The 144,179-nt window shown below is 33.7% G+C and overlaps 7 protein-coding genes, 2 long non-coding RNA genes and 3 pseudogenes across 12 annotated transcripts in view; 7 read left to right on the plus strand and 5 right to left on the minus strand.

Moving 5' to 3' along the window:
* Positions 1–5,796: 5,796 nt before the first annotated feature.
* CARB (carbamoyl phosphate synthetase B) lies at positions 5,797–11,006 on the plus strand. The gene is made up of 4 exons (XM_085746694.1): positions 5,797–7,241; positions 7,614–8,306; positions 8,683–10,244; positions 10,625–11,006. Exons 1-3 carry the CDS (start codon positions 5,952–5,954, stop codon positions 10,192–10,194), a joined length of 3,495 nt encoding a protein of 1,164 aa, XP_085602820.1. The 5' UTR covers positions 5,797–5,951; the 3' UTR covers positions 10,195–10,244; positions 10,625–11,006.
* A 13,524-nt stretch (positions 11,007–24,530) lies between these two features.
* Positions 24,531–28,029, plus strand: LBD1 (LOB domain-containing protein 1). The gene is made up of 2 exons (XM_085746697.1): positions 24,531–24,882; positions 27,287–28,029. The coding sequence occupies exons 1-2, from the start codon at positions 24,646–24,648 to the stop codon at positions 27,644–27,646; spliced, it is 597 nt and encodes a 198-aa protein (XP_085602823.1). The 5' UTR covers positions 24,531–24,645; the 3' UTR covers positions 27,647–28,029.
* Positions 28,030–40,492: 12,463 nt separating this feature from the next.
* On the plus strand, positions 40,493–43,071 carry LOC146950732 (vicilin-like seed storage protein At2g28490). Its single transcript, XM_085746700.1, has 5 exons — positions 40,493–40,846; positions 41,042–41,223; positions 41,318–41,395; positions 41,514–41,939; positions 42,392–43,071. The coding sequence occupies exons 1-5, from the start codon at positions 40,540–40,542 to the stop codon at positions 42,773–42,775; spliced, it is 1,377 nt and encodes a 458-aa protein (XP_085602826.1). The 5' UTR covers positions 40,493–40,539; the 3' UTR covers positions 42,776–43,071.
* An 8,156-nt stretch (positions 43,072–51,227) lies between these two features.
* LOC146950733 (vicilin-like seed storage protein At2g28490) lies at positions 51,228–54,059 on the plus strand. Its single transcript, XM_085746701.1, has 5 exons — positions 51,228–51,822; positions 52,018–52,199; positions 52,294–52,371; positions 52,490–52,900; positions 53,339–54,059. Exons 1-5 carry the CDS (start codon positions 51,519–51,521, stop codon positions 53,720–53,722), a joined length of 1,359 nt encoding a protein of 452 aa, XP_085602827.1. The 5' UTR covers positions 51,228–51,518; the 3' UTR covers positions 53,723–54,059.
* Positions 54,060–56,709: 2,650 nt separating this feature from the next.
* Positions 56,710–59,624, plus strand: LOC146950734 (vicilin-like seed storage protein At2g28490; annotated as a pseudogene). Its single transcript, XR_015027682.1, has 5 exons — positions 56,710–57,053; positions 57,585–57,766; positions 57,862–57,939; positions 58,058–58,476; positions 58,927–59,624. The product of XR_015027682.1 is annotated as a vicilin-like seed storage protein At2g28490 (transcript).
* Positions 59,625–78,089: 18,465 nt separating this feature from the next.
* On the plus strand, positions 78,090–81,335 carry LOC146950735 (vicilin-like seed storage protein At2g28490). The gene is made up of 5 exons (XM_085746699.1): positions 78,090–78,441; positions 79,157–79,338; positions 79,434–79,511; positions 79,630–80,046; positions 80,693–81,335. Exons 1-5 carry the CDS (start codon positions 78,138–78,140, stop codon positions 81,125–81,127), a joined length of 1,416 nt encoding a protein of 471 aa, XP_085602825.1. The 5' UTR covers positions 78,090–78,137; the 3' UTR covers positions 81,128–81,335.
* Positions 81,336–81,492: 157 nt separating this feature from the next.
* LOC146950736 (protein NRT1/ PTR FAMILY 2.6-like) lies at positions 81,493–84,180 on the minus strand. Its single transcript, XM_085746698.1, has 4 exons — positions 83,951–84,180; positions 83,597–83,814; positions 82,707–83,260; positions 81,493–82,354 (listed from the first exon to the last, which is right to left on the minus strand). The coding sequence occupies exons 1-4, from the start codon at positions 84,045–84,047 to the stop codon at positions 81,571–81,573; spliced, it is 1,653 nt and encodes a 550-aa protein (XP_085602824.1). The 5' UTR covers positions 84,048–84,180; the 3' UTR covers positions 81,493–81,570.
* Positions 84,181–86,874: 2,694 nt separating this feature from the next.
* Positions 86,875–90,000, minus strand: LOC146950737 (protein NRT1/ PTR FAMILY 2.7-like; annotated as a pseudogene). Its single transcript, XR_015027683.1, has 5 exons — positions 89,868–90,000; positions 89,216–89,428; positions 88,622–89,083; positions 87,970–88,064; positions 86,875–87,738 (listed from the first exon to the last, which is right to left on the minus strand). The product of XR_015027683.1 is annotated as a protein NRT1/ PTR FAMILY 2.7-like (transcript).
* A 4,169-nt stretch (positions 90,001–94,169) lies between these two features.
* On the minus strand, positions 94,170–100,162 carry PDIL5-1 (PDI-like 5-1). Of its 2 annotated transcripts, none has more exons than XM_085746702.1 (5): positions 99,878–100,162; positions 99,732–99,790; positions 99,384–99,559; positions 95,055–95,160; positions 94,170–94,655 (listed from the first exon to the last, which is right to left on the minus strand). In XM_085746702.1, exons 1-4 carry the CDS (start codon positions 100,031–100,033, stop codon positions 95,066–95,068), a joined length of 486 nt encoding a protein of 161 aa, XP_085602828.1. In that variant the 5' UTR covers positions 100,034–100,162; the 3' UTR covers positions 94,170–94,655; positions 95,055–95,065. The 2 variants fall into 2 exon arrangements, with proteins under 2 accessions (XP_085602828.1, XP_085602829.1); XM_085746703.1 differs by having other exon boundaries at positions 95,025–95,160.
* On the plus strand, positions 96,684–98,127 carry LOC146950739 (putative protein phosphatase 2C 5 pseudogene; annotated as a pseudogene).
* A 39,486-nt stretch (positions 100,163–139,648) lies between the features above and the next one.
* On the minus strand, positions 139,649–140,327 carry LOC146950740 (uncharacterized). Its single transcript, XR_015025487.1, has 2 exons — positions 140,057–140,327; positions 139,649–139,974 (listed from the first exon to the last, which is right to left on the minus strand). It is a non-coding gene; the product is annotated as an uncharacterized LOC146950740 (long non-coding RNA).
* Positions 140,328–143,477: 3,150 nt separating this feature from the next.
* The window catches only part of LOC146950741 (uncharacterized), a 707-nt gene continuing 5 nt past the window's right edge, over positions 143,478–144,179 (minus strand). The window contains exons 1-2 of the long non-coding RNA XR_015025488.1: positions 143,934–144,179; positions 143,478–143,859 (exon numbers count right to left, since the gene is read on the minus strand). The exon at positions 143,934–144,179 is cut by the window's right edge and continues 5 nt beyond it. This is a non-coding gene — a long non-coding RNA (uncharacterized LOC146950741). The remainder of the gene's footprint in view (positions 143,860–143,933) is intronic.

Below are 144,179 nucleotides of genomic sequence, written 5' to 3' on the forward strand. Positions count from 1 at the left end.
AGCCAAAAATAATTGAACGTTGTATGGGCAAAAATAAATAAATAAATCAATAAAATTTCTGAGACTAAAATTTAATCTTACTATGGTAGTAGGGATTAGAGATATATTTCAACATAAAAAGATTGAAGAAAAGAAAAAGGTTGGCAATAATTAAGCTTACCATTCTTTTGTGATGCAAGCACAAATCAACCTAAACTTGTTTAGGGGATAAGATAGCTAATACTTTAAAGGAAAATGTTAACTTGTGCCTTCAAGGCACAAGTTAATAAATTAAAGATAGAAACTTTTTGTTGGAAATTGTGCATTTAATGTTCTAGAAATTTAAAATCTCCTCTTTTCAAGACATAATTTATTATTTAATTCCTTTTTTAGAATCTTAACTTGTGCCCTAAGGGCACAAGTTAATACTACCCTACTTTAAAACAAATGTAAACACTTTAGAAATGCACCACAAAATTAGTTCAACTTATATATAGTTGGGTAGCACTTTGGTGCCATTAATGCACCGTGCCATTAAATCTGGGCCATTAATGGCACCAAAATAGATGTGTTGTGTGGCCCAGATGCAATGACAATGTGTTTGTGTGGCCCAGATTTAATGGCACGGTGTCATTAATGGCACCAAAGTGCTACCCATTTTCCATAGAACTACTTATATATTCGACCAAATGGTAAGTAAAATCTAGATAAATATTATTTCAACGGAATTCGAACTCCAATTCTTCCCGTGAGATAAGAGTGCAATAGGCCAAGCATTTCAAGATTACCTTGTCTTTGGGGTCTGCATGATTATAGGACCTCACAACTTCTTGAAATTGAATGGTCCCTCCCTGACCCACAAGTCCTCTTACCGTTCAGAAAAATATCATCAACCGGTGAAACAAACAAGGAATCCAATGAAAAGGTGAGGGAAGTTAGGGATACAATTAATGTGTTCATGCAAAATTGATGTCCCTCATTTATTCTTTCCTTTTTAGCATACTCAAATAGAAATCTAAAATTTAAGAAACCATACTAAAAATATTTAAACTGGACAATGATCTATGGACACTATATAAATGCTCAAATACAAATTGTGATATAGCACCATTGTGCACTGTAAAAAGAAGGGCCCCATGCCTCATCCATTGAGTTTTGTCTCCCCAAAAGGGAAAACCAAATGATGACTTGGCTCTTACCCATTTACATTTTCCCATAATTGATTTTTAACGACTATGTGTGTGTTTGGTTCAGCTTTGAATATAATTGATTCTGACAGAATTGATTCTGATAGAATTGATTCTGACAGAATTGATTATGAGAGAATTGATTTATGTTTGGATACAATTATGTAGAATTGATTAAACAAACTGATTTATGTTTGGATACAATTATGTAGAATTGCTTTTGAATGTATAATTACTAAAATAGACATAGCTAAAGGAGAATTGATAAAGAAGGATAATTGATAAAGGGCAATAAAGGAAAATAATAGGTTGTAATAATAAAATATAATATTTACTGTTTATAATTGATTCTAGAAAAGCTAGAAGCTAGGATTTGTAGCTTCATGGAGAATTGCTTTTGGAGGATAAAAGCAATTCTGAAAAGCCAAACCAAACACGTTGTTTTTGGCTAGAATTGCTTTTGGCACTGTAGAGAATTGCTTTTGGCTGGGCAGAAGCTGAACCAAACAGACAAACATGATTGTTTACATGAGTAATTTTTAGAAGAAATTAAAAAATAAGAGTAAAGGAACCACAATGCATTTAGCGATTAGTTCATTTTTTAAAGAGTTAGGACACTTGTTAAAGATTAAAAAAAAATAGCATTTTTTTTTATACATTCTGAAAATTTACTATACAACACCTTTCAAAAAAAAAAAAAATTACTATACAAATTTAAAGACACATTTATTATGTTTTGGTTTGTTAACATCGTCGGCACTTATTAGCATTTTTCTTTTCTAAATCATCAAAATTGAAAACACCTTGCATCTCCTTAACCTATTTACAACAGACAAAGTATGTACAATTGGAGTAAGCGATAAGTTACAACTTACAATCCAGTTAAAAGTACAGAAAAAAAATAAGCAACTAATCCAGAAAAGAAACGTAAAAAGAGATTTTTTTCCATGTGAGTTACTAAGCTAATTAATGTGTATGTGATTATGATCACCTCAAGTTAAATGTGGTTGAACTTCAAGATCAAGTAAGTGAGCTCGCATTAATCAAGTAAGTGAACTTCAAGATCAAGATCAATTATGTGATTATGATTTTAACTCTAATTTATACTCACATTAGAAATCCTAATTATTGAGTTCGACTGCAAGCTTCTCTTCGTAATAGAGTTGTTGAAGCTCCTTCAGCAGCTGCTTTGCAACATGTGATGCATGATGTAGGCAGTGGCGGATCTTGACTTATTTTCTTGGGGTACCAATGGTTTCAAATTTGGAAATATTCAAACCAGAAGTTTTATCCGGTTTGAATATTCAAAACAAGTCTTTCAAAATTTAAAATTTTCGGTAAAATATATGAATAAGATGTTTGGGTATTTTGAAACTTCCGGTTTAAATATTCAAACCAATTATTTTGTTTTCAAAAGGTTCGATTTTAGTCGTTGAAACTTTCGATTTTAATTTACAACTAAAATCTTTCAAAATGTCAAACATCCAGTATTCTTTTTACCCTTACTTTCCCCCGTGATCTTTCCATCAGCGAAGCTAGCTATTTTTTTCACGAGGGGGCCAAAGCTAAATAAATGAAATAAAATATATTTTAACTGCTTTATTACAATTCTTATTGCTAATTAAGTTTTCTTTGTAGTTGTTTAAGAGTTCAAAGGTGTCAAAATAATACGAAATACATCTATTAAAGATGTGGATATATTTTGGATTTTCTATTACTACTTTTTATTTTTACAAGTATACTCTTTCGTTATAGCTAAATATATATTATTGGGATAACTAATTATAAAATATATTAACTTAGTAAAAAAAAAAAATTTGCGGTAGTCAAAGCTACCCCTTGAATACAAATAGCTCTCCCCTCGATCTTTCAAACCAAGAGGGAGGTATGTCATTTTTGAAAGAAACGATTTGTGTATTATTTGCTAAAATTAATAATATTTTGAGAATATCAAGTGCCTGGGAGCATAAGAATAAGCAGGGGGTATGAAATCAAATTCTCTCATAGTCGTTATGCCATGTATAGCAAGTTGTAGGATTATTGAATTTGAATCCAAAACTAATTATGTTTGACAGTTTCTCTATGCACCCCTTAGATTGCTCAACCTCTGAAATTATATAAGTCGATCAGAAGATAGAATTTGATAAAAAAAATTGATCGGAACGTATTTCTTGATAACTTTTGTATGATTCGGGGTTAGGTTCCAATAAATCTAGAGGTTTCAGAGCAAAACCTTAGGAATCATAGAGCAATCTTCCTTGTGTTTAGATGCAACTATCCTAATCACTCCGGTCCTTATTACGGTCATTAACACTTGTAAAATTGTTTGAAAGAACTTATAGAGTAGAGTAAGGTAGTTGTTACTTTTTACTATGGCTATAGTTACCATGGCTCAATACATCACACAACTAATAAGGTATTTGTTAATGCATGCCTCTCCTCAGCCTGATCACTCGATCTTTACCAAACCAGAGCTCCACAACTTTTAATTAATTAAATTTTTAAGATGCATGGTCTGATTTGATCCAATTCCTTATTTTATATTTTAGCATAATGATTTTGCTTCAATTTGTAGATTAAGAAAGTAGCATGCATATTCACCAAAAAAAAAATTAGAATTCACCAATTCCTTGTCCGCACATATATGTTATAAATCGTAATCCATGCTCGAAAGAATTAGGCTAATACAATTATTAAAGCTTATAACATAAAAACAAAAGAATGTTGTCCTAACCTTTAATTGCAGGTCATTGCGCATTTCTTACAACTATCTGCATCTATACATAAGAGAAACAATCAAGAACAATTATAGAGCTTAACTGTGATTGTGACAAGACCCAATTGGAAAAGGAAAAATGCAAAAGATGGATAAATTTCATTTTATACGTTGTTGCCTACTTGCCTTTGCCTTAAAGAAAACAAGTACACAAACGTCACGTTCATATTCAGAGTTTTTTTTTAATTTTTTTTTAAGAAACGTCTATATTCAGAGTTAATATTATTGAATAAAAATAGACTCATTTCGATTTTATGATTTAAATTTGACTTAGTTGGATCAACAATAAATTGGTTCAAATGAGAAGAGATTTGAATTGTTTAAACAAATGGTCAGAAAAAACCTCGTACTTATAACATGTTAAATAAAAATACGATTTAGTGATTATACTTAGTTAGTGATCATACAAGTGATTCAATTTTAAGGATCCAAGCACCTCTGTTACTTGCTTTGAACCCTTGTTGTGCCAAAAAAAATGGTAAATATATGAAATATAATTTTGACACAAGAGGGATTCGAACGATGTAATCTAGGACATTCAAATCCTAAAATTCAAATGTGTAAAACACATGTTTTCTGTTCGGATTTTAGGATCCGAATGGATGAAAATCATAAAAAAAATACTTTGCCACGGGGCATTTTTGTGGCTAAATTTTTCTCTTCAAAAATAGCAGAAATACTCAATTCAGATTAAAGAATCTTAAAATTCAAAGGCATTTTCGTATTTGTGAAAGACTTGTGAGAAGCATGAAGAGCGATACAAGAATTCTCTTCTTATTAAACATATCAATCAGAATGATGAATTGAAGACTAAGCAGAGATGGTAAAATATTAAGCACAACCTAGTAGAATTTGTCTTTAGCTAGCTACAATCATTCAAGTGTTTCATTGGCTTATTCATGATGTCATGATTCTCTATACATGAGATTGCTAATTTGGACCAACTTAAAATCATTAAGGTTTAAGTTAATAAGTATGGACCTTTTTATTTGAAAAAAAATCATCTGCCCTAATTCAAACTAATTTAAAATAAAGAACAATTTAGTAAATTATACTCAATTTTTAGTTTTCAATAAAATATTCCAAACACTATTTCCTAAATTTACTAAAATTAACATTCTGTCAAAAATTTGTTTGAATAGGAACAAGTAGAATGAATTTTTTTGTCTAAATAAAAAAATACACTTGCTAACATAAATCTTAATATTTTTAGGCTGGTGTCTAAGTTAAACAAACAACCCCACACACATACGAATTAAACAAAATCTTCATTGTAAGGTCCACTACAAAAACACTTTATTGCAAGAGTAATGTTTGATAAACTACTCATCCTCTCATTCTTCACACACGATGTTCCACATTCACACTCTTTGCCGGTCACCCAATACATCCATTTTACATTTTGAAGGGACCCACATTCATTTTCTTGCAAGATATAAAATGGATAAAGAGGTGTCCAAGAAATATTACCTTTGTAATAAAAAAGATAAATGTTATGTTCACGATTTTTTCGATGTCTAACAACGTATATTTATACTGTTTATATATCATCTTATTTTTTAATTAGTTATTTCTCTTCTTTGCTATCACATCAATAATTATAAATGATGTACTTTTATTCTGTTGTTCAATAAACTATCTCATTTTTCTTTAGAAAAAAAATAAGCTATCTCATTTTCAATTGGGCAATTAATCATTTTCGTCAATAAATGTGTAACAAACATCAACAATACTCTTTCATTATTATACACTGTATTAGGGAAAACCATCTCTCAATAGAGAATAACAAAAAAAGTGACAACGGGTCCAAAACACCAATAATTTATAGTGATTCTCTCACACATATCAGTGAGCATAGTGTCACTGAAAGGTGACAAAAGGAAAGAAAGGACCACCACACTAACTTTCCTCTTCCTTCATTCACCCCCCAAAACAAACAACAAACAAACCCTATTACTATACTAAACCCACGCCTCCTTCCTTCACCATAACCCTAAAACCCCTTCACAATGTCAATGGCTTATTCCATCACCCATTTCCACAAACTTCCACTCCATTCCTCTCCAATTTTCTCTCCCATTCCTCGCTTTCCTTCTAATCTTTCCCTCCCATTCCACTCCCTTCTCAAATCCTCTCCAAAACCACTCTCCATTTCCACCACCGCCACCGTCGCAACAACCGCCGCACCACCACCACCACCAACACAACAACCACAAACTCAACCAAAACACGGCAAAAGAACCGACATAAAGAAGATCCTTATCCTCGGTGCAGGACCAATTGTAATAGGTCAAGCATGCGAATTCGATTACTCAGGAACACAAGCATGCAAAGCATTACGCGAAGAAGGTTACCAAGTTATTCTCATAAACTCAAATCCAGCAACAATCATGACAGATCCAGAAACCGCTGATAGAACTTATATCACACCCATGACTCCTGAATTAGTCGAACAAGTTCTCGAATCCGAACGCCCCGACGCCCTTCTCCCGACCATGGGCGGCCAAACCGCGCTTAATTTGGCCGTCGCTTTGGCTGAGAGCGGTGCGTTGGAGAAATATGGAGTTGAGTTAATTGGTGCTAAATTGGAAGCTATTAAAAAAGCTGAAGATAGAGAGCTTTTTAAACAAGCTATGAAGAATATTGGGATAAAAACACCACCTTCTGGTACTTGTAGTACATTAGAAGAGTGTATGCAAATTGCCAATGAAATTGAGTTTCCTTTGATTGTTAGACCGGCTTTTACGCTGGGAGGAACCGGTGGTGGGATTGCGTATAATCGCGAAGATTTGATGGAGATTTGTAAAGCTGGGATAGCTGCTAGTTTAACTAATCAGGTTTTGATTGAGAAATCATTGTTGGGTTGGAAGGAATATGAGCTTGAGGTTATGAGAGATTTAGCTGATAATGTTGTGATTATTTGTTCTATTGAGAATATTGATCCTATGGGTGTTCATACTGGTGATTCGATTACGGTTGCTCCAGCACAGACTTTGACTGATAAGGAGTATCAACGATTGAGAGATTATTCGATTGCGATTATTAGGGAAATTGGTGTTGAGTGTGGTGGTTCTAATGTTCAATTTGCTGTTAATCCGGTGGATGGTGAGGTTATGGTGATTGAGATGAATCCTAGAGTTTCTAGGTCTTCTGCTCTTGCTAGTAAGGCTACTGGATTTCCTATAGCGAAGATGGCTGCGAAGTTGTCTGTTGGATATTCTTTGGATCAAATTCCGAATGATATAACTAAAAAGACACCTGCTAGTTTTGAGCCTTCTATTGATTATGTGGTTACAAAGGTATAATTCATGTCATGTTATCTTTTTTTGTTTAAAAAGTTTAATCCTGCTACATTGCACTTTGAGTAAATAGGCATTTTAGTTCTTGAAATCGCAAGGGTCGGTAAATTTAGTCCCTTATATTGAAAAACATCAAGTCAATTTAGTCCTTGAAATTGATATTTTTCTTTTTAAGTTGTGTGTAATTATACTAGTATGTGACTGCATATGTCATTTTGGTTATCTAGTTTGTAATCTGATTAATAAACTAATTTTTATGCTATGGAGCAAGACATGTGAATACTGTCACAGTTAATCGATATTTGTTATTGTTTGATGCTTTTAATTCAATTCTGTGTTTTCTAACTTGTGTTTACTCTTTTTGATTTGCAGATTCCTCGGTTTGCTTTTGAAAAATTTCCCGGTTCTCAGCCAATATTGACAACACAGATGAAATCAGTTGGAGAGTCAATGGCAGTGGGGCGAACCTTCCAGGAGTCTTTTCAAAAAGCTGTTCGCTCTCTAGAACACGGCCACGCTGGATGGGGTTGTGGAGCGGTGAAGGAGTTGGACTATGACCGGGAACAATTGAAGTATAACCTCCGGGTTCCTAATCCGGAGCGCATCCATGCTGTATATGCTGCAATGAAGAAAGGGATGCAAATTGATGAAATCTTTGAGCTGAGTTTTATTGATAGATGGTTTCTGAGGCAGTTGAAGGAGCTAGTTGATGTCGAAAATTTCTTGATGTCGAATAACCTGTCTGATTTGACAGATCTCGATTTCTATGAGGTAAAAAGAAGAGGATTTAGTGATAAACAAATAGCATTTGCAACCAAGTCCAATGAGAAAGAAGTCCGAAGTAGGCGGCTATCTCTTGGTGTTGTTCCAGCATATAAGCGAGTTGATACCTGTGCTGCAGAATTTGAAGCCAATACTCCTTATATGTACTCCTCTTATGATTTTGAGTGTGAATCAGCTCCCACTACAAGAAAGAAGGTTTTGATTTTGGGTGGAGGACCAAATAGAATCGGTCAAGGGATTGAGTTTGACTATTGTTGCTGTCATGCATCCTTTTCTCTCCAGGTTCGTTATCTTTCCCTTTCTATTAACTAGATTCCAGATATTCAAGTATTCATGCTCCACTAGTTGTGTGTTTATTTGTGGATACCAATAAACAAATGAACATAATATGTTATTGATCTTTTTCATCTATCTATGATAGTGTGCCTACCATGACTTTAGCTTTCAGTGATTAAGTATTATATTTGAATTTCATGCACTGTCCATCAGTTTAGTGCTATGTACTTAAACGTGATGAATTTGTCAGTGTTCTGTTTTGTGCTTCAAGTTGAATAGGATCTGGATCTCGCTCATCTCGATATTTGGCCTGATAAATCGTATATTTTATTGCTGTGCTACTACTTTTATTAAATGTCATCATTGTCCATTGCTTTTGCAGGCAGCAGGATATGAGACAATCATGGTGAATTCAAATCCCGAGACCGTATCCACAGATTACGACACTAGTGATCGTCTCTACTTTGAACCCTTGACTGTTGAAGATGTTTTGAACATTATTGATTTGGAAAGGCCTGATGGTATCATCGTACAGTTTGGAGGTCAAACACCACTGAAACTAGCTCTCCCTCTACAACGATACCTAGATGAATTCAAGCCAGCATGTGCCAGTGGGGATGGTCATGTTCGCATTTGGGGAACATCTCCTGATTCTATTGATGTTGCTGAAGACAGAGAGAGGTTCAATGTGATGCTTCATGAACTACAGATTGAACACCCAAAAGGAGGAATTGCTAGGAGTGAAGCTGATGCACTTGCCATTGCAGCAGAAATTGGATACCCGGTTGTTGTTCGCCCTTCTTATGTTTTGGGTGGTCGAGCAATGGAGATTGTATATAGCGATGAAAGACTTGTGACATACCTTGAAACTGCTGTTGAGGTGGATCCAGAACGCCCTGTTCTTATTGACAAGTATTTGTCTGATGCCTGTGAGATTGATATTGATGCGCTGGTTGACTCACAAGGCAATGTAGTTATCGGTGGGATAATGGAGCACATTGAACAGGCTGGGATACATTCCGGTGACTCTGCCTGTTCTATTCCCACCAGAACTGTTTCATCTTCTTCCTTGGAAACAATCAGGTCATGGACTGAAAAATTGGCCAAAAAACTGAATGTGGTTGGGCTCATGAATTGTCAGTATGCAATAACTCCATCGGGGAATGTATTTTTGCTTGAGGCTAACCCTCGAGCCTCTCGTACCGTGCCATTTGTATCAAAAGCAATTGGCCACCCCTTGGCTAAATATGCTTCACTTGTCATGTCTGGAAAGTCTCTTCATGATATAAAGTTTACAAAAGAGGTTATTCCTAAACACGTGTCAGTCAAGGAAGCAGTTCTTCCTTTTTCAAAGTTTCCAGGCTGTGACATCTTTCTAAGTCCTGAGATGCGTAGTACTGGTGAGGTCATGGGTATTGACCCTTCATATAACATTGCATTTGCTAAGGCTCAAATTGCTGCTGGCCAGAAGTTACCACTATCTGGTAGTGTGTTCCTTAGCTTGAATGACTTAACGAAGCCTCACCTTGAGAAGATTGCGAAGGCTTTTATTGACATTGGATTTCAGATTGTTGCTACTGCTGGAACAGCTCTTGCTCTTAAATTCTGCAATATCCCCGCTGTGCTAGTGCTGAAGCTACATGAAGGAAGGCCTCATGCTGGTGACATGATAGCTAATGGAGACATTCAGCTGATGGTTGTAACTAGTTCAGATGATGCACTTGATCGTATAGATGGTCTGGCTCTGAGGAGGATGGCTTTGGATTACAAGGTTCCTATTGTGACAACAGTTAATGGTGCTCTGGCAACTGCCGAAGCAATAAAGAGCTTGAAGTCCAATTCTATCAAAATGATTGCTCTTCAGGACTTCATTGTTGATGAACTTCAGGAGTGACAAATTTTGCAGACAACCATTTTTCCGAATCAATTAGATGATAGATACTAGTAAGCATCTCTGTTTTTCTTCTTGAATCAGAACAATACATGCTCCAAGTCCTTTTTTTAATGCTTTGAAGCATAAATTCTTTCATTTATTGAAGTTTAAGTATTTGACATTTGTTGGGTCATGCGGCAGTTTTTTGAGCTTAACATGCATTCATGGGTAATTTTGGCTTTATGTGGTCTCTTGCTTAAATAGCTTTAAAACATTTCAAATACATTATGTATATAAGATTAACTGCATTGAGTTAATGATAACTACATTTTTATATTCCTTTAGAATAAAATCATAATAAACTGTTTAGAATTGCACTCCATTAATCTATATTATATCTTTAACATCCTTCATTTTATTACTCACCGTGCTCAAACTTGGCCTGTTGCAGATTATTGTGAGCTTGCACAACTTGTTAGATTTGGGAGTGGCAGATGATTTTCTATGGGATGTTTTTCATTTGTAAGTGAAAATGACCAAAAGAGGTATGAATGGTCATATAATCTCTGTCCAGACTCCTCATAAAGCACTCCTGATAAAGCGCTCGTGCTCGTGTAGAAGTTTTTGGAGTGTGGTGGATTTCTACCGCGTAATAATTATTTTCATTTTTGAAATCATGCAACTTCCATTTGATTCTTGCTGCTTAGCCATTTCATTCATGTGGAAATCCCAAACCAATGATGCCAAGCATTATAATTATATGTTTAATTGTCTGCTTATCCTAAACATTGTGTTTGAACTTTGAAGTTGGTAATGTTATGGTTTTAACTAAAGATCAGCGTTCAAAATTGATTTTTAGAAGCAAGGCACAGCTGGAGATATGGTATACATTCAGGACTATATCCTTATATGGATGCGTTTGTTTTGGCTTAAAAAATTCATTATCTTGGACTAGGATAACATAAATATATTGTTACCTGTTCATACATGATACATCACTGCTGTGGTATGCGAAGATCATTTGCAGGATTGTTGTTGGAATAAATTTTAGGTGCTTGGTATTTTATTCTTCAGTTTCAATTTGTTCATTTTTATTAATAGTAATTGAAAATTAAATAAACTGAAATATAGTAAACAAAAAATAATTTTAAGAGAACTGGCTTTAGAAAATTAGCTAGATTTGATTTTAGATTGAAAAATTGAACATTTGTGTGGATGTGGGAGGAATTATTCTCAACCATTCGACCAAAAAAAAAAAGCACACCAAATGAATAACTTGCATTCCTTTTCCTTTTGACTATTCAAATCTTCTCCAAAAGAATCCACCACTTTAGAATAGCAAGCCTTACGTATAGTATAGTGTAATCGTTGAAGTTCAAGGTGCAACAATTTATATCAAAATTTGGCGTTAAATTTCTTTGATACTATATCTCTGGATTCATTGAAATTTTGTTTTTAAAGAAAAAATTTTAGAGTAAAAAAAATGATTTCTGCTCTTCCTCCAGCACATTTTGCTTGCGCCCAGCATGATTTCCAAATATACCCCTGCGTGAGTTAAGTCATGCTGCTTGGCTTAACTCACGCACCACTGAGCCTTTGCGCGAGTTAACTCACGCAAGTTGGCCGATGGTCAAATGTTTTTTTTCGCTTTGGTCAGGTTTTCAGTATTCAATTTACACGTTTTTAACCACTTTTACACGTTTTTTTGACCACATTTATGGTAGATACAAACTAGGTTATCATTCCTACCTATAAATATCCTCACAAACTTCCTCATTTCCTCACACCATCTCACATTATCTCCTCCCACTCTCTCTCCCCTCTTTCTCTTCTTTTTTTCTTCTATAGTCTCTAGGCTCTTTTTACCCCTTTAGGTATATAGTGGTCGGTTCTTGGGGGAAATAGTGGTCAGTCGGGTTGGGGAAAAAGACATCATCCCTTGAGGTAAAATTAGGTTTGCTTCCTTTTACTTCCAAAATCTTTTTACCGTGGGTAAAAAGAATCATCCTGGGGGTATAAAAGGAACCAAATTTAAATTTACCTCAAGGGATCTTGATGTCATTTTCCCCAACAGGACTGATCACTATTTCCCCCAAGAGCTATCACTATATACCCAAGAGGGTAAAAAGCTAATAAGTAGATTAGTGAATTCAAATAAAATATATGTATTAATTATTGTAATGTTTGAATGATATTAATAAACGAGAGTTATATTTATTAATTTTGTTTTTTATTTCTATTTATATTTGCATTTATTTTATGTTTATAATTATGTATTGAATAAATAAAATCAAATTTATTTTCTAATTTTGTATTTAATGAATAAATAAATTAGAATAAATATTGAATTAGAATAAAATTGAATTTATTTTCTAATTTCGAATTTATTTTAAGTGCATAAATAAATTAGAATATAGAAAATAAATAATTTAGAATAAATTGAACAAATAATTTAGAATAAAGTGAACAAATAATTTAGAATAAAATAAATAAAATAATTTGAATATAGTAAATAAATTAAAAAAAAGTAGCCACTATGCGCCACTTAACTCACGTCAGTTAACTTAACTTAACTTGCGCATTATTTTACACTTGCGCTAGTTAACTAGCGCAAGGGCATTATAGTATTTTCAGCTGGGTGCGAGCGAAAAGTACGGGGAGAGAGCAGAAATAAAAAAAAAAAAAAATCCATGGAAGCGCGTGTTAATGAATTTGATTTAGCTACACCATCAAAGTCGTCAATGATCTAATGCTTTTTCTTTTGATGAAATTTTGAAAGGATTTCTGTGGTTAAGAATCCAACATCAACTCTGATGAGTTAATAATTTTTTTTTATTTTTAAAAGAGTACATCATATACAATTGCAAATTCAACATTGATAGAAATGAAAAGGATGACTTTTTAAACAAAATCACAACATTTAAGTTAAGCATAAAAGGTAAAATGCCAGCAAATAATGTGACAAATTCAAAGAGACTGGAATCCTCATGTCTTTGGATATGTAACGTTGACAACCTTGTCATTGGTTGAACCAGTAATTGATCGAAGTTGGTATGTCAATCTGAACCAAACAAACACCACATTAACATGAAAAATCAAATGAACAACGTACCAAAACGGGAAATCAAACAAGATTACACTAAGAAGAAATTATTACGAAAGAAAAACTTTACCTATATGGAAGCCACTTATCTAGATTAAACGAGAGGAAATAGCACAATGGACGCTTTCGGTTAAAAATATGATCAAAAACCACCCATTTTCAGTGATGGTAGCAGAGAAACTTAGAGAAAAGATGAAACTTTCTCTAAAAAAATTAGGGCTAGCGTAATTTCGATAGCTACTTTACTTAAAAACTCATTATAAATAAACAAGTTACAATAATTCAATCGTCAAATAAAAAGTTCTTATTAGGTATATCAACAACTTCACATGTTTTTATAAAATTTTAAGACTATTTTTTCTAAGGGATAAACTTTTAAAACTATTTGATACTTCATTAATAGTTTCAAATGAAAGCAAAATATTGATGACTAGATCATGTATCTACATATTTTGGATTGAGTGGTGCTATTTCTTACGAAAATCGTGTGCAAGAAACACAAGAACTACACATATAAAAATAACAAAACCAAAAGAGTGGGATGTGGCGGAATAAAATGGGACAATTAGAGATACAATGAACGACTGATACTTATTCTTCGCTTTTGTCTCGTAATAACAAGCATTTCCCTTTTGGATTTATGCAAAACAGCGTGTCTGAATTATTAAACAGAATAACCAGAATCACACACTAAGAGCGATAAAACGGTTATTGTCCACGTAGTCTTTTATCCTACGAGTTAAACTTGTGAGACAACAAAAATATATTTACTGGCCTAAATGTAGATTTGGTCTCTCTATTTTAGTTGAAACGAGAATTTAGTCTCAGATTTCTAAATCTATGTTTTTAGCACCCTATTTCAAAAGTTTCAATATTTTTTTTTCGCAATCCAGTTTGAGATTTTTTTAACGTGTCATGTTTTTTAAGTATGTTGAATTATATTCTGTCAAAAAAAAAGTATGTTGAATTATAATTAATGGTGTGACATTGTTGATTTTGACAGAAAACATTGGATTTCTAAAGAATATGATTACATTTGATCAATGAAACTGAACAAAATGTTGTAATAGAGTTTTTGTCCCATGCACCAAAGTCACATCTTCAGACGTAATTCTACATTACTAATGAAAAAAATGACATGTCACAAAAAAAAAGCTCCAAACTAGGTTGTGGGGAAAAATCCCAAAACTTATGAATTTGAAGGACTAAATTCTAGATTTTAAAATGGAAAGACTAAAATTGTAGTTTGGTTAAATTAAGAGGACAAAGTAGGTTTAAGCATTTTATATTTTGATGAAGGAGGAAACTTTGATAAAAGATCGCCGTGCTAACCCATTTATCCGTTAATTTGGCTAGAACGAGTTGAGGTTTTGGACATTACGACTCAAGATAGTCCATTCCGTTTAACCCTTTGAAAATGTGGGAAGGTGGCAAGGGTTTACATGTCGGTTCAATTTAACAAATATCTTTGTTTTTTTTATTTATTCTTTTGGCAATCTATTAGCTCATTTTCTTCCTACAATTCTAGACTTTGAAGTTTTATCTATTTGAATGGATCAATTCGTTTGAAAATCAATAAAAAAATTTTGTTTATAATTTCTTTTACAAACAAGTTAACCCACCGATGGCCTTCCGATGTGGCCATTTTTAAACGGATTGATGGTAGGGCGGAATAATGCAGGGTGGATGGCCTTCTTTGTCATCACTAATTTAAAGTCGAGAAGAAAATATAACTTTGCCTCAATTGAGAGGAGTGAAAGTACTTTTTCGAAAGACAGAAAATGAAAACTAACAAGGGATAGATGTTAATGCAATGATTTCTTTCAAGAGGGCACCAAAAGATAAATATGAAGCTGCACGATTTCATAAAGATGCATGCATATGGGCATAAGTGATTTATCAGCTTTTGGTCACTACTACTAGAACTCAGTGGTCCAAGAATTTGGAGTAGCTCTTTTCTATCCTAAATCTTAATCATGTGGACCTAATTTTGTTCTTTTTTTTTAACAAACAAAAATGGATTTTATAACCGCAAACAAGCAATTTCATTAGCTCAAGGTGGACCAAAAAGAATATTAAAGATACATAATGTCAAACAAGCAGACAAAAAACAATTAGCCGATGTCTAGACAAGTAAAAGGGCTCGACCACCATCTATGAGTACCAAACACAAATGTGGCCTTTTTAGCTTTCAGCCACCCTAAAAACAAATATTTAACTGTATCTAACAACTAGGAATGAGAGTTACAGAATTATTAAACAGCCGGTTATTACACCCATTCCACACAACCCAGGCACAAGAAGCCATATAAGCTGAAGAAATGAACGTCTAGCCTTTCCACCACTGGTCGAATGAATATACTACAAAAAATGATCGGAAATAATGTGAGAGTCCACCCCCGAAAATCCAATCCAATCCCGCACTAACGGCCATAAAGAAGCAAAAATAGTACACGTTAAGAATAAGTGATGGACCGTTTCAACAAAACCACAACCGGAGACACACAGGCAGGCTTCGGTAGAAATGACACCTCGATTCGCCAAGTTTGATTCTTCTCGTGAGCACTAAGAACTCTTCCATATGTGACATGACATCCTGTAATTCGTTGTAATTTCTATGCTTAAATCTTAATCACGTGGTCCTAATTTTAATCAATGGCTTAACTCTTCCAAACGTGACAACCTTTAATTCCTTTGTAAATTGAGCACGTTGTCAACTTTTTAATATGATAGGGGGTACTGTACTGTTGAATTTGATGGAATAGCAAAATAGTAAAAATTGAGGATGAATGGTAATAAATGATCTTTTAAATTCACAAGGACGCATGCTATAAGTAGTGGTACAACCAATACTCATATATTCCTTGCGTCCTACGGTGTAGGGAAAGTGACGATGACCAATCCTTAGAACTAGAGTGTAAGCGATTATGATCATAAAATCGATGAAAAAAAAAAAAAAAAATCAAACCAAACCAAATTGAAAATTGTTCAATCTTTTCTGATTCAGTTCAAAAATCAAACCGAAAAAAAATATCAAATTAGATTGATTATGTTCATTTTCAATTTAAAAATCCAATGAACCGATAAATGTTTACTATTCCAACCTTGACTTATCTCAAACCTAACATTACTAATATCATCGCACCAAAACAACAATCAAATATTTATACAAGTTTATTTTTTTTGACACATATTTATACAAGTTTATTAGATTTACAAAAATTATGTTTCACATTTCTCAATTTTTATTGGTTCCATGGAAATATACTATACATATTTTAAACTTTTCATGTATCCTTCGACCATCTATCATAATTAACTCGTTTTTTCTTTAATGATTTTTATGCTTTTGTTCAATATTAGTAATTTGTATTGTCATTTTCCTAAATTGAATTTTCAGGCGAACCGACTAGCTGAACATAATCTAATCAAATAACATTGGTTTAATTTCGTTCAGCTTCACTTTGGAAAAATGTTGAAAATTTAACCAAATATCATCAATTTAGTTTGGTTCAGCTAGACTTTGCTTACATCAATGTTTTCTCACAATTTACAATAGTTTTCTCACAAATTATCACTTTATTCATTATTTTTTCTTTTGCTATAGTACTATAATTTTCATGGTTCAATTTAGCTTTATTAACAATACGATGGTAAATTCATTGACGAAGAAAAAAATTCATTGACGAAGAAAAAGGAGTATGAAAAAGTGGGCTTGGTCGGAAGGTTGTTTTCCATCCATGACACATTCAAGCCACTTTTCATTATTATCACATCCCTAAAATGAATTTCTATACAAGAGAGAACATTTGAATCGGTTAAAATGGTGCATTTATTTTTAAGTATTGCAGTGATTAATTTTTTTTAGGCTATAGATGGGATGCAGAGGCATCGTCGGCTATAATGTCCTAAGCATATATTAAACGAAAGAAAAAGTATAAAAAAAATGCGGGACAAAACCAAAACCCTAAAAGAAACGAAGGAAGAAAAAGAAAACCAAAACAGATAGAAATCAAACAAAAAACATAAGGGACAACTCCCGCCAAAGAATCTAGCGAGGCGAACGACCGGAAGCGCCCACATCGAAACTTTTGCTTGCCTCATGCTTCTTCTTCTTGTTCTTCTTCTTTCTTGGGACTAACTGTAACACCCTATTTCTAATAAGCGGTAAAACGCGCGAATATACTAACATATTCTAGAAATAGATGCTATGTCTCCGAATAAACCACAATACAAAACATGCATAAAGATCATGTTACACAACATAGCAGCGGACATACTTAAAAATCATAAAACATCTTCAGATCTCAACAAAATACAATTGTATTCTCCAAATCCCAAATAACAGAATATATCAACAACTCCAAGATACATGGTCCAAAAATAAAAACCAACATGCAAGAACTATCCTAGATCAGAGCCCTAATCTAGACACTTGCATGAAAAAGAGGAACTCCACTCCTCGGCATCAACAAGCAAACAACTAAGCATCCTGCACGCCGTCTACCCGTCCATACAGAAAGGTAGGCGGTCCACCACAGACCACTGAGGGTTAGCATTACATCATCATAATCCATAAAAGATTTAAACAAGAACATTGGAAATGAAAGATATATTCAAGAATACAAAATAACAAATCATACACGTATTCACAGGTATTCATGATTCTCATACCATTCAAACCATTCCATATCATCATTCCAAGTTCATATCAACAAGTGTACCATACACGTATCACATATACATAACCCTTCCTCCTAGAACACTAGCATCACATGATTATTATTATCCCCCATCACTTACATTTCAAGCCATCACATTATTATCATAGCATAGCATGCATATTCAACCTCTAAATCAAGTCATCAACAAAAGCTCATCATTTATCAACATCAATCAATGATCACATCACTTACCTCATTACTCAATTCAGCATGCTTAATTCAACAAGTACAATTCATCATTTCAAGTTACAAGCAATCAATCATCATCATCAAAGAAATCACCACATCTTATGTATATACATATACAATTCTCACCTCATCATTATCATCCAATCAATTATCATCAAATAGATTCACCAAGTGTATAAGTACAAATAAATAAGACATGCAATTAGAGCATAAATCAATTATTCACAACCATCCACAAAATCCACCAATGTACTTATACATCAATCCACACAATCACAAGATTCACCAAATTTCACCAACACACAATTCACCAAGTCATATATTCAATTATGACACAACTCATCAACTATTCAAATGCATGCAATGTTCTAGACTCTTCTCTAGATGCATGTGGTACCAAAACACCTCAAGGTCGTCACCTTCGATGCAACAAAAACATCGTACTCACCTCAATTGGATATAAAATCCGCCACCATCAGTCTTGGATATAAAATCCACCACCATCAGTCATGAATGCATGAACATATGACTCAACTACAAATGCATATGTTCACACAAACAATAATCACCTCACCATCACCAATACATGTATATATGTAATCATCAATAATTCACCACCAATATATCATATATACAATCACCAACAACATTCAAAAATCACACAACATAAAGTTGTCACCTAATTACACCACCAATCATTTTCACATAACATATAACAATTCTCCATAAAGGATTCACAATCAATTGGTTCTCAAAAATCATCTTTAGTCAAGTTCGTCTCTCAAAATCATAACATTAAATTAATTGAACATTTGAGTCAAAACCAAGTAAACAAGCTCAATTGCCTATGCCATGTATTCTCACAAGTCACATATGCGTGTAATAGAGATTACATAAGCAATTCATCGGCCAAACACAACGAAATTATACGATTCACTAAGTTCGTCTCTTAATTAATTCATTTCAATGCCAAGCAACATAAGAACTCAATAGACCCCTTTAAAAAAAGTTATTTCCTTCATAAAACACCCCTAGATAGTTAGGATAAGGCCCCTACACTTTGGAACAAGTTTGGAAGCAATTGGATTGAAGAAAAATGCATTTTTAAAGTTTCTGGTCAGGCAAAATCGTAGTACGATTTTTCTCCATCGTAGTACGATTTTTCCAGTGCAAAAACACTCCAAAAACTGGTCAAAAATCGTAGTACGATGGCCAAAATCGTAGTACGATGGCCACCTGACAGACAGCATCAGATTTTCCAATTTTCACGTTTTCGCGCGTAAAATCCAAACCGTTAACCCGTTTTCGATGTCGTTTTCGCCTACATTCTCCTAACACATAGCTCTATCATAATGTACAGAAAAATTCAAGTTTCAACCACCCCAAAATCATTTTCCAAAACCTCACATCACACTCATTTTCAAAACGGTTAACACTCGAATTTTCACACGAAATTCCCGTTTTCTCCCAAACGACTCGACTAACAAAATCACGACATGAAAACAGAAATTCTACCAAGTTCAATTCATCCAACAACATCAAAAACTCAGCCAACAATTTCATATATCAAAATTTCATTTCGGTCCTTCACATGAACAACTTAGCACAACTTCACAAATTTGAACAACAACAACAAATCTCATCATAATTCACCAATTCATGATACCCAATGTATCCATTCACCAACAACATGTTCCAAATCAATAACAACAACTAATGAACACAAATTCATGCACAATTCAAAATCACAACATCAATTCTCATCAATCTTGCTCAAGAACACAAAACACCAACAACTATGCATTTGAACATGTTAATTCACATACTAACATGCAATTATTACATAAATCACGTTCTCAAACATAACAACAACAATTATGCATGAATTTTACAACAATTAGGTTCAATTCATCAATTTAACAAAAATGGGTAAAGAAAAAAAAGATGAATTATGGTTGAAACCTAACCCTCTTACCTCTAGCACCAAGAATCTCTAACACAAGCTTCAATTTAGCTCCTAGATGATGAATCCCTCTTGCCTCTAACCCTTGTTCTTGTTCTTCCCTCTAGCCTCTATCTCTTCTCTTCTTAAATGAAAATTGAAATGAAAATGTTTGTAACCCTATCTCTTCACTAACATTAGTTTATATAGGCTCACTTAATGGGCTTATCTCACAAACCTTAATGGGCCTAACCCATTTCTAATTCAACCTCAAAAATGTTACTACTCACTTACCGGTAAAATATAACACTAACGGTCACTTAACGGTAGATAAAATAATTACTACACCCTCTAGTAACTTGGTAAAATAATAACTCTCACTAAATACTAAAAATAACTTTATGCAAAATTACAAAATTACCCCTACTCTCAAAATGACCAAAATGCCCCTAAGTCCAAAATGACTAAAATACCCTTCTAACACCGAATTCTACAATTCCTAACCAAAAATATACACAGAGGCGAATAATCACATAAGAACACATATAACACACATAATAAAATAAATCTAACGAAAAAAATCGGGCTGTTACACTAACCATTGAAACGACTAACTTATGTTTCTATCCAAATCAGCAATCTCATCATTTTGAGCCATGTTAGCCCAAGATTCACTCAAAAAATTCATAACTTCTTGTGCCTCTCTAGAAACAAGCCATAATACTTACATGTCATGAATAACATGTAAAGTGAAGTTTGGCAAGTTAGAGTTTATTTAATTAATTGTTTGTAAGAGTTAATTGTTAGGTGCGTTCTCATATAAGAATTTCTCTGAATAAAGAGTGACTAGACATACTCGTTGTAAATTTAGTATATGACCTACGATTTTCAATAAAAATAGTGTGAAAAAATTGTTAATTTTTTGACAAAAGGAATAAGGAAAAATTTGTTGATTAGTAGTATTACTTTTTTGACGGAATTAATTAGTACTGCTATCTAGCTAATCATGATATACTTGATAAATTAAGCAAGTTTGATATAGTTGAAATTTGAAAGAAGCAATTTACGTACTAGTATAAAGGCTATCATTACTAGAAGACTCTCTTTTCTTAATTGTGTGATCAACGTGTTGAACGACTAATCTATGCACCAACCTTGCCCCACCTCGTTGCCAATGAGCTCCGTCGCACATATGCAGACACAAAATCCATATAATTTTCCTGCTAAAAGACACAATTCACTATTGAAATTCTTCCATTATTTTTTCTATGATTTCATCTGACTTCTATATAGTCATTAGTCCTTCGAAAAAAAACTATATAGTCATTAGGTGGTTGTTAGTGAGTAGAAACATAGCACTGTCGACTAAAGCGGTGGTAGTAGTAACCCCAATAACTCTCATAATATTATTATTAATATTATTATTATTATTATTATTATTATTATTATTATTATTATTATTATTATTATCATCATCATCATCATCATCATCATCATCATCATCATCATCATCATCATAATCATCATGGTTTAATTTGTATGCACGACAATGTGATATATTTTTTTACAAGAGCAAGTGTATGATACATCAAACCAAATCCCTTTATAATACAACAACCTTTATAAGTCAAATCATAAAATATCTATTTGACATTCTTTAATTGAGTGTATATGTAAAAAAAATTATACCCTCAATACATATAAATTATAATCTTTACTACTATTTTGCTAGTTTTAACACTTCGGTTGTTAGATGAAAGAGAGTCTAGTAATTCGGAGTTCGATCAGGATGTGAGTAAAATTTGACAAAAAATTGTTTCACTTAAGAATCAAACCCGTGTTCTCTTGATCAATTTGTCACTGATGGAGCTCATTGCCACTTGAGCTTATTAATATTTATTATAGGATTACCATATTATTGGTAAGAAGTTTTCACCGCCGCTTAACAATGACTAATCTCCATCGGCAAATTTATATGGCAGATAAGTTGAATTCTCTCATTCCAATCAGATCTTTTTCATATACAAGAGTCAAGAATCAAACTCCTGGCTACAAGGATAAGAAGTTCAACCCTTATCAATCGATCCAATGTGTTGATAGTTCATTTATTATATTTATTTTATAATATCGCTCATTTATCTTTTACTACTACTACTATTATATTATTATTATGAGTTTAATGCGTATACCCACGACTAATATGAATTGGCTATGCACCGACATATAATGAGATTCCTATAGCGTCACACAGTTTTAAAGTGTAGTTACAAAAGTAAAATGACATCACAAAATATTAATGTATTATGTATATATTTTTAAGTCCATATTATGTTATATTTTAAATCCATATATCCATATTATGTTATATATTTTAAATTCTGTAAGAAAAATATAGTTATGCCTTATTAAGCAAGGGAAACCATTTCCATCTTATATTTTCAAACCTTTGCCACTTGTCAGTTGTCACTCACAAGCACATGATTTTGAAACAGCATATAGTTTGGTGTAGACCATATTTACGAGTGAGCAATGCTATATTTCTAGAAAAATAACATCAAGAATTCTTCAAGAATAAAGAATAGCCAATCACAATGCACTATTTGCCACAATTCAAGGAAGTGTGGCTGAAAAATAGGAAGTAGACAAATAAATCATCCAATTAAAATTTGCCAACTATTTCTTGAAAAATTCTTGAAGCTATTTTTCTTGAGAAGTAACATTTTCCTTTACCGAGTAACGCGGCATTGGCTATGAACTTCATGCACGTACGTCATTCCTCATCTCTACATCTTTTCATTATTGTAATCTTTTTGAACTTAATTCAATACTTGATTAAATCGATAACTAAGGTTGGGACCATGTTATTGCTGTCTTCATTGAATTAACACAACTCAAAAACTAGATAAAAAAATGCACGTGTGATACTGTGTATACAAGACATGATAAACCATATGGATTACGTACCATGATTAATTAGTTCCATAAGTTACATTGAATTAACACATATAGAAGAATTATACTAAATAATTTCACATAAGTTGCATGTCTAAGGTTGTGAGTATGTTGTTCAAGAGTCATGACATTTTAGATGTGCACATACTTATGTACTAGTCAAGACATGTAACATAAAATAATTGTTATAATTAGTATTAGTAATTTTCTAGAAGAGATAATAGTTTCATTTGTGCTTTATCTTCGTGTAGGCTGCTATACACAGTGTAATTTTAGTTTACTATGATAAGATTTGACGATAAGAGTAGAAAAATTCGAGCACAAACAAAAGTGGATATGGGTATTGCCTTTAATGTCTAATCCACCCATTTGTTTAGCACAAATTAGAAGTTAGTGTCTTTAAAGCATGTTAATAAGATTGTGACTTTGTGGTTTTCTAAGTTGGAATTACTATGATCTAAGTCCAATAAAGCTGGAAGACGAATTCAAGACATGGAACACAATAGACTATAAATAGTGATGAATTTCATTTTCTAATAAAAAATAGTCAAATTTACTAGGCCTAGCCTAGCTACTAGCTTGGTAAGTTAGGCATATAATGCAAGTATTTCCCCTGGAAGATAATGCTATTGTTTCGATTAATTAATAAATTTGTGTATTAAAGTTATAAATAAACTAAATAAAGGAACAAGTAGAATATACTATATGTGAAGAAAACTAGGTTTTTCAAAGTTAGGAAGAGTTTTCATACAAGCTGCCAAGTGATGCATCACAATCCAAAACACCTAACGTAGAAGTGAGAACCGAAGAGAGGAAATATGCAGCCACGTAATTTAACCCATTACAATATGACGTTATGTCTCTTAATTAATGTCACACCCATTAAAAATGAGCTAAATAAAAGATATATAAAATATTTTGTCAAAAGAAAGATATATAAAAGATGTAACTTAAATGTGCATTGCCTTAAAAGTTTGAGTAAAATTGCAATGTTAAAGACCCTTGTTGCATTTATCAATGTGATTTAGTGCAAATGGTTGGTGCATATTCTGTGTAACCATTGTATTGTAAATCACGTGATCCACAATTTCTACTATAAAAAAGTCGTTTGTTACAACCATTTTGAGGTCTAACACAAGAGGTTGATGCGCAACACAAGTATCACGTGATATTTAATTTAATTTTTATTGATCAATAGTGTCATGCTGCATTTACCATCAATGTTTAGTGATGTGTCATGCTGCATTTACCATCAATGTTTAGTGATTGTTGTGTAATGCGCATGAGCGTGGTAAATTAGGGAATACCAAGTTTAATTTTTATCTAAAAAAGAAGTTTTCTAATTGGTTCCGATATTTAGCCATAGCAGATGACGGTGCTACCAAACTCCCCAACATATCATCCTCTTTTTCCTATAAATTAAAGCCCTTTCTCCTTTTAGCTTCTAAACCCAACCACACACACACTACACTCACTCAAATTCTCAAACCCCTCCTTTGTACCCATAAAAACACACAAAGAACAAGTAGCTATACACCAAACACAAAACAACAAAAGAAAACATGGAGAATGACACAAACACTCGAATTTCTTCTCTTCCATTTTCTCAATCTCCAACATCTTCACAACCACCTATGGCTCCTCAAGTTGTCATGAGTCCTTGTGCTGCTTGCAAGATTTTAAGAAGAAGATGTGCTGAGAAATGTGTTTTGGCACCTTATTTCCCTCCCACTGAACCTTCCAAATTTACCACTGCTCATCGTGTATTTGGTGCCAGCAACGTCATCAAGTTCTTACAGGTAGTTTTACTTTACAATACAGGACCACACTAGCCTAAGTACCTATATAGGCCTATAAAATCTTGTGAATTTTTTCTTAAAAAAAAAATCCTGTGAATTTATAATGACGACGAATTTGACAAAATCACAACGACATGTTAGATTTTAATTTGTTTAAGTTCAGAAATATTATTTTTGTCAAAGTTAATGTGGCACATCTGATTCCGTCAAATTCACCTAACTATTCACCTATTTTGATCTATAAAAAATGCACTGCACATTTGTTATATATTTCACCATTTGACCACGTATGTAACATCAACATGATCTAAACTAACTCTCTGAATCATGCTTGTGTCAATATGATGAAGAGACGTAATGAAGAATGAATAATAGATAACAAACATATCACTGTGCATAGACTAGTAGACCATTTGTTGACTATTGTATGATTTTCTATATATGGTATGTTGATGGGGATGAATAGATATGATAAGACTAGTCTCCTAATTAATTTTGAATGATACCCTTAAACTAGTCTCACAAAAGATACAGTACACCAGTGGCGGATCTTCACTTATTTTCTTGGGGGTGCCAAATGCTTTTGTATACTCCACTTTTAATGAACGTTTATATATTACAATATTTCAAGTAATATCATACAATAATAAGTGATCTGGTGGTTTGAATTGCTTTAAATTTATTTTCTTGGGGGTGCCAAATGCTTTTGTATACTCCACTTTTAATGAACGTTTATATATTACAATATTTCAAGTAATATCATACAATAATAAGTGATCTGGTGGTTTGAATTGCTTTAAATAAGCGTTGTGTTGCGGGTTTGATTCTCCTTGGGAACGTTTTTTGGGAACTTTTTTTGATAAAATATTAAAAATGCACAAGAAAATATCAAAAATATACTGGCTAAAGGGTCGAACACGTGTTGCGGGTTCGATTCTCCTTGGGAACGTTTTTTTTGATAAAATATTAAAAATATCAAAAATATACTGGCTACAGGGTCGAACACACGATCTTTAGCCTTGTAAAAGCACCCCTTATCCGCTAGAACAACTGGAAATTCCTTGTTGTATTATGGATAATACTATATATATAGTAAACTTGGGGGGTGCCACGACACCTGGGGGTCTCAATAGAGATCCGCCCCTGCAGTACACACAATATAATTATAATTGCATATATTTTATTTTATTCCCTCTATTAAAGTAACACTTTAACTATACTACTCCCTCCGTCTCGCAATAGACGACCCATTTGAAAATGTGTAATTTTGACCTAACTTACTTTAACCATATTTCTCTACTAATATACAAAGATAAATAATATCATATAAGATGTCGTTAGATTTGTCTCGATGAGTATTTTCAAAATATCAAATTTTCATAATTTTTTCTAATATATTATTCAAGATATTTAAGCTCAAAATTATGCATTGCATGTGTAATAAGGTCAACTGTGTCAAGTATTAAGGGACGGAGAGAGTATAATTTATTTTAATTTAGCTTATAATGCTACTATTACTATCTTTTAAGACTTTCTCCATCGGAAAAGGTTGTTTTATTTTTATAGATAGTCAACCTCTAATATCTAGTAGAAAGAATGCAATTTCACTTAAGATAATGATTTTTCAACAACCTAAATTTAACATATACCGTGTGGTGGGCCTCTTGCATTAATTCTAACAAGAAAACCATTTAATACTCAAGACAATATAGTTGACATTTAAACATATTAAATTTGTCCTTTGAAAATTCAATTTCATAGATAATATTTCCGGTCACCGTTGTAAATAAAACTTCACATTTTAAATACATTAACAAAAAAATATTAACAAATGTCTTTAGAGCATTTGATAAGAAATTTAAAGTAGCAACTTTATCTTAGAAATTATGCATTTAATTTATTGAAAGATTAGAAACAACTTTTTTTTTACATGAAATTTTACAATTATTTCGTTTTTTGAATCCTTAACGAGTGCCTTAAGGCCACTTGTTAGCATAACTCATTAAATAATTAATGTATCTAGTTTTTATTATAGATTAGATATATGAATTATTCATTGTATCTAAAAAATGAAGTGTTACTTATAATAGTGACTGAATGAAGTAGTAATCAAAATGATTTTGACTATAGTATTTTGACATTAAATATATATATTGTGACCAATTTTTTTGTTTTAAATAACTTATTCATGGTGAAAGACCATGGTAATTCAAAGTTCGGACAATAGTTAAGTAAAATTTAGGCATGATTATTTTTATCAAGAATCGAACTCGAATTTTCACAAACAACTGTTATTAACCACTTGAGTCAAAGTTATATAGTGTGACCGATTGAGAGTTCAAGACAAGCATTGATTCAAGCACTCATAATTAATGATAAAATTATTCTCCTCCATTTTTTTTAGGAACTTCCAGAGTCTCAAAGAGCTGATGCAGTTAGTAGCATGGTTTATGAGGCTAGTGCAAGAATAAGAGACCCTGTATATGGATGTGCAGGTGCAATTTGTCACCTCCAAAAGCAAGTCAATGAGCTTCAAGCACAACTAGCTAAGTCACAAGCTGAGCTTATTAACATGCAGTTACAACAATCCAATCTCCTAGCTTTGATTTGCATGGAAATGAAAGAAACTCCAAACGACTCTCCACAACAATCAGTGGACAACTTCATTTCAAGTCCTGCCTACAGCAGTGATTATCAAAATAATCTCAACTTCTTTGACGACAACACTAGCCAAAATTCATTGTGGGAGCCTCTTTGGACATGAAGTTGAGCAAATCAATTATAATTTAGAGTTGTTCATGCGATACAGTAAGAGATTGATCTTATAACCTTAAAGAATGGAGTTCAAATCCTCTCGGAGATAGTTGTATAATAGTCATTAATACCATTTTAATCATTAATAATTATCCCCTTCCCCAATTTTTATAAAGAATAAAATTACAATTTTGATCGAATATCAAAGTAACTAGGTTAGCTAAAACATATGTTGCAGTAGGTTAATTCCCTCTATAAGGAATATTATGGAGACAATAATGTCATGGAGAGCTTATGTAGCATTAGGTTAGTTCCCTCTATCATTTTAATGCTGAAATTTTTCCACACCATGTAATCTTTGTAATATTCAAGATTAAAATTAAAGGGGAAATATTTTATTTTGGTGTGTTTTTGGTCACCTAATATTAAAAAAATTGTTCTCCTCATGAGTGTGCCCAATTTCCTCTTCAAAGGTTGCTTTTGACTTTGTGCCTTTGGATCGTTATAGTTCAACCAGAACACAAATTTTCATTCCAATATAGAGTATGTCGATGTAAAAGACAAATCTAGGCAACATCAAGATGGGATATTGAACGACAACCAAGTATAGCTTTGCACACGTTAGAAAAGTTGCATTAGAAAAAATAAAATTCCAAAAAGTCAATTATTATAATGGTAGTATAGAGTACATATTTTTTGGTCAAGCTCGGGTGCTCTTTAAGATTAGGTGTGACTTTTTTGCTGACCCCATCGGAGTAGAAGTCAATGTTAAAGCTTGATGCCCAAGACTGAACCCTATTTTAAGGGTTTTTTTTTTTTCTTTTCTTCTTTTCTTTTGTCATTCTAAAAAAAATCAAAAATTAAAACCCAAAAAGAAGAAGCTCCGTTAATTGAATACCTTTTTTCTTTTTCTTTTTTTCTTCCAAAAAAGTTGAATACTTTTTCGATGCACCAAAAGTTCCAAATTATCAAGATCCTATTATAATTTTATGTTATAATTATGTTTAAGTGAGATCAAACTTTTGAAACATTTTACTAAAGTTATGTTAACCGGTGCTTCCGGAGCACTAGTTAGAGAAACAAAAAACAAAATAATTTTCAGATTTTTAATGAATTGACTGCACAAGTTTTAATATAATGTTACTGTATTTGCTTCCTTAATTAGTGTCCCGGAGGCACCGGTTAACATTATCCGGAGTACTTATTTTGAAGAGAGAATGGATTATGATCAGCACACGTGCTTCTGTGGAACTGCAATCAAAGATTTTAGAAGGAGGCAGTAAATAAAATCACGTGCTGCCCACGTGAGCTGATTTCGAAGCAACCAACCAATAATTACAATGTCACCTGTGTACCAAAAAAAAAAAAAAAATTACAATGTCACCTGTCGGCAATTCATTGATGTTTTCCATTTTTTTTCTTCTCGTCTATAAAGAGAAAACCTTTTTTCACCAAACATGCAATAATCTTTGCGTGTGAAGGGAATTACTAACTTGTGCATTTTTTTTTGTCAAGACTAACTTGTGCATTTTAAAGCATAAGATGAATTAAATATATAAATATTTTGATGAAATCTGTGTATTGAATTTAATTTTAAATTTTATATTAATTGAAGGTGAATATTTAACGTAATATTTTTACTTTTAAGATATTTAATATGTGCTTATAAGTCATAAGTTACCATAACTCTATTTATATTTGACTTGAGTGTAGATTTGCATAGGATATTTGAAATGTAATTTTTTTTTTTTGTACAAAAAAATGTAATTTTTTATAATTGACTTGAAATGTACATTTGCATATTTGAGTAGTTAATTTTGATTAGTGGTCATACAAATGGTTGTTTTGTTAATCATTTTTCCATAAAAAATAGGGTTCACATATTTTTTTTTTATCGATATAGCAAAAATCGTTTTTCCATCCTCATAAAAAAAAAAATGGCATCTTTGGTTCTCATAAAATTTTTACACCACATAATTTTAGTTTGTGTTAAATCAAAATAGTTTAAGTGAGTATTTAGTTACATGTTTGAATGCTCAAACTCACATCCAACATTGCTTCCACTACAACTTTTTAGAAGCTCCAAATCTTAGTTTTTCAGACACTCACTAATTATCTTTAAATTCTTAAATGATTTTTTTTTTTGTGTACATGTTTATAACATCATTAATTTTTTTTTACAAAAACATTAAAGTTTTTTTAACCTTAAACGAACGAAATATGAATTTTTTTAATTGCCAAAAGTTTAAGCTAAAAATAATGAAAATTTGGACATTGTAATCGAATTTTGATATATTTTTTTTTGCGGAGAAATTTTATAATACGCTAAACATCTCCGCAAAAAAAATCAAATTTAAGATTAATTAAATACATTTAAATTTAACATGGACTAAAATTACGTGTTAGAAATATTGGCAGGGGCACAAACATTCTACTTATTTTATGAGTACATAAAACAAGATTCGCGCTATATATTATACGGACAAATTCATTTGTCCCTAAAAAATAACAAAGAAAAAAGATTCATTGTATTGACATTGAAATTCCAAAAAGGATGATATATTAATAACATGCATGTGCAATATTGTACATGTCAAAAGCAATTAAAAGTAATGATTTTTTTATTGGAAAACAACAATTATTTATTTTTTGAAACAATTATTTATTAAAAAACTATATATTTAATATAAAATACACAAGTTCTGGTAATACGCTCCTTCTTCTCTGAAACCTAAAACGCTCCTTCTCCTTCTTCGCTGTAACAACCAAACCGCCTCCACCATCCGCAATCCAAAGGTGTCGTTTCGATGTAGCTTTGATGGAGGTGGTGCACTAGCCCTTTACGGCTGCACCGCCGTTTAACACCCTTTTGGGGCTGTTAACTCGTTTGGGTCCTCCAACCACCGTCGGGTCCGCCGCGGTGGTTTGTTTCCGTTGTTTTTCTGACCACCAATACCCCTCCGGGGGCTATCGAAGATGTCGTCGGCCTTTCTCCGTCACGACAAGCTTTGGGTACATTTTGGATCTCGAAAAGGGTTGGCGTTGTTCTGGTTCGTAAACTCCTCCGTTCGTAAGAGGTTGATGTCGACGACACTTGTTTCTTGCCTTTGATATCTGATTCTTCCAGATCTGTTGAGATCTGCAGATTTCAAGGCGTTTGGTTTGCCTCCATCACACTGGTTCTGTTTGTACGTATTCAAAAAGACGGTGTTGTTGCCTTTCCGGTGGGTAGCCATGCCGTGTCTGTTGGGCCAAAAATGGGTGTTAATTTGCTCTAAATGATTGCAGTAGACTGTTGGTGCGTGTGGATTCGCTAATTACCGTGTTGGCGGTCGAATTCACTCCCCACTCTCAAAATTTACTGTTGTAGCAACAGTGAATTGTAGGTGTACGAACTTGTTACTGTGTTGGCAGTTGAATCGAGTTCTAGCACCATTGGAAATCGCCATTCGCCATTTGACATTTGTCACGTTAGAATACTAATACAATTTATTACTCCCTCCGTTTCAAAATACATGTCCAAGTCAACCACTTCACACATGCCAATGTACAATTTTGACTATTAATATCTTTAATTATCTAAAGTAAAAAATTATAAAAATTTAATATTTTGAAAATATTTGTCGAGACAAATCAAACAACATCTTACATGCTAATATTTGTATTTATACATTAGTTAAAAAGTACGGTCAAAGTAAGTCAAGTGAATAGTGCACATTGCAAAAATTGGACATGTATTTTGAAACGGAAGGAGTATTATATTTTTTTTACGACTACACCCTTGAATTTCACTTAAGTAAGCCACTAACTACAATGAAAAATATGTTAGTGGATCACCTTGCTTAATCCCTTTACTAATTGTCATCTCTTTAGTAGGACTCTCATTCGCCAAAACCGACAAACTCGTCAAACATACACCAGCCCGCATCCAACCTCTTCATTTTTCCATCAATTCCAAACCTCGTAAGCATATAATCGAAGAAACTCCAACTCACCGAATCATAGTCTCTTTTCAAATCCACCTTAGATCATATACTCCTTATCCGTCTTTGCAAGGTCTACCACTTCATTAATCACCACCACCCCATATGTTCCATCAGTAGTTAGATCATATATGATATTTGATATTTTTTTTTTAATAGAATTAATACAATACAATGTAACTGTTCTCTTCAAGTTTTAAATAGGATAAGGGTCAAGTTTACGATTATGATTTATTGTTTGACTACATCATTGTTTACTCATAACTAACTGTTAAGAACATCTTAATATAGTTTTTTAAACGATTTAATCAAACATGACTAACATGTTGCATTTGATTATGCAGTAGTTTCTCGTTCAAAGTTATCGTCTTATCTTTTCCTTAACTTAGTACAAACACGATGACGTGCATCGTTTCATGATGTATACATTTTGGATCCGAACCCAGGGAAAAACTAATGCATGCATGTGCTTGCCATCAATTTTGTGAGCAAATTGAATACATCATCCGAAAGAAGCATCCGATTATTGTGCATATTAGTCCAATAATTCACTTCAAAAGTATATAAAATAAGTAGTTTGAAATGTACATACATATATTATTTTGATTATAAAGATATGTTTTTTTTTTTTTGAAGAGACAATTATAAAGATATGTTGCTGTTAATATATTTAATTATTTACGATAAACAATTATATATATCTAATATTTCAAAAATATTTATCGAGACAAATCGAACAACATCTTACATGTTAACATTTGTATTTATATATTAGCTAAAAAATATCGTCAAAGTAAGTTGTGTGAATAGTAAATATTGTAAAAATGCGACTTGTATTTCGGAACCGAGGGAGTGCATTTGTTCTTTATTATAAGAAATTTTTGTGATTCTTTACCCTCATTTAAAATATATATTTTCTAATATTAGGAATGTATTTAATATCACACAATTTTTCACAAAGATATATTTAAAAAATATAAAAAAATTACAATAATAAATAATTTTATTGGTTTTTATATTTTTTGTTTTTCTTCTTATATATAATTTGAAATTGGGAAGAGTAATAATTAATTATGAATGTATAAAGGTTGAAATGATTTATATATATATATATATATATATATATATATATATATATATATATATATATATATATATATTCTAAGTTGTTCACTTTAGAAGAAATTAATAAATCTATTTAGTCCCTTATACCCTAACCCATGTGGCCTGATCATGTGTCATGATCAATCGCTCTTACTCAAATTCTGATATTCTTTCTGTCTTTGAGACTTTAGTTTGATCGCTAATCTGGATTATTCCTTAATATTGTATTGTTATACACTTAATATACACATGATTCACATTTGCCATAATCCAAAATGAGGACCAGCTAGCGACCAGCATTAATCTGGCTTCTTCTTGAAGTTTTGTCATAGAGATAAGATGATTCATTAGCCATCTTCCAAAAATGAGGACCAGTACTGTTAATGCTGCACACGAACCACGATATATAGATGAAAATTCAATAATGATATCTTCTGCATTACAAGCTGGTGTTTGATTTGAAAACTAATAATTTTGCATTTGCCATTTAGATAAGGTATAAAAAAAAAAATGGAAAGCTCATTTTTAATGAGTTAAAAGAATTTATTTAAAAAAAAATCTAAACATAGCGAGAGAATAACTCGCAAATGCATTGCGACGTCATATGTTTGGCTGTTCAATACCACTGTCAAGCATGTTTTCCACTATTTTTAGAACGGAAAATGCTATTTCTCTAGAAAAATAGCATCAAGAATTTTTTAAGATACAGTTGACAAGTTTTAATTGCATGATTTATTTGTTCATTTCCTATTTTTCAGTCACACCCCTTGAATTGTGGTAAATAGTGCATTTTGATTGATGCTCTTTAACCTTGAAGAATTCTTAATGTTATTTTTCTATAGATATAACATTGCTCTTTTAGAACATAGTGGACCCTTAACTCATAAAATCTGCCTTCGTGAAAATTCATGAGTTTAAAATTCGGGATGTATAGCATCCCTCAGAACGGAAAATGCTATTTCTCTAGAAAACATAAAATGAATGAATCGGACTTTACGTATTTATCTAAATGAGATTGACCAAATTTTATTTGATTATTTGAAGAAAGTAATAATATTTTTTAAAACCCAATATAGAGAGCAAAAACATCATATGAAAAGAAAAGAAAAACATCTCAACTATATGTTTGCAGTTTGCACTCCATCAATTCTACCTATCATCTGCAACACTATAAATATTATTAAAAAGATTAAAAAAAAAGTAGAAAATTTGAGCGGACTAAGCTTAAACCCTGGTAAGCATGAAGTACACAAACTACTGCCTCATTGAAAACCTTTTTGGGAAAACTCTGGAATAAAATCAAAATGAAAAAGAGTAATGATATATACATTGACCACCCTATGTGACAACCCTCCATTGTACACATTTATGTGACATTTGTTTAGTGGATGAGAGAGAAATGAATTGATAAAAGGGAAGAGAAATATAAATAAAAAATGTCATTTGGAGTGGTAAATGAGTGGTATGGAAAAAAAAGGATGTCAACCCATAATTTCCCAATGAAAAAAAGAGTGTATTGATTAACCACCAACAACATAACAAAACTTATATTTAGGCAAACACAATCTATTTCTATTAAAGCATATTCAAAACAGTATGAAGAATGTTATCCTACAAATGATAACTGGGCAATTGGAGGCCAAGATTGGCAAGCCAATCAACACATTGATTGCCTTCCAGAATAACGTGAGATAATAATATACAGTAGAAACTCTTTAATTTAATACTCGGTAAATTAATAAACTCTCTAAAATAATAAATTTGTCCGGTCCCGACTTGGGCCAATGTAAAAAATTGAAAAACTCGATAAAATAATAAGATAATAATTTTTCGGAAGATCCCTTTATAATTTTCGGTCCCAAGAAAATCATAAATCAATAATTCATAGAAACTGAAAAAAAATATATTAAGAATACATTGAACACATTTGTTCCTCTTGTTTACATTTACTGTACTTTAAAAGTCATTATTGATTTCCAATGCATATGAACACAGTAGTTACTAATTTACGTTGAGTCCCAAGGTTCGCTGCAACGTAATTCTAAGAGGCATAGATTAATTTGCCTTTTTGTTTGGTATGTACAGTATAATTACTTAAAAACTCTTTAAATTAATAATTATTAATTTATCGATAAATTAATAACTCTCTAAATTAATAAATTTCTCCGGTCCTGACATTATTAATTTATAGAGTTTTAACTGTATATACTTTCTAATAAGAGTCATAAAACTGGGCAAATGATTTATTAAATTCCAAAGAACTATTCTCTCCGGTCTTTATTATAAGAAACTATTGACTTTTTAGATTCATTGAATAATTAATGTATCTTGTTGTAAATATAGACTAGATACAACACTTACACAATCAACCTAAAAAGTCAATTGTTTCTTATAATAAGGACCGGATGGAGTATATAGTGAGACTTGAAAACATATAAATTGTGAATCAAATTCAATTCAGGGATAAATTAAAGTTGTAATAAGCATTAAATACGAAGTTGAAATGACGGAGTTTGACTAAAAAGTTAGGGTGAATACTTAAATAATTACATATTTAACAACTATTATAAATTATGAAACTTTTTTTTTGTACATTACAACTGTTAACTGAGCTGACAGGACAATATACGGGAGATTTGAAACCCATGCAAATTTGAAGGTCTATGCCTCCGCTAATATGCCAAGTATAAGCATCACAAAAATCACGTATGCCACTTTTGAAAGCGCGGAAAACTATAACCATTGAAAAATTGTTTAAAGTCTTGCAAAATAGACCTATAATTGAATTATTTAAATTTTTCGGGTGGGGCACTACACCACTTTGCGGGAATTTAGACCAGCCGAAACCTAAAACCGACACAAAATTGTATAAAATCTCGCAAAATAGACCTATAGTGGTTAATTTTTTAATTTTTCCGGGTGGGTCGTGGCCCACCCCAGCCCATGAAGGGATCCGCCACTAAATGTCACCTTTTTTGTAAGCAATTTCAATTGCGAGTATTAGAATATAAAATATTTATTGTATAAATTATTAATATATTGTATATTAGTTAGAGATAATTGAGACACAAGTTACATATACTTGATGGCCAAGATACTTGATGCCCAAGATACTTGATGCCCAAATTAGAGATACTTGAGGCCCAGGACAATATCATTGTATAAATACATATCATAGCATAATGAAACATTCGCGAGAATAAATTCTATTATATTAATAATTTATACAATAAATATTATATTCTAATAGCGAGCATAGCAACCATATCAACTCCACATAGAAAGCATTATTGATACCTAGATTGTAAGCAAAACATCTAAAAAAAGCTGCAGAAGTATCTTTTTTAGCCAAACAAACAAAATAATAAATATAGAAAAAGAGATATAGAGACTAGGGACATAAGACTTGATCTAGGTAAAACCCAAGCAGGAGTACATTGTGAAAAAACATACCAAATGGACCAGCCTTAAACTATCCTAACCAATATTCACTTATTACAAGCGCAACTCAGCAAACCATGCGTATGGACGCGAAAATAAATTAAAAAAATAATAAGTGAACATTTGCAGAAGTATTTCTAAATAATCCTCCACAAACAGTTGGACCATGGTTGCGATTAACAACATTAGTGTTGCATTTGATTGAGTATACCTTTGAGGATACCCAAAAACCTTTTCAGTTATTTGATTAGACAAAGAAATGTCTATTATATAATTGCATAATTCTATATTATAAAGTAAAGTTATTGTATCTATGAAAATTTTCAAGTGTTCCCCTCATATTCATGTAAAATTTTGCCTAATTCATTATTTTTTATTTTCAATTTTGATTTAAGTAAATAAATAACAATAATTAAAACCAAAATTATTTTACGGTTTGTTTGGGAGAATTTTGAAAGGGATGACTTTAGAGTACTAAGTATGTACTTTAAAATATTTTTGATATTTAAAAAAATAAAATAAAGAACAATATGATAAATGATTACATAATACTTCAATAACACCCTTGGCTAAATTTAAATATTTTACTGTATCCATAACTTAAAAGAGAAAAGTAAGTCATCTTTCCCAAAACCCTTGATCCAAACATACCATTAGCAAATTTATTTTTTTATACAATAAATGTTTATCTTAAAATCTTCATATGGATATGGTCAAATCACCTACAGTATTATATTTATTCCTTAGAGTTTTTTTTATTTTATTTTATTTTATCGAGGGGCAGCTTACCGAGTGTATACATATTTTTTAGGGTTATCATATTACTTGTAAGAGGTATATAATGATTCTCTTCTTCAAACTAAATCTTCTTCGTACAAAATTAAATTTATGACTATTTGCTTAAGGGTCGAAGTCTTTTATCAGTTAAACCAATCCAATATTAATAGTCGAGTAACTGTTTGTATTACCTCCCCCTAAATATAAAAAAAAATTTGGATTTTTTTTTCCCTTTCTATCAGACACTTTGGCATTTCCAACTACATCAATTATTCCTTTTTCAACATACCCATATTTGTTTTACATCTTTTTCTTATCAACAATAAATAATCTTTCCAGTCACATTTATAAGCAAAATTTGCTCTTTCATATTTATCAAATAACTGATGTATCTAAACTATATTATAGAGTGAATTTTTTCGTTAGCGTATTTTTTTATTGAGGGGAAGCTTATACTGAGTATTTTTTTTTTTGGGTTATCATATTACTTGTATGAGGCGCACACTGATTCTCTTCTTCAAATTGAATCTTTTCCATAGTCCATACAAGAGTCAGAAATCGAATTAATGACTACTTGATTAACAGTCAAAGTCTCTTATCATTTGAACCAATTAATCCAATATTGTTAGAAATCGAATTAATGACTACTTGCTTAACAGTCAAAGTCTCTTATCATTTGAACCAATTAATCCAATTTTAACGGTCAAAGTCTCTTATCATTTGAACCAATTAATCTAATATTAATAGTCGAGTAATTGCTTGCACTACCTGTATCCCTAAATATAAGATCTTTTTCAGAATTTTTTGTCCTTTTTTATAAGACATTTTTGGTATTTTCAACTACATTAGTTATTCTTTTTACTAGCATACCACTATTTATTTTACATATTTTTTTGTAATCAACAATAAATGCTATATCAAAAATATAAATTAACTCTCTCTCTCTCTCTCTCTCTCTCAAAAGATAAAATTGTAAAAATAATAGTAATTATAAAAAATGATACGAAGATAGTATAATTTAATAAGCTGCTCCTTAGCAAATAATATTTGTGCATACAATTATTATGATGCATGTGTATGATCGATGTTGATGAGTTTCGGTGAAAATGGGCATCAATGAGAAAAAAAGTAATAGTAACTTCTTATTAAAATGACAATAATCATTGAAAACTTCATATATAAGTGAAGGAGCCGTAGTCTCCAATCACAACGTTCTACCTAACAACTTTTACATTTTTATCAATTGAATAGAACTTATGGACGTAGTGAATGTTTAACTATGCACTGAATGAAATACCACAGACTAAATCAAATTTCACTTTATTGCCTCATTCTCCATGGATGATCTGAAATCAATTGATTGATAGACAAATTATGGTTCACATTCTAGTTTTATCAAAAGTTTTACGGATGTTGAAGTGCATGTGTATGATTTTGAGGAGTTTCGGTGAAAATGGGTATCTATTGAATTTGACAGAGAAAATGAAGTAGCGACGAGCTTTGAGAGAAATGTGAGAATCAACTACTATTTTAACCGTGACTACAATTCCGGAAAACATTATTTAACTTTTCTGGTACATCAATAAATTTCGGAAAACTAATCCACCAAGTTCTATTCCGAAAAGTATGATGAGGTGAGTGAGTGTGATTTTGGAAATAGTTAAAATTGATATCTTTGATGGTTAATATGATGAGGTGAGTGAATGTGATTTTGGAAATAGTTAAAATTGATATTTTTGATGGTTTATTGGGTAGGAGTATAATTTTTGGTGTATAGGGCGATTTTTCCTGTTATTTTTGTTAAAAAAGAAATATTAAAATTATATATGCTTAGCTAAAAATATGCAGGCTCCAATAACGAAGATATGTAAGATGTTATTTAATGACAAGTATTTTGCTAGTCGAATTAAGAATATTAAAATAAAGGGTCTTGTACAATATATTTACAAATCGAAATGTATTGATATATTTGTTTTCTAAATCAATAGAGTAACAATTGATTTTTTATGAATCAAATAATGATTTGTCAACTTTCGCATTTTAGGAATAATTAATTCATAAGAAAAAAATTGCATTGTTGATAAACATTTACAGTAATATCATGAGTAATTAATTTTTTTTTTATCTCACCGCACTTTCGGTAAACAATATTTACTAGTTATTATAATTTTTTTAAAAATAGAAAATATAATTTTTTTTTCAACATAAAAACTCATTTAGCTATTAATTTGAAGATCAAATGGAGTTAGTAAGGTTAGGGAGTTTAACCTTTCTTTATTAGGTAAATGATGTTGGATATGCATGTAGATTAGGGTTTTTCTTTTCTTTTCGAGGAACGTAGATTAGGGGGTTGCTGTTTAAGGTGTTGCCGGCCAGTGGCGAATCCCTTTGAAAGGATGGGGTAGCATTGGCTACCCCAAATTTTTAATTTCTATTGAATCATTATGTATATTAATATGGTTAGCTACCCCAATATTAATTTTGTATATTATGTATATTAGTATTGTATGATAGATTTTTGCAGGAAAACAAACAAGGTTTTTGTGATTGGCAACTATAGATCCTGTTGGAGGTGCCCCTCTACTCTTACAGAAATCACGGGAAACAAGAGAGCTCTGTTGAAAATGTCGGTGTTTGCATGACGATTTTTTTACAATAGAATTCCAACTAAGGATAACTTGTTATGTCATGGAATCTTACATGATGATTCTCGTCTATGCAGTGGAGGTTATGGGGTAGATGAATATGTTGATCGTTTGTTTTCTTATTGTTATTGGTTTGGTGAAATTTGGGATCTAGTTTTAAATTGGTTTAGTATTTATAGCCTTCTCTCGAATTATGCTACTGATCATGCTACCCAGTTTGGTGGCTCGGTGTTGTGCTCTAAAGAGATACATGCAAGTCTTCATCTTAATTGATTTGCTCGTGTTTGAATTATTTGGACGGAGAGAAATGCTCGTGTTTTTTTTGTAATAAAGGGCTTCTGATTCATATACTTGATAAGGTGAAAATGTTAGTCTTTTGGTGGCTTAAACCTAAGTTTTATAATTTATCTTGAGATGCCTACTTAGCACTTCAATTATATTTGTTTAACGGGTTTAGCTTTGTTGTACTTTTGTATGACTTTTGTTAGTTACTATTATATGCAGATCTTGTGATAAGATGATAATTGTGTAATTTAATTTCATTTTAGCTTCTTAAAAAAAATTGGTACACATTAAATTGACGAATGTATCGTAATTTTTTGTCATTTAGTACTAAGGTTACCTCATTTTTCAATTCATTTTTAAATTAGAAAAACCCCATAAGAAGGAAAATGCTGCAATGGAATAGAAGTCATACAAAGCACAAGACATCCAATGCTGAAATAGTAAAAGTTTCCAATCATAAGAATTTGTCTGTCCTTGATCGAATGTTTCTCATCAACAAAGCACAAAATATATGGTCAGCAAGATCCCTAAAATTCTACATGTCTGACATGTGTCTCCTAAAAAAAACCATGTTCTCACTATCTTTTTATTATAAATAGACTCTCCTTGTTCTTCCTTATCACTCAAGCTAGCTTCAAATTGTAAGCAATACAAAATAGTCAAAAATCATGGGATACAAATCGCCTCTTTTGATCATGCTTCTTATTCTTTGTCATGGTGTGTCCATGACAATGGCAATGTGGGTGGAAGAAGAAGATAGATCAAATGGACCTTCAACGCAAGACAAAAAATTGTTCTTGTTGCAAAACTCAAAGCGCGTGGTGAAGACTGATGCAGGAGAGATGAGAGTGTTGGAGAGTCGTGGTGGTAGAATATTGGAAAGACGCTTGCACATTGGTTTTATTACAATGGAACCAAGCTCACTTTTTGTTCCTCAATATCTTGATTCCACTCTCATCATATTTGTCCTTACAGGTATCATATCATTAATCCATTTAGATTTTCCGATGTACGATCTGCATGACTAAATAACTTAGGAGTAACATGGCTAGATATTTAAAATTTACGATAAAGTGAAATATAGGAACTTAACATCACTAGTGAAAGATGTAATTCCCAGCTATAAATGTATTTTGAAAATTTAGGAGTTAACTTGATAATGGATTTCAGGAGAAGCAAAGGTGGGATTTGTAAATGAGGATGAATTGGCAGAGAGGGATTTAAAGAAGGGAGATGTGTATCAAATTCCAGCTGGTTCTGCATTCTATTTGTTGAATACTAAGGAGGCTCAAAAGCTTAACATTATTTGTAGCATCGACCCATCCGAGAGTTTGAGAATTGGTATTTTCCAGGTATATATATGCATTTGTATAATCTAGCAATACCTTTATATATAATATGATTAATCTTTCTAATAAATTAATATGGCTTGTTTATATGTTGTAGTCTTTCTATATTGGAGGAGGAGCTCCGGTGTCAGTACTTTCTGGATTCGAGCCTCGAATCCTTGAATCTGCATTTAATGTAAGGAAACTAACAAACAACTTCACTATGTGTCGGCATTGTGTTCGATGTCCTTGTCTCTGTCAGTGTTTCATTGCTAGCAAACTTACTAATGTGTTAAATAATTAACTCTTCATAGGTATCAAGATCAGAGTTGATGAAATTCTTCACAGGGAAAAATGAGGGTCCAATTGTACACGTGGGCCGTTCACATCCAAGTGCTTCAAACATATGGACAAAATTCCTTCAACTAAAAGAGGATGACAAACTACACCACATGAAGAAAATGATGCAAGATCAAGACCAAGAACAAGAACAAGAAGAAGATGAAGTAATGCAAAAAACAAGGTGGTCTTGGAGGAAGTTATTGAAATCTGTATTTGGCAATGAGATAAAAAATAAGAACTGTGACATAGTTACCCACAAATCCCCTCACTCTTGCAACCTCTATGATAGAAAACCAGATTTCAAAAATAGTTATGGTTGGAGTGTTGCTCTAGACGGTTCTGATTATTCTCCACTCAAAAGTTCTGGCATTGGCATTTATCACGTCAATCTCAAACCGGTACGCAATCCTACTATTGTTAAATTTTTACTTGCAAGGATATAGGTTGTGTGCATTCATTCATAATATCGTTATTGTAACCAGTCAGCCACATCTTAACCGTTCAATCTCGATCAGACGGTCTAGATGTGGCTGACAGATGACTGCGTCAGGTTAGATTGCACACAACTCAAATCCTATTCGCAATAGTCTATTGAAAAATGTCCATGACAACAAGTTGGATAACAACATAATTGTTTTTTATGTTCTCTTAACCACAACACTACTGCAATTGAGGCTGCATCGACAACATTTGATCACGACAACATTGGATTGGATTCTTCACAATAAAACCTTGCTTCTCACAATTAATCAATAAAATATACTTAATATAAACTATATAACATGTCAACTATATTTATTTATTGCATAACACATATAATTAATTCTTTTGCATTCAATTTATATGGCAGGGATCCATGATGACACCCCATGTAAATCCAAGGGCAACAGAGTATGGAATAGTGATAAGAGGTTCTGGTAGAATTCAAATAGTGTTTCCAAATGGAACCAATGCAATGGACACACATATTAAACAAGGAGATGTTTTCTTTGTACCAAGATACTTTGCATTTTGCCAAATAGCATCAAGCAATGAACCACTTGATTTCTTTGGGTTCACAACTTCAGCTCAGAAGAATAAGCCACAGTTTTTGGTCGGTGCCACGTCACTTATGAAGAGCTTGATGGGACCTGAACTTGCTGCTGCTTTTGGAGTGAGTGAGGATGCAATGCAAAACATCCTTAATACACAACATGAGGCTGTTATAGTACCTGCATTACAAGCTGGACAATAAAATTCCAAATTTCTTTGAACCACAAAGAAATCTTAATGAATAATGATTCATATGCACGAGGGTTGATGGGTGCTTGATGTGAAAACTAATAATTTTGCATTTGCTAAAAAAGGAGCAAGAGAATAGAGATAGAGAATTTCTATTACAATGTGAGTCTTATTTATAGGAAAATATATATGAACTGAATGATAGATGCTTCAACTTTTAAGAGTTGTTGAATCTAGAGGCTCATATTATGTGTTCATTTTGATTATGCAATTAATGAAACGAAGCACAAGGCTCAATTTTATCAGCTACATCCATGTTGTCTATGATTCATGATCATGATCATTAGCATATTGTTTATGATATTCTCCATCACAATAAAAAGCCATAAAATTAACCATCAATTGACATTCTCAGCTCAAAAATCAACATTATAACTCTTACTATTTTGTTATAAATTTCAACCAAAACACGATTGCAATCATTCATCAATAACAAACAAAGTTGAGGGAGTAAACACATTCTAACCGTTTCAAAGAGAACAAAATGATTTGGATGAGGTTGTCGTTCCTACATTTGGTGAGGACAAGGAAATGAGATGTGATCGAGCTTCTAGTGAGGGCTGAACAAGACGCGAGGCGGAGGTGAATGATTGTCGCATAATTCCTGTTTTTCAATTCAGAAGCATGATAATTTCCATTATTCCCTACACATTGGAATTTATGCATGAATTCTTTTGAGTTATAAACAGTTGGACCATGGTTGTGATTAACAACACCACCATTGGTGGTGCATTTGATCGAGTATACCTTTGAGGATACCAAAAAACCTCTTCAGTTATTTGATGAGACAAAGAAATGACTATTATATAATTGCATAATTCAATATTATAAAGTAAAATTATCGTATCTATGAAAATTTTCAAGTGTTCCCCTCATTTTTTTAGCAAAGGCAATTGTACTGCATTTCATTCAAAATAAGTGAGTACAAAGTAGTCGGTACATCAAGAAAAACATGGGGGTTAGGGTAAGATAAAGCAGCTCTAGCAATGTTGCGAGCTACTTTATTAGCTTGCCTCATAATAACAAACAACACTGCATAGTCGGAATTACGAAGCAACAAAGTTTTACATTTAGAAACTAAATCACCATTGAAGATGGCCACGTCGACATTGCATTTGATACAACCTTGTTGAGGCTTTGCCCAAACATGAATTTTTTCTTCATATTCATATAAATTTCTGCCTAATTCATATTTATTTATTTTTCAATTTTGATTTAAGTAAATAAATAAAAATCATTTAAACCAAAATTATTTTAGGGTTTGTTTGGGAGAGTTTTGAAAGGGATGACTTTATAGTGCTAAGTCTGTACTTTAAAATATTTTTTATATTTAAAATATAAATAATGAAAAATATGATAAATTATTATATAATACTTCTATATCACACTTAGCTAAATTTAATATTTTAGTGTGTCCATAACTTAAAAGAGAAAAGTAAGTCGTCTTTCCCAAAATCCTTGATCCAAATATACCATTAGCAAAATTATTTTTTATAAAATGAATGTTTATAAAAAAAATCTTCATATGGATATGTACATATGGTCAAATCACCTATATTATATTTATTCATTAGTTTTTTTTTCTTTCCGAGGAGCAGCTTACTGAGTATTTTTTTTTTTTTTTGGGTTATCATATTACTTGTATGAATGATTCTCTTCTTCAAACTAAATCTTCTTCATACACAAGAGTCGGAAATTAAATTTAGGGTTTAACCCCCTGTAATATAGGTCATTTTTGGTTTTCCATCATGTAATTTTTTTTTCGTCCTTGTAATTTTTCTTTTGGTTTTGGACCTCATGGTAAATTTCGCCCCCTGTAATTTGAGAAAACTTTACCCCCTGTAATATGAGCAAATTTTGGTTTACTCCCTGCCATATCATCGATTTTGTACAGTCAGATGACCTAAGAGGTATTTTGAAACAATTTTTTTTTACAAGGACCGACCTATATTACAGGGGGATAAATCACTATTAACCCTTAAATTTATGACTATTTGCTTAACGGTCAAAGTCTTTTACCACTTGAACCAATCCAATATTAATAATTGAGTAACTGCTTATACTACCCCATCCCTAAATATAAGACTTTTTTTAGAACTTTTTTTGTCCTTGTTTATAAGTAGAGGAGCCGGATTAGGATGACGATTGGACCCGAGCCCAATGAGTACCCGCAAAAAATACCAACGATGGACGGATAAATACCTGCATTATTGGGTTTGAGTCTGGGATCGTGTAATTACCCGCAAATTTGACCGGTTATAGACGCGGGTACGGACAATCTATTGCCTAGTCCCCCATTCCTGCACATTATATATATACTATAATTATAATTTTACTAGCGAAAACACGGGAACTCAAGTGCCAATCTTTCAGCTCTTTTTATTTGTCTAAAGTTTGAAAATTTTGAATGGTGTTTTTCTATGCAATTTTGATTTTGATTAAAAGTATAAATATATATAATTGTTGCTTTCAAATTATAACAAACCAAACAAACCTTGTTTATCTATTTCAATGACACCAACAATATAATAAAAAAAAATTCATCTTAATTCTTATATTTTTAATGACATCAAGAACAATGATTATTATAGAAAAAAATATTTTAGAGTATAATTGGGATAATGAATATATATATATATATATATATATATATATATATTCAATCTAGTTTGTTTCATTTTTTAAAGCAAAATGGAAAAAAAACTAGATATATATTCATATTGTGTTTTTTTATATTTTTTTAAATTTTGAATTTACTTCCATCAATTATTCATATTGTGTTTGTTATATATATATTTTTTAATTTTGCATTCACTTCCATCAATTATTTTTTAAAAGAATAAAGGATAAGGAAAAAAATTGATATATCGTGGTCAATAAAGATTGAATTTGTTACATTTTTTATTGAATATTTGTATTTACTATTATCTTTTTGTTATATGTGCTATTTATATTTAATGTTGAGGGTAGTTTGGGAAAGAGAAAAGGCCAACCCAAAAGAGTTAAGAGGGGCTAATTTTTTTTTTAAGCAGAAGAAAAATTATGTTAAATAAAAAGAAAGAGATACAAGACTGGGGGACATTATACATGACCCAGGTACAACCCTTTCGGGGATACAACATTATAAATCAGACAAGGTGGACCAACCCTAATCTGTCAAAACAAAACTTCACTCATCACAGGCGCAACCCAGCGAACCCGCGTACGGGCACGAAACCAAGTTGCAAAAAAGATGAAGAGTAATATCTTCGCTAAGAACAATTAGGGTTTTGAAATGGCGAATGAATTGACCGCCAACGCTGTGACAAAATCCAAGTGCCAACAAGTCCCTGAACAAAGCAGCAAGCATAAAAGCTCTTTCGAGCATCATACAGACACGTAAGAACTCAGATCGAGGGATGAATCCAACACATTAGTAATCAAACAGACGTGTTTGAACCCAGATCGAGGGATGAATCCATCACACGTTAGTAATAACAGCCCTTTCGGGTTAATAGAACATACCCTTTCAGGTTTAAGAAATCGAACCATCGCAAAAAGGCCACGTCCGATACCACCCAATCTTTGAACTAACAACAAAAACACAAAGTAACAACATACAACACGATAAAAACAACGGTGCATACACAAATACCAAAACGACCCCAAGTCCACCGGTGTGACGGCGGCGAATCAGAAGCCAAGAAATCTGCAGATCTCAGCAGATTTGAAAGACAGAAAATCAAGGCCTTGAACGGTGAGGACCACTGTTATCCAAAAAAGAAGCGCACACTGATAGACGATTGGCAAGTGTACCAAATACTATCGAAGTAGTAAAAATATCGATCCCACGAGGACTATTTTTAACTTCTTTAATTCAATCGCGTTATAAAAATAGGATGTATAAAAGTTTATTTTGTTTTGCCACTAGGCAGTAGATTTGGTTTGATTTTATGAAATCAAATAAAAGAAAATAGATTTGATTAAGAAAATATGGAGAGAGATGAGATCAGATCCTTTGAATCCTCTAAGTTCCCCTAATTGGTATACCGCACCTATTTGTTATGAATCTTCTTCTAATTTACGATGATTAACAAAATAGTTCTAATCAATCCCTTGAATTAGAACCCTCTTCTCAAACTAAAGCCCCTAATCCCTTGGGTGGTCTAATAATTCTTGAAGGTTTTACCGAACGTTAACCTATTATCACTAACAAACGATTATCTATTCCTAGACTAACCCTGTTTATTAGAACAATTCAATTAGGTCTAAGTCAAAAGCCATGGTCAGTGGTCATTCGTTCTCACAAAATCAAGTTATATGTGATCAAGATATAAAAAGCATTAAGAACAATTGAATTGAATAAACTAGAATTGAATTCATAAACAAAATAGAGTTTCACAGCAACATGTGTCAATTAGGGTTACAAAGATTCATCTCGGATCTAATCTCTAAGAGATTTAGCTACTCATAATCGAGTTTACAAATAGCATAATCAATGATTAAAATAAAACATACATGAATTGGTAAAAGGTTGAAGAAATCGCCCTTCTAGCCGTCTCCGATGTCTCAAGATCGCACTTTTGCTTTCCAAAATCGTAACCCCTGTTCTTCAGTTTGAGTGCAGTATTTATAGAAGTTTTGGGCCTGACCCATCAAAATCGCGCCGCGCCTATATATTGGCGCGCCGCGATTTCACTCAAACAGAGATGTTGTAATTTTCTGCGTCCAAAATAGCGCCACGCCTTATAAAATCGCGCCACGATTCTGCAAAATCGCGCCACGCCACTCAAAATCGCGCCACGATTGTCAATTTCCAGCACTTCCAGAATTTCTGCTTTTCACACCCCCAGATTGTCTAAAATTGCTACAGACTCAATAAAAACATCAACACAACTGTTTCTTCGAAATCTTCTATTTTTCTTGCTTTTCTTGCTGCATAATCTTGCTTGTGAACTCCAAAATGTGATGAAAATGACACTAAAAATAGCGAATAATTGACTGTCATCACACACGATACCCCAAAGTTTCAGCAACCCCACAATCCATGGATCAACCAGCCACCACCTGGAAGCACCGGCCAACACTAGAAAGCATGCACCTGAATCAACCCATCCAAACACAACCCAAAACCAGCGACTCATAACACCACGACGATGGCAGAGTAAATTGAATGGAGTGAGAGACCGCAAGTGGAGAGAGGAGAGGAAGTGGCGCGGAGGAGGGGCCTCTTCGCACCACCAACCGTCGGAACTACATCGGAACCACGCATGTTGGATTTGGTGGCGGAGAGATACGACAGAGATGAACTATAGAGAGAAGTTAGAAGATTTTCCTAGAGAGAGAAATGGGCTATTTTCTTTATATATAGTATAAATGTAACACTAAAATTAGTTAATTAATCTCTAGTCGTTGATATTTATTGTAATATGCACTTGTTTTTTTTTAGTTCCTTTTTATTTTGCTAAATACTATGATTTGCAATATTTTATAAGTTGATTTAAAAGATTTTAGATCATATTTTAATTAAGTTGTGATACTTTTTTGTTATTTATTGTCTTTTTATTGTTAAAGTGCAGGTAATGAGCGCGATTACGAGTGCTTAGATGCCCATAGAGTACAGAGATCACGGACACCAAACTTGTTGCCCACGAGGGTATGGGGCTTGAGTACGGGGATTTTTTATAAACGCGAGTATGAGGATGAACACTATTGTACCCTGCTCAAAGGAGACCCATTGCCATCCCTACGGATTTTGAACCTCAATCACAACATTCTACCTTATAATTTCGACATTTTTATCGGTTGAATAGAACTTGTGGACGTAGTGAATGTTTAATTATGCACTGAATGAAATACAACGGACCAAATCAAATTTCAATTTGTTGCCTCATTCTCCACCGATGATATGAAATCAAGTGATTGATAAACAAATTATGGTTCACATTCTAGTTATCAAAAGTTTTAAGGATCTTGTAGTGTATGTGTATGATTTTGAGGAGTTTCAGTGAAAATGGGTATCTATTGAATTTGACAGAGAAAATGAAGTAGCGACGAGCTTTGAAAGAAATGTGAGAATAAAAACTATTTTAACTGTGACTACAATTCCGGAAAACATATTCTTTAACCTTTCTGGTACATCAATAAATTTCGGAAAACTTATTCACTATTTTCTATTCCGAAAAGTATGATGAGGTGAATGAGTATAATTTTTGGTGTATAGGGTGAATTTTCCTGCTTATTTTTGTTAAAAAAAGAAATATTAAAATTATGTATGCTTTGCTAAAAAAACGCAGGCTCCAATAATGAAGGTATGTAAGATGTTATTTTTTTTTTGGTAGTGCTGTAAGATGTTATTTAATGACATACGATTTGTTAGTCAAATTAAGAATATTAAAATAAAACGTCTTGTACGATATATTTGCTAATTGAAATGTTTTGATATATATATGTTTTCTAAATTGAAATGTTTTGATATATATATGTTTTCTAAATCAATAGATTAACGATTAATTTTTATGAATCAGATAATGATTTGTCAACTTTCGCATTTTAGGAATGATTAATTCATAAGAAAAAAAGTGATTTCATTGTTGATAAACATTTTATAGTAATATTATGAGTAATTAAAATTAAAAAGATAAAATAAATTTTATCTCACCGCACTTTCGGTAAACAATATTTACTAGTTATTATAATTTTAAAAAAAATAGAAAATAGATTTTTTTTTTCAACACAAAAACTCATTTAACTATTAATTTGAAGATCAAATGGAGTTCCTAAGGTTAGGGAGTTTAACCTTTCTTTATTAGGTAAATGATGTTGGATATGCATGTAGATTAGGGTTTTTCTTTTCTTTTCGAGGAACGTAGATTAGGGGGTTGGTGTTTAAGGTGTTGCCGGCCAGTGGCGAATCCCTCTGAAAGGATGGGGTAGCATTGGCTACCCCAAATTTTTAATTTCTATTGAATCATTATGTATATTAATATGGTTAGCTACCCCAATATTAATTTTTTAGCTACCTCAAACAAATTCATTTGTAAAAATTAGAACAAATCAAAAGGTTAAAAAATTATTACTTGATTATTAAACGTATTTGTCTTATTTTGACATTTCGGTCTCTACAACAACTATAGAGAAAACATTTTTAGCAATTAAAATGATTAATATCAAACATAATAGACGATAGTTTAATAAAAATAGTTTATTTGTCTACGTTGAAAAAGAATTTTTTTTAAAGATACGTTGAAAAAGAAATTGTTAGTCTATTTAGCAAATATTAAATTATGAATATATTTGACTTCTCAAAACCTAACTTTATAGAGATTAAACATATTTAACCTTTAAATTTAATATATAAGTTTTTTTTTTTGCATAAACAAATTATTGTATTAATTGGCCCCCTTGTAAAAATTTCTCTATCTTCGCCGATGTTGCCGGCTCAATATAGTTTGAAGGGTGGCCGTGTGTGTCAGTGTGGTAGAAAGATATTATGGGTGTCAGATGTGTCGAGGTAGAAGTTGTTACCTTGTTTAATGATAACTTAGTAAGAGCGGTGGGCGAAGAACCTAATAATTTATTTTGATTAGACCATTGACTGAAATGAGGACCTTTATGTTTAAAATTTAGGAGGTTGTTTGAATTAGCTAATAGTCATTTTGTGTTAGTTGAGAAGATGTGTGATTTATGGTAGGCGTCAAAGGGTGAAGGTGGCGTATGAGACTCCATGCGTGGAAGGAGGAGAAGTTGGATGAGTGTTGTTTGTTGCTGTATAATATATTTTTGCAAGAAAACTAAAGAGATGTTTGAGATTGACAACTAGATCCTGATGGAGGTGCCCTACTCTTAAGGAAATCACGTGAAACAAGAGAGCTCTGTTGAAAATGTCGGTGAAATTTGGGATCTAGTTTTAAATTGGTTTAGTATTTAGAACATTCTCTCTAATTATGCTTCTGATCATGCTACCCAGTTTGGTGGCTCGGTGTTATGCTCTAAAGAGATACATGCAAGTCTTAATTGACTTGCTCATGTTTGAAGTATTTGGATGGAGAAAAATGCTTGTGTTTTTCGTGATAAAGGGCTTTTGATTCATATACTTGATAAGGTGAAAATGTTAGTCTTTTGTTGGCTTAAACCTAATTTTTATAATTTAACTTTTGATTTGCATGTCTGATGGATAATTATCTTGAGATGCCCACTTAGCACTTCAATTATTTTTGTTTAACCGGTTTAGATTTCTGGTACTTTTGTATGACTTTTGTTTGTTACTATTATATGCACATCTTGTGATAAGATGATAGTTGTTTAATTTCATTTCATTTCATTTTGGCTTCTAAAAGAAAAAAAATATCGGTACACGTCAAATTTCCAAATGTACCGTAAAAATTCTCTCATTTAGTACTAAGGTTACCAATTCATTTTTAAAGCAAGAAGGAAAATGCTGCAATGGAATGGAAGTCATATAAAGCACAAAACATCCAATGCTGAAATAGTAAAAGTTTTCAATCATAAGACTTTGTCTGTCCTTGATCGAATGTTTCTCACCAACAGTGCACAACATATATGGTCAACAAGATCCTAAAATTCTACATGTCTGACATGTGTCTCCTAAAAAAAACATGTTCTCACTATCTTTTTATTATAAATAAACTATCCTTGTTCTTCCTTATCACTCAAGCTACCTTCAAATTGTTACCAATACAAAATAGTCAAAAATCATGGGAAACAAAGCGCCCCTTTTGATCATGTTTCTTATTCTTTGTCATGGTGTGTCCATGACAATGGGAATGTGGGAGGCAGAAGATAGAGAAATTGGACCTTCAACGCCAAACAAAAAATTGTTCTTGTTGCAAAACTCTAAGCGTGTGGTGAAGACTGATGCAGGAGAGATGAAAGTGTTGGAGAGTCATGGTGGTAGAATATCAGAAAGACGCTTACACGTTGGTTTTATTACTATGGAACCAAGCTCACTTTTTGTTCCTCAATATCTTGATTCCACTCTCGTCGTATTTGTCCTTACAGGTATCATATCATTAACCCATTTAGATTTTCCAATGTATGATTTGCATGACTAAATAACTTAGGAGTAACATGGCTAGATATTTAAAATTTACGATAAAGTGAAAAATAGAAACTTAAGATCGCTTGTGAAAGATGTAATTCTCAGCTATGAATGTATTTTGAGAATTTATGAGTTAACTTGAAAATGGATTTCAGGAGACGCAAAGGTGGGATTCTTATATAAGGATGAATTGGCAGAGAGGGATTTGAAGAAGGGAGATGTGTATCAAATTCCAGCTGGTTCTGCATTTTATTTGTTGAATACTGGGGAGGCTCAAAAACTTCACATTATAGGTAGCATCGACCCATCCGAGAGTTTGAGAATTGGTATTTTCCAGGTATATATATGCATTTGTATAATCAATCAATACCTTTATATATAACACGATTAATTTTTCTAATAAATTAATATGGCTTGTTTATATGTTGTAGTCTTTCTATATTGGAGGAGGAGCTCCAGTGTCAGTACTTTCCGGATTCGAGCCTCGAATCCTTGAATCTGCATTTAATGTAAGGCAACTAACAAACAATTTCACTATGTGTCAGTGCCGTGTTCGATGTTTATGTCTCTCTTAGTGTTTCATAACTAGCAAACTTCCTAATGTGTTAAATAATTTACTCATCACAGGTATCAGGATCAGAGTTGAAGAAATTCTTCACAAGGAAACATGAGGGTCCAATTGTACACGTGGGCCATTCACATGCAAGCGCTTCAAGCATATGGACTAAATTCCTTCAACTAAAAGAGGATGACAAACTAAACCACATGAAGAAAATGATGCAAGATCAAGAAGAAGAAGAAGAAGTAAAGCAAAACACAAGTTGGTTTTGGAGGAAGCTTTTGGAATCTGTAGTTGGAGATGAAATAAAAAATATGATAAAGGACAAGGTTGCACATAAATCCCCTCGCTCTTGCAACCTCTATGACAGAAAACCAGATTTCAAGAACAGTTATGGTTGGAGTGTTTCTCTAGACGGTTCTAATTATTCACCACTTAAAAGTTCCGGCATTGGAATTTACCACGTCAATCTCAAACCGGTACGCTCGCCTATAATTTTTATGTTTATCTGTAATGATCTAGGTTGTGTGTAGTCATAATCCTGTTATTGTAACCGGTCAGCCAGATCTTAAACGTTCAATCAAGATCAGACGGTCTAGATGTGGCACACATCTAGCTGCATTAGTCACATTGCACACAATTCAAATCCAATTCGCAATATTCTTTCAAATATATGTCCTTGACAATGAGTTGGATAGCAACATAATTGTTTTTGATGTTGTCGTAAAGCAATTGATGTTGATGTCCTTCACAATATAAGACTGTGATGCAGCTGTTACCGTGACTAATATTTAAAACCTTGCTTCTCAAAATTAATCAATAAAATACACTTAATATGAACTAAGTAATATGTCAATTATATTTATTTATTGCATAACACATATAATTAATTCTTTTGTATTAAATCTATACGGCAGGGATCCATGATGACACCCCATGTAAATCCAAGGGCAACAGAGTATGGAATAGTGATAAGAGGTTCTGGTAGAATTCAAATAGTGTTTCCAAATGGAACCAATGCAATGGACACACATATTAAACAAGGAGATGTTTTCTTTGTACCAAGATACTTTGCATTTTGCCAAATAGCATCAAGCAATGAACCACTTGATTTCTTTGGGTTCACAACTTCAGCTCAGAAGAATAAGCCACAGTTTTTGGTCGGTGCCACGTCACTTATGAAGAGCATGATGGGACCTGAACTGGCTGCTGCTTTTGGAGTGAGTGAGGATGCAATGCAAAACATCCTTAATGCGCAACATGAGTCTTTTATAGTACCTGCATTACATGCTGGACAATAAATTCCTAATTTTTTTGAGAATCTTAATGATTCATATGCACAAGGGTTGATGGGTGCATGATGTGAAAACTAATAATTTTTCATTTGTTAAAAATGGAAAGTGTTAGAAAATAAACCAAAAGAACAAGAGAATGATAGAGAAGATGAGAGAGTGTTTATAGTATTCTCTTCTCATAAAATTTCTATTATAATTTGAGTCTTATTTAAAGGAAAATACAAATGAAATGTATGATAGATGCTTCAATTTTAAGAGTTATTGAATCTAGAGGCTCACATTATGTGTTCATTTTGATTATGCAATGAATGAAATGAAACAAGAGGTTCACTTTTATCAGTTACAGTGAGGAAGAAGTCTATGATTCATGATCATGATCATTAGCATATTGTTTATGATTCTCCATCACAGTAAATATAATAACATTTTCATGTATTTGTGATAATTTTTAATAATTCAAATAGAACGAAAATACTTTATACTTTTTTTTACGAGGGAAATACTTACACTTAAAACTGATTATGCCATTTAATTCCTTTATACGTTAATTCCTTTATAATATTCGGTCTACTTGACATTCGTCTCCAACATATACATATTATTCATATTTATTCTCAAATTCAAGTTCTACAATAATATGTATTCAATTCACATTATTTTATAAATGACACCCAAATATAATAATCCAAAAATAATTAAGGTTAAACACACAATTATTATCTTGTCAATTTGGAAAATACTGAATATGAGTTGTATCCAGGGTCGTCCCTTAGGGGGTGCAAACAGCTTTACTGAGTTGCAAGGTCGTTTCTATAAAATTGGAGACCCGGCTTTCACAGTAAAGATAATCCCCTTATAAAAAAAACACATTTTTTATATAAAAAAAGAAAAAAAAAGTTTATAACTTTTGTTTTATTTTATTTTTGTAGAGAATAATTATAATGTTTGTTGTTAAAACATTGCTATTTTATACGACAAGTCTGAAGTAAAAATTACAATAAGTGCTCTAAAAAAATAAGAACAAAAAAAATTATATTGTGTTTTTATTTGAAAATATATAGTCAAATAGTTGAGGAGAGTTGGATCAAATTGGAGAGAGTATTACCTCAAATCTAAGATAAATTAGGTCCAATTTGAGGTAAATTGGATTAATTCGTTTATTTCACTTATCTCTATTGATGGGTCTAAATGAATTAATTCCTTGTTTTTCATTGAGTGAAAATGAATTTGATTTTCTCAAATGACAATTGTTTGATGTATAAATATAATAATATGTATATACCAACTTGATAGTTTCGTAAAAAAAAATTGATAATGTATTTTAGGATTCCCCATTCTCCATTTCTTTCTTTTAGAATTTGTTTGCGAGTTTGAAAGGGAATTGAAGGGAGGGGTTTAGAAAAAAGAAGGAGCAACTGGAAGAAATAAATGATATTGAGAGGGAAGGTTTTGGGGGTTCATTTTTCTTCCTAATACAAAATCCTCCTCATTTTGGGGAACTCAAAAGTTGTATTGGATGAAAGTTTTGGAGGGTTTACATAAATTTTTCAAATTTAATCTATGTAGTTATATTATTCTTCAAATTAAAAATATATTAATTATAAACATTAATTTATCGTTCTATAAAAAATATCAGGTCATACATTCAACCCATTTTACTAAAACAAAATTACACCAATCAATAGAAGTCCAAACATAGAAAATTCTAACAGGAAATTCATCTCATTATGCTTCTAAAAGTTCAGAGAAGAGAAATGTGTTTTATTTCTAAAATATTATATTTTTCACAATTCGTTCATGTGTTTGATTATTCTGAGTTGATTGGATTGTTAAGTTATAGATAGTTTACTTGGAGAAAGTCGTCTATTAGGACTAGGGTTGCGATTCATCTTTCTTACATATGTGAGTTGATTGGATTTTTTTAAGAGGATTGATTTTGTCATCATGAAAGGGTTAATGGCTTATTTCCTATGTAATATATATATATAAATTGTATTTAATATTATTAAAATTTAATTCCTAGGACTTTGACATTCAGTTTGTTGTTCTTCCCATTCCGATTACTTTTAACTAATTAATTATATATGTACCTATGTTTCTCATAGCTTTTATTTTGTAGCTTTTTTTGGTCTAAGTGATAGTTTGAAGCTCTCCTTGGTATTGTATAAATTCTAAGAACCCATTTTTAGCTAGGTTGAGTCGATTTAAAAAGTGGCCGATGACGGTTAATTGTCGTTGGATCAGCGACAGTTGAAAAAAAGAGCAATTTTAAAAGTGAAATTAGCAATTGTCATTTATTCAAGTCCAATGGACATTTTAATATAATTTCAAATTTTTGAAAAAAAATTAATAATTAGGAAAGTAGTTACGCAACTCAACTTATCAATAACATATATTTCCAAAATGAATATTACATGTAAGATCAAAATTAAATAAATTATTTTCATAAGAAAACATTAATTCATGTCTCACATGTAAGATTTATGAGATAAATATAAGTTTATTTTTGTTAAAACCTGCTTGTAACAGACAAAAACACCCGGCATGATTTAGAGATATTTTGAGATAAAATTAAAAAGCAGGACTAATGGTATTTTGTACTTACTACAACATTAACACAATAAGAAAACAATTAAGAACATGGTCTAATTCTTTTTATCATTTCTTCTTACAAAATGATATTTTATAAGGTTACCTCACTTTTCAAATAATTTTTCTAGACACAAAATAGTCAAATAAGAAGGAAAATGTTGCAATGGGAGTAAAAGTCATAAAAAAGAAGTGCGTGAATGTTGGAATAGTAGAAGTTTTCAATCATAAGACTTTAATTTGTCTGTCCTTGATAGAATGTTTGTCTCCAAAATAGCACAATACATGGTCAACAGGATCCCTAAATTTCTACATGTATGGCATGTGTCTCCTCCAAAAACAATTATCTCCCACTATCTTTTTATTATAAATAGACTCTCCTTGTTCAACCTTATCACTCAAGCTAGCTTCAAATTGTAAGCAATACAAAAATAGTCAAAAATCATGGGAAACAAAGCACCCCTTTTGATCATGCTTCTCATTCTTTGTCATGGTGTGTCCATGACAATGGCAATGTGGGAGGCAGAAGATAGAGAAAATGGACCTTCAACGCCAGACAGAAAACTGTTCTTGTTGCAAAACTCCAAGCGTGTGGTGAAGACTGATGCAGGAGAGATGAGAGTGTTGGAGAGTCGTGGTGGTAGAATATTGGAAAGACGCTTGCACGTTGGTTTTATTACAATGGAACCAAGCTCACTTTTTGTTCCTCAATATCTTGATTCCACTCTCATCATATTTGTCCTTACAGGTATCATATCATTTAGCTCATTTAGATTTTCATAGTAAATCATATGTGCTAAAAAATTGAAAGGATACGAACAAAGCTAATGAGACAATGTATAATTGAATCCTATGTTACAAATGTAGAGTTGAAACCCTACCTAGTAGCTACTAACACATCATATTTTTCAATAAGAAAGTTTGTGTGTGTGTGTGTGTGTGTGTGTGTGTGTGTGTGTGTGTGTGTGTTTTTGTGTGTGTGTGTGAAAGATATATATGAAAGAAAATGGATTAGAAAATTATGGTGAACAAAATAGTAGTTTTGGTTGCTTGAACCAGAAACTGCATGGTATGATCTGCATGACTAAAAATCTTAGGAGTAACATAGTTAGATTTATTTTATTTTTTAAACAAAACATAGTTAGATTTTTAAAATTTACAGTGAAGTAAAAATATAGGAACTTGAGATCACTTGTGAAACTCCAAGATGTAATTCCTAATTATAACTGTATGTTGGAAAATTTTAGAATTTAGGAGTTAAGTTGAAAATGGATTTCAGGGGAAGCAAAGGTTGGAATCATGTATGAGGATGAATTGGAGGAAAGTGAATTGAAGAAGGGGGATGTGTATCAAATTCCAGCTGGTTCTGCATTCTATTTGTCGAACATTGGGGAGGGTCAAAAACTTCACATTATTTGCAGCATTGACCCCTCAGAGAGTTTGGGAATCGGTATTTTCAAGGTATATACAAGCATTTGCATAACCAATACCTTTATATATATTTTGATTAATCTCGCTAATCCATTAAATGATATGTTTGGTTTACATGTTTGTAGTCTTTCTATATTGGAGGAGGAGCTCCAGTATCGGTACTTTCTGGATTCGAGCATCAAATCCTTGAATCTGCATTTAATGTAAGGAAACTAACAAACAACTTCACTATGTGTCTGTGTTGTGTTCGATGTCCGTGTCTCTGTCAGTATTTCATAGATAGAAAACTGACTAATCTGTTTAATAATTTACTCATCACAGGTATCAGGATCAGAGTTGAAGAAATTCTTCACAAGGAAACAAGAGGGTCCAATTGTACACGTGGGCCATTCACATGCAAGTGCTTCAAGCATATGGACTAAATCCTTCAACTAAAAGAGGATGAGAAATTGCATCACATGAAGAAAATGATGCAAGATCAAGAAGAAGATGACGTTGAAGAAGAAGTAAAGCAAAAGACAAGTTGGTCTTGGAGGAAGCTATTGGAATCTGTATTTGGAGAAGAAATAGAAAATATGAAAAAGGACAAGGTTGCACATAAATCCCCTCGCTCTTGCAACCTCTATAACAGAAAACCAGATTTCAAGAACAGTTATGGTTGGAGTGTTGCTCTAGACGGTTCTGATTATTCACCACTTAAAAGTTCCGGCATTGGAATTTACCACGTCAATCTCAAACCGGTATGCTAGCCTATTATTGTTAAATGTTTATTTGCAATGATCTAGGTTGTGAATTATAATCCCATTTACTGTAACCATTCAGCCATATTTTAAACGTTCAATCAAGAACAGACGGCAAATCACTTTCGAATGTGGCTGAGTGTAGTCGCATTGCACACAATTCTTTTAAATATATCTCCATGACAACGAGTTGGATAGCAACATAATTGTTTTTGCTGTTGTCGTAACCACAACACAACCGCAATTGAGGTTGCATCGACAACATTTCATCGTGATTCTTCACAATATAAAGGACCGTGATGCAGCTGTTACCGTGACTAATATTTAAAACCTTGCTTCTCAAAATTAATCAATAAAATACACTTAATATGAACTAAGTAATATGTCAATTATATTTATTTATTGCATAACACATATAATTAATTCTTTTGTATTAAATCTATATGGCAGGGATCCATGATGACACCCCATGTAAATCCAAGGGCAACAGAGTATGGCATAGTGATAAGAGGTTCTGGTAGAATTCAAATAGTGTTTCCAAATGGAACCAATGCAATGGACACACATATTAAACAAGGAGATGTTTTCTTTGTACCAAGATACTTCGCATTTTGCCAAATAGCATCAAGCAATGAACCACTTGATTTCTTTGGGTTCACAACTTCAGCTCAGAAGAACAAGCCACAGTTTTTGGTCGGTGCCACGTCACTTATGAAGAGCATGATGGGACCTGAACTTGCTGCTGCTTTTGGAGTGAGTGAGGATGCAATGCAAAACATCCTTAATGCACAACATGAGGCTGTTATAGTACCTGCACTACAAGCTGGACAATAAAATTCCCGATTTCTTCGAACCAAAAAGAAACCTTAACGAATAATGGTTCATATACACATGGGTTGATGGGTGCTTGATGTGAAAACCAATAATTTTGCATTTGTTAAGAGATAGAGAAGATGAGAGAGTATTTATATTATTCTATTCACATAGAATTTCTATTACAATGTGAGTCTTATTTATAGGAAAATACAAATGAAATGTATTATAGATCCTTCAACTTTAGGAGTTCTTCAATCTAGAGGCTCACATTATGAGTTCATTCTGATTATGCAATGAATAAAATGGAACACGAGACTCGCTTTTATCAGCTACAGTGAGGAATAAGTCCATGTTGTCTATGGTTCATTAGCATGATCATTAGCATATTGTTTATGATTTTCCATACAATGAAATGCCATAAAATTAACCATCAATTGACATTCTCAGCTCAAAAATCAATATTATAACTCATACTATTATGTTATATATTTCAACCAAAACACGATTGCATTATTGCAATCATTCATCAATAACATAAACAAAGTAGAGGGAGTAAGCATGTTCTTACAGTTTCAAAGAGAACAAAATGATATGGATGAGGTTGTTGTTCGTACGCGATTTGGTTTGGACAGGGAGATGAGATGCAATCGAGCTTCTAGTGAGGGCTGAACAAGACGCGAAGCGGAGGTGAATGATTGTCGCATAATTCCTGTTTTTCAATCACAGAAGCATGATAATTTCCATTATGCCATACACATTGGAATTTATGCATGAATTCTTGAGTTATAAACTATGTACAACATCCCTAATGCACTTCTCTAGCTTATATACTAGTCAAATTACCTGCTGGATTTTTTACAACATATGGTTCACCATTTCCAGCAGCCTTAAACTCATCCTATTCACAACAGCTAAAAAAACAACTCATGATTCTTTCCTAATAAAATCAATTCATAAGTTTGTGTCAGGTCATAGTGATACTAATAATAGTTCAGTTCACTTAAAAGCTTGAAGATAATAGTCCATTAAAATAATAGCATTTCCATGTATTTATGATATATTTTTAATAATTCAAATAGAACGAAAATACTTTATACTTTTTTTTGAGAAGGGAAATACTTACATATAGAAAATCATAATCATCTAATAATACCTACTTTGACGTTAATTCCTTTATAATATTCGGTCTCCTTGACATTCGTCTCCAACATATACATAGGATTCATATTTATTCTTAAATTCAAGTTCTACAATAATATGTAGAAATTGCATCTTCATTAAAAAAACATGGAAAATTCTGAGAGCTCTCGTTCTCTCTTTCGCTCCTCCGTAAAATTTCACAATCTGAGTATGAAAATGGCCTTGCTGATTGCAAATGCAACCTCCATGGACGTATCACTTAACACAAGGGTGATTCTCCATTAACAACCCTAGCTTGGAAGCAAAAGCTTTCCAATTTGTGGCCCAGCTTGAGAAATTGGAACCTTACTCCGCTCGGAAAGGGTTTTTTGAATTCGCTTTTAGCTCAATTGAAGATATGTGTAAGGTTTGGGCTCTGGGTGTTGTGAACATAGTCACACAATTCGTAATTTGCATCGGTACGTGGTACGGGTTCGGGTAGGCGGTTCGCAACTTTAAAAAAATCAGGTACGTACAGAGTTGGTACGCTATTTGGGTTCGTGGTACGTTTAAATATAATAATCAGTACGTTAAGAGTAAAAAGTAGAAGCCCACATGGGAAAATTAGCTAACCTAGAGATATAGCAAGTGTTGTTTGTCAAATATATATACATGTTAGTCCCACATCGAAAATTTAGCTTACATTGAGAGGCAGACTTCAATATAAATATGCCTTGTATTACCATCCTTTGATGTGCATTGGGATAGCAATGAATTGGTGGGACCATGATACCTTGCTTTTCCTAGGTGAGGACCAGCCACCCACCGTCAATTGGTTAAAATATTTATTTATTATTATCTGTTCAGTTATCAAGGTGTGTTTTTGTTCATGAAACAATGGTTCGATGGGTTCTTTGATTCATGCGAATTGTTAAAGAATACTGCTGAGTACCAATTCGCGGTTCCTAGAGGAATCAGAGAATTTTGTGACTATGGTTGTGAATCTGAAGCCTAGGCTTCTTTGTTTCTACTGTTGGACCAAAGATTTCAAGCCTCAAGCTCTTGTGCAGTCTCATGCTCAAATTTGGGTGCGGCTCATGCATTTGCCCCAAGAATATTGGAGGAGACAAACACTTTATGAGATAGCATCAGGCATAGTTTTAAAACCCGGCTCAGACCGGCCGGTCCGACCGGTTGGACCGTGAACCGGTGGTATACCCGGTTCGAGCTGATCATTGGATCGGCCGTGCAATTGAACTGGTGAAAACTGGCATGACTCGGTAAAAACCGGTGGAAACCGGTGACTCGGCCGGTTTGGCGAACCGGACAGGGTTAATAAGCAGCGTTTTGAACTGTGAAAGAAAAAAAACGGAAAAGAAGATGGTTCCATGGAGAGATAAGCAATGATATGAAGCAGAGGTGCAGACAGATCTGCCTAATCTATAAGAAGTATGTGAAGGTGAGAAAAACACAAGAAGGGGGGGTTGAATTGTGTTTTGAAAAATTCTTCGTTCTCCTAAAAACTGAACACACTGATCAGAAGCTAAGCGGGACAGCTTCTGAAGTGATAATCAGAATCTAAATGCAGCGGAATAAAACAGAGAGAGAGAAGAAGAACGACACAAAGCAATTATACTGGTTCCTTCCACAATCCGGAAGTAGTCCAGTCCCCCTTGCACTTTCAAGGAGATTTCACTATGAGTAATATCTGATTACAAATGCTCAAGCACACAGGCAAGAGACTTCCAATGCTCAAGCACACAAGCAAGAGACTTCCTTTGCTCAAGAACACAATCAAGAGACTTCCTGCTCAAGCACAACTGCAAGAGACTTCCTAACTAAACAAAATTACACAGAAAATTGTTTAAGGTTGAACACTTGATATACAATCAGAGGTGCTCACAATACAAATCAGATACAGACTCAATGGACTTAAGAATTTCTAAGATATGACTTTGAGACACAGAAATTCTAAGTGAATGCAGAACAATTTCAGCAGAGGTTTGGTACTTGTGAAAATCTTGTGAGTCTTTCGTTCAGCGTTCTTGCATTACCAAAACTCTAGGTCTTCACTCCTTTATATAGAGGTGTAAAAGAGACGTTGTGAAATTGCCAGCACACCAAAGAGTCGTTAGTTGAAGCTTGATCTTTCACCAATGATCTTTTGCCTGATTTGGTTGTTGTCCTATGAAGAACAAATTTGAAATCCATCCCTTATCCAAAGGAACATCTATGCAGGCGAGACCGTATTCTGGAGCTGTTTTCTTGTCCTGAAGCGTGGACACAAAACAGAGTAGTGGAGAACGTGGTTGTACAATTCGTACAAAGTACAATGTCAACGCTTTCGTCCAAATTGCAAGCACACGCCTTCAAACACCTTTGAAATGACCGTTGCAAACTCCACTAATCCTTTGTTTGTGTTTTCGAATCCAATAGACAGCTTTTGCAATGTAGATTCTTCAATCTTTGAATGTTCTTGCAAATCCAGTTGATCTTCAGCTTCTGGTGAAATAGCTTCTGATGAGGCAGCTTCTGATGATGCAGCTTCTGATGATATGACTTCTGCAGCTTCTGATGACGCAGCTTCTGATGATGTGGCTTCTGGACCTCTTGTCTTCAGAAGCATTATTCTTCAGGAGCAGCTTTACTTCAGGAGCGGTATTTCTTCAGGAGCAGCTTGACTTCAGGAGCGCTTTGCCTTCAGAATCATCTAAGCTTCAATTTCTTTTGCTCTTTATTTGCTCATTCAGAACCAATGATGATGTAACTTTATAATTATGGTCCTGTACACTTGAACAAATATTAGCTAGTCCAATTTACAATTTTTAATACCTTGTTATCATCAAAACTCTTTAAGGTTCATTGTTAAACACATTTTGTTCCAACAATCTCCCCCTTTTTGATGATGACAAACAAAAGTATTTAAAATTGATCAATTGTTGTTAATCTAATTAACAAGTTGACTTTGGGGTTCTGAGGTTTGTAAGCTCAAACTCCCCCTGAGTCTGATAGTCTTTAAGGTGAGGTTTGTAAGCTCCCCCTAAGTTCTATCCAGGTTAATTAAATTCATTTTTCGCACAATAAAAAATATCAGAGCTTAAAAACAAAATTGAATCATTGAAAGAATTAACTTATAGATAAGAAGAATGGTTCAATTAATTTTACTTGAATTTTGATACTCCTTCGTTCGTTCATAGCTTATACCAATAAGGTAAAAAAAATGATAGAAGTTTTTTCAAAAAATTTCAAATGCCATTAATGGGGCTCAGAGCCTTTAAATACTTGTCACATATACTCCCCCTTTTGTCATTATCAAAAAAAATAAAAAAAAACATAAAAGACAAAAAGAGAGTATACAAGAAATTAATCAAAAGAGAGTATACAAGAAATTAATCAGATCAAAAATATATGAACATGAATATCTAAAATATCAGAAGCAGCTAAACAGTCAGAATTAGTAAGCATTCAGAAGCAAAGAAAAATAAAACAAGATGGTTTCAGAAGCAAGGACTAAGAATTTAAAACAATCAACAAACACAAAGAAAAACACAAGGATGTGCAACTAAGGGTTGGTTTGATGTTGTTTCTTCATCTCCTCCATTTCTTCAATCTTCTTCTGCAACAGTTCTTCAAGTTGTTGTTGCCTCTGGAGAAGAGCTTGTTCCCTTTCCTTAGCTTCTTGCTGCTGCTGTGCCATCTGTTTCTTCAGAAGCTTACACAACCTTGCTTCTCTGGTCAAATAATCCGTTTCTAAGAAGAAAGGCTGGTTTGCCAGGAGCAGTGTAGAACTTCTTACTCTGAGACTCTGATTCAGATGCTCCATTAACTTCCTGACAGAAGCTTCCTTGACTCTGATGCATTTAGCCCTTATGCTTTCAATTAGCTCAGTTGCCCGGTTCTGAAGAGATGCCCAGGAGTCTTCATATGCACTTGTGAGATCAATTGTCCTACGTTGATCCACAAGATTAAGCAACTGACTCAGGATTGTGAGAAGCTCAGCATTGATATATTCAGATTCCAGGATGTTTGAGGGTGGTTGTTCAAGGATTTCAAGATCAGAATCACTGATTTCCAAATCTTGAACAGGGTTAGGAACTGGGATGGTAAAGTGTGTTTGTGTGTTTGAAGATGAAGGCTGGTCAGAGGCAATGTGTGTGTTAGAGGTTGGAGCTTGAACATTGACTAGAGAGATGTCAACCTCCATGGGAGTTGGTTGTGGGGAGTGTTCAGGTAAAGGTTGAAAGTCAGTTTCTGTTGATGGTTGTTGTGGTGAAGTTGATGTATGAGTGTTGAGTTGGGGGTCAATGGTAGCTGTTGGTGATTGTGGGGGTGTTGTGGGTTTATGTGGTTCAGGTGTTTGTTGATGGGGGTTTTCTGAAACAACATTTTCAGAAGCAGCTGCTTCTGGAGTTGCTTCAGAGGCCTTTTCTGAAGTAAATTTGTCTAAAGGTAACTCACATGAGTAGTGGAGAGCAAGACTGTCTAAGACAGAAGTGTCTTCTTCTTGCTCAGTTGCTTGTGGTGAAAGGGGTGAAATGGGGGTAGAGGTGACTGGAATCTGACATACCTTGACTGAAGAGCCAGCTACAGAAGTGGTAGCACTAGGTGCTTTCAGAACCGCTTCTGAAGCTTTATCAGCCACTTCTTTGACTTCTTCAGACTTCTTCTTGAGAAATTCATCACAATTCTCCAGTCCTGAAGCCTTGAGCCTTTGATCCCTTTCCTGATAGTGCTGATCTTCTTTCCTCTTTATCTCAGCTAGCATCTGAACAGCTTGCTCATTATCTTCTTTCTTCATATCAGAAGTCACTCTTTTCTCAGGAATAGAAGCAGCCCTTATTCTCTTCTTCTCCTGTAACTCTGATAACTTAAAAGCAGCAAATTCCTTAGCCATTCTGGCCTTGGCAGGAGTCAGCTCAACCATAGAGCTTTTTATATCAACAGGTGCCTTTTTCTTCTTCAGCTTGGGCTCAGCTTCCTCCTTTTCTATTTCATCCAAAGCTTCATCCAGTTTTTCCTTGTGATAAACTGTTTCAGCTTTCCCCCTCTTTCTTTTGACATCCTTCTTTTGCTTGCCCTTATCAGTAATTGCTTCTGATGCAGTGGCACTCTTTACCTTCTTTACTTTAGCAGGAACAGCTTCCTCCTGAGTGCTTGCATCTTCTTCCAGGACATACTCAGCTACTGATTGAACTAGGAAATCAGAGTCACTTTCCTTAAAGATGAGAGGAAAGTCCCTGATTATCTCAGTTTCAGCAGTTGTCATCTCTAACCACTTTTCATCTTTAGGGGCTTCTTTGATGAACTTCATAGAGCATAAGCTCCTGCTACTGATAGTCCTTTCAGCAGTAGAGACTTCGAAACATCTATCAGAAGCACTCCTTGTCCTTTTTAAGAACTCCAGCACCCTTCCTTGATAAAAGATTTCAGACAGCAATCTTCCATAGGGTACTTGTTTTCTTCCTCTGATAGTGCTTTCATTTATGGCCCAGCAGAGATGATCCATTACATATCTAGGGAAGTTTATCTTTTCCAGAATAGCCATGAAGTAAATTGCTAGCTTCTGTTGATTGTTAGGTTGGTCAGATCCTCCTGCTCTTTGAAAGAAGCAATCATTACTGAATTTCACCAACATCCTGTTGTGAATCTCCATTTCAGAAGGCTTTGCATCTTTCTTCCCACCCAAAAGAGTGTTGTAGTAACCTTGTAGCAGGACATCTTCCTTCCTGACTATTTCTTGGAATCTTCCCTCTGCATCCATCCTACAAGCTTTAGCTATAACGTCCTCAGTGATGGTTATAGGAATGCCCATCACTTCAGACCTTATTTCTAAGCTATCAAATGATGTAGGATTCATATCCATGACCATTTTCCCTTTCTTTGACCCAGCTTGTTTGCTTACGACTTTTGCAGGCTTTTCATTGTACACTTCAGCTTTTAACCAAAAGTCCTTGACCAAGTTCACATATGTTGGCCCATTTAGCATCTTGAAATACTCAGACAGCATCTGAGTCTCTATCAATCCTTCCATGTTTACTTCATACTTCTTGAGTGAAGCAAAATCCACCGGTGACTCTACTTGAACTATTAAGGATTCCCATGGAATATCCATAGTCTTCTCTTTGTAGATTGACCCAGATTCTGATACGCTTTGCTTGTTTGATGTAGATTCTGAAACTTTTGAGCTTGATGATGCCATTTGATGATTGACGAAGATTTGAAGCAGATGAAGATTTTAGGGTTCTAAGTTTTGAGAGAATGCGCTTACTTCGCAAGAGGTTTGAGAGCAAATGTGTTTGTTGTGAGTGAGTAGTGTGTGAATTGTCAAAGTGTTAAAAATAAAACGATTGCAATTCAAAAGAGACAAACAAACATAACATTAATGACAAAATTGGGGGCGCGTGAAAAGTACTTTCAAAGCTATTAAATCATCATTGCCCTTTTAGTTATACACCAACACATACAGGCCACGTAAGAAGTTCACAGAGTAACTACCAAATTAGTGGGCCAGAAGTTACTTTAAAAAGTAACTCCCAACGCTTCCACTAATTCAACTATTCAGAAGCAATAAATCCAGCTTCTGGACTTCAGATGCTGACGTCATCAGAAGCGAGTTTTCCTCAGAACCTCAATAGAGAGCTTCTGATGGACTACCGCTTCTGAACTAACTTCAGAACCTAAAATCCTATTCAGGAGCAAGCAAGCATTTAATCAGATACAAAGTGCATGTTCAAATTTTTCTTTATAAAATCAAATCTTTCAACAGTTAAAGGCTTAGTAAATATATCAGCCCATTGATTTTCAGTATCAATGAATTGTATATCTAAAATTCCTTTTTGAACATAATCTCTGATAAAATGGTGTTTGATTTCAATGTGCTTGGCTCTTGAATGCAAAATTGGATTTTTAGACAAACAAATAGCAGCAGTATTATCACAATAAATGGGAATACTGTTAGCAGTTATCTGATAATCTTCCAACTGATGTTTCATCCAAAGTAGTTGTGTACAACAACTTGCAGCTGAAATGTATTCTGCTTCTGCTGTAGACATAGCAATAGTTGTTTGTCTTTTGCTAGCCCAGGATATAAGATTATCACCCAGAAATTGACAATTGCCACTGGTTGACTTTCTTTCAATCCTATCACCAGCATAATCAGCATCACAGAATCCAATTAGCTTATAATCTAAGGATTTCCTATAAAGGAGTCCAAGATTAGTTGTTCCTTTCAAATACCTGAAGATTCTCTTGACAGCAGTCATATGAGATTCTCTAGGATCTGATTGGAATCTTGCACACAAGCATACACTGAATAAAATATCTGGTCTAGATGCAGTGAGGTATAACAAAGAACCAATCATACCTCTATACAGCTTCTGATCTACTTTAGCTCCTTCATCTTCTTTGCTTAAGGTGCACGTAGGGTGCATTGGAGTGTTCATCACTTTACAATCTTCAAGTTTGAACTTCTTCAGAAGCTCCTTTGAGTACTTTGATTGATGAACATAGACTCCATCTTTGCATTGATTGATTTGAATGCCAAGGAAGAACTTCAGCTCTCCCATCATGCTCATTTCAAATTCATCCTGCATTAACTCAGAAAATTCCTTGCAAAGAGATGCATTAGTAGAACCAAATATTATATCATCAACATATATTTGCACAACAAGAATATCTTTCCCAAGGGTCCTTCTGAAGAGTGTAGTATCAACCTGTCCTCTTTTAAAATCATTCTTGATTAAGAAATTACTTAGTCTATCATACCAAGCTCTGGGAGCTTGTTTCAAGCCATATAGTGATTTCTTCAGTTTAAAAACATGGTCAGGATATTTAATATCCTCAAATCCAGGAGGTTGCTTGACATACACTTCTTCTTCTATGACACCATTTAGAAATGCACTCTTGACATCCATTTGATATAATATTATGCCATGATTAACTGCATAGGAAAGAAGTAACCTGATTGCTTCCAATCTTGCAACTGGAGCAAACGTTTCAGTGTAATCAATGCCTTCTTGTTGACTATACCCTTGTGCAACAAGCCTGGCTTTGTTTCTTGTTACTTCACCTTGCTCATTCAGCTTGTTTCTGAATACCCATTTTGTTCCAATAATGTTCTTGTGCTGAGGTTTGGGTACCAGATCCCACACATCATTTCTTTGAAATTGATTCAACTCTTCTTGCATAGCTAGGATCCATCCATCATCTGAAAGTGCTTCATCAACTGTTGTAGGTTCAATCATTGAGATTAGTCCAATCATTGACTCCTCTTGTCTGAAATGTGATCGTGTTCTTCTTGGACTATCTTTGTTTCCAATGATTAGCTCCTCAGGATGTGAAGACTTGTGTTTGAATGTGTTTCTGGGAGGATCTACTTGATGTGAGCCATCTTGTGCTTCATCAGAAGCAGCTTCATCTTGCGCTTCTGATGTGGGTTCAGCTTCTGGATTATCTTCAGACTCAGCTATCTGATCAGGTTCTGGAGTAGCTTCAGGAACCTGTATCTCTGCAAAACTTTCACCTTGCTTTGAAGTTTTATCTTCAAGCTCCTTGTCATCAAATTTAACGTGCATAGATTCTTCAACACAGAGTGTTTCTGAATTATACACTCTGTATGCCTTTGACCTTTCAGCGTAACCTAAAAAGATTCCTCTTTGGGCCTTGGCATCAAATTTCTTTAGGTAGAGCTTGTTGTTCAGAATGTAACATGTACATCCAAATTGATGAAAGTAAGAGATATTGGGTTTTCTTCCTTTAAAGAGTTCATATGTTGTTTTCTCCAAAATAGGTCTAATATAGATCCTGTTTTGAACATAGCATGCTGTATTCACTGCTTCTGCCCAAAAATGTTTTGGTAAGTTGTTTTCATGAATCATGGTTCTGGCCATTTCTTGTAAAGTTCTATTCTTTCTCTCTACAACCCCATTTTGTTGTGGTGTTCTAGGAGAAGAGAACTCATGGAAAATTCCATGTTTTTCACAAAAAGCTTCAAATGGCTCATTTTCAAATTCTCCACCATGATCACTTCTGACTTTCAAAATTTTTGATTCTTTTTCAGATTGAATTTGAGTGCAGAAGCTACTGAATACATCACACGCAACATCTTTACTCTTTATGAATTTCACCCAAGTCCATCTGCTGTAATCATCAACAATGACTAATCCATATCTACTTCCATATAAGGATGCAGTACTCACTGGTCCAAATAAATCAATATGGAGTAATTCTAAAGGTCTTGAGGTTGAAACAATGTCTTTGGTTTTAAAAGATGATTTCACAATTTTCCCTCTCTGACATGCACCACAGAGTGCATCTGAATGATAGTCAATGTCTGGTAGCCCTTTCACAAGTTGTAACTTACTAAGCTTAGAGATTAACCTCCAGTTAGCATGTCCCAACCTTCTGTGCCACATCCATTTCTTATCATTCACTGATAGTAGGCAAACCACCTTCTGATCAGCCAGTTCAGAAAAATTGATTTTATAGACATTGTCAACTCTCTTTCCCTTGAACACAATGGATTTGTCTTTCTTGTTGATTACTGTACAGTTGGGTTTTTCAAAAAGCACATCATAACCATTATCACAAAATTGACTAATGCTCAAAAGGTTATGTTCAAGACCATCTACCAACCATACATTATTAATTGAGGTAGAGGAATTACCAATAGTTCCTGTACCTATGATCTTGCCTGACTGGTTGCCCCCAAATTTCACATTTCCTCCCTCTTTCATTGTTAGGCTGAGGAACATGGACTTGTCTCCTGTCATGTGTCTTGAGCAACCGCTGTCTAGGTACCATGATCTTTGCTTTGGCACTGCTCTTAGACATACCTGCATCATTGACATTTTTAGATTTAGGTACCCATTGTTCTATGGGTCCTGGAAGGTTAGTACTTAAGGCTTTACTCTTCACTTCTTGTACCTTGTGCTGTGAGTTGAGTTGCTTCTGATTAACCATCACCTTAGGTTTTGGTACTTCAGAAGCAGTAACTATCTTCTTCTGAAACTTAGACTTCAGAACCCCAGATTTTGGTTTCACCAGACTCTGAGGAATAGGTTCTGATCTTTTCAGGATCCTGACCTTTGAAGTCTTGGAATCAGATTTGATCATAGCCTTTGACTTAGAGTTCTTTGGCTTTGAAGTAATCTTAGCCTTAGGACTAGAAGCTTCAGGTTCTGATTGAACAACAGTTTCCAACTCAGCCCCTTCTGGTACAAAGAATGTTTTCAGACCTTCCTTGATGCATTCACAACAAGATTTTAAATTGGTTTTCTCAAGTTTCACTTCTGAAAAACCAATTCCTCTGCCGTTGTTCTTGTAAATGCTATAAATCATAGAAGCTACTCTGCTTCTGTCAATGCCAGATATAATAAAATCTTCAAGAGCAATTTCATGGTTACTTAAAGGTTTTTCATTACACTTATCTTGTAGCTTCTGACATAAGAACCTGAGCTGATCTTCATATGTTTTACACATGAAGTCAAAGCCCCTAAGTCCTTGTTCAGAAGCTTTCAGATCCAATAGAGTTGATTTTTGCTGTTGTACCAAATCAGCATATTTTTCTTTTAAATCCTTCAACTCATTGGTTCTTACTTCAAAATGTGTAAGAAGTTCTTTAAGTGACTCAACAAGTTCATCTCTGGGAATTTTGGAATATACCTCGTTTTCATCTTCTGAGTCTGAATCTGATCCAGCTTCTGAAGTTGCTGTTGCTACCAACCCAACAGCTACCTTTGCATCTTCATCAGCTTCCTCTTTATCAGATCCAGATTCACTACCCAAATCATCCCAGGTTGCCATTAAACTCTGCTTAATCTGCTTCTTGAGTTTGCTTGGTTTGAATGTAGACCTCTTTGACTTGTCCTTTGACTTTTCTCTTTGAAGATCAGGGCATTCAGCAATGAAGTGTCCAGGCTTCTTACAGTTGAAGCATCCCTTCTGATCTTCTTTCTTTGAGCTTCTGGAGTTACCCCTTCTGGAGAGAAACTTTCTGTTCTTCTTGGCCAGATATTGAAGTCTGTTTGAGAGCATGGCCATTTCAGCAGCATCTGGTTCAGAATCTGAACTTGACTGTTCTTCCTCTTCAGATTCAACCACTTTGAGAGCTTTTGATGACTTGCCTTTGGATGGAAGAGCTATTGATTTACTCTTCTTAGTAGACTCATGTTCATTAAGACTTAACTCATGAACTTTGAGAGAACTAACAAGATCTTCGACACTTAAAGTGTTTAAATCTTTAGCTTCCTCAATGGCAGTCACTTTTGGTCTCCATCTGGCAGGTAAGCTTCTGAGAATCTTGCTTACATGATCAGAAGCAACATAGCTCTTCTTTAGAATCTGTAGCCCAGAAACTAAGGTTTGAAACCTTGAGTACATCTCCTCAATAGTTTCATCATCCTTCATCTTGAATAGCTCATACTGATGTACAAGCAGAAGAGCCTTTGCTTCTTTGACCTTCTTGCTCCCTTCATAATTTGAACAGAGAGAAGCAAACATAGCTTTAGCAGTGGATTTGTCACTCATCTTCATATACTCTGCTTTGGGTATGGCAGTGACAAGGGCTCCTCTGATAATATGATGCTTCTTGTAAAGTTTCCTCAGTTCTGGAGTATGTTTCTTTCTATCCACAGCAGCTCCTTCTTCATCAAGGACTAAATCACCAACACCATCTTCCAGAATATCCCATAATTCTTCATCCAGGCTCATGATGTAACTGTAAAAGTTGGTCTTCCACCAAGAGAACTCTTCAGCATCTCCATTGAATTTTGGAACTTTTCCAACACTGGTTTTCTTACTATCACTATAATCATGTGAGACATGTTTATAGCTAGTATCACCAGAACCAGTAGGAGGAGGAGTAGACATGTTTTTCTCAGATCTTTGACTGTTGCACGGTTAAGTGATACACAACAAACCAGGCTCTAGATACCAATTGAAGGTGAGAAAAACACAAGAAGGGGGGGTTGAATTGTGTTTTGAAAAATTCTTCGTTCTCCTAAAAACTGAACACACTGATCAGAAGCTAAGCGGGACAGCTTCTGAAGTGATAATCAGAATCTAAATGCAGCGGAATAAAACAGAGAGAGAGAAGAAGAACGACACAAAGCAATTATACTGGTTCCTTCCACAATCCGGAAGTAGTCCAGTCCCCCTTGCACTTCCAAGGAGATTTCACTATGAGTAATATCTGATTACAAATGCTCAAGCACACAGGCAAGAGACTTCCAATGCTCAAGCACACAAGCAAGAGACTTCCTTTGCTCAAGAACACAATCAAGAGACTTCCTGCTCAAGCACAACTGCAAGAGACTTCCTAACTAAACAAAATTACACAGAAAATTGTTTAAGGTTGAACACTTGATATACAATCAGAGGTGCTCACAATACAAATCAGATACAGACTCAATGGACTTAAGAATTTCTAAGATATGACTTTGAGACACAGAAATTCTAAGTGAATGCAGAACAATTTCAGCAGAGGTTTGGTACTTGTGAAAATCTTGTGAGTCTTTCGTTCAGCGTTCTTGCATTACCAAAACTCTAGGTCTTCACTCCTTTATATAGAGGTGTAAAAGAGACGTTGTGAAATTGCCAGCACACCAAAGAGTCGTTAGTTGAGCTTGATCTTTCACCAATGATCTTTTGCCTGATTTGGTTGTTGTCCTATGAAGAACAAATTTGAAATCCATTCCTTATCCAAAGGAACATCTATGCAGGCGAGACCGTATTCTGGAGCTGTTTTCTTGTCCTGAAGCGTGGACACAAAACAGAGTAGTGGAGAACGTGGTTGTACAATTCGTACAAAGTACAATGTCAACGCTTTCGTCCAAATTGCAAGCACACGCCTTCAAACACCTTTGAAATGACCGTTGCAAACTCCACTAATCCTTTGTTTGTGTTTTCGAATCCAATAGACAGCTTTTGCAATGTAGATTCTTCAATCTTTGAATGTTCTTGCAAATCCAGTTGATCTTCAGCTTCTGGTGAAATAGCTTCTGATGAGGCAGCTTCTGATGATGCAGCTTCTGATGATATGACTTCTGCAGCTTCTGATGACGCAGCTTCTGATGATGTGGCTTCTGGACCTCTTGTCTTCAGAAGCATTATTCTTCAGGAGCAGCTTTACTTCAGGAGCGGTATTTCTTCAGGAGCAGCTTGACTTCAGGAGCGCTTTGCCTTCAGAATCATCTAAGCTTCAATTTCTTTTGCTCTTTATTTGCTCATTCAGAACCAATGATGATGTAACTTTATAATTATGGTCCTGTACACTTGAACAAATATTAGCTAGTCCAATTTACAATTTTTAATACCTTGTTATCATCAAAACTCTTTAAGGTTCATTGTTAAACACATTTTGTTCCAACAGTATGATGAAAACAATTTAGATCTAATGTATTTTCAATTGAGATCTACAATATTTGAAAGATTAGTGAGCTGTAGGTTTTGGTTAAATAGAATAAAGTGAGTAGATCAAATTTATCGATCTGGAGAAGGCGGGAAGGAAACGGCGATGCTGCAATGAGAAAAGTAGGGTTATGCACTTATGTTTCAATTGGCTTTTACCTAGCAAATTATTATTTTTTAATTCACAAAGGGAACACGTGAGGTACTTTCACTTTGTTGGGTGCAAAACATGCGAAGCATTTTATTTTATTTTTTGAAATAAACGTGAACCATATTATTATATCAATTGTACAAATTTTATCTAGTAAATATTTTAGCTAGTTATTCATTGTAAATAGGTTTAAATTTAAAAAATAAATTTGTTTAATGATGCTTTTGATATTTATATAAATGTCATGAGTTTTTTAGAACTTTTTATGGATCCGAGTCAACCGGTTTAATTTGGTTTAATACCTATATAAATTTTTTTAGAAGCCGAGTTATACAACCAAGTAATCAGGTTTCATCCGGTTCAGTCATGCGGTTCAACCAGTGACTCAGTGGTTCGACCAATGACTCAGTGACCCAGTGACCTTGCCGAGTCGACGACCGGTCCGGTTTTTAAAACTATGGCATCAGGTTTGGGAACCCCACTCACCATAGATGAAGCAACTCAACAAAGGCGTTTTGGGTGCTTTGCACGGGTTCTTGTTGATGTTGATCTATCCAAAAAACTCTGAAATTTTTGTAGTTGAAAGTCATGCCCTATCCATTGATGTGCAATATGAGAAGCAACCACTGTTTTGTGCTAATTGTAAGATCTATGGGCACAGCTTGCAAAATTGTATGAAATTGAACAACACTAACAATTATAAAGGCCCCTCAAAGCTGAAATCTAACGTTGATATGAATGGTAAGAAACAGATGGTTCAGGTTTTTTCTGGCAAGAAACTAGGGGACACTCCTTTGACTGGCGAAGCCACTGCTACTATTCCATTGACCGGAAACAAGCATGTTGGGAATGAGTTGATTGGATTGTTTAGTTATAGATGGTTTTCTTGGATAAAGCCGCGTCTATTAGGACTAGGGTTGTGATTTGATTGGATTGTTTTTATTAAGGCTTTGTTTGCGAGTTTTGAGGGGAAGAAAAGGAAAGGCTAAGGAGGGGAAGGGAAGGAAAGGGAGGGAAGGGAGAAAGGAGGGAAAACCTTCCCCTTGTTTGTGAGTTAAAAAACCAACAGGGAAAGGAAATGGAGGGCTTATGTTATAATTTTACTATTTTACCATTTTTTCTCTTAAAAACAATACATTGTGTTCTACTTAGTAATTTATCTTGAAATTAATTAAAAACAACTTATCTCATAAAAAATAAATTATTACGATCTATTTTTAAAAAACAGCTTATTTATAAAAATAAAAAAAAGCTTATTACGATCTCTTTTTTAAAAAACAGCTTATTCAAAACAACTTATTTATACAAAACAACTTATTACGATATCTTTTTCAAAAAACAACTTATTCAAAACAACTTATTCATACAAAACAACTTATTACGATCTCTTTTCAAAAAACAACTTATTCAAAATAGCTTATTTATGCAAAACAACTTATTACGACCTCTTTTTCAAAAACAACTTATTCAAAACAACTTATTTATCCAAAACAGCTTATTACAATCTCTTTTTTAAAAACAACTTATTCAAAACAGCTTATTTATACAAAACAGCTTAATACGATCTCTTTTTCAAAAGCAACTTATTCAAAAAGAGCTTATTTATACAAAACTGCTTAATACGATCTCTTTTTCAAAAACAACTTATTCAAAACAGCTTATTTATCCAAAACAGCTTATTACAACCTCTTTTCAAAAAACAGCTTATTCAAAACAGCTTATTTATGCAAAACATCTTATTACCACGTCTTTTGCAAAAACAGCTTATTCAAAACAATTTATTTATCCAAAACAGCTTATTACAACCTCTTTTCAAAAAAACAGCTTATTTATGCAAATCAGCTTTTTTGTTCAAAACAGCTTATTGAAAGAGTTCGTATTAAGCTGTTTTGTATAAATAAGCTGTTTTGAATAAGTTGTTTTTGAAAACGAGGTCGTAATAAGTTGTTTTGCATAAATAAGTTGTTTCGAATATGTTGTTTTTTGAAAAGAGATTGTAATAAATTGTTTTGTATAAATAAGCTGTTTTGAATAAGTTATTTTTGAAAAAGAGATCCTATTAAGCTGTTTTGTATAAATAAGATGTTTTGAATAAGTTGTTTTTGAAAAAGAGATTGTAATAAGCTGTTTTGGATGAATAAGTTGTTTTCAATAAGCTGTTTTTGAAAAAGAGGTCGTAATAAGTTGTTTTGGATGAATAAGATGTTTTGAATAAGCTGATTTTGAAAAAGATGTCGTTAAAAGCTGATTTGCATAAATAAGTTATTTTGAATAAGTTGTGTTTTGAAAACAGGTTGTAATAAGCTGTTTTGGATAAATAAGTTGTTTTGAATAAGCTGTTTTTGAAAAAGACGTGGTAATAAGCTATTTTTTGAAAAGTGGTCGTAATAAGCTGTTTTGGATAAATAAGTTGTTTTGAATAAGCTGATTTTGAAAAAGACGTGGTAATAAGTTGTTTTGTATAAATAAGTTGTTTTTGAAAAAGAGATTGTAATAAGCTGTTTTGCATAAATAAACTCTTGAATAAGCTGTTTTTTGAAAAGAGGTCTTAATAAGCTGTTTTGGATAAATAAGCTGTTTTGAATAAGTTGTTTTTGAAAATGAGATTGTAATTAGCTGTTTTGGATGAATAAGCTGTTTTCAATAAGTTGTTTTTGAAAAAAGGTCGTAATAAGCTGTTTTTGATGAATAAGCTGTTTTGAATAAGCTGATTTTGAAAAAGAGGTCGTTAAAAGCTGATTTGCATAAATAAGCTGTTTTGAATAAGCTGTTTTTTGAAAAAAGGTTGTAATAAGCTGTTTTTTGAAAAAAGGTTGTAATAAGTTGTTTTAGATAAATAAGTTGTTTTGAAAAGAGATCGTAATAATTGGGTTATATCTAAAATTGTCAATTTGAATTATTATGAGGGCAAAATTGTCAATTTGTATGTTTAACCCCCAAAACCCTCCAATTTGGGGGAACTTTAAAATTGAACAAATGAAGCCCTTCTAAACCCTCCAAAACCTTTCCCTTGTTTTTTTAAAACTCACAAACAACGGTTTACCTCTCCATAAGCCTTTCCTTCCCCTCCATTCCCCTCCAAAACCCAACTCGCAAACAAAGCCTAAGAGAATTGGAGTTGTCATCATTAAAGGGTTAGTGGCATCGCTTGTTGTTGGTTTGTCTTTCGTTCCTAGGTAATTTTTTACCATCTCTCTACATATAAATTGTATTTAATATTACTAAAATTTAATTCCTAAGGCTTTACCATCAACTATTTATTATATATGTACGTATGTTTCTCATGGCTTCTGTTTTGTAGCTTTTTTGGTCTTAGTGGTCGTTTGAAGCTCTCCTTGGTATTGTATAACTTTTAAGAGCTCTTTTTTTGGTTGAGTCGATTTAAGAGTGATCAGCAATGGTTAATTGTCAGCGACAGTTGAAAAAAAGAGCAATTTGAAAAGTGAAATTAGCAATTGTCATTCAAGTCCAACTTTGTTTGGACATTTTAATATAATTTCAAATTATCGAAAAATTTAATAATTAGAAAAGTAGTTATGCAAATCAAATTATCAATAACAATATATATTATTTCCAAAATGAATATTACATGTAAGATCAAAACACCCTGCATGTTTTATTTTTGTTAAAGGTAAGATTTAGGAGATAAATATGTTTATTTTTGTTAAAACTTGCTTGTAACAGACAAAAACACCCTGCATGTTTTAGAGATATTTTGACATAAAACTAACAAGTATGACTAATGTTATTTTGTACTTACTACAACATTAACACAATAAGAAAACAATTAAGAACATGGTCTAATTCTTTTTATCATTTCTTCTTACAAATAATTTTTCTAAACCCAAAACATCCAAAATTATAATTAATAAGAAGGAAAATGTTGCAATGGAGTAAAAGTCATAAAAAAAAAAAAAAAAAAGGCATGAATGTTGCAATAGTAGAAGTTTTCAATCATAAGACATTGTCTGTCCTTGATAGAATGTTTGTCTCCAAAATAGCACAATACATGGTCAACAAGATCCCTAAATTTCTACATATATGGCATGTGTCTCCTCCAAAAACAATTATCTCCCACTATCTTTTTATTATAAATAGACTCTCCTTGTTCAACCTTATCACTCAAGCTAGCTTCAAATTGTAAGCAATACAAAAATAGTCAAAAATCATGGGAAACAAAGCGCCTCTTTTGATCATGCTTCTTATTCTTTGTCATGGTGTATCCATGACAATGGCAAAGTGGGTGGAAGAAGATAGATCAAATGGACCTTCAACGCAAGACAAAAAATTGTTCTTGTTGCAAAACTCAAAGCGTGTGGTGAAGACTGATGCAGGAGAGATGAGAGTGTTGGAGAGTCATGGTGGTAGAATATCTGAAAGACGTTTACACGTTGGTTTCATTACTATGGAACCAAGCTCACTTTTTGTTCCTCAATATCTTGATTCTACTCTCATCATATTTGTCCTTACAGGTATCATATCATTGATCCATTTAGATTTTCAATATTAATCATATGTGCTAAAATTAATAGATTGAGAAGATATGAAAAAAGCAATTATAAGACAGTGTACAATTGAATGATATGGTACAAATATAGTGTTGAAACTCTAGCAACTAGCACATCATACCACCAATTAAAACATTTGTTTATAATAAAGTTATGGTAAACAAACATATCCCGGAAGTTTTTTAACTATGTTATTTGTGCGATGTACTATCATCGACTTTTGTAAACGACTAATATCTATTGAGGAATTCAGTTGGCCACCATTTTGGTTCTCACCTCCCAACCACTTTTATTTGATGGCAGAAGGTAATTGAGATCCATTTAGGGGGTTAACTTTATTCAACAAATGTTTTTTATGCACATCGACCAGAAATTGAACCCTGAACCAAATGATTTAGAGACCATATAACTGTGGTCACTTTGCATGGTAGAAATAACAAAAACCATATAAAACCTTGATAGTAGTTTTGGTTGCTTGAACAAAAAAACTGCACTGTATGATCTGCATGACTAAAAATCTTGGGAGTAACATAGTTAGATTTTTAAAATTTAAAGTGAAGTAAAAATATAGGAACTTGAGATCACTTGTGAAAATCCAAAATGTAATTCCTAGTTATAACTGTATGTTTGAAGTTTTAGAATTTAGGAGTTAAGGAGTTAAGTTGAAAATGGATTTCAGGGGAAGCAAAGGTTGGATTCATGTATGAGGATGAATTGGAGGAGAGTGAATTGAAGAAGGGGGATGTGTATCAAATTCCAGCTGGTTCTGCATTTTATTTGTCGAATATTGGGGAGGCTCAAAAACTTCACATTATTTGCAGCATTGACCCCTCAGATAGTTTGGGAATTGGTATTTTCCAGGTATATACAAGCATTTGAATAATCACTACCTTTATATATAATTTAATTAATCTTGCTAATCCATTAAATGATATGGTTTGTTTATATGTTTGTAGTCTTTCTATATTGGAGGAGGAGCTCCAGTGTCGGTATTTTCCGGATTCGAGCCTCGAATCCTTGAATCTGCATTTAATGTAAGGAAACTGACAAACAACTTCACTATGTGTTGGTGTCGTGTTCGATACCTGTGTCCCTGTCAGTATTTCATAGCTAGCAAACTTACTAATGTGTTAAATAATTAACTCTTCATAGGTATCAGGATCAGAGTTGAAGAAATTCTTCACAAGGAAACATGAGGGTCCAATTGTACACGTGGGCCATTCACATGCAAGTGCTTCAAGCATATGGACTAAATTCCTTCAACTAAAAGAGGATGAGAAATTGCATCACATGAAGAAAATGATGCAAGATCAAGAAGAAGATGACATTGAAGAAGTAAAGCAAAAGACAAGTTGGTCTTGGAGGAAGCTATTGGAATCTGTATTTGGAGAAGAAATAGAAAATGTGAAAAAGGACAAGGTTGCACATAAATCCCCTCGCTCTTGCAACCTCTATGACAGAAAACCAGATTTCAAGAACAGTTATGGTTGGAGTGTTGCTCTAGACGGTTCTGATTATTCACCACTTAAAAGTTCCGGCGTTGGAATTTATCACGTCAATCTCAAACCGGTACGCTATCCTATTATATTTATATGTTTATTTGTAAGGATCTAGGTTGTGTGTAGTCATAATCCCGTTATTGTAACCGGTCAGCCAGATCTTAAACGTTCAATCAAGATCAGACTGTCTAGATGTGGCAGACAACTGGCTGCGTTAGTCACATTGCACACAATTCAAATCCAGTTCGCAACATTCTTTCAAATAGATGTCCTTGACGGGTTTGGATCCTCCCCAGTCACATGAGAGTCCGGTGAAATCATGTCCATTCAAAATGAATGCATGTGAGAATGTTAAATGATGATAAATGTTACAAATAAGAGAGACAAAATAATTAATGGTGCAGATTATGTCACTGCAGAAAACAGGAGAGATTTCCGTAGGAGGAAATCCATTCCCGTCCTTGACAACCAGTTGGATAGAAACATAATTGTTTTTGATGTTGTCATAAAGCAATTGAGGTTTGCATCGACAACATTTTATTGTGATTCTTCACAAAGGATTGCGATGCAGCTGTTACCGTGACTAATATTTAAAACCTTGCTTCTCACAATTAATCAATAAAATATACTTAATATAAACTATGTAATATGTCGACTATATTTATTTATTGCATAACAAATATAATTGATTCTTTTGCATTTGATCTATATGGCAGGGATCCATGATGACACCCCATGTAAATCCAAGGGCAACAGAGTATGGCATAGTGATAAGAGGTTCTGGTAGAATTCAAATAGTGTTTCCAAATGGAACCAATGCAATGGACACACATATTAAACAAGGAGATGTTTTCTTTGTACCAAGATACTTCGCATTTTGCCAAATAGCATCAAGCAATGAACCACTTGATTTCTTTGGGTTCACAACTTCAGCTCAGAAGAATAAGCCACAGTTTTTGGTTGGTGCCACGTCACTTATGAAGAGCATGATGGGACCTGAGCTTGCTGCTGCTTTTGGAGTGAGTGAGGATGCAATGCAAAACATCCTTAATGCGCAACATGAGTCTGTTATACTACCCGCAGAACAAAATTATGAAAACGATTTAGAGCATTCCGAGATGATTCCAAAGATTGTCACAATCATGACATGATGATTATGGAGATTGAATAAGACGGTGTTGAAGTTATAAGAGGGACTAGATTGTTAGAACTAGAAGTCTATTAGGCTTTTGCTTTTTCTTTTTGTCATGTTCTTTTGTTGTTTGTTATTCTTGGCCATCATTATTATGTTTTCTGTTAATGAGATCATTATCATATTATTTTGGGAATAATGAATAAGACAAAATTCTTCCACCACCACCACCTTCCTCCCCTTGTAGATCTCTACAAAAAAATTCCTGTGAGTGTTAACTGTTACATGAAATTTGTTCTTATGCACGAGTAATTATTCAACAACTAAATGATTGACACTAGTATAGATGCAATGTATGTCATGGATAATATTTTTCATAGAATGTAAGAGAGAAGAACTTATTATCATTATTGCTTACTCCAAACATAGCAGTGATAACATTTATCATAACATCACATCCTCTTAAACATTTTCATACTTGTAAGCATAAGAACAAAATAAGTAATACACAAAGTTGATACCCCCGAGTACGACTAACATCCAGTACACATTGTCGATCTTCCCGTGATTTATGTCATCAGGTAGCCAATCAGTACTCCTATGAACTTGGTCAATTAAAGCATTGCTCAAGTAAAAAGCAATCCCTATAAGCATTGAAACCGCTGCAGTTGATGTGCTCTTTAGTGATTGTGGAAATTGTTGATAATAGAATGTAACTTGTCCTGGAAAATGAAAAGCTTCTCCAATACCAACCAACACTAATTGTGGAAACAACCATAACACAGACATTGAAACATCATGCACACGTGCTAATTTGAGTCTCTTCGATTCAACAAGAGCAGAGACCACCATGCCAAGAACATTCAGCACATGTCCTACTCCTATTTGTTGGAGCAGCTTAGGCGATTTTCCAGTAACCTTATGCCAACCTGGCAATATCATCCTGTCAAGAAAAGTGAGGAAAATGGGTGCTGATATTAAGACTATAACAGAAATAGAACCAGCTGGGATTTTAAAATGGGATCCTAATGAACGATCCATCACTAAAGCTTGAAGTATAATGAAGTCCATTTGCATTACTATTGGAATTGATAGGAATAGACTTGAAGTCCATAGTGGTAATATTCCAATTATTTTTTTGAAATCTTCCACTTGTTGAATTGTGCATAGTCTCCATGGTGATTTCTTAATTGTGCCATCTGAGTGTAGATCTGCATCAGTTATTAGAGCTGCACGGTTGAAAAACCTGCATTTGGATATAGATCAGCACATGATATATAGCAAAACTTTACAAGCATGTTCTTTGGATAAATAGCTTAATGAGACGTTTATTTATAAGTTATTGTTATAACAAAAGATAAAATCAAATTAAATTGTTTTTATATAAGCTATAAGTTTCATTTTAAGCATAAACGAAAGTGCAGAAGCAATACATAACAGAATAGACATCCTAACAATGTTGGACCCCTAAACTGTCAGCTATCATTTGTATATAAGCTATAAGTTGTTCTTATATGAGAATAAGATTATCTGCATTCAAGGTTACTACGTTCCCCTACATTTGAACTATGAGAATAAGTGTGGTTAATACTTAGTACCTTAATCCTTTTCCCGGTATTGGCGGAGGCAGCACTTGAATCAAAACATCATGACCAGAAGAACTACCGTAGTAATCCTCTACTCTGGAAGAGAGCTTACACCTCCACTTACGAGCAGATGCAACAAAAACACGTCCCAAATCCAAAATCGCACTTCCCTGTGGCTTTTCAGCCCGATAAAATCGATAACCCAACACAAAAACAACCAAACCAACAAAGGCAACCACAGCACAGATACCAAATCCTATAGCCCAACCCAAATTATCTTCGATGTAAATAATTCCGGTTAATGCAGCTCCTGAAGCAACATAGAAAGTGAAGAAGTACCAGTTGAAAAATATTCCTTGATGTTCTGGTTTGTCAAACTGATTTGCACCTAGTGATGCTGCTGTGAAACGTGAACCACCAAATCCAATTGATATTAATAATATGCTTATGTATAAAACTGTGTATTGGATTCTTGTTGGTGGTTTGCATGTGATGGATGAACCATTGCTGCATGGATGAGGCTTTAAGGAATTGATAGTTGCCGTCAAGAATAATAGAATTGTGCCCTGCAAGTGCAAAGGTGAAAGTTTAAAAGAGATATTACCACAAATAAGTGTATGTTTAGTTATGAAAATGCACATCATAAAATAGGACATTTGGCACGCTGGGACACAAATTCGAACATGCAATATCCAACTTGAAAAAAGTAAACAAACGTTCTAATGACTTACTCAAAAACCACTTCTAAAAAAAGAACGTAATAGAGGAAATATGTGATGACTGATGATGGAATAGACTAACCATATTAGATGTAAATATTTATCTTAGTCACACTAGCTATTAGTCTATCGTGACAAAACAAAATGCTAGCAACATAATTTGGATTGATTGTTAAAGTTTACCAGCAATAAAATACAAGAAGAAGCAAAGGCAACAGAGAAAGAACCAAAGAAAGAATCAGCAACGATTGCGGCCACTACTGGAAATATACTGGTGCTTCCAACGACAACATTATAAATTTGAGTTGCAGTGATGCTCTTTATATTGAATTCTCTTGTAAGATATACAATCAAGTTTCCCACTATTCCATTGCTTGCAAGTGACATCCCCGCTATCATACCTATAGTTAATCAACAGTATAAAATAAAATATAAACATTTATCTAATAAGACTCAAACAAAATGATTTTGATGTGTAAAAGTGAGTGAATTAATAATGTTGATGAGTTAAAAAATGAAAGGTAAAAAGAGAGAGACCAATGAAGAAGGGGAAACTTATCCAACCGCCGCGCTTTCTTCCATTACTCAAGCTCTCATCTGCTTCTTTTGAGGATGCTGCTACCTGACCATCCATTGTTGCGCACTTCGCTTCTTGTGCTGTGTAGTGTTCTTTTTATAGGAAATGTTGATTTACACTTTCTATTATTCTTCTAGTTAAGTATTATGTTTTTCTCTTAACATTAGCCTCTGTCAAAAACATGCAGAATAAATTAACATTTTGTTGGGAAAGAATATATAACTTGTCTATACAAAACAAAAGTGAACGTCAAAAAAATTTCACAAAAGTGAACTAAGTGTTGTTCATTGTATGAGATTATTTGGGAACAATTGGTTTGGAGAGTTGGTGCAAAATCACCATCAATAAGAAGTTATCAGTAACATTTTAGTAAATGTGGGAAGATATATAAATGTTGAATAAATTAAAGTAGATGTAGTAGTTTCTTTTTTTTGTTCCTTTTCTAATTTCTAGTATGCATTATGCTAAGATAAACATTGGTTAACCTCACTTGAGATGTAAGCTTGGTCCACCATCCATGTTTTGCATAAGGTTAATGGCTAAGGTGATACACTTTTAGAGTATATTTCTTTAGAGGTTGTAGCTTTCTTTTTATGCTATCATCTCTATATATATGAAAATTAAAGGCCATGCAAATTTTCCTGTAAGTAGGGGTATAACATCCCAACTTACCATGCTTAAGTTATTATTTCAATTAGTACTATTATTATCTTTGAAATAATAAAGTAGATACTGTGTTTAATGGAAATATATATGTAAGAGTAAAAATTCAATTTGATCTTTTACAATTTTCTCACATCCTAATTTAGCTCATGACAAAAAATAACACTCAAATTAATTTCTGACATTTTTATATGAACAAAAAATTAGTCTCTGACTCCTTATAGCATGGTGACTAATTTACCCCCGATATGAAAATGTTGAGACTAGTTTGATATTATTTTTTATCAAATATTAAATTGGATTGTGAGAAAAATTTGAAGATCAAATTGAATGTTTAATCTATGTAATTATAGTCAATTGAGATTTAATTACTTTACAATTAGGTATTGTAATTATAGGAAGAATAAAGATTTGAAGTAGTGTTAGGAAGTCCATTCCTAAAATAGCCGAAGGATGTAAACATGATATCTAAAGGGATTTACCACAATTAAGTGGGAAGTGGGAACCATATATAGTAGCAAAGATATATTCCTCCTTCCCTATTAAAAAAAATGACACCAGCTTGTGCTACTAAATGTTATTTGTTTGTAGAAGATGCAATTTGTTTTTCTTGTACTCGAGCTAGTAAATGTGATTTATTAAAATTATAGAAATGATATTTGTACAACAATTTTGTGACAACTTTATCTCTCATATTCACATTATATTTTTATTCTCTCTCTTTCTTTTTCTCTCTCCATTGTTCTTTGACCAATAAGAAGAGAGAAAAAGAAGGTTGTCGTAAAAGTTGTACCAAATGGTTGTTCAAATATCATTGCTCTTAAAATTTATATTATTAACTTATTTTGACCAAAAAAAAATATTATTAACTTATTATTAGCAGTTGAGGATATTCACATACTGTTAATATGTGAAAGTATGAAGTTTACTGCAATAATCTTTTAATCAAACTTGTCAAGGAGGAGATAGTGATAATTGTATGTATGTAGTTTTTCCTTTTCAAGTCTAATGCAAAGATTGTTTGGTCTTTTCTTGATATACTATGTTGTCTGTTAATGACATGGAACCACTAAATATGTTAGACTTTGATTCTTCAATCTTATATATTTTTGTCCAATTGGTCTTCATTTTCAATGTCACTTATTTGTGTGTATCCTATTAATTTAGTTTTGTAGTCAATCGTTGTTGTATGTGATATTATGATATCTTCATGTTTAAGGAGATCTATGTGCAACTCAAAAAGAATAATGAGGAGAGGGCTATAAATTTATTTTCTTATTGTTGCATTTTACATTATTTGAGAAAAAAAATTCCATGGAGTTTAATTCATAAGCTTATTCAGATGATTTATACGAAGGTATTTCTAATTATTTATCAATTTATACTGGTTTAAACATGATTTGATAGTCTAGTCCATGTATACATGTTTGATTTCTTGGTTATTTGAGAGCTAAGGCACATTCATGAGTAATTGTCTATTTGGGAGTGGATTTTGGAAGGAATAGTTTGAAGGACTAAGATCATTGGATTGGATTATCTCCACCAACTTTTCTCTCAATTTTCTAAACATTTAAAGCGCGACCTTTAAATTGATCTAATTGTTGAAAAATTAAGGGGGGAAAGATAGAGAATGTATGTGATTGGTTTCCAATGATTTTTAATTGATCACAGTCCAGGAATAGCAAAAAAAATAGCCATAAACCGGTCGGGGACAAAAGTGAGTGTGCATGTAAATACGTTTAAACACATAAACTGGAACTCCATTGCAGATGCTCTTAGATGACAATAGGTCACATATGGACTAACTGATCAATAGTTTTCAATTAAAATTCAAAAATTACTATAGCTGGATCCGAAAATTCAAACCAGTAGACCCAAACTCTCCACTAATATATGACTGATAGTAGTACAGATGCAATGCAATGTATGTCACATATATAATCTATAACAAGAAACTGAATTTAGGAACCTGATTGAGAGAAAGGTATTGAAAAATTGATGACAATTTATGATTTCTCATCTAAATGGCAATGTGACATCATACATGTATTTATATCTACATAGATGTGAAACAGTACTCTAACTAACTTTCTACTTTGGTTTACTAACTGTAACTAATTACAACAAGCTAACTAACTTGATCAAAGTTTGTTAGAGCAGTAACTTGTTGTGCAAGTCACTAAGAATTGCTACATATCTTGACAGTCTTTTTCATAGAATGTAGGAGAGAAAACCTTATCATCGTTATTACTTATTCCAATCCAACTATAACAGCGATAACATTTATCATAACATCAAATCCTCTTAAACATTTTCATACTTGTAAGAAATAGAGCACAGTAAGTAATACACAAAGTTGATACCTCCAAACATGACTAACATCCAGTACACATTATCTACCTTGCCATGATTTATTTCATCAGGTAACCAATCAGTACTCCTACGAACTTGGTCGATTAAAGCAGCGCTCAAGTAAAAAGCAATCCCTATAATCATTGAAATCATTGCTGTTGATGTGCTCCTAAGTGATTGTGGAAATTGTTGATAATAGAATGTAACTTGTCCTGGAAAATGAAAAGCTTCTCCAATACCAACCAACACTAATTGTGGAAACAACCATAACACAGACATAGAAACATGTCCATGTGCTAATTTGAGTCTCTTTGATTCAACAAGAGCAGAGACAACCATGCCAAGAACAGTCAACACATGTCCTACTCCTATTCGTTGAAGCGGCATAGGCGTTTTTCCAGTAATCTTATGCCAACCTGGCAATAGCACCCTGTCAAGAAATGTGAGGAAAATGGGTGCTGATATTAAGACTATGACAGAAACAGAACTAGCTGGGATTTTAAAATGGGGTCCTAAAGAACGATCCATGACTAAAGCTTGAAGTACAGCCAAGCTACTTTGGATTGCTATAGGAGTTGATAGGAATATACTTGAAGTCCAAAGTGGTAGGATTCTAATTATTTTTTTAAAATCTTCCACTTGTTGAAGTGTGCACAGCCTCCATGATGATTTCCTAACTGAGCCATCTGAGTGTAGGTCTGCATCAGTTACTAGAGCTGCACGGTTGAAGAACCTGAATTTGCATATATATAGATCAACACATTGTTACTATATAGCAGAAATTTACAAGCATATTCTCCTTTCAATGCTTGGTAACTTTCATTTTCAACGCTTACTCTTTTATTTGGTAAAAATCATGTGAATCTCATTACTAAGTAGGGTAAATTTATAATGCGATGTGAACCCACATGGATTTCACAAAATAACTTAGTAATTTTTAAAAAAGGTGGTTAGTACTTGGTACCTTAATCCTTTTCCCGGTGTTAGCGGAGGCAGCACTTGAACCAAAACATCATGACCAGAAGAACTACCATAGTAATCCTCTACTCTGGATGAGAGCTTTGTTAGGAAACTACGCACAATTTCCCATGGTCAGATTAAGTAGAAGTGAAATAAATGCGGAATAACAACACACAAGATTGTTAACGAAGTTCGGCCAAAAATGCCTACTCTCCGGACTGCTGCTGCAGATCTTTTTAATAAAGGGAAATATATGTGTTTACAAACACTCACAAACTCTCACTACCCACAACCCAATTACACCCAGGAATTTTCTCCTAAAATTCTCACACTGAGTTTTTCTAACTCTCTATTGATGTAATATATTTTTGTGTTGTGTTTCTTTTCTTCTGTGTTGGGATTGCATATGCCTTCACTCCAAGTGCTCTATTTATACAAGAGATGCACCGAATGGCTATTTGGCTGCAAGCAAAAAATCAACACGTGCAATTGACAATTGAGAAACAAAAGCACCGAAAGTTATTCCTTTCCACCTCAAGCTATACACTAGCTTTACTATTCCAAAGAAAACAATTCTTCAGCACCGCAAGCTATATGTGGGTAGGCTTAGAAATTGCTTTGGTATCACATGCAATGGGACCTACCCATTTGCCAACAAGCTTACACTTCCACTTACGAACAGATGCAACAAAAACACGTCCCAAATCCAAAACTGCACTTCCTTGTAGCTTTTCAGCCCGATAAAATCGATAACCCAACAAGAAAATAACCACACCAACAAAAGTAGCCACGACACAAATTCCAAACCCCAAAGCCCAACCCAAATTATCCTCAATGTAAATAATTCCAGTGAATGCAGCTCCAGAAGCAACATAGAATGTGAAAAAGTACCAGTTGAAAAATATTCCTTGATGTTCTAGTTTGTCAAATTGATTTGCTCCTAGTGATGCTGCAGTGAAACGTGAACCACCAAAACCAATTGATATTAGGACTATGCTTATATATAGAACTGTGTATTGGATTCCAGTAGGTGGCTTGCATGTAATGAATGAATCATTGCTACATGGATGAGGCTTTAAAGAATCGATCGTTGCTGTCAAAAACAAAATAATTGTTCCCTGCATGTGCAAAGGTTAAAATTTAAAAGAGAATTGTTACCAGACGAATAAGTGTATATTCGGTCCTACTTTGATTGATGTGATAAAATATGAAATATGATTAAAAAATTCTCGCTTAGTGTTGAAGCTTACCAGCAAAGCAACACAAGAAGAAGCAAATGCAACAGAGAAAGAGCCAAAGAAAGAATCAGCAACGATTGCGGCAACCAGTGGAAATGATGCTTCCGATAACAATGTTTACAATCTGAGCAGCAATGATGCTCTTTATATTGAATTCTTGTATAAGATATACAACCAAATTTCCCGCAATTCCTCCGCTTCCAAGTGACGACCCTGCTACCATACCTATTTAACCAACAATATAAAATATGATCATGCTTTCTTTTTCTGTTACAATGAGACTAGCAGCGAAATTTACGCACTAAATGTTGAGAGGCGGGGAGGAAAGTTGCAGATTCGAACACACGCCCCCAACATATCAAACTTTTCTATAGTTTTTTACCATCTCATATGTACTTATGGGACAATATGATCATGCTTTTTACGTGTGTGTATATTAAGTTATTGAGCTCAGGTAATTAGTTTCTTTTATAAGCTTAAGTAATTGATGAACTCCGGTAAATGACAAATTGTTTGGGAAACCCCAAATTCGAATATGACTAACATAACTTTTGGTCATACTTTACTTACATGTCGTCTGAACTTCAAATTACTATATAGAGGAATAAAACCAAACAAAATGATTTTGATGAGTTAAAAGATGAAAGGAAAAAGAGAGAGAGACCAATGAAGAAAGGGAAACTTATCCAACCGCCACGCTTGCTCTCATCTGTTTCTTTTGAGGATGCTGCTAGCTTACCATCCATTGTTGCACACTTGCACTTCACCTCACTTTATGTGCTGTTTTACAATCCAGTTGGTGTTCTTTTTATAGGAAATGTTGATTTACACTTTCTATTATTCTTCTAGTTAAGTATTATGTTTTTCCCTTAACATTGGACGGTCGAAACCGTGGAGAATAAATTAACTTTTGTTGGGAAAGAATATACTATAATGTCTTTACAAAGTAACAAAAGTGATATTTTCTCCAATAAATTAACTTTCTATTCTTTCTGTGCTACTCTATGCATTACCCTTTTGATTTATATTCTCCAATACCCCATGGGCAGACCAAGGTAAGACAATCACAAATTCACAACCATATAGTCCACTTAGCTAAACAATTTTACTAATTATGAGAGGTGTAAAGGTCATGTTAAAGACAAATTCACATCATTTTGTTTCTTCTCCTGGAGTTCTTGCTATTGCCCCTGCCACAAGTTACAATTGAGTTCACTTCATATTCTTCCACTTAACCAGTAATTTCATTTCACATACTTGAACCTTATTTAATGTGAGTTATTGATCAAGTGTGGTCACATATGCAAATTTTTAAGGTATGGTCGAGGTAACACTGGTGTCACTACTTGATATTGCAAAGAATCGTAGTCAAATATGATAGTGCAACCTCAATTGCAGTCACAATAACATCAAAAACCTAGCGCGCCTTTTTTATAAAACCTTGCACATATAATTCATTTAAATTAAACCATATTGTAAAGTTTAATTTGATGTAGTAAGCTTGTTAAAGGACACATACATCCCTTTGTTTATTAATATGAAACATGGTACAATTTGGATGCTAGTGATGACATAAGCACACATGGGTGGTTGATCCATTAGTAATGGGAGTGGAAAATTCTCTCAGTTGGACAGTACTTTTTCTATTTTCCCACAATCCCACTCACTTTCTATTGTCTTCTTTTTGATAGCTTATGTTTATGTCCCAATCATTTTAGTTCTCATTAAATTGTATAAATGATAGTTAATAATTGCTTCTATTTTATGGCAACAAAGTTGTGCGCAACTCACTTATGTATTTAAGCAAGTATTAGAATAATAATGTGACCTTTAGTATTGTCTCACGTATATTATTCAAACCAATTGTACATGTCTCTTTCTTTTTGAACCAGTTGTATATCTTCTAGTTGTTGTGACTGGTGCCAACAATTTTGATGACCAATTGATAAATAGTAAATACTGTCACAAATAGAATTTTGAGAAAGAATATCCTTTTACCAAGCTGCATTTGTAGGGGCTTAATTTTTTATTAACAGTTATGGAATTGGCTTCTAAATTAGTAAGAGATTGCACTAAGTCTACATTCCTGCAAATATACTTATTAATATAGCTTCGTAGGAATATCGAAATATCAGACTTGGATCCTTTGCAGCCGACTCTCTTAATCTAACGATCTGCAATTGACTATACCATAAAGTCGGTTGTAAAAGATTCATTTTGTGAGCTATCTCGTTTGAGATTACTTGGAGCGTAAGAAAATCTCCTCCATGTGTTAATGTTTGGCGATGTGGCAAAAGTCGGACCCCTACTACTGCATTCTGTTGTAGCAAGAGTTGCTAAATTAAGTCACTTATCGATGCTTATTCAAAATTCAATAGGAATTATCTTTTACAAGTTAAATCTCAAGTCTTATCATGATTTGTTCACTTTATGACAAGTGCTTGAAAATCAGCTTGATCTCAAAATAAAGTCTCTATAAACAGATGGTGATAAGGAATATGTTGTGCTCTCTAAATTTCTTACTGACAAAGGTGTTACTCGAAGAATAAGTTGTCCTCACACTCATGAACAAAATGGCTATGTTTAGTGCAAACATAGACATGTCACTGAAGTAGGCCTGACCCCTTCTTGCAAATGCATCAATGTCTCTACATTACTGGGTGAACCCTTCAAAACAGTTGTCTACATCGTAATCCGATTGTTAAATTTAAACGTTTAGGGGGTGTATTGGTTTAGGATTTTAAAAGACAACTTTTATTTAAAAAAGTCTTGAGCATTTTAAAAGATTTTACATGATTTTAAAAGACTCTCAAGAGTTACGATTTGGCACGATTTTATGAATTTTTAGGACTAATTGAAAAGAAATTATTATAACGCACTCTTTTTCACAATATTCTCAATATAGACTCTTTTATTTATTTTGTTTTATTTTATGAGCAACATATATATATATATATATATATATATATATATATATATATATATATATAGAGAGAGAGAGAGAGAGAGAGAGAGAGAGAGGAGAGGAGAGGAGAGGGGGTGGGGGAGAGAGATAGTAAAATCTTAAAGAAATAACAATTCTAAGAAATCTCATGTTTTCATGAAAAACTTTTTTATAGGCTTGCATTTATCTTGCAAGTTTGTTCTTCTCTAATCAGGAACATGATTGTAACAAAGAGCACCCTCAAATATACCAATTTTTTCCTACTTATCCATGTCTCTTATGGAACCACTCCTATCAATCTCTTTATAGGGCATTTGTTGAGATCGTACGTTGTTGACCACAGCGGTGAAGTTAACAATATTTTTATGAGGTGGCCACATATAAAGAAAAATATATTTTTTTTAAACTATTAGTAAACTTAACCAATAAGCAAATAAAAAAAATCAAAATAACTACTACGTATATAAAATGTACTTCATAAAATACACTTAAAGCTAAAGAACGGATTATAAAAGGTTATAATTTACTAATTACTCATTTTTTAGCTATATAGAAAAAACAAAGTGTTAATAAAGAGTTTGTGTTTACAATAATAAAGGGCTGATAAAGCGTCATTAAATCTGTATTAGCCATTAGTGATAGATTTTTTTTGGGATGAAGTTATAGATTGTTGTAGTTGTTATCGTATTTTCATTGTCAATCAAATAATATGTATATTTTTTTATGTTAACCCTCCGGTTCTTAGAAGACGGGACCAGATAATCCAGAGTTCGACTAAAAAGTAAGTAAAGTAAAATAAAATAAAACAATTATTCCACTTAAAATTAAACATGGGGTAGCCAAATATATATTATTAAAGGTGTCTTAATATGTGGCAAGTGTTGTAACAAAGCAAAATGTTGCTTAGTTGAAAGGAATAAACACAAACAGTTCATGAACTATCATGGAAATGGATTTGTCATGAAATCATATTGTTATTGGATTCTTATTCTTAATTTTCACAAACTGACATTGGAATAAACACTAACTACTATTGAAAATTGTTATTGAAATAAACAGTAACAACTTCGTGTTCTCACATGCTGGACATAGCTTTTAAGCAACCAATTTTACATGATTGGATTCTTATATTTTTAGTCAAGAAAGTATATCATTTTGTACTCGCCTTCACATCAATATTGCCAATATTGTTTTATTGTTTCTTTCTAATCATTGTGTTATTCATCTGCCTTTTTAGAACTTGCAAATCATTGCCTTTTTTTTCTTTTTAACCAACAAATTTAGAATCAGCAATAGATGATAGACATTCATCTGAGTCTATTTATCGTCTTGAAGATCATCGAGCAACTTCACTAAGAAATACCTAGATATTTTTATGGAGTTTTAATTCCGATACAATTGTTTTAAATTCCGAAGATTATCAAAAGACAATTACAGAGGCATATTTTCATAAACCGAACATAGTGAATTTAAAAGTAAAATTATTTTAGAGAAAATGGACCACACAAAAAAAACGTCCATCCCCTTTTTTACCAGTATAGCATAGATATAGATAAAATTCATGTGAATTTTATCACTTTAAAAATGAGAGTTACATGATTGAATAGATTTCACATTAATTTCATCTAATAATATAATGAACAAAACTTGTATCCAGCGATTTTTCCTCAAGGTTCTTAACCTAAAATGCATTTTTCGTGGTTGTAGAAAACTTTGAGAAAAATATGAATGCATAGGAATCATGGGTAGTAAAGAACATGAAAAACAATAAGAAAATGCATCTAAATTTTATCATAATATAGTGTAATTGAAACATTGAATTAGTGTTTGAATTTTTTCCTTTTAAACCTTTAGTAGTTTTAACGTCATTTCCCCCTAAAAAAACAGTATGGATGTTTTAGACATCTAATATATAAGGTGATCCTTTAGTAGTTTTAACGTCATTTCCCCCTAAAAAAACAGTATGGATGTTTTAGACATCTAATATATAAGGTGATTTATATTCTTCGCATTAAACATGAATTTGTAAAATAATCAATGATAAAATTAAGAACATTTTTATTGTTATTTTGGCACAACTATATATATCAATTAATAATTTCTAACAATTTTTTGCACCAAAAAAAAAAATCTAACAATTTTAAACCAATAAAGAGTTTGAATGAAACAATATTAACACTGCGCAGCTAACCTATAGCTTTATGAGTATCTATTTAAAGATTAATGACATAAAATGATCTCACACGTAGGTCCCACAACATACAACATCTTGGGCAACACAGAGTGATTGAAATAACAAATCCTCAAGCATGATTCCTAAACAATTAAATACCTCAATGTGAACAGTACGCCATAAAATGGTGGTGTGCAGAATTAGTTCTAAATTCGCAACAGCAAGGTTAAACAAAAAAGATGTTGATTAGTTCAAACATAGCAGAATGGATCTTTACAAATTTGGTGTGCGCGCGCACTGCCTGCCGTAAGAGCTGGTTGTAGTCTAGGTAATGACTGCACGTGAGTAACATGATCAATCAAATGATTGCAGTAATTTATTGGATGGCAAATTATAGGGAAAATCATAATTTCAAATATGGTGGTAAGTATTTCAAATTGAGTTGATTAACCAAAATTGTGAAGTGGTTAATATTTTGACTGAATTAACCACTCTTTTAGGTGACTCATACTAAATTGAAAATTTGTTCACAAGAATTAAAATATCCTAAATTGCAAGTTTATAACTTTCCCATTACAAATATCAAAAGTAAACAAAAAGAAAATGTCTGCTACACACTGATTAAGCACCATCATATCAGATGTTAAGTCCTCCCTTACGAACTACCATCGCAAAAATTCCATAGAGAGAACAGAAGAATGAACCTGAAGCGAGTGGGAGTCTTGGTAGCATACCTCAAAACTCGTTAGAATTCTTTATCATTGTCAAGTTGTGTGTTTGCTGCTGCCTTTTCAGCTTCGTCCAAAACAAAAGCTTTCAATGATTCAATATCCCTTGCACCTGACCATGTCACCACAAACAAAAATAAGATTTGGTTAATGATCTATCATTGTGCCTAGCTTAGGTTGGGGAAAGGAGGATTAACAACAAATATGTCATAGATTAGTCTATGAATAATATGATAAAAAGACCATTGAATTTCTCTATAAAATTAACAGAACATATTTCTTACTACAAGGCTGATAAAATTACATAGAAATAAATCATAAAAAGCTTGCTATTGGGTATTTCATAGTAGTTTACCTCTTGAATGCACAGGGAAGATTTTACTACAAAATGCTGTCAATCAGTTAACTTAGTAAATGACACGTGTTTTGATGATGCATACTACATTTTAGTATTGTCATAAACTCAGAGGCATACAATTACATAGACTACAAGATCTGGTAAGTACAATATTGTTATTTAACACAAGTGATAGGTGCCATCTTGCACCTTCATTCATAAGCAGAATGCATGAACAAGGGTTTCGTTCTAAATTTCCACATTAGAAAGATCGTAATTGTGTACATGCAATGACAACAGCACCTTTCGTTTTCCAAACTTGATATAAAATAATGTGAAGCCAAGGGTCATAATAACTAAGCCCTTATCATTGTACCAGGTGCATGTGATGCACCTGATCAGATTTACGGGAGAGTTGTGGGAAGCATTTCCAGAGTGAGAATCAGTCGGGACTTGGGAGAAATTGAGTATATTCTTCCAAAAAGAAACACGGTCAAAAAATTAGGTTTCTTTTTTGGAGTTGGTGGTGGTAATATAGAGAGCTCAGAAAGAATAATATCTACAACAAGGCAGGTTGTATCATCATTGAGCCTCTAGATCTTAAGAGCTTCATTAACCACTAGCTTTGCAGCAAGCTCTGCAGGTAGACTGCAACATGATATGGCGGCCATATCATTGAATAAAGCATCCCAATTACCATCAAAGGCTATAACCAGCATTTGAAAGTTTCACTTTCTCAACATGTGGTATTGTCCAACATTTGTGCCTCCTATTGATCTAGATAGGCATAGCCCACCAGTCCAGGAACCCAAATACACCGAGTCTTCCTACTTCACCGCCACTAGCAGCAACATGTCGCTCTCTTCTACATTATCTTCCAGTTTGTGATCAACTGTTGGGACATAAACTACACTTCCTTGAGTATTTAATAATATGCAACAAGAATCACCAACAGCGCAGCAGTGATAGTCGAACCAGAACAAATGTAGCTCTTGTTGCAGAAGTTCCCCCTTTGTGCTGAAACTTGTGCAAGTCTTCACAAAACCAACCACAAGAGCGCGAGTAAGGTCATGTAGCCATGCATCCCTGTCTGCTAATATCTTGCGATATTGCACTCAACTTAATTTAGCAAATTTTTCTTTGCATAAATAGCAGCTGATATTGTTATGCCCATAAAAAAATCACAAAGACAGTGACCGCAGTTGATGGATCCCCGAGAGAACCCAGAGGCAATCTGTTTTGATTAGATAGTAATCTTCTCCTATCTTGGTCAAGCCATATTGTTCATACTTTAAATATTTGCTCGTAAGCTTCGAAATGTGAAAGTTGAAAAACCTTTTGTGAAGTATGAACAAGCTGGCTTGGCCAAGAAAGAAGATTATTATCTGATCAAAACAGATTGCCACAGGGTTCTCTGGGATCCTTCAATTGCGTTTACTGTCTTCGCAATTTCTGTCGGGCATAATAGCTTCTATTTATGCAAAGGAAAACTTGCTGAATAATGTTTTGACTGCAATACAGCAAGATATCAGCACCAGCAGGGATGCATGGCTACACGCCCTTACTCACGCTCTAGTGGTTGGTTTTGTGAAGACTGACACGAAGTTTCAGCACAAGGGGGGGAACTTTAGGAACAACAACTAGATTTGTTTTGGTTGATGGACGGATTGTCGGTAATGCATCTATTAGTGATCCCAGTTGCATATTATTAGATATTAAAGAAGGGGTAGTTTTTGTACTGACAGTTGATCACAGACTAGAAGATAATGTAGAACAGAGGGGGAGTGTTACAGGCTTTACAGCTAGTGGTAGTGAAGTAGGAAGAATGGATGTATATGGGATTCGTTGCCGCTGGCCTGATGGGTTATGCATATCTAGATCAATAAGAGACAAAGATGTGAAACAATATATCGTGCCAATACCACATGTTAAGCAAGTGAAACTTACAAATGCTGGAGGTGATGTAAGGCTAATTATAGCCTTTGATTGTATTTGGGATGCTTTATCCAATAATATGGACGCCTTGTCATGTCGGGGTCTACATGCAGAGCTTGCTGCAAAGCTAGTGATTATGGGTGCTCTAAGATCCAGCAGCAAGGATGAAACAGCCTGCCTTGTAGTAGATATTATTCATTCTGACCTCCCTATCGTACCAATATCAACTTCAAAAAAGAAACATAAGGTCCCTTTTACTTTTTTAAAACATTTTTTTTTAAATAAGTGTTAATTTACTTGCTAACAAAGAGATAATAGACTCTTGAAGTGAACAATTATGCGCATTTTTCTGAAACAATGCAAATGACAAAAGAATTGTTTTCATTATTTCTAGAAATGCATCATCCCTAGCTAGCATTTCACATTCTTTCCATCACAATGGTTCACTTCATGAGTCTCGCATTTTATCAGCAAGTTAAAATGAACACATACTTTAGGTAATGAAAATAGAAATTTTTCACAACATAAATGAGGCCTAATTTGCTAATCGCACTTCTTTTTGGAAAGAAATATGAAGAATATACTCAAACCAATATATATAATTTGCTAACCGCGGTTCTTTTTGGAAAGAAACATAATTTGCCTGTAGGCCTTTGGTTTTTTCTGCGCATTTTTCTGCTTTCCAAGAGTCAAATTACTATCCACGATAAATAGACCTGAACTTTCATCAACATACGGTCGATTTCCTATTTTTACCTTTGATATTTTAAGGTAACTATCATAAAAGAATACCAAGAGAAGTTCTAGGACATATGCTTGATTCTATTTTTGTTTCGTTTTGGTTAGAATTATTTAGTTTTACAAAACAAAAATATCAAAAACTTATTTGATGAGTTGTGTTTAAAGAATAAATTTAGAAAGTTTAAAGATACTCCAGCAGTAAAAGAATACCAAGAGAAGTTCTAGGACATGCTTGATTCTATTTTTGTTTCTTTTTGGTTAGAATTATTTAATTTTACAAAACAAAAATATCAAAAACTTATTTGATGAGTTGTGTTTAAAGAATAAGTTTGGAAAGTTTAAAGATACTCCAACATTAGTGGCAGTGACAATAATAATAACAGCAGTGGTACAGTGGCAGTGGTAGAGGTGATAGTTGTAGTGTTGAGGTTGCTTGAAGTAAACAAGTGAACTAAACATATACTAAAAAGAGTTCCCAATTTTTTACTCCAGAAATGGACTCAGGAGGGCAAGGGTCTGTTTGGTTTGTCAAAATATTTTCTATTTTAACTTCCTATTATCACTTTATATTTGATAATACCACCTTCTTTTCATTCTGTTCCGTTCATTCAATTTTCTGTTTTCAAAGAGTAGTATTTGAATTGAAAACAAAAAGCTGTTTGAAAATCAATAAGCAAATAGGCTCTCTATCCTAATGTGAGGCAAGTTATAATCTATTTAGCATCAACACTTCATATTAAAAGTGTATTCACTGTTCAGTGTCCGACAGTGACGCATGTGGCTACATTCAATCACTTTCATTTTCTTAAATTACTATTGTTTCTGTTAGTGTCATGTTTGGTGTCCGTATCGATATCAGTGCTTCATAGGTTATACCCTATGGATAAAGCAAACAAAAACGAGTGAAGAAAAAAAAAAAATCGGTAGTCTTGGATACTCCCCTTACAAAACCCATGACACTTGACATGCATTGTTCTTAATTAGTTTTTACTTTATTTTTTCTCAAATATATAATAGAAGAAAGCTGTAAAATAAAAGACAATTATTTTTTCGGATATAGGTACTTAGGAAATTAGTCCAACAAGTCATAAATGGTTATATAGCCGTTCAAAGTTACCTGAAAGATCGAGGGTTCTATCCCCACCCCACGAGTTAACAACATAACACTAACATATAGATACTAACATATACCGGAAAATAAAATTAAAAAAAAAAAAAGGTTAACTGAAAGGTTAATCTCGAGCATGCGAATTAAGTCAAATTAATACAGGGTATTGAGCAGAATCCAATAGAAACAATATATTTTGTAGAAGGATGGTTACCTTGATATTTGGCAACTTCTTCTCCATCATAGAAAACCTTAAAGGTAGGATATGAATGAATATCAACTTTAGAACAAACAGCTTTATCCGTGCCGCAATCAACTTCTCCAATCTCTATTTCATTTTCATTTTCCATTGCCTTACCCACATCATCCCACAATGACCCCAAATTCTTGCTGTCAAACAAGCAATCATTATTATTACTATTATTGAGATTTATTTCATACACAATTTCAATCAATACTAATCAATTATATTCGTCAAATTGTTAAAATCTCATTAACACTTCTAAAATCACTTATACGATTGAATGATACACAAATTTCAGAGTGTAACAGAATGAATTACCAATGTTTGCACCATGGAACACAGAATTTGACAAACCATGCAGTATCTTTCTCCTTTATCTACGAATCAAATGAAATCAAATTAAGAGAAGTAAATAAATATAATTGGGCTTTAATTTAAACATAAACCCTAAATAACGAACGAACCTTATCGGAGAAGGTGTCGGAGGTTAAAGTGATGACTTCGGAATTGGTGGGAATTGAAAAAGAGAGAAGAAGGAAACATGTTATTGTTAGAATCAGAAGAAGAGATGAAGATGATCGATATTCGCCGGAGTGACTTTGCGTGCGGCGAGTTCTCATGATTTATCGATGATTTGATTCTTTCTCTTCTTTTCTGCGCCACCGCAAAATTTACGCTCTAGATCTTGTACTCACGTGCTTTACGTGTGATATGATGATCGATATTCTTCCTCTCCTGCCTTGTTTGCTTCACCGCTGTGGATAAACTTTATTTTTCATATTTACATTTTTAATCTCTCTTAAATTTTTTTCTATTTTTTTTACCAAATCAAAAAAAGATTGACAATAAAAATTTACATATTTACATTGAAAGAGTGTGTAAAATTTAGCATGAGAAAGTGTAATATCGTTAAAACGTTCCTTAGAAGTCCATATAAGCTTAACTCAGTTAGTATGAACAATGCATATTGATTCCTTAACTTATGCATCAAGGGCACAAGTTAACATTTCTCAATCTTTTATTGTTAAATTTGTAGTAGAAGAAGATGTAGATGGAAGGAGAAGAATGTTTGGCATCCCTCTCGCGTACCCTCCGAAGAATTTAGGAGAACAAGATGAAAGAGCATGAGAAGGCAGAATTGATCGAAACAATCACAAATTTAGACGGAATTAAAATACAAGTTGAAATCAAACATTCCACTCTAACCATTCATAGTAACCCCAATACTACTACGAAAGTCTTTGTTGACTTGTATGAAAGGTCAACAGCGATACCATGACATCCTGACCCCGTCTACTAATATAGAAGATGTATCTTATAAAAATGACTATTTTATATAAGAATAATTGTCAACCATTAGATTGAAATGGAAGGCTCAGATTAAAAGGAAAACACACACACTTTTTTTTGGGAAATGATGTTAAAACTACCAAAAGGTTTAAAAGAAAAAAAATCAAACACTAATTCAATTACATTATATTATGACTAACGAAAAGATGGGCACTCACATGTCCATCTTTCTGCTTTTTTTATTGCGCTAACGCATGTAAATTATGAATAGTATTTTATATGAAATTTTGATTTTGATTGAAATTATAATAAGTACATGTATTTGTGACTTTAAAATTGTAACAAACTCAAAAAGTCATGTTTATCTTTTTTTTTTTTTTGGTTACCATGTTTATCTTTTTCAATAACAATAATAATTTAACAAATATAATACAAATCTTTATCTTTTTTAATACCAACAATAATAATTTGTTTAAGGATATAATTAGAATTATAAAAAAATCAGCCCAAAGTCTCAATTCTCTTCATATATAATATTGATAATATTGTTCCTATTGTAGTGGGATATTTCCCATTTTAATAAGATTTAATTTTTTAATTAAAATTTAAAATAATATTATTAAAGGATAAAATAGTTTAAATGAAGAGTGATTGGTAATGAAAAAAATCAGCTCAAACTCACGTATTTTAAACTTATTTTCTTTATAGTATAGATAAAATTTAGATACATTTTCTTATATTCCTTTACATTCATATTTTTCTCAAAGTTTTTTATAACCACGGAAAATGTATTTTAGGTTAACAACCCTGAGGAAAAAATACCAAGGAAGTGGACACAAGTCGTGTTTATTATATTATTAGGTGAAATTAATGTGAAAACTATTAAATCATGTAACTCTCATTTTCAAAATGATAAAATCCACATGAATTTTATCTACATCTATGCTATATTGATAATAAAGGGGACAATTTTTTTGTACCAAAAAAAAAAAAAAAAAGGGGACAATTTTTTGTGTGGTCTATTTTCTCAAAGATAGTTTTGCTTTTAAATTCATTATGTTCGGTTTATTAAAAATATGTCTTTGTGTTTTTTTTTTGGTTGAAAATATGTCTTTGTTTATTGTCCTTTGTTAATCCTCAAAATTTAATTTACACTATTCTTAATTGTGGTTCGGTTGTTAAAAATATATCTTTGCTTCCTTCAAAAAAAAAATATATCTTTGCTTCCGCTCTTAATCGAAGGGAATACAAACTTTTTATTTGACTTTTTCCTTTCAAATTTCACCCTTTGTATAAACTATCTTATTTTTATTTACTTAATTAAATAATCATTTTTCAAATATATAAAAATGTGTGCAACAATTTTCTTTCAATTTTACCCTTTGTTTAAGCTTTTTTTTCTAACCATTTTATCATTCTCTATCAATCAAATAATTTTTTTTTTTTTGTCTAAGTATTGGGATAAAAGTTTTGAACTTCTATTACTTCGTCCGTAAGAACGGAACCAACATGTTAATGTATATCTTGATGTTAAAGTGTTATAAGGCATGTATTCAATAAATAGTTTGTAGCTCTTCTCGAAATTTGGAGTTTGTCCATAACAAGTTTAGGTTGGATTTGGTCAAATTAATTATAGACTACTAACTAATTTGTTAGATATCATAGCTTTTTTTTTTTTGTTAGATATCATAGCTAGTATATATCTATATTTGAAAAGGTATTGGTTCCCGAATCCTTACAAACAAAAACAAAAAATCCTCCATAAGGTTGGATGTTAGATATACCCTCCGGCAGTGGCGTAGCCAGGATCCTGAACCAGAGGGTTCAGACTTTTCAATTTTATAAAGGTCAAATATCATATATTGTCCTTAGGTTAGATGTTTATAACAATTTAGTAGGGCGGGAAATGAATCGAGTCGAGTTGAACCCGTCCGAGCTCGATTCGTTCCGATAAGAATTGACTCAGCTCGAAACTCGACTCGAGTTCGATACGAACAATTTTTTAACTCGAGTTCGGCTCGTTTAAAGCTTACGAACAACTCGGTTCAGCTCGTTAGGTTCAACTCGTTTGCTCGAGTAACCTAATTTTTTAACTCGAGTTCAACTCGTTTAAATTATTTTTATACATTAAAATGACATATTTTTGGAACGGAATATACACAAATTAGAGACCGAGAGATCATTAAATAATGGGTTTTGTTAAAGGTACCGGTTGAGGAAGAACCAAATCAGCCTAAGAACACTTTTAACATTTTCTTCAAATAATTATGTAATATATATGTTAGACTTGAAGCTATTATCAAAATAACCATCTTTGCCTGGTGTTTACGTCTTGACTCTTGATTAAAATCATGCCATTTTTTGGTGATTTAACAATAAATTAAAATCATCCCAAAAGGTATTTTTTTTTAGTGATTTAACGATAAATTAAGATGTTAATAATACCTTGGAAAAGTTAAAGAAATTAATTATATTAGTAAATCAAATCAAATAAAATAAAAGGAAAAGATGCAAACACTTGGTCAGTGTTCTACAACAGAAGTAGTCACTAAGGCATTGTTTGGTTCCAGAGAAGGTGAATGGAAAGAAAGCAGGAAGGAAAGAAAGTTCATCGAAATTCGTGTTTCCATTGTTTGGTTTCACTGTCAGAGAGGAAAGAAAGTTTTCTTTAGGTGGGTCCCACATCAAAAAACTTTCCTCTCTAAACTGCGCAGAAAGCTTGAGCTGCCATCTTTTTGTGTAATTTACTAAATTGTCCTCACTTTTGAAAACTTTCTTTTATACATGCATATTCATTTTAATATAAGGACATTTATGTCATTTTACAAAATTATAATTTTCTTTCCTTTCACTTTCTTTTCACTTTCATTGATACCAAACAACTAAAACAATCATCTCACTTTCCATTCACTTTCCTCATACAATCTTTCCTCTTACAATCTTTCCGCTTACAATCTTTCCTCTCACTTTCTTTGGTGATCCAAACACACCCTAAAGGACAAAGGTAGAAGTTAGTCGCTAGGTGTGCAGGCATGAGTACAACTTACAAGTGTAGGTGCAGCTTTTACGGTCACAAATTAGAGAGGTGGTGCAATGAGGGGGTTCAAAGGTTATATTTCAGGGGGTTCAACAGAGAAAAACATAGGATAATTGGGGTAAATCCAAAAAGTTCAGGGGGTTCACTTGAATCCCCTGGGCAATAGGTGGCTCCGCCCCTGCCCTTAGAGGTGTCAATATCATGGGGCCTTGAAGTTTTGGCCCCAGCCCACATAGTAATGGGGCTTAAAAATCCACAAGATTAAAAGGCCCACATTCATGCAAGCCCACAAATCAAAAGCCCTCAAGGCCCCAAAGCCCCAAAATTTCTATAAACATTTTCTTTTAAAGTTTTTTTTTTTAAAAAAAAAAACTATTTTTAAAGTTTTTTTTATTCAAAACAACTTATTTATACAAAATAGCTTATTACGATTTCATTTTAAAAAACAACTTATTCAAAACAACTTATTTATGCAAAACAACTTATTTATACAAAACAACTTATTTATACAAAACAACTTATTCGAAACAACTTATTTATACAAAATAGCTTATTTGTGCAAAACAGCTTATTCAAAACAACTTATTTATACAAAACAGCTTATTTGTGCAAAACAGCTTATTTATACAAAACAGCATATTCCGATTTAATTTTAAAAAATAACTTATTCAAAACAGCTTATTTATGCAAAACAACTTATTCAAAACAGCTTATTTATGCAAAACAACTTATATATGCAAAAACAGCTTATTCGAAACATCTTATTTATACAAAACAACTTATTTGTGCAAAACAGCTTATTCAAAACAACTTATTTATGCAAAACAGCTAATTTGTGCAAAACAGCTTATTCAAAACAGCTTATTTATGCAAAACAGCTTATTCGAAACAACTTATTTATACAAAATAGCTTATTAGTGCAAAACAGCTTATTCAAAACAACTTATTTATACAAAACAGCTTATTTGTGCAAAACAGCTTATTCAAAACAACTTATTTATGCAAAATAGCTTATTTGTGCAAAACAGCTTATTCAAAACAGCTTATTTATGCAAAACAGCTTATTCGAAACAACTTATTTATACAAAATAGCTTATTAGTGCAAAACAGCTGTTTTGCACAAATAAGCTGTTTTGCATAAATAAGTTGTTTTGAATAAGCTGTTTTGCACAAATAAGCTGTTTTGTATAAATAAGTTGTTTTGAATAAGCTGTTTTGCACTAATAAGCTATTTTGTATAAATAAGTTGTTTCGAATAAGCTGTTTTGCATAAATAAGCTGTTTTGAATAAGCTGTTTTGCACAAATAAGCTGTTTTGCATAAATAAGTTGTTTTGAATAAGCTGTTTTGCACAAATAAGCTATTTTGTATAAATAAGTTGTTTCGAATAAGCTGTTTTTGCATAAATAAGTTGTTTTGCATAAATAAGCTGTTTTGAATAAGTTGTTTTGCATAAATAAGCTGTTTTGAATAAGTTATTTTTTAAAATTAAATCGGAATATGCTGTTTTGTATAAATAAGCTGTTTTGAATAAGCTGTTTTGCACAAATAAGTTGTTTTGTATAAATAAGTTGTTTTGAATAAGCTGTTTTGCACAAATAAGCTATTTTGTATAAATAAGTTGTTTTGAATAAGCTGTTTTGCACAAATAAGCTATTTTGGATAAATAAGTTGTTTCGAATAAGCTGTTTTCCATAAATAAGCTGTTTTGAATAAGTTGTTTTGCATAAATATGTTGGTTTGCATAAATAAGTTGTTTTGAATAAGTTGTTTTTTAAAATGAATTCGTAATAAGCAGTTTTGTATAAATAAGCTGTTTTGAATAAGCTGTTTTGCACAAATAAGCTGTTTTGTATAAATAAGTTGTTTTGAATAAGCTGTTTTGCACAAATAAGCTATTTTGTATAAATAAGTTGTTTCGAATAAGCTGTTTTCCATAAATAAGCTGTTTTGAATAAGTTGTTTTGCATAAATATGTTGTTTTGCATAAATAAGTTGTTTTGAATAAGTTGTTTTTTAAAATGAAATCGTAATAAGCTGTTTTGCATAAATAAGCTGTTTTGAATAAGCTGTTTTTTAAAATAAGATCGTAGTAAGCTGTTAAGAAAAAAATTATAATATGGGGCTTTATTAGGCCCACAAATAAATAGATTTTATAGTGGGCTTGGCCCCAAATAATTCTTTTCAATTAGGGGGCTTTAATTTAGTGGGTTTGGTGGGGGCTTTTTTAAGTGGGCTTTGAAATTTGGGGCTCTATTGACACCTCTACCTGCCCTCCGGTCACAAATATAAGCAAGAATTCATATTTTAGATTCATTCAATAAATGATGTATGTTGTCTACAATGAAGACCACATACATCATTTATTGAATGTATCTAAAACATAAATTTTTTCTTATATTTGTGACCGGAGGGTGTATACATTATAACCCACGTATGTATAAAAGGGATTTTACAAAGTGTGCAAAAGATCATTATAAATATGTGAATATCTAGGTTTGATTTTTTTTTTTTTGAAGAAATCTAGGTTTGATATTTAGAAGTCTCATATAAGCTATTACAAAAAATCAGAAGAAAATAGTAACCAATCCAATTTCAAAATTTGATACCAAATTGTTGTGCCCCAAATGATTACATGTTATCATTTTTTTTAAGTAAAAAGAAAATATAATATAATATAAAAAAAAAGAAAAAGATACAAAGAATGGGGACGTAGGACCTGACCCATGAAAACCTAAATGGGAATACAACTTGATAAATCAGCCTAAGTGATCTACTCTAATCCATCCTAACAAAAGTTCACTAATCACAGACGCAACCCAACGAACCCGCGTTCGGGCGGAAAACCAGATTACAAAAAGAGAATGAAAAATGATCATCTGCAAAGGACAGTTAGAGTGTAGTTATGGCGAATGGATCGACCGCCAACACAGCAACAAAATCCAAGCCCCAACAACTCCCTGAACAACTATTTCGAGCAAGCAACACGTAAGAACTAAGATCGAGAGATTAGTCCAATACGTCAGTAAACAGAGTCTTTCGGGTTATTATAATCGACCCTTTCGGGTTTTTGTAACTGACCCTTTCGGATTTACGAACCGACGCCGCAATAAGCAAGCTGCTAAATCATTTCACCGCAAAAAGGCCCACAGTCTAAATCCACCCAATCTCTGCTCAAACAAAACAACAAAAACACCCATTGTAGACCCACAAAAACAAAAACCCGTCGGCAGCAAACAAACAACAACCGGCAAGAAAGAACACAACCACCGCGAAGAATCTGCCACCAAATCAACAACAACCTGTACCACCCAAGACCATTTCATGAACCACCTCACTCACCCACCATGAACCTTGCGACGGACGGCCGGACAAAAAGAGCCCGACGAAGGAGGCTTAATCACGCTGGAACGAGAGGGTACATCAACGGAAGGAAAACCTGCAAAAGGAAATCGATAGATCTGGATCAACAAACCACAATCGACGACACAAGCAACGGCGTCGCCACCTAGCACATCCTCCTCGTCGAACCAGAACCAACATAGAAACAGTCGAAGATGATTCCAGGGTATCTCTTCAAATTGCATTGGGCTATAAACTCAATCTTTAACCGACGACACAAGCGACGGCGCCGCCGCCTAGCACATCCTCCTCATCGAACCAGAACCAACATAGAAACAATCGAGGATGATTCCAGGGTATCTCTTCAAATTGCATTGGGCTATAAACTCAATCTTTAAAGTTTTATGTGAAATGGGCTAGAAACTCAATTGCTGACATCCATTGTTAAACTTTCCCTGTAATTCAAAAAAAGATTTAGATTCATATAAAAATTTAATTGAATTGGTATAAATATTTTGATTTCCATCATTATTTGGTAAGAAAGAAAAGAAACCTATAATTTTCTTGCACTATGTTGTAGGGTATGGAGAGCAAAGAATTTCTGATTTTTTCTTGTATTATGGTGTGAGGTATGGACAGTGACTAAGGAATTGCAATCGTTTTATGATTTTGTTGTATTATAGTGTGTGATATCTTTGTAATTTGGTGTGTGAACTCTTTGTAAATGGAGATAGAAGTAAAGATAGCCAGAACTGAGATATAGAGCCCGTTTGTTATAGTTTTCTTAAGAAATTTTTTATTTTTATTTTTTAAAATAATCACTTTCAAATTATTGTATCACTTTGTTACAGCTCTTTAAAAATACAAGAATCTAAGAAAAATAAAATCTAAAAACAGTTTCAAATGAGAAGTTGTTAAGAGTAGCTCCTCAAAAAATAGATTTTTTCTAGAGGAGAGAGAAAATGAGGGTCAAAAGATTGAACTAATTTTCTAACAAAAAATCTCTTTTATATAGTTGTATCCAAACAAACTAAATTATTTTTTAAAAAAAAAAGTGATTTTTATCACGGTAAACAAACACAAAATAGATTTTGTTTTTCTTTTTTTTTTTTGAAAGAAGATTTTGTTTTTCTATTAAATCTTTAAAAAAATAATCTTTAAATTTTAATGTCAAAACTCAAAATCACTTTTATTTTAATCCGTAACAAACATACTCATAATAATTAAAAAAATTGAAGTAAAATTAATTACAAAGAGGAGATATATTTCTTTTCGGACTTAATAAAGAAGTTATATTGCAGAAATAAAAAGTTAAATTGAATTTTATTTTCCAAATGAAAAATAACCCTTTAATAAATGTAAAAAATGGATAATATACAGGTAATGGTGTAACTTCTGTTACATTTAAGGCACTTCTGTTACTTGTCTTACAAGTTATTTAGGGAAAAGCCGAGAAAAAGATGAACAATTGCCCTATTATGCTTTTTATATCTTACTCTATCCATTTGTGCAGGAATTTAATGTCACGACACTAAGAAAGAATGAAAAACAAGAATTTGTGCAAAGGTCAACTTGCCATGGCGAGCAAGAAGACGAGTTCAAGGCGAGTATAGGCAGACAGTACCAGGGTCAACTTGCCATGGCGAGCAAGAAGACGAGCTCATGGCTAGCAAATGTGCCATGGCGAGCAAGTTACCCGCGAGGCGAGTTAAGGCGGCCTAATCCCTCAAAGCTGATGTGGCAGAAACCCACTGGGGAAGAAAGCTCAACTCGTCATGGCGAGTACTTAAAATTCTACATAAGTATAAAAGCTCTTTCCTCATTTCAAAAACAGATTATATCATATCTTATGCCACTCCAAGAAGAGAGAAAACAGGAGAAACACAGAGAGACCGTTAAGGAGCAAGGAGCACAAGGATTGAAGGGATTCACAAGATCATTGAGACATCATGGCTTGCTTCCATTCCATCTCTTCTTTTCTCCTTGTAAGGTTACCATGACAATGAGTAGCTAGCCTCTTTTTGTTGGGATTAAATGTAATCAACTTTATTAGTATGTATTCCCTTTGATTATGATGTTGTTTGATTTTAATTATCTTGTGATGTTGAGGTTATTCTTGTTTTCCATTATAATCTTATGGGTTTTAATTGTTATTGAAAGATACCTTTTGAATCTAGGTTAGAATAATCTTCTACCAAAGCTTTTGTTCTAGACAAGGAACTTAGGTTTAGATAATCACTTTGAATATTGGAACCCAAAGCTTTTGTATCGTTTAATAGTTTGGGAAATCAGCTATACAACGATATAATCGACTATTGGATCGTTTAGTAGTTTGGGAAATCGACGATTGAACGACTCAATAGAACTTACGACATCATGTGGACACGAATGTGTTACTAAACAATATGTGATAATATCGATTGATAATTAGAATCTGCAACACTAATCCGAGAATACATATAAGTAGGTTGATGAAGTTTAATCCCAGCATAGTCATTTCCCTCTTAACTCTTAAACCTTTTATAATTTCATAGTTTTATAGCTTATGAAACAAAACATTGTGAAACCTTAGCTCAGAACGACGTCGATTGTTGAACGGCTTAGAATATTGCACCAGTCCTTATGGAGATGATAAACATAAATATTTACTTTTGATACTACATCAGTGTCTCGCACACTCGCTCAATCACAAAACCCAGAAACAGTTCACGTATTCATCCTCAAAACCAAAAAGAAGCACACACACACACCTAGACGCCTTCATCTCCTTCCTTCCGCTCGCCTATCGTCTTCGATGTTCATTTACTGAAAGAAAAAAATTGTAAAATTGATTTAAATATAACATAAAATACTGTGAAATTGACAGAAATGTGGTGGAATTTTAGATTATGTAAACTCAATTTACTTAGTTTATGTAAGTTTACATAAGTTAAGTAAATTAAGTTTACGTATATATGTTCACGTGTTCAGGCACATTAGTTATGTAGACGTAAATTCAGTTTACATAGTTTAAGTAAACTGGGTTTACATAAGTTAAGTAAACTAAGTTTACGTGTATGTGTACATGTTCGCATGTTCACCCACGTTATAAACTTACTATGTAAATTGAGTTTACATAAATTAAGTAAACCACCCAGATTATAAACTTACTATGTAAACTGAGTTTACATAAGTTAAGTAAACTAACGTAAATTCATTTTACGCAGTTTATGTAAACTGAGTTTACATAAACTAAGTAAATTAAGTTTACATAAGTTAAGTAAACTAACGTAAATCCAGTTTCCACAATTTATGTAAACTGAGTTTACTTAGTTCATGTAAACTAAGTTTACGTGTACATGTATAACTTGAATTACTCTAAGTAATCTTAAACTATGCTACCCTTTTTTTTTGGAATATATACGTAAATTAAATTCACATATGATCTATATAAACTTAAATTATGCTACCCTGTCCACGCAAACTTAAATCACGTTATATCATGGAACAAATAAAACGACATCGACAAACATCCATGATGAAATTAACATCGAATAAATCATAGAGCAAACAATAAATAGAAACTCGAAGAAATTTATGAAATTCACTTACTTGTATGAATAGAGTACGTATTTATGAAAAAGATGTTGATTCTATCGATAATTTTAGTAGGTATTGATACATCCATGGTGGTTTGTGGGTGAAAAAGGATAAAGGTTCAAAGTGATAATGGAAAAAAGGTTTTAAGAAATTTACATGGAGAGGCCAATTTCGGTATTATTGTTAAAAAAAATAAAAAAATTGGATGTAACTAGAACTATATGGGATGATACTAGAAAAAGTCTTCAATTAATTAAGAGTTAAATATGTTTTTTGTCCCTATAAAATTGGGACCTTTTAAGTTTAGTCCTTACTTAATTTTATAGTACTTTTATTCCCTAAAAAAAAATTCTACATTCAGTAGTAGTCCCTACTCAATTCAAATTTGTTTAATTTATGCTCAAACTCTTGAGTTCTTGAACAATTTTTTGCAGACGTGTTAGGAACATTACTAAAAGTTCATCTGCAAAAAATTGTCGCAAAATTTTATTTCTACGTCCAAATTTTGTTAATTTTATCTTTAACTTTTGCTGTTTTAAAAAATTCATATTTAATTCGTTTCATGTTAAAAAATTCTAAATTTTAGTAAATGAACCTTTCATAGTGTTCTAAACTTGTCTCAAAAAAATCGTATAAAAATTTAAGAGTTTAAGGATAATTAAACAAACTTTGTTGTAGTAGGGACTAAAATTAGAAATAAATTTTTTTATAGGGAGTAAAAACCTATTAAAATTAAGTAAGGACTAAACTTAGAAGTTCCTAATTTTATAGGGACCAAAAAACATATTTAACCCATTAATTAATTAACTGAACTTTAAATGAAAAATATTAAATTACCTTTTATGGAAATGCTATTTAACATAAGGGCATAAGTGTACTTTTAGAAACAAACAACACTTCTCTCTCTCTCTTTTATCTATCTATCTATATAAACTACTAAAGTCTCCTACCCTATGCCCTAATTTTTTCTAAACCCTACTTTTTCCCCGTCTTTTATGAAAGAAAATCCTACTGAGGATCAAACCAGGTACTGAAGGTGAGAAAAACACAAGAAGGGGGGTTGAATTGTGTTTTGAAAAATTCTTCGTTTCTCCTAAAAACTGAACACACTGATCAGAAGCTAAGTGAGACAGCTTCTGAAGTGATAATCAGAATCTAAATGCAGTGGAATAAAACAGAGAGAGAGAAGAAGAACGACACAAAGCAATTATACTGGTTCCTTCCACAAACCGGAAGTAGTCCAGTCCCCCTTGCACTTCCAAGGAGATTTCACTAAGAGTAATATCTGATTACAATTGCTCAAGCACACAAGCAAGAGACTTCCTTTGCTCAAGCACACAAGCTAGAGACTTCCTTTGCTCAAGAACACAATCAAGAGACTTCTTGCTCAAGCACAACTGCAAGAGACTTCCTAACTAAACAAAATTACACAGAAAATTGTTTAAGGTTGAACACTTGATATACAATCAGAGGTGCTCACAATACAAATCAGATACAGACTCAATGGACTTAAGAATTTCTAAGATATGACTCTGAGACACAGAAATTCTAAGTGCATCCAGAACAATTTCAGCAGAGATTTGGCACTTGTAAAAATGTTGTGAGTCTTTTGTTCAGCATTAGCGTTCTTGCATTACCAAATCTCTAAGTCTTCACTCCTTTATATAGAGGTGTGAAAGAGACGTTGTGAAATTGCCAGCACACCAAAGAGTCGTTGTTGAAGCTTGATCTTTCACCTTTGATCTTTTGCCTGATTTGGTTGTTGTCCTATGAAGAACTAATTTTTGGTTGTTGTCCTATGAAGAACTAATTTGAAATCCATTCCTTATCCAAAGATCAAAGGTGAAAGATCAAGCTTCAACAACGACTCTTTGGTGTGCTGGCAATTTCACAACGTCTCTTTCACACCTCTATATAAAGGAGTGAAGACTTAGAGATTTGGTAATGCAAGAACGCTAATGCTGAACGAAAGACTCACAACATTTTTACAAGTGCCAAATCTCTGCTGAAATTGTTCTGGATGCACTTAGAATTTCTGTGTCTCAAAGTCATATCTTAGAAATTCTTAAGTCCATTGAGTCTGTATCTGATTTGTATTGTGAGCACCTCTGATTGTATATCAAGTGTTCAACCTTAAACAATTTTCTGTGTAATTTTGTTTAGTTAGGAAGTCTCTTGCAGTTGTGCTTGAGCAGGAAGTCTCTTGATTGTGTTCTTGGGCAAAGGAAGTCTCTAGCTTGTGTGCTTGAGCAAAGGAAGTCTCTTTCTTGTGTGCTTGAGCAATTGTAATCAGATATTACTCTTAGTGAAATCTCCTTGGAAGTGCAAGGGGGACTGAACTACTTCCGGTTTGTGGAAGGAACCAGTATAATTGCTTTGTGTCGTTCTTCTTCTCTCTCTCTGTTTTATTCCGCTGCATTTAGATTCTGATTATCACTTCAGAAGCTGTCTCACTTAGCTTCTGATCAGTGTGTTCAGTTTTTAGGAGAAACGAAGAATTTTTCAAAACACAATTCAACCCCCCTTCTTGTGTTTTTCTCACCTTCAATTGGTATCTAGAGCCTTGGTCTGTTGTGTAACACTTAACCGTGCAACAGTCAAAGATCTGAGAAAAACATGTCTACTCCTCCTCCTACTGGTTCTGGTGATACTAGCTATAAAAATGTCTCACATGATTATAGTGATAGTAAGAAATCCAGTGTTGGAAAGATTCCAAAATTCAATGGAGATGCTGAAGAATTCTCTTGGTGGAAGACCAACTTTTACAGTTACATCATGAGCCTAGATGAAGAATTATGGGATATTCTGGAAGATGGTGTTGGTGATTTAGTCCTTGATGAAGAAGGAGCTGATGTGGATAGAAAGAAACATACTCCAGAACTGAGGAAACTCTACAAGAAGCATCATATTATCAGAGGAGCTCTTGTCACTGCCATACCCAAAGCAGAATACATGAAGATGAGTGACAAGTCCACTGCCAAAGCTATGTTTGCTTCTCTCTGTTCAAACTACGAAGGGAGCAAAAAGGTCAAAGAAGCAAAGGCTCTCCTGCTTGTACATCAGTAGGAGTTATTCAAGATGAAGGATGATGAAACTATTGAGGAGATGTACTCAAGGTTTCAAACCTTAGTCTCTGGGCTACAGATTCTGAAGAAGAGCTATGTTGCTTCTGATCATGTAAGCAAGATACTCAGAAGTTTACCTGCCAGGTGGAGACCAAAGGTGACTGCCATTGAGGAAGCTAAAGATTTAAACACTTTAAGTGTCGAAGATCTTGTTAGTTCTCTCAAAGTTCATGAGTTAAGTCTTAATGAACACGAGTCCACTAAGAAGAGTAAATCAATAGCTCTTCCATCCAAAGGCAAGTCATCAAAAGCTCTCAAAGTGGTTGAATCTGAAGAGGAAGAACAGTCAAGTTTAGATTCTGAACCAGATGCTGCTGAAATGGCCATGCTCTCAAACAGACTTCAGTATCTGGCCAAGAAGAACAGAAAGTTTCTTGCCAGAAGGGGTAACTCCAGAAGCTCAAAGAAAGAAGATCAGAAGGGATGCTTCAACTGTAAGAAGCCTGGACACTTCATTGCTGAATGCCCTGATCTTCAAAGAGAAAAGTCAAAGGACAAGTCAAAGAGGTCTACATTCAAACCAAGCAAATTCAAGAAGCAGATTAAGCAGAGTTTAATGGCAACCTGGGATGATTTGGGAAGTGAATCTGGATCTGATAAAGAGGAAGCTGATGAAGATGCAAAGGTAGCTGTTGGGTTGGTAGCAACAGCAACTTCAGAAGCTGGATCAGATTCAAACTCAGAAGATGAAAACGAGGTATATTCCAAAATTCCCAGAGATGAACTTGTTGAGTCACTTAAAGAACTCCTTACACATTTTGAAGTAAGAACCAATGAGTTGAAGGATTTAAAAGAAAAATATGCTGATTTGGTAAAACAGCAAAAATCAACTCTATTGGATCTGAAAGCTTCTGAACAAGGACTTAGGGGCTTTGACTTCATGTGTAAAACGTATGAAGATCAGCTCAGGTTCTTATGTCAGAAGCTACAAGAAAAGTGTAATGAAAAATCTTTAAGTAACCATGAAATTGCTCTTGAAGATTTTATTATATCTGGCATTGACAGAAGCAGAGTAGCTTCTATGATTTATAGCATTTACAAGAACAATGGCAGAGGAATTGGTTTTCCAGAAGTGAAACTTGAGAAAACCAATCTAAAATCTTGTTGTGAATGCATCAAGGAAGGTCTGAAAACCTTCTTTGTACCAGAAGGGGCTGAGTTGGAAACTGTTGTTCAATCAGAACCTGAAGCTTCTAGTTCTAAGGCTAAGATTACTTCAAAGCCAAAGAACTCTAAGTCAAAGGCTATGATCAAATCTGATTCCAAGACTTCAAAGGTTAGGATCCTAAAAAGATCAGAACCTATTCCTCAGAGTCTGGTGAAACCAAAATCTGAGGCTCTGAAATCTAAGTTTCAGAAGAAGACAGTTACTGCTTCTGAAGTACCAAAACCTAAGGTGATGGTTAATCAGAAGCAACCCAACTCACAGCACAAGGTACAAGAAGTGAAGAGTAAAGCCTTAAGTACTAACCTTCCAGGACCCATAGGACAATGGGTACCTAAATCTAAAAATGTCAATGATGCAGGTATGTCTAAGAGCAGTGCCAAAGCAAAGATCATGGTACCTAGACAGCGGTTGCTCAAGACACATGACAGGAGACAAGTCCATGTTCCTCAGCCTAACAATGAAAGAGGGAGGAAATGTGAAATTTGGAGGCAACCAGTCAGGCAAGATCATAGGTACAGGAACTATTGGTAATTCCTCTACCTCAATTAATAATGTATGGTTGGTAGATGGTCTTGAACATAACATTTTGAGCATTAGTCAATTTTGTGATAATGGTTATGATGTGCTTTTTGAAAAACACAACTGTACAGTAATCAACAAGGAAGACAAATCCATTGTGTTCAAAGGAAAGAGAGTTGACAATGTCTATAAAATCAATTTTTCTGAACTGGCTGATCAGAAGGTAATTTGCCTACTATCAGTGAATGATAAGAAATGGATGTGGCACAGAAGGTTGGGACATGCTAACTGGAGGTTAATCTCTAAGCTTAGTAAGTTACAACTTGTGAAAGGGCTACCAGACATTGACTATCATTCAGATGCACTCTGTGGTGCATGCCAGAGAGGGAAAATAATGAAATCATCTTTTAAAACCAAAGACATTGTTTCAACCTCAAGACCTTTAGAATTACTCCATATTGATTTATTTGGACCAGTGAGTACTGCATCCTTATATGGAAGTAAATATGGATTAGTCATTGTTGATGATTACAGCTGATGGACTTGGGTGAAATTCCTGAAAAGTAAGGATCATGCATATGAGGTATTCAGTAACTTCTGCACACAAATTCAAACTGAAAAAGAGTCAAAGATTTTGAAAATCAGAAGTGATCATGGTGGAGAATTTGAAAATGAGCCATTTGAAGCTTTTTGTGAAAAACATGGAATTATCCATGAATTCTCATCTCCTAGAACTCCACAACAAAATGGGGTTGTAGAGAGAAAGAATAGAACTTTACAAGAAATGGCCAGAACCATGATCCATGAAAACAATTTGGCTAAACATTTTTGGGCAGAAGCAGTGAATACAACATGTTATGTTCAAAACAGGATCTATATTAGACCTATTTTGGAGAAAACTGCATATGAACTCTTTAAAGGAAGAAAACCCAATATCTCTTACTTTCATCAATTTGGATGTACATGTTACATTCTGAACAACAAGCTCTACCTAAAGAAATTTGATGTCAAGGCCCAAAGATGAATCTTTTTAGGTTACTCTGAAAGGTCAAAGGCATACAGAGTGTATAATTCAGAAACACTCTGTGTTGAAGAATCTATGCACGTTAAATTTGATGACAAGGAGCTTGAAGATAAAACTTCAAAGCAAGATGAAAGTTTTGCAGAGATACAGGTTCCTGAAGTTACTCCAGAACCTGATCAGATAGCTGAATCTGAAGATAGTCCAGAAGCTGAACCCACATTAGAAGCGCAAGATGAAGCTGCTTCTGATGAAGCACAAGATGGCTCACATCAAGCAGATCCTCCCAGAAACACATTCAAACACAAGTCTTCACATCCTGAGGAGCTAATCATTGGAAACAAAGATAGTCCAAGAAGAACAAGATCACATTTCAGACAAGTAGAGTCAATGATTGGACTAATCTCAATGATTAAACCTACAACAGTTGATGAAGCACTTTCAGATGATGGATGGATTCAAGCTATGCAAGAAGAGTTGAATCAATTTCAAAGAAATGATGTGTGGGATCTGGTACCCAAACCTCAGCACAAGAACATTATTGGAACAAAATGGGTATTCAGAAACAAGCTGAATGAGCAAGGTGAAGTAACAAGAAACAAAGCCAGACTTATTGCACAAGGGTATAGTCAACAAGAAGGCATTGATTACACTGAAACGTTTGCTCCAGTTGCAAGATTGGAAGCAATCAGGTTACTTCTTTCCTATGCAGTTAATCATGGCTTAATATTATATCAAATGGATGTCAAGAGTGCATTTCTAAATGGTGTCATAGAAGAAGAAGTGTATGTCAAGCAACCTCCTGGATTTGAGGATATTAAATATCCTGACCATGTTTTTAAACTGAAGAAATCACTATACGGCTTGAAACAAGCTCCCAGAGCTTGGTACGATAGACTAAGTAATTTCTTAATCAAGAATGATTTTAAAAGAGGACAGGTTGATACAACACTCTTCAGAAGGACCCTTGGGAAAGATATTCTTGTTGTGCAAATATATGTTGATGATATAATATTTGGTTCTACTAATGCATCTCTTTGCAAGGAATTTTCTGAGTTAATGCAGGATGAATTTGAAATGAGCATGATGGGAGAGCTAAAGTTCTTCCTGGGCATTCAAATTAATCAATGCAAAGATGGATTCTATGTTCATCAATCTAAGTATACAAAGGAGCTTCTGAAGAAGTTCAAGCTTGAAGATTGTAAAGTGATGAACACTCCAATGCACCCTACGTGCACCTTAAGCAAAGAAGTTGAAGGAGCTAAAGTTGACCAGAAGCTGTATAGAGGTATGATTGGTTCTTTGTTATACCTCACTGCATCTAGGCCAGATATTTTATTCAGTGTATGCTTGTGTGCAAGATTCCAATCAGATCCTAGAGAATCTCATATGACTGCTGTCAAGAGAATCTTCAGGTATTTGAAAGGAACAACTAATCTTGGACTCCTTTATAAGAAATCCTTATATTATAAGCTAATTGGATTCTGTGATGCTGATTATGCTGGTGATAGGATTGAAAGAAAGTCAACCAGTGGCAATTGTCAATTTCTGGGTGATAATCTTATATCCTGGGCTAGCAAAAGACAAACAACTATTGATATGTCTACAGCAGAAGCAGAATACATTTCAGCTGCAAGTTGTTGTACACAACTACTTTGGATGAAACATCAGTTGGAAGATTATCAGATAATTGCTAACAGCATTCCCATTTATTGTGATAATACTGCTGCTATTTGTTTGTCTAAAAATCCAATTTTGCATTCAAGAGCTAAGCACATTGAAGTCAAACACCATTTTATCAGAGATTATGTTCAAAAAGGAATTTTAGATATACAATTCATTGATACTGAAAATCAATGGGCTGATATATTTACTAAGCCTTTAACTGTTGAAAGATTTGATTTTATAAAGAAAAATTTGAACATGCACTTTGTATCTGATTAAATGCTTGCTTGCTCCTGAATAGGATTTTAGGTTCTGAAGTCAGTTTAGAAGCAGTAGTCCATCAGAAGCTCTTTATTGAGGTTCTGAGGAAAACTCGCTTCTGATAATAATGACGTCAGCATCTGAAGTCCAGAAGCTGGATTTGTTGCCTCTGAATAGTTGAATTAGTGGAAACGTTGGGAGTTACTTTTTAAAAGTAACTTCTGGCCCACTAACTTGGTAGTTACTCTGTGATCTTCTGATGTGGCCTGTATGTGTTGGTGTATAACTAAAAAAGGGCAATGATGATTTAATAGCTTTGAAAGTACTTTTCACGCGCCCCCAATTTTGTCATTAATGTTATGTTTGTTTGTCTCTTTTGAATTGCAATCGTTTTACTTTTAACACTTTGTCAATTCACACACTACTCACTCACAACAAACATATTTGTTTTCAAACCTCTTGCGAAGTAAGCGCATTCTCTCAACCTTAGAACCCTAAAATCTTCATCTTCTTCAAATCTTCGTCAATCATCAAATGGCATCATCAAGTTCGCAACGAGAAGGTTCGGAATCTACCTCAAACATGCATAGCGTACCAGAATCTGGGTCCGTCTACAAAGAGAAGACTATGGATATTCCATGGAAATCCTTAATAGTTCAAGTAGAGTCACCGGTGGATTTTGCTTCACTTAAGAAGTACAAAGTGAACATGGAAGGATTGATAGAAACTCAGAAGCTGTCTGAGTATTTCAAGATGCTAAATGGGCCAACATATGTGAACTTGGTCAAGGACTTTTGGTTAAAAGCTGAAGTGTACAATGAAAAGCCTGCAAAAGCCGTAAGCAAACAAGCTGGGTCAAAGAAAGGAAAAATGACCATGGATATGAATCCTACATCATTTGATAGCTTAGAAATAAGGTCTGAAGTGATGGGCATTCCTATAACCATCACTGAGGATGTTATAGCTAAAGCTTGTAGAATGAATGCAGAAGGAAGGTTTCAAGAAATAGTCAAGAAGGAAGATGTCCTGCTGCAAAGCTACTACAACACTCTTCTGGGTGGAACCAAAGATGCTAAGCCTTCTGAAATGGAGATTCACAACAGAATGTTGGTGAAATTCAGTAACGATTGTTTCTTTCAAAGAGCAGGAGGGTCTGATCAACCCAACAACCAACAGAAGCTAGCAATTTACTTCATGACCAATCTGGAAAAGATAAACTTCCCAAGATATGTAATGGATCATCTCTGCTGGGCTATAAATGAAGGCACTATTAAAGGAAGAAAACAAGTACCTTATGGAAGATTATTGTCTGAGATCTTTCATCAAGGAAAAGTGCTGGACTTCTTGAGAAATACAAGGAGTGCTTCGGATAAATGCTTTGAAGTGTCTACTGCTGAAAGGACTATCAGTAGCAGGAGCTTATTCTCTATAAAGTTTATCAAGAAAGCTCCTGAAAATGAAAAAGTGGTTGGAGATGACTACAGAAGAAACTAAGATTATCAGGAACTTTCCTTCAATTTTTGAGGAAAGTAATCCTAAAATCTTGGCTAAATCAGTAGCTGAGTATGTCTTGGAAGAAGATGCAAGCACTCAGGAGGAAGCTGTTCCTGCTAAAGTAAAGAAGGTTAAGAGTGCTACTGCATCAGAAGCTGCTACTGATAAGGGCAAGCAACAGAAGGTTACTAAGAGAAAGAGAGGGAAAGCTGAAACCGTTTTTCATAAAGAAAGGTTGGAAGAAGCTTGGGAGGAGATAGAGAAAGAAGAGGCAGAGCCTAAGCTGAAAAGAAAGAAGGCTCCACTTGATATGAAAAGCTCTATGGTTCAAGTGACTCCAGCCATGAAGAGAATGGCTAAGGAACATTCTGATGATTTCCTAGCAAATAGGCGAGAAGCAAAAGCTCTGAAGGATTTTGAAAGAGATGAGCAAGGACAGATGGATCAGAATGAGAATCTTAGAATTCCAGAAGCTGATGCTTCAGGTTCTGTTCCTTCAGTTGGTGCACCAGATGCTACCATATCAGTAGCTGGCTCTTTAGACAAGGTAATTCAGATTCCAGTTACCTCACCCCTTATTTCACCCTCTTCATCACAACCACCTGCACCTGAACCTTCAGAAGACACTTCTGTCTTAGACAGCCTTGCTCTCCACTACTCAGGTGAGTTACCTATAGACAAACCCACCTCAGAAAAAGCCTCTGAAACTGTTGGTGTAAGCCCTAGAGGCCAATAGTTTATGTTAAACTTATATTATGTATCATGACTTTTATTATTGAATAATAATTGGCACTCTTTATTATATTTATATATTGTTAATAAAGTCCTTAGAATAGATAGTTCATGTAATAATATATTAAGTGAGACTTAATCATGAGATTACATTATTGTAAAGAACGCTATTCTTAAATGTATCCATAGTCAAAGCTTTAATATGAATAAAGGATAATAATAAAGCATCGAGACTATTATGTATGTAGACTGATGACCGCATCTCATGGGTCATAGATATGAGATATTGAGTCTATACATATGTATAAATATTAGGAGTAATATTTATACTGGATTGACCCACCGTGAGAATACTACATAGTATGTTATGATCATGTCATAAGATATTCTCATAATGATAATAGTGTATATCGCTCTTAGACCTGAAACCACTATGATCCCTAGATGTGGACTCAAGTGCTTTATTGCCATTCTAACGTTGTCTGTAAAAAGATAACCATAACGTTGGTTGATGGGTACTTGATGAATCATGCTGAGGGACATGAGTGTCCTAGATGGGATTTGTCCCTCCTCATAAACAGGAGATATATCTTTAGGCCTCTTGATGAAATACAACTGTAAAACTGCATGGCCATGCCGAACTAAGTCAATATAAGATATTGGACTTATTCATTATTCAGTATATTTCGGAATCAAGAAATGTAAACATTGATCCATACAAGGATGACAATATCTATGCCTTGGGATCAATATAGATATAGAGGCAAAGGAGTACTTGTACACATAAGTATTATCATGGAAAAGGTTTCGTCAGATCACTTGACATTCTTGTCACTTGGGTAGCAATGATGTGTTGCTAGATACCGCTCATTGTTTATAATATTAAATATAGGATTTAATATTATTGCCAACGTAACTTGAACCTATGGGGTCACACACAAAGAACGGTCAAAAGAGAAATATAAGTAAGACTTATATGATGGGTGCATTTAGTAATTAACGCTAATTAGTTAGCAAATGACTGAATTCGTTATTGGGCTTAAGGAAACCCAATAGTGGCTTAAGGCCTGCAAGAGTTCTATATATAGAACCATTATGATGGAGCTAGAGGCAAGCTTTGTTTTGCAGAAACCCTAGTTCTTTGCAGCCACCCAATTCTCTGCAGCTTTTGATTCTTTGGCTAGCACCAAGATTTAGAGGAGCACCGTTCGTGTGGACTTGCTAGAGGCTTTGCTGCTTGCTGCTTGCTTTGCTGTGATCGTGATTTCGGTTTCCAGTTTCCAGCTTTCAGATTCCACAGCTAGAGGTAACAATCGAATCACTGATTCATGCTTGAATTCGTAATGATCTAAGGAAAGAAAATCGGAAATTTTATCCGCTGCATGTTCTGTTAAGGATTCGATTTTCCTTCAGAAACAACTTCAGAAGCAGCTGCTTCTGAAAAAGTTGTTTCAGAAAGCCCCCATCAACAAACACCTGAACCACATAAACCCACAACACCCCCACAATCACCATTAGCATCCATTGACACCCAACTCAACACTCAAACATCAACTTCACCACAACAACCACCAACTGAAACTGAAACCCAACCAGAACACATTGAACCCCAACCAACTCCCATGGATATTGACAACTCTCAAGTCAATGTCCAAGACCTAACCTCTACCACACACATTGCTTCTGACCAGTCATCAACCTAAACCCCAACTCAACACATCACCATTCCAGTTTCTAGCCCTGTTCAAGACCATGAACTTAGTGATTCTGATCCTGAAATTCTTGAACAACCACCCACAAACACCTTGGAATCTGGATATATTGATGCTGAGCTACTCATTATTCTCTCTCAAATGCATAATCTGGTGGATCAAAGGAGGACAATTGATCTCACCAACGCATATGAAGACTCCTGGGCATCACTTCAGAACCGGGCAACTGAGCTTATTGAAGACATAAAGGCTAAGTGCATCAGAGTCAAGCAAGCTTCAGTCAGAAGGCTTATGGAAAATCTGAATCAGAGTCTCGGAGTTAGAAATCCTACACTGCTCCTGGCAAACCAGCCCTTCTTCTTAGAAATGGACTACTTGACCAGAGAAGCAAGGTTGTGTAAGCTTCTGAAGAAACAGATGGCACAGCAGCAGCAAGAGGCTAGAGAAAGGGAACAGGCTCTTCTCCAAAGGCAACAATTTCTTGAAGAACAGTTGCAGAAGAAAATTGAAGAAATGGAGAAGATGAAGAAACAACAACAAACCAACCCTTAGTTGCACACCTTAGTGTTATCTTTTGTTTGTTGTTTGTTTTAAATTCTTAGTCCTTGCTTCTGAAACCATCTTGTTTTATTTCTCTATGCTTCTGAATGCTTAATGGTTCTGATTGCTTAGTTGCTTCTGATTTATGTATAATGCCTGGATATTCTTGTTCATATACATTGCTCTGATTGACTTAGTTATTTTCCTATTATACTCTCTTCATGTTTGAGTTTTTCTCAAATCTTTTTGTCTTTTATGCTTATTCTTTTTTCAATTTTTTTTGATAATGACAAAAGGGGGAGTATATGTGACAAGTATTTAAAGGCTCTGAGCCCCATTAATGGCATTTGAAATTTTTGAAAAACTTCTATCATTTTTTACCTTATTGGTATAAGCTATGAACGAAAGAAGGAGTATCAAAATTCAAGTAAAATTAATTGAACCATTCTTCTTATCTATAAGTTTATTCTTTCAATGATTCATTTTTAAAGCTCTGATAATTTTGTGCGAAAAATGAATTTAATTAACCTGGATAGAACTTAGGGGGAGCTTACAAACCTCACCTTAAAGACTATCAGACTCAGGGGGAGTTTGAGCTTACAAACCTCAGATTCTGAGCTTACAAACCTCAGAACCCCAAAGTCAACTTGATAATTAGATTAACAACAATTGATCAATTTTTAAATACTTTTGTTTGTCATCATCAAAAAGGGGGAGATTGTTGGAACAAAATGTGTTTAACAATGAACCTTAAAGAGTTTTGATGATAACAAGGTATTAAAAATTGTAAATTGGACTAGCTAATATTTGTTCAATTGTACAAGACCATAATTAAAAAGTTACATCATCATTGGTCCTGAATGAGCAAATAAAGAGCAAAGGAAACAACAAAAATTGAAGCTTGGACGCTCCTGAAGGCAACGTGCTACTTAAGAGAAAAAGCGCTCCTGAAGTAAAGCCGCTTCTGAAGAAAGATTAGTGCTCCTGAAGATTAGTGCTACTGAAGACAAGAGGTCCAGAAGCCACATCATCAGAAGCTGTATATCCAGAAGTCATATCATCAGAAGCTGCAGAAGCTGCCTCATCAGAAGCTATTTCACCAGAAGCTGAATATCAACTGGATTTGCAAAGATTCAAGAATTGAAGAATTATCACTGCAAAAGCTGTCTATTGGATTCGAAAACGCAACAAAGGATTAGTGGAATTTTGCAACGGTCATTTCAAAAGTGTTTGAAGGCATGTGCTTGCAATTTGGACGAAAGCGTTGACATTTGTACGAATTGTACAACCACGTTCTCCACTACTCTGTTTTGTGTCCACGCTACAAGACAAGAAAACAGCTCCAGAATACGGCTTCGCCTGCATAGATGTTCCTTTGGATAAGGAATGGATTTCAAATTAGTTCTTCATAGGACAACAACCAAATCAGGCAAAAGATCAAAGGTGAAAGATCAAGCTTCAACAACGACTCTTTGGTGTGCTGGCAATTTCACAACGTCTCTTTCACACCTCTATATAAAGGAGTGAAGACTTAGAGATTTGGAAATGCAAGAACGCTGAACGAAAGACTCACAACATTTTTACAAGTGCCAAACCTCTGCTGAAATTGTTCTGCATTCACTTAGAATTTCTGTGTCTCAAAGTCATATCTTAGAAATTCTTAAGTCCATTGAGTCTGTATCTGATTTGTATTGTGAGCACCTCTGATTGTATATCAAGTGTTCAACCTTAAACAATTTTCTGTGTAATTTTGTTTAGTTAGGAAGTCTCTTGCAGTTGTGCTTGAGCAGGAAGTCTCTTGATTGTGTTCTTGAGCAAATGAAGTTTCTAGCTTGTGTGCTTGAGCAAAGGAAGTCTCTTGCTTGTGTGCTTGAGCAATTGTAATCAGATATTACTCTTAGTGAAATCTCCTTGGAAGTGCAAGGGGGACTGGACTACTTCCTGATTGTGGAAGGAACCAGTATAATTGCTTTGTGTCGTTCTTCTTCTCTCTCTCTGTTTTATTCTGCTGCATTTAGATTCTGATTGTCACTTCAGAAGCTGTCTCACTTAGCTTCTGATCAGTGTGTTCAGTTTTTAGGAGAAACGAAGAATTTTTCAAAACACAATTCAACCCCCCCTTCTTGTGTTTTTCTCACCTTAAAAAAAAATGATAGAAGTTTTTCAAAAATTTCAAATGCCATTAATAGGGCTCAGAGCCTTTAAATACTTGTCACATATACTCCCCCTATTGTCATTATCAAAAAAATTGAAAAAAAGAATAAGCATAAAAGACAAAAAGATTTGAGAAAAACTCAAACATGAAGAGAGTATAATAGGAAAATAACTAAGTCAATCAGAGCAATGAATATGAACAAGAATATCCAGGCATTATACATAAATCAGAAGCAGCTAAGCAATCAGAACCATTAAGCATTCAGAAGCATAGAGAAATAAAACAAGATGGTTTCAGAAGCAAGGACTAAGAATTTAAAACCAACAACAAACAAAAGATAACACTAAGGTGTGCAACTAAGGGTTGGTTTGTTGTTGTTTCTTCATCTTCTCCATTTCTTCAATTTTCTTCTGCAACTGTTCTTCAAGAAATTGTTGCCTTTGGAGAAGAGCATGTTCCCTTTCTCTAGCCTCTTGCTGCTGCTGTGCCATCTGTTTCTTCAGAAGCTTACACAACCTTGCTTCTCTGGTCAAGTAGTCCATTTCTAAGAAGAAGGGCTGGTTTGCCAGGAGCAGTGTAGGATTTCTAACTCTGAGACTCTGATTCAGATTTTCCATAAGCCTTCTGACTGAAGCTTGCTTGACTCTGATGCACTTAGCCTTTATGTCTTCAATAAGCTCAGTTGCCCGGTTCTGAAGTGATGCCCAGGAGTCTTCATATGCGTTGGTGAGATCAATTGTCCTCCTTTGATCCACCAGATTATGCATTTGAGAGAGAATAGAGAGTAGCTCAGCATCAATATATCCAGATTCCAGGGTGTTTGTGGGTGGTTGTTCAAGAATTTCAGGATCAGAATCACTAAGTTCAAGGTCTTGAACAGGGCTAGAAACTAGAATGGTGATGTGTTGAGTTGGGGTTGAGGTTGATGGCTGGTCAGAAGCAATGTGTGCGGTAGAGGTTAGGTCTTGGACATTGACTTGAGAGTTGTCAATATCCATGGGAGTTGGTTGGGGTTCAATGTGTTCTGGTTGGGTTTCAGTTTCAGTTGGTGGTTGTTGTGGTGAAGTTGATGTTTGAGTGTTGAGTTGGGGGTCAATGGATGCTAATGGTGATTGTGGGGGTGATGTGGGTTTATGTGGTTCAGGTGTTTGTTGATGGGGGCTTTCTGAAACAACTTTATCAGAAGCAGCTGCTTCTGGAGTTGTCTCAGAGGCTTTTTCTGAGGTGGGTTTTTCTATAGGTAACTCACCTGAGTAGTGGAGAGCAAGGCTGTCTAAGACAGAAGTGTCTTCTGAAGGTTCAGGTGCAGGTGGTTGTGATGAAGAGGGTGAAATATGTGGTGAGGTAACTGGAATCTGAATTACCTTGACTGAAGAGCCAGCTACTGATATGGTAGCATCTGGTGCACCAACTGAAGGAACAAAACCTGAAGCATCAGCTTCTGGAATTCTAAGATTCTCATTCTGATCCATCTGTCCTTGCTCTTCTCTTTCAAAATCCTTCAGAGCTTTTGCTTCTCGCCTATTTGCTAGGAAATCATCAGAATGTTCTTTAGCCATTCTCTTCATGGCTGGAGTCACTTGAACCATAGAGCTTTTCATATCAAGTGGAGCCTTCTTTCTTTTCAGTTTAGGCTCTGCCTCTTCTTTCTCTATCTCCTCCCAAGCTTCTTCCAACCTTTCTTTATGAAAAACGGTTTCAGCTTTCCCTCTCTTTCTCTTAGCAACCTTCTGTTGCTTGCCCTTATCAGTAGCAGCTTCTGATGCAGTAGCACTCTTAACCTTCTTTACTTTAGCAGGAACAGCTTCCTCCTGAGTGCTTGCATCTTCTTCCAAGACATACTCAGCTACTGATTTAGCCAAGATTTTAGGATTACTTTCCTCAAAGATTGAAGGAAAGTTCCTGATAATCTTAGTTTCTTCTGTAGTCATCTCCAACCACTTTTCATTTTCAGGAGCTTTCTTGATAAACTTCATAGAGAATAAGCTCCTGCTACTGATAGTCCTTTCAGCAGTAGACACTTCAAAACATTTATCCGAAGCACTCCTTGTATTTCTCAAGAAGTCCAGCACTCTTCCTTGATGAAAGATCTCAGACAATAATCTTCCATAAGGTACTTGTTTTCTTCCTTTAATAGTGCCTTCATTTATAGCCCAGCAGAGATGATCCATTACATATCTTGGGAAGTTTATCTTTTCCAGATTGGTCATGAAGTAAATTGCTAGCTTCTGTTGGTTGTTGGGTTGATCAGACCCTCCTGCTCTTTGAAAGAAACAATCGTTACTGAATTTCACCAACATTCTGTTGTGAATCTCCAATTCAGAAGGCTTAGCATCTTTGTTTCCACCCAGAAGAGTGTTGTAGTAGCTTTGCAGCAGGACATCTTCCTTCTTGACTATTTCTTGAAACCTTCCTTCTGCATTCATTCTACAAGCTTTAGCTATAACATCCTCAGTGATGGTTATAGGAATGCCCATCACTTCAGACCTTATTTCTAAGCTATCAAATGATGTAGGATTCATATCCATGGTCATTTTTCCTTTCTTTGACCCAGCTTGTTTGCTTACGGCTTTTGCAGGCTTTTCATTGTACACTTCAGCTTTTAACCAAAAGTCCTTGACCAAGTTCACATATGTTGGCCCATTTAGCATCTTGAAATACTCAGACAGCTTTTGAGTTTCTATCAATCCTTCCATGTTCACTTTGTACTTCTTAAGTGAAGCAAAATCCACCGGTGACTCTACTTGAACTAATAAGGATTTCCATGGAATATCCATAGTCTTCTCTTTGTAGACGGACCCAGATTCTGGTACGCTATGCATGTTTGAGGTAGATTCTGAACCTTCTCGTTGCGAACTTGATGATGCCATTTGATGATTGACGAAGATTTGAAGAAGATGAAGATTTTAGGGTTCTAGGGTTGAGAGAATGCGCTTACTTCGCAAGAGGTTTGAAAGCAAATATGTTTGTTGTGAGTGAGTAGTGTGTGAATTGACAAAGTGTTAAAAGTAAAACGATTGCAATTCAAAAGAGACAAACAAACATAACATTAATGACAAAATTGGGGGCGCGTGAAAAGTACTTTCAAAGCTATTAAATCATCATTGCCCTTTTAGTTATACACCAACACATACAGGCCACGTCAGAAGTTCACAGAGTAACTACCAAGTTAGTGGGCCAGAAGTTACTTTTAAAAAGTAACTCCCAACGTTTCCACTAATTCAACTATTCAGAAGCAACAAATCCACCTTCTGGACTTCAGATGCTGACGTCATTATTATCAGAAGCGAGTTTTCCTCAGAACCTCAATAAAGAGCTTCTGATGGACTACTGCTTCTGAACTAACTTCAGAACCTAAAATCCTATTCAGGAGCAAGCAAGCATTTAATCAGATACAAAGTGCATGTTCAAATTTTTCTTTATAAAATCAAATCTTTCAACAGTTAAAGGCTTAGTAAATATGTCAGCCCATTGATTTTCAGTATCAATGAATTGTATATCTAAAATTCCTTTTTGAACATAATCTCTGATAAAATGGTGTTTGATTTCAATGTGCTTAGCTCTTGAATGCAAAATTGGATTTTTAGACAAACAAATAGCAGCAGTATTATCACAATAAATGGGAATACTGTTAGCAATTATCTGATAATCTTCCAACTGATGTTTCATCCAAAGTAGTTGTGTACAACAATTTGCAGCTGAAATGTATTCTGCTTCTGCTGTAGACATAGCAATAGTTGTTTGTCTTTTGCTAGCCCAGGATATAAAATTATCACCCAGAAATTGACAATTGCCACTGGTTGACTTTCTTTCAATCCTATCACCAGCATAATCAGCATCACAGAATCCAATTAGCTTATAATCTAAGGATTTCTTATAAAGGAGTCCAAGATTAGTTGTTCCTTTCAAATACCTGAAGATTCTCTTGACAGCAGTCATATGAGATTCTCTAGGATCTGATTGGAATCTTGCACACAAGCATACACTGAATAAAATATCTGGCCTAGATGCAGTGAGGTATAACAAAGAACCAATCATACCTCTATACAGCTTCTGGTCAACTTTAGCTCCTTCAACTTCTTTGCTTAAGGTGCACGTAGGGTGCATTGGAGTGTTCATCACTTTACAATCTTCAAGCTTGAACTTCTTCAGAAGCTCCTTTGTATACTTAGATTGATGAACATAGACTCCATCTTTGCATTGATTAATTTGAATGCCCAGGAAGAACTTCAGCTCTCCCATCATGCTCATTTCAAATTCATCCTGCATTAACTCAGAAAATTCCTTGCAAAGAGATGCATTAGTAGAACCAAATATTATATCATCAACATATATTTGCACAACAAGAATATCTTTCCCAAGGGTCCTTCTGAAGAGTGTTGTATCAACCTGTCCTCTTTTAAAATCATTCTTGATTAAGAAATTACTTAGTCTATCATACCAAGCTCTGGGAGCTTGTTTCAAGCCATATAGTGATTTCTTCAGTTTAAAAACATGGTCAGGATATTTAATATCCTCAAATCCAGGAGGTTGCTTGACATACACTTCTTCTTCTATGACGCCATTTAGAAATGCACTCTTGACATCCATTTGATATAATATTAAGCCATGATTAACTGCATAGGAAAGAAGTAACCTGATTGCTTCCAATCTTGCAACTGGAGCAAACGTTTCAGTGTAATCAATGCCTTCTTGTTGACTATACCCTTGTGCAACAAGTCTGGCTTTGTTTCTTGTTACTTCACCTTGCTCATTCAGCTTGTTTCTGAATACCCATTTTGTTCCAATAATGTTCTTGTGCTGAGGTTTGGGTACCAGATCCCACACATCATTTCTTTGAAATTGATTCAACTCTTCTTGCATAGCTAGGATCCATCCATCATCTGAAAGTGCTTCATCAACTGTTGTAGGTTCAATCATTGAGATTAGTCCAATCATTGACTCTACTTGTCTGAAATGTGATCTTGTTCTTCTTGGACTATCTTTGTTTCCAATGATTAGCTCCTCATGATGTGAAGACTTGTGTTTGAATGTGTTTCTGGGAGGATCTGCTTGATGTGAGCCATCTTGTGCTTCATCAGAAGCAGCTTCATCTTGCGCTTCTGATGTGGGTTCAGCTTCTGGACTATCTTCAGATTCAACTATCTGATCAGGTTCTGGAGTAACTTCAGGAACCTGTATCTCTGCAAAACTTTCATCTTGCTTTGAAGTTTTATCTTCAAGCTCCTTGTCATCAAATTTAACGTGCATAGATTCTTCAACACAGAGTGTTTCTGAATTATACACTCTGTATGCCTTTGACCTTTCAGAGTAACCTAAAAAGATTCCTCTTTGGGCCTTGGCATCAAATTTCTTTAGGTAGAGCTTGTTGTTCAGAATGTAACATGTACATCCAAATTGATGAAAGTAAGAGATATTGGGTTTTCTTCCTTTAAAGAGTTCATATGCAGTTTTCTCCAAAATAGGTCTAATATAGATCCTGTTTTGAACATAACATGTTGTATTCACTGCTTCTGCCCAAAAATGTTTAGCCAAATTGTTTTCATGGATCATGGTTCTGGCCATTTCTTGTAAAGTTCTATTCTTTCTCTCTACAACCCCATTTTGTTGTGGAGTTCTAGGAGAAGAGAATTCATGGATAATTCCATGTTTTTCACAAAAAGCTTCAAATGGCTCATTTTCAAATTCTCCACCATGATCACTTCTGATTTTCAAAATTTTTGACTCCTTTTCAGTTTGAATTTATGTGCAGAAGTTACTGAATACCTCATATGCATGATCCTTACTTTTCAGGAATTTCACCCAAGTCCATCTGCTGTAATCATCAACAATGACTAATCCATATTTACTTCCATATAAGGATGCAGTACTCACTGGTCCAAATAAATCAATATGGAGTAATTCTAAAGGTCTTGAGGTTGAAACAATGTCTTTGGTTTTAAAAGATGATTTCACTATTTTCTCTCTCTGGCATGCACCACAGAGTGCATCTGAATGATAGTCAATGTCTGGTAGCCCTTTCACAAGTTGTAACTTACTAAGCTTAGAGATTAACCTCCAGTTAGCATGTCCCAACCTTCTGTGCCACATCCATTTCTTATCATTCACTGATAGTAGGCAAATTACCTTCTGATCAGCCAGTTCAGAAAAATTGATTTTATAGACATTGTCAACTCTCTTTCCTTTGAACACAATGGATTTGTCTTCCTTGTTGATTACTGTACAGTTGGGTTTTTCAAAAAGCACATCATAACCATTATCACAAAATTGACTAATGCTCAAAAGGTTATGTTCAAGACCATCTACCAACCATACATTATTAATTGAGGTACAGGAATTACCAATAGTTCCTGTACCTATGATCTTGCCTGACTGGTTGCCTCCAAATTTCACATTTCCTCCCTCTTTCATTGTTAGGCTGAGGAACATGGACTTGTCTCCTGTCATGTGTCTTGAGCAACCGCTGTCTAGGAACCATGATCTTTGCTTTGGCACTGCTCTTAGACATACCTGCATTATTGACATTTTTAGATTTAGGTACCCATTGTCCTATGGGTCCTGGAAGGTTAGTACTTGAGGCTTTACTATTCACTTCTTGTACCTTGTGCTGTGAGTTGGGTTGCTTCTGATTAACCATCACCTTAGGTTTTGGTACTTCAGAAGCAGTAACTGTCTTCTTCTGAAACTTAGATTTCAGAGCCTCAGATTTTGGTTTCACCAGACTCTGAGGAATAGGTTCTGATCTTTTCAGGATCCTAACCTTTGAAGTCTTGGAATCAGATTTGATCATAGCCTTTGACTTAGAGTTCTTTGGCTTTGAAGTAATCTTAGCCTTAGAACTAGAAGCTTCAGGTTCTGATTGAACAATAGTTTCCAACTCAGCCCCTTCTGGTACAAAGAAGGTTTTCAGACCTTCCTTGATGCATTCACAACAAGATTTTAGATTGGTTTTCTCAAGTTTCACTTCTGGAAAACCAATTCCTCTGCCATTGTTCTTGTAAATGCTATAAATCATAGAAGCTACTCTGCTTCTGTCAATGCCAGATATAATAAAATCTTCAAGAGCAATTTCATGGTTACTTAAAGATTTTTCATTACACTTTTCTTGTAGCTTCTGACATAAGAACCTGAGCTGATCTTCATACGTTTTACACATGAAGTCAAAGCCCCTAAGTCCTTGTTCAGAAGCTTTCAGATCCAATAGAGTTGATTTTTGCTGTTTTACCAAATCAGCATATTTTTCTTTTAAATCCTTCAACTCATTGGTTCTTACTTCAAAATGTGTAAGGAGTTCTTTAAGTGACTCAACAAGTTCATCTCTGGGAATTTTGGAATATACCTCGTTTTCATCTTCTGAGTTTGAATCTGATCCAGCTTCAGAAGTTGCTGTTGCTACCAACCCAACAGCTACCTTTGCATCTTCATCAGCTTCCTCTTTATCAGATCCAGATTCACTTCCCAAATCATCCCAGGTTGCCATTAAACTCTGCTTAATCTGCTTCTTGAATTTGCTTGGTTTGAATGTAGACCTCTTTGACTTGTCCTTTGACTTTTCTCTTTGAAGATCAGGGCATTCAGCAATGAAGTGTCCAGGCTTCTTACAGTTGAAGCATCCCTTCTGATCTTCTTTCCTTGAGCTTCTGGAGTTACCCCTTCTGGCAAGAAACTTTCTGTTCTTCTTGGCCAGATACTGAAGTCTGTTTGAGAGCATGGCCATTTCAGCAGCATCTGGTTTAGAATCTGAACTTGACTGTTCTTCCTCTTCAGATTCAACCACTTTGAGAGCTTTTGATGACTTGCCTTTGGATGGAAGAGTTATTGATTTACTCTTCTTAGTAGACTCGTGTTCATTAAGACTTAACTCATGAACTTTGAGAGAACTAACAAGATCTTCGACACTTAAAGTGTTTAAATCTTTAGCTTCCTCAATGGCAGTCACCTTTGGTCTCCATCTGGCAGGTAAGCTTCTGAGTATCTTGCTTACATGATCAGAAGCAACATAGCTCTTCTTCAGAATCTGTAGCCCAGAGACTAAGGTTTGAAACCTTGAGTACATCTCCTCAATAGTTTCATCATCCTTCATCTTGAATAACTCATACTGATGTACAAGCAGGAGAGCCTTTGCTTCTTTGACCTTTTTGCTCCCTTCGTAGTTTGAACAGAGAGAAGCAAACATAGCTTTGGCAGTGGACTTGTCACTCATCTTCATGTATTTTGCTTTGGGTATGGCAGTGACAAGAGCTCCTCTGATAATATGATGCTTCTTGTAGAGTTTCCTCAGTTCTGGAGTATGTTTCTTTCTATCCACAGCAGCTCCTTCTTCATCAAGGACTAAATCACCAACACCATCTTCCAGAATATCCCATAATTCTTCATCTAGGCTCATGATGTAACTGTAAAAGTTGGTCTTCCACCAAGAGAATTCTTCAGCATCTCCATTGAATTTTGGAATCTTCCAAACACTGGATTTCTTACTATCACTATAATCATGTGAGACATTTTTATAGCTAGTATCACCAGAACCAGTAGGAGGAGGAGTAGACATGTTTTTCTCAGATCTTTGACTGTTGCACGGTTAAGTGTTACACAACAGACCAAGGCTCTAGATACCAATTGAAGGTGAGAAAAACACAAGAAGGGGGGTTGAATTGTGTTTTGAAAAATTCTTCGTTTTTCCTAAAAACTGAACACACTGATCAGAAGCTAAGTGAGACAGCTTCTGAAGTGATAATCAGAATCTAAATGCAGCGGAATAAAACAGAGAGAGAGAAGAAGAACGACACAAAGCAATTATACTGGTTCCTTCCACAAACCGGAAGTAGTTCAGTCCCCCTTGCACTTCCAAGGAGATTTCACTAAGAGTAATATCTGATTACAATTGCTCAAGCACACAAGCAAGAGACTTCCTTTGCTCAAGCACACAAGCTAGAGACTTCCTTTGCCCAAGAACACAATCAAGAGACTTCCTGCTCAAGCACAACTGCAAGAGACTTCCTAACTAAACAAAATTACACAGAAAATTGTTTAAGGTTGAACACTTGATATACAATCAGAGGTGCTCACAATACAAATCAGATACAGACTCAATGGACTTAAGAATTTCTAAGATATGACTCTGAGACACAGAAATTCTAAGTGCATCCAGAACAATTTCAGCAGAGATTTGGCACTTGTAAAAATGTTGTGAGTCTTTCGTTCAGCATTAGCGTTCTTGCATTACCAAATCTCTAAGTCTTCACTCCTTTATATAGAGGTGTGAAAGAGACGTTGTGAAATTGCCAGCACACCAAAGAGTCGTTGTTGAAGCTTGATCTTTCACCTTTGATCTTTTGCCTGATTTGGTTGTTGTCCTATGAAGAACTAATTTGAAATCCATTCCTTATCCAAAGGAACATCTATGCAGGCGAAGCCGTATTCTGGAGCTGTTTTCTTGTCTTGTAGCGTGGACACAAAACAAAGTAGTGGAGAACGTGGTTGAACAATTCGTACAAATGTCAACGCTTTCGTCCAAATTGCAAGCACATGCCTTCAAACACCTTTGAAATGACCGTTGCAAAATTCCACTAATCCTTTGTTGCGTTTTCGAATCCAATAGACAGCTTTTGCAGTGATAATTCTTCAATTCTTGAATCTTTGCAAATCCAGTTGATATTCAGCTTCTGGTGAAATAGCTTCTGATGAGGCAGCTTCTGCAACTTCTGATGATGCAGCTTCTGATGATGCAGCTTCTGATGATACAGCTTCTGATGATATGACTTCTGGACCTCTTGTCTTCAGGAGCACTATTCTTACTTCAGAAGCGGCTTTACTTCAGGAGCGCTTTTTCTCTTCAGTAGCATGTTGCCTTCAGGAGCGTCCAAGCTTCAAATTTTTGTTGTTTCCTTTGCTCTTTATTTGCTCATTCAGAACCAATGATGATGTAACTTTTTAATTATAGTCCTGTACACTTGAACAAATATTAGCTAGTCCAATTTACAATTTTTAATACCTTGTTATCATCAAAACTCTTTAAGGTTCATTGTTAAACACATTTTGTTCCAACAGGTACCTCATGCTTCCTTTTCAAAAATGTTACCATCAACACACTATTGATTTTGATGACATGTTATTGCTTCAATGTTATGCATTCAACACAAATCTTGGGTCCTATTTCTTTAAATCTCACAATCCCTAAATTATTTCTCATCATCATGCAATTGAACCTAATAACCATAACCCCGCCCTTTTTGGTGGGCCTAATTAATTTTTTGAAAAATAAGTTCTGCAAGGAATTGAATCAAGTAGCACATAAAAGTTCATTTTTTTAAAGTCACTAACGTCATTGCAATTCCTTTATTTTTTATAGCAGTTCCTTTTCATTATTATTTTTTCTTTCAATTATCACATAACAGTTCCTTTTTAGTATTATTTTTTCTTTCGATTACCACATAATTGTTCCTTTTCATAATTATTTTTTTATTTCGATTACCACATAGCAGTTTCTTTTCCTTTTCATTTTTATAGATTTAACAACCTTTGTGGTTAGGATCAATTTTTTGGTACAAACTTTTTGTATATATTTGTTCTTTTGATTTGTCTTTTTTATTGCAATCCATCTTTTGTTTTTGATTTAGTATGATAACATAATAGCGAATATAACTTTAAAAGTAAGAATATAGTCAATTTCATAGTTATATACGAAACTCTACAAAACTCATGCAGACAGATATTTATTTCTTTTCAATATCTATTTCACTTTCAATCGATTTAACATTCAATTCATTTAGTCTTCTAATTTTAATGCACGAGAATTTTAATAGATATTATTTTTTTTCTACCAAAAATGACTTAATTTTACCAAAGGGCATATGATATTAACGCACAATGAGATCAATTATCCCATTCATGCATATATCCAATTATCCCACTAATAAAATATTTTATAGATCATAATGTGCCTCTAATTTGAAAAGAAAGATGGATGAGAAACAAACCAATGAAATAAAAAAAATTTATCCTCAAATCCTAACTCTCTAAGAACAAATATTTGGAGATGTGTATAAATGGAAAATAATGGATGAAGAGTGGGAGAAAAACAAATGATCAAGAAATGGAATGGAGAAAGAAAGATGAGAAAGAGGAAATAAAGGAAAGAAAAATAAATCAGAGAGAAAAATTGAATCATGATAAAGTGATATGTGGAAGAGAGGGAGACAGAACTGAGATGTCAAGAAGAGTTTTCAATGGGAATCAAAGTTGAAATGAACATTAATAAAAGTCAAGGACGATCACTTAAACATGTCAGAGTATATCTTCCAACACCAATATTCTCATATGGTCAGTTATATGTTGCAATTTCAAAAGTAACCTCAAAAAAAGGTTTGAAGATATTGATAACCAATGAAGATGGTGAAGATGATACTGTTGCATCAAATGTGGTTTATAGATTTTTTTTTTTTAGAAATGTGTAATAATTTGTATCTACTTTTAGATTTTAAATGTTTTATGTTTGTTATGTTTCTCACCGACTATAAGATCAACATAAACAACAACATTAATATTTTCATGAATAGTGAATCACGACACACACACAGGGGGCATATCAAGTTCTCTAAAAAAAAGGGACATATCAAGTGAAAATGGATCTAAATATTACGGTTGAGATTTAAAAGGTCATTTTTATTATATCACATGCAAGTATTTCCTCTTCCCAAACTAATTCTGCCTTCGTATCGTTTGATCTCCTCTTTCAACTACACTGTCACATCCACCAAGGCCACCATTGTTATTGGTCGGTTGCCAAACCCCCAACCATTAAAGAATCGTTTCTGGTGTTTGTGGTCAATTTTTGTTATGCATCACATGTAGTTGTTCTTGTTCAGATCGGCCAACCACCATATCATTAGTGGTTGGCTCCTCATCACTCATTGCGCCAAATCAATTTCAATTCATTGATTTCTTCTTTTTCTCATCTGATTTCCGTTTTTATTTCTTTTTTATTTTTCATTCGGAAAAGTTAAATTAATCACGGTGGGCGCGCGTGTGTGTGCCTCATTACCGTCAAAGTCTTTTTATGAAAATATTTTTACTTTAAATTAAGGTGATACTCCCTCCGGTCACTATTATAAGCAAATATCTACTTTTTAGATTCATTTAATAAATGATGTATGTGGTCTACAATATAGACCACATACATCATTTATTAAATGAATCTAAAAAGTCAAAATTTGCTTATAATTGTGACCAGAGGAAGTATTAACTAGTGTCTTAAGATAACTCACTTGGATTGACCTAATGGTATTATTGACTTGAAATCTGGTAATGTGTTTCTCCTTAAGGTATCAAATGTCTTAAGACATTTGTTAAAGAAACAAAAAACAATTATATTAAAAATAACATTTTTTAGACTTCCAAAATGTTGACTGCACAAGTCGAAAATAATGTTATTATACTCCCTCTAGTCGATATATCGGTCAATTTTAATTACCACATGGAACTATTGCTCTGTTAGAATCAATTTACATTTTTTGGGATTATCAATCACCATGCCTGCATATATCAAACTGGATGATCTGAGAATACTCTTGTTTAGACACACAAACAACACACATCATCCACTAGCCCCAAACTTGAATTTGAACTTGAGGAGTCTAATCTCCTCTTGATCCAATAATGTGGTTTTTTGTACCGCAAGGGAGGAACATTAGACAGCAATAATATAATATTATCAACAACAAAAAAAATTCTTGATACAAGATTGAAATATAGATGTATAAAAAAAAGTAAAATGTTAACCAGCATCATTGGAGCATTTTTAAACATACGAAACAAATAACTACACAATTTATTATCACGGTCTTGTTGAGAAGATTAAAGAAATTTTGGCTCGCTAACAGGTCAAAAATCACGGTCTATCATTGAGTGAAGTCCCGAACCAGTTTTTTTTTTTTTTTGGAAACAGCATATATCATTAAAAAGCCCAGCACAAGAAGTACAAAAGGCAAGACAATACAAGGAGCCAGCCAATACACCAAGACACAGGCGACAAAGGCATGAACGAAAATTACAGGAAGCCAATACACCAAAACGCAGGCGACAAAGGCAAAAAGAAACAACAGCAGCTGAACCAACAAAAGACAACAGCCAATACACCATGATACAGGTGACAAAGGCAGCTAAACCAAGTTTCAAAACCCAGCGGCTGCTGTGCCTGCTAACCGATGCAAACAGCAGCTGATTGACAGCAACCAGGACAGAAAAACAGCTCTCCAAAATTCCTGCTGCCAACTAACCACCCATAAACCAAATAACACCTATCAACACCTTCTACTCAAGCACTCCCTCGGGTTCCAACTCCACTCATAGAATAAGCAAGAAGCGATTCGGAGCCTATTAGTCCCGAACCAGTTGTCTATTGAAAAACATCCATTACTGAAAATAGCATGATGACTTATCTTAGGTTTGATTCTTGAAGAATTGTCATATCCAACATTATCTTCAGCTAAGTAACTAGCACCCTGGGGTATCCAACAACCTTTTTACTTCTTACACTCGCATCACCCGAATCTCTTGCAGCAACAAGCTATGCTTGTTCAAGCATTGGGTCAATGGATACAATGACATGAGCAACAAGTCATTCATGAATCATAATATACTAATGTCAATCAAGTTAAGGATTGATTACAACCATATATTAGGTGTTAGTTTTGAACCAAAACAATGTCAACCGCGTAAATGATTGATTACAATGTGTCTGATGACATTGAAAAAAGGGTTAATGTTTGATGTATCATATTCCAACATCTGAACTTGTTCTATTAACTTTGACATTATACAAGAACACGTTTGTGCAATTGTTTTAAGGGACATGATCGATTGAGCAACTTTTTTTTATGAACAAATATTGAGCAACTAATATTTTGATATTGCTAATTAATTATAAATAATAGACTAAACATCTTCAAAGACATTTTTAAATAGGAGTATATTGGTAAACAATTTTGACTCTAAATTCTCAATTATAACTTCTACTCCCTCCGGTCCTATTTACAAGAAACACTTTACTTTTTAGATACATTAAATAATTTATGTATTTGGTTTAGATTCTTGACTAGATACGTACATTATTCAATGTATCTAAAAAGCCAACTTTCTCTTGTAAATAGGACCGGATGAAGTATTGTCTAAGGTTCTTCAAATTTAGTTGGGCTAATTTAGCTTCTTAAAAAAACTTTTATTGTCTAAATAACACAGGGATTCGAGTAACTTCGTAATTATTAACTTCAACTTTTAATTATTTGTTCCTTCAAAAAAAACGTTTAATTATTTGAGTACAATATCTGAAAAAGTTGTCCTAAATTTTAATACTGCCAATGAAATGCACTTGCCCTCAAGTATACGCAACATGGTGATTGGTGACACATTGATTTTCCAACGCAAGTAAATCTTAATGGCACCCTCTAAATTCCAGTTGTACAAAGGAAAAATTATAGGCTTCGTACAATAATATAATACGATAATTTTTTAAGTAGATTCAAAATATAACGCATACCAAGCATAGTACATAACTATTATTCAAGAAGAACAAGTTCAATATGAGACAAGAGGACACTTACCTTAGTGAATTTTCAAGATTTTGATATTGTCTTTGGTTTATATATTATGGAACTTACACAAAAAAATGCACCAATTATCTAGAACAAAAGTAGAAATGCGTTTAACTTAACGTTTTCTCAAACTCATTACCCAAAAAAATAGAGATTCTCAAACCTAATTTTCTCTTTTGTACAACTTTGAGGTTCCCTCTTTCCTACTATTTCCAAACAAATTGGAGGATTAGTGATGGAGGATGCAAACTCAGTGATTCACGAGCTATGAATCTTTGCAAAAAAAAACCCTTGAACTTAAGAGATCATCTTGTTTAGTATCAACCACCAAACAAACTGCAGAAATTTGTTATTAGCTTAATCATTCAAAATACAATTCCATGAAACACTTAAAATACCATCATTCTAGAGCATTTACCTTCGTTTTGTACTCATATTTCTTCTCCAAGCCATTTGAAGGAAAACAATACTAGTGTTTCATATTGCATATGCAAGTTTTGCTACGTAGAAGATATGATGCTCTCATACCTACTCCAAAAGGATGCAGATCGACGGCATCATCTCTCCTGCGTAGCAAACCTTTTACACATGCTATTACTCTTTCAATATTCATTGCCACTATTTCTTGAATTGCAGACAAAGAGGCCAACCAATAATCTTGAATTGTAGACAAAGAGGCCAACCAATAATATATAGACCCACTAGTTTTGTAGATTTTGTCATATTTGATGTGTACTACGATTCTCTTACTAAATGCTGGTGTAAATCCTAACCACAAAATGTGCATGGTGATGGAGCCTGTTTGTATAAATTCGGCAAGGAGCCAAGGACTAATAAAATAAAGAGTCGTGTTAACAAGTTTCTTTAGGATTCAAAATGATTGATGAAATATAGGTATAAGAAGTTACTTTTTATTGTTTTAATGTGTTAAATGCACAATTTTTAAGATAAAGTTTTTATTTTAAATTTCTTAACAAGTATCTTAAGAGCACTTGTTAACATTTCTCTAAAATAAAAAGTTCAAATAATTCTGTAAAGATTTATATATTTTAAATAGGGTTAAATGTGTTTTATGTCTAAAAATTTTCTAAATTTTGACTCAATAAAAATAAATCGCACTTTTCAATCTCTACAAAATTATATACTACAAACAATCTTAGTCTACGTTAAGTTCACATTTTGCGGTCATGATTCAAAGATAACATATTAATGTTAAATTTTCATATTTTAATATAAATTGATAATATTAATATGCAAATGCAGAACTAAGGTCATTCCTTTATTTAGACACCTTTAAGTGCTTTTTTTAGGGAACCATTTAGTGCCTGTATAGGTTTTGTCTGATGTACAAATAAAATGGTCTTTTTATTATATATATATAAGTGTCCTTTTTATCATTTGATCAATAAGTTATATCGTATATCATTTTAATTTAATGGTGAGATTTAGTAATACTAGACTTGTTTCACTTATGCATCATAGAATTGACCGCTTATATAATATAATCCCAATCAATTGTTATATTTTTTTTTATGAACACAAATTTAGGCGAGTTGGACGCTGAATATTAGTCAAGGTTAGGCACACCTCAAACATTACTAGAGATAACACTCTATACAAATATAGACTTTGATTGTATACATAAATTACCCAATTTTAATAATTTGTTTTTCCCGTACAAATCTAAAATTTATAAAATATAAACCAATCTGTCCATATTAATAAGAATATAAAAAAAAAGTAATAAATAAATATATACAAACAAGTTTTCTAATTGGATTTTATAATTATGGGAAATGTTAACTTGTGTCCTCAAGACAATATAGAAAAAAATTATTGAAATGTGTGCATTACATTTAATATTTAACTTTTTAATCATTTAAATGCACAAAATTTTAGAGAAAATTTCTTCTTTTAGGTTTCTTAATATATGTCCTAAAGATATAAGTTAACACTACCATGTAATTATAGATAGATGGAGGAATTAATTGGTCATGGTGACAGTGGATTCATCATTATTATCTGCACGTTTCTTTTTCTTAAATTTGTGGTCTGAGATTCATTCCACTAATGTTAAAATATGCTTGTTGTTGCTGCATGTGGTGTGGATTAAATCCAGCAGTACTTGAAAGTGCCAAATTTGATGAGGTCATATTTTAACGTCATTTGCTGCTACATCAATCAATGTCAACAAAAAGCTGCACTCTTCATGCCAAAGTTCACTTATTTTCTCATTTTCACTTTCTCATTTTCACCATGCCAGGCTCAATTCACGTCTTTTCCTCTCTCACATCAAATTTATTTTTCCCTACCAAATAGTACTACACAAGCACTCAAATTCTTGACATTTGAATTGCATTTTTTCCTTTGAAATTGGTAATTTCTCCATCCCATGATAGATGATCCATTTGAAAATATGTAATTTTGATCTAATTTACTTTAACCGTTTTTTTACTAATATATAAAGATAAATAATATCATATAAGATGTCGTTAGATTCGCCTTGATGAGTATTTTCAAAATATCAAATTTTCATAATTTTTTCTAATATATTATTTAAGATATTTAAGCTCAAAGTTATGCATTGACATACGTAATAAGGTCAACTGTGTCAAGTATTATGGGACGGAGATAATATTGTTTAGATTTTAGAATTCAAAATGAGTTCAGAGATGCATAATTGTTCATTTATGTATGATTTTGTCAATGTTATAGACATGGGCAAACATGTCAATCACGTTAGGGGTAACATGATGTCGATGACTAACTCTGCTAAGTTGTATGAGCGCCAAATGAAATGCAGAGCCGAGAGAGACAAACCCGCTCATGTGGCACAACTAAAATGTATCTAAACCTATAAATAACTAGACTTTTTGCCCCGTGCTATCGCACGGGTCTGATATAGCATTGGTCATTTATATTAGCCGTTAATGCATCATGAAATAGTATTGTCGGTATTTTATAATATAGATAAATTAAGGACATAGAATTCAATACAAAAGGAAATTGCAAAAAGAGGGTTCAATTGAGGATTTCCATAGTTTAGGTTCCTACAAATTCTAAATCAGTTGATATATTATATATCATTCTTATGAAGATTTTGGACTGCAAGGAGGAGGCTACCAAATATTTTTTTATCTCAGATTATAAGGTATGCATCAAAATATGTTATGTTTTCATCACAATTTATAGCTTATCCTTGTAAATTTCAGCAGTAACGGCAACATGAGAGTGACGGGTCATATTCAAATATCATTAATGTTTTAGATAAGAAACCCAATTGAAATTTGAAAGAGTTAAAAAAGAAACAAAAACCAATTGACAGTGATCCTTCCAATTAACTGTTTCAAGTGTGGGAAAGATTTGTCTAATTTTAGAATTTTCTGATAGTTCCTTCGCAATCAGTTTTATCACCACCATAATTGATTGTAAGGATTAAACCATTGATTCTGTTGGTTATATATATAACATGAGATAATGCAACTAAAATTCTGTCAATATTACATGCTTTTATGGACTCTTGTGTATTGTAAATCATTAATCATCTTTTGTGGACTCTGTTGTAAATCATAACCTTTAAATGTTAATTTTTAAACTTTCTGGACTTTGTATTTTAAATCATCAATCATACATTTTATGTTCCTTTTTGGACTCCTGTGTATTGTAAATCATCAATCAACCTTTTTTGCACTCTGTATTGTAAATCATCAATCATTCTTGAATGGAATGCAAGCATGGCTCGGAAAATGTTAGATTTCCTTTTAAATGTGTTTGGATAGATTACATTTTATAATAGGAAATACATATTTAAACTTGAATATAACTTGTTCATCATGTGGTTGCTTCAAGCACTACTTAGAAATTAAATCATCATCTTGAATCTAACTTGAGAATCTTTTTTCAAATTATATGTACACCCTAGACAAAATGAATAAAAATTAAAAAATTCAATTTTACACTGACAGCTTAATCATTTGTACTTTCAATTTAAAAATTAAACTTGAGAATTATGCTAATTATTGTATTCCTTCAGTGTGCATTCATTCTGCTCGTGTGATTGCTTCAAGAGTCCCATGATTTGGTTGTGGAAACCTATGAAGGCAAACAAAGACAAAGAAGAGGCAAGATAGCATTGATAAAGCTATTGAACATACAAATGGATAATTATTCAACAAACATGAATATTTACATATCTTGTATAGAAAGAGGAGGGAGTACCACCTGCAACATCAAGAAATTGCACGGATAAGGTTATTTAACACACATATGGAGAATTATATGAAAAACATACATACCTTGTATTGAAAAGGAGTACCACCTGCATCATCAATTTTAGAGCAAAGAGTAAATTAAGGCACACATAATTTTCAACATGAAGATCAAATTTATCAGCATGAAAAATGCATAAAACACATTAGAAATGCATAACTACATCAAGAATAAGGGAGTGAAGGTTCACGTGGATGAAAATGGCAAGTGAATGGAGATGGCAGCCTAAGATTTAAATACTGCTTCTTGTACAATTAAATAATAGAAAATAT

The sequence above is a fragment of the Medicago sativa genome, chromosome 2, assembly GCF_051527215.1.
Source record: "Medicago sativa cultivar Bolivia chromosome 2, Bolivia_mono, whole genome shotgun sequence".
Taxonomy (NCBI): Eukaryota; Viridiplantae; Streptophyta; class Magnoliopsida; order Fabales; family Fabaceae; genus Medicago; species Medicago sativa.

What these genes read in the sequence shown, in the direction of transcription:
- LOC146950735 (XM_085746699.1), top strand. Translation starts at nt 78,138, where the DNA reads ATGGGAAACAAAGCGCCTCTTTTGATCATGCTTCTTATTCTTTGTCAT. An exon ending in CATCATATTTGTCCTTACAG is followed by an intron (nt 78,442 to 79,156) that starts GTATCATATCAT and finishes AATGGATTTCAG; the next exon opens with GGGAAGCAAAGGTTGGATTC. An exon ending in TGGGAATTGGTATTTTCCAG is followed by an intron (nt 79,339 to 79,433) that starts GTATATACAAGC and finishes ATATGTTTGTAG; the next exon opens with TCTTTCTATATTGGAGGAGG.
- LOC146950733 (XM_085746701.1), top strand. Translation starts at nt 51,519, where the DNA reads ATGGGAAACAAAGCGCCCCTTTTGATCATGTTTCTTATTCTTTGTCAT. An exon ending in CGTCGTATTTGTCCTTACAG is followed by an intron (nt 51,823 to 52,017) that starts GTATCATATCAT and finishes AATGGATTTCAG; the next exon opens with GAGACGCAAAGGTGGGATTC. An exon ending in TCCTTGAATCTGCATTTAAT is followed by an intron (nt 52,372 to 52,489) that starts GTAAGGCAACTA and finishes TACTCATCACAG; the next exon opens with GTATCAGGATCAGAGTTGAA.
- CARB (XM_085746694.1), top strand. Translation starts at nt 5,952, where the DNA reads ATGTCAATGGCTTATTCCATCACCCATTTCCACAAACTTCCACTCCAT. An exon ending in TTGATTATGTGGTTACAAAG is followed by an intron (nt 7,242 to 7,613) that starts GTATAATTCATG and finishes TTTGATTTGCAG; the next exon opens with ATTCCTCGGTTTGCTTTTGA. An exon ending in ATGCATCCTTTTCTCTCCAG is followed by an intron (nt 8,307 to 8,682) that starts GTTCGTTATCTT and finishes TTGCTTTTGCAG; the next exon opens with GCAGCAGGATATGAGACAAT.
- PDIL5-1 (XM_085746702.1), bottom strand. Translation starts at nt 100,033, where the DNA reads ATGAGAACTCGCCGCACGCAAAGTCACTCCGGCGAATATCGATCATCT. An exon ending in CCGACACCTTCTCCGATAAG is followed by an intron (nt 99,791 to 99,877) that starts GTTCGTTCGTTA and finishes TTTGATTCGTAG; the next exon opens with ATAAAGGAGAAAGATACTGC. An exon ending in GTTCCATGGTGCAAACATTG is followed by an intron (nt 99,560 to 99,731) that starts GTAATTCATTCT and finishes CTTGTTTGACAG; the next exon opens with CAAGAATTTGGGGTCATTGT.
- LOC146950732 (XM_085746700.1), top strand. Translation starts at nt 40,540, where the DNA reads ATGGGATACAAATCGCCTCTTTTGATCATGCTTCTTATTCTTTGTCAT. An exon ending in CATCATATTTGTCCTTACAG is followed by an intron (nt 40,847 to 41,041) that starts GTATCATATCAT and finishes AATGGATTTCAG; the next exon opens with GAGAAGCAAAGGTGGGATTT. An exon ending in TGAGAATTGGTATTTTCCAG is followed by an intron (nt 41,224 to 41,317) that starts GTATATATATGC and finishes TATATGTTGTAG; the next exon opens with TCTTTCTATATTGGAGGAGG.
- LBD1 (XM_085746697.1), top strand. Translation starts at nt 24,646, where the DNA reads ATGGAGAATGACACAAACACTCGAATTTCTTCTCTTCCATTTTCTCAA. An exon ending in ACGTCATCAAGTTCTTACAG is followed by an intron (nt 24,883 to 27,286) that starts GTAGTTTTACTT and finishes CATTTTTTTTAG; the next exon opens with GAACTTCCAGAGTCTCAAAG.
- LOC146950736 (XM_085746698.1), bottom strand. Translation starts at nt 84,047, where the DNA reads ATGGATGGTCAGGTAGCAGCATCCTCAAAAGAAGCAGATGAGAGCTTG. An exon ending in AAGTTTCCCCTTCTTCATTG is followed by an intron (nt 83,815 to 83,950) that starts GTCTCTCTCTTT and finishes GATTAACTATAG; the next exon opens with GTATGATAGCGGGGATGTCA. An exon ending in CTTCTTGTATTTTATTGCTG is followed by an intron (nt 83,261 to 83,596) that starts GTAAACTTTAAC and finishes TTGCACTTGCAG; the next exon opens with GGCACAATTCTATTATTCTT.